General features: G+C 44.3%; 3 protein-coding genes across 5 annotated transcripts; 1 reads left to right on the top strand and 2 right to left on the bottom strand.

The window, feature by feature from the left end:
- Window positions 1–9,874: 9,874 nt before the first annotated feature.
- LOC119172759 (ornithine decarboxylase) lies at window positions 9,875–106,613 on the bottom strand. Of its 2 annotated transcripts, none has more exons than XM_075892983.1 (10): window positions 106,464–106,613; window positions 32,119–32,208; window positions 29,988–30,084; window positions 27,477–27,553; window positions 26,141–26,307; window positions 24,665–24,799; window positions 22,836–23,001; window positions 20,432–20,585; window positions 17,171–17,274; window positions 9,875–11,774 (listed from the first exon to the last, which is right to left on the bottom strand). In XM_075892983.1, the coding sequence occupies exons 2-10, from the start codon at window positions 32,200–32,202 to the stop codon at window positions 11,457–11,459; spliced, it is 1,302 nt and encodes a 433-aa protein (XP_075749098.1). In that variant the 5' UTR covers window positions 32,203–32,208; window positions 106,464–106,613; the 3' UTR covers window positions 9,875–11,456. The 2 variants fall into 2 exon arrangements, with proteins under 2 accessions (XP_075749098.1, XP_075749097.1); XM_075892982.1 differs by lacking the exon at window positions 106,464–106,613 and adding an exon at window positions 35,199–35,273.
- On the top strand, window positions 40,373–73,128 carry Nct (Nicastrin). Its single transcript, XM_037423183.2, has 15 exons — window positions 40,373–40,461; window positions 40,762–40,875; window positions 41,094–41,217; window positions 41,334–41,455; window positions 42,491–42,639; window positions 43,454–43,601; window positions 48,319–48,425; window positions 49,092–49,253; window positions 50,967–51,194; window positions 52,811–52,989; window positions 58,830–58,995; window positions 59,169–59,256; window positions 65,263–65,420; window positions 66,964–67,072; window positions 69,412–73,128. The coding sequence occupies exons 1-15, from the start codon at window positions 40,410–40,412 to the stop codon at window positions 69,615–69,617; spliced, it is 2,112 nt and encodes a 703-aa protein (XP_037279080.2). The 5' UTR covers window positions 40,373–40,409; the 3' UTR covers window positions 69,618–73,128.
- On the bottom strand, window positions 81,946–91,383 carry LOC119172167 (uncharacterized). 2 transcript variants are annotated; one of them, XM_075892981.1, is made up of 4 exons: window positions 91,207–91,383; window positions 90,770–90,846; window positions 89,566–90,122; window positions 81,946–89,236 (listed from the first exon to the last, which is right to left on the bottom strand). In XM_075892981.1, the coding sequence occupies exons 3-4, from the start codon at window positions 90,083–90,085 to the stop codon at window positions 88,095–88,097; spliced, it is 1,662 nt and encodes a 553-aa protein (XP_075749096.1). In that variant the 5' UTR covers window positions 90,086–90,122; window positions 90,770–90,846; window positions 91,207–91,383; the 3' UTR covers window positions 81,946–88,094. The 2 variants fall into 2 exon arrangements, with proteins under 2 accessions (XP_075749096.1, XP_037279081.2); XM_037423184.2 differs by lacking the exon at window positions 91,207–91,383 and having other exon boundaries at window positions 90,770–91,132.
- Window positions 106,614–121,896: the final 15,283 nt, after the last annotated feature.

Genomic DNA, 121,896 nt, shown 5'->3' with positions numbered 1-121,896 from the left:
TTTGTGGTCTGATGGCTTCCACTGTTGTGACTGAAAGAGTCACGTTGGAGAATGAAAATGTTGAAACGCGAACTTTGTGACGTCATGTTAGTTTTATCTGCACACCGTATGCTGGTTCCATTGTTGTTCATCCACAAAGACCCAATAATGTTCCAGGACGTCGTTATCACGCTGAAGCAGGTTAGTTCATCACCACATAGTTATACTGCCTTGACGTCATCTAATTTATCATGTTGGAGCCATGTTGCGTGTTCTTGACGCCCCATGCAAGCGATCAACATACGAGTTAAACGTATGTTCCGTTAGTAGTTTTTTTCACGTCCCTCTCAGATAACTCTTGAGAGCAGGATAGCTTCTTTAGCAAGCTCTCACAATCAGGACTAGGGTTAGAAGGCGAGGAAGAAAAAGTGCGTTCAGGCATAATTCTGCCTTGAACAACTTTCGTTTTTTCTTAAACCGTCAGAATTCCTGGCTTTCTCTGAACAAGCGGAACGGAGGACGTCACCCCCCGGGATGCGGGACCATCCATCCAACGAGACCGCGGGCCCTAGTCGTTTGCATAAGGATGGACCGAATGTGGGTGACCACGTTGGCGCCTCTGCTCTTTGTGATGATTCTACCGAGAGCTCATCAGTGGAAGAGATGGAATCGGAAGCCGACTTCAGGACATTCCATACCCGCTGGTTGAAAAGGAAGCTACGCAAGACGTCATGAACGGCGGAGCCACAGCAGGCGCTAGACAAAGGGAAGCGATGTTTCACCATCTCGTACGTACCGATCTCTACATCAGACAACCTGAACTCACTAAACAGGCAGTCATTGACTAATTATTTCGAGTGAGTTGCACCTGCTCAAGTGAATGAAATTCGCATAAATAGCAAGAAAAACATATTGTTAGTGGATGTGACAAACAAAACCATTCTTGACAGACTGAAGGCCGTCACGCAGCTCGGAAATATTTCAGTTCGCGCGTTCCTCGCTCATGGGAAAGGAACAACGACTGGCGTGATAAATGACGTCGACGCTGATATCACAGACGCTGACCTCCAGAATCTTGTGACGTTGACAGTCAGAATCGTGACCTTACGCCGCTTCGGGCAGTCTCGCTGCATCAAACTAGTATTTGATTCTGAGACTCTGCTTCCTAGCGTGAAGGTTAGATACGTGAGATATCCCGTGCGCCCTTACATGCCACGGCCTTTGCAGTGTCACAAGTGCTGCAAGTTGGGACACATCAGCGCAGTGTGCAAAAGTGAGACAACTTGCCAGGTGTGCGGCGCGTCTCATAAGGTGGCAAACTGCGATACTGCTGTTCCACTGAAATGCCCAAACTGCTCTGGTGAACATGAAGCAAAGTCGAAGGAGTGCCCGAAGATCAAAGAAGAAATTCGCGTCCTGCGGAAGATGGTCAGAGACAACTCGACACACAGAGAGACTGTCACGTCCATCCGCCGACACAGACGTCGTCCAAAACGTAGGCACCAGCGAAAGCATAGTGGATATAGGAGTGATGCATCACCATCAGCAACAGATGAACATACGCGTGCGCATTATCAGGCCGCTACACCCATGTTGTACGCACCACGTTCCAGGGATGCAGAAAGTGGACCAACGCCCGCGTTGCACGACGATGCTTCAGATACTGAGTGGCCTTCGCTACCGACCGGAGCAATAAAAAAGACCACACCATGGGCTGCAACTTCAAATAGGGCGGAAAATGATAGGCAAGACACTGAGAAGAATCAAGCTATGCTGAAGCATCTACTAAAATCTTTTCGTGCCATTCTCTACGAGATACACACGCCAGGTACGAAAACAGCAGTGCAGATCCTCAACGTGCTAGAACCGCTACTGCTGGCCCTTCCCTAAATAATATGGCGAATTTCTTCGATGAACGTGTGCGCACCTCTGCTATAATGCAGTGGAACGCACGAGGTTTGCGAAGCCGATTGTCTGACTTTCGACAACGGATGTTTAAATGCAAATTTCCGTTGGTTGTAATATGTGAGTCGAATATGATGTCGTCGTTTCGGATTTCCGGATACGTCACTTTGTGGTCCCGCGATGATCGAAATTCGAGCAAAGTAATTATATGCGTACGTCGAGATTTATCGTACGTGAGACATGCCGTGGCTTCTCATGATTCTAACGACTATATTTGCCTTTCTATAAAGCACAAGCGACGTTCAATATCAATCATTGGTGGATACAATCCTCCTAGAAGCCACGTGGACTGTTCCCATCTCTAGTCTGTGCTCCAAGCTTGCCCTGGACCACATGTATTAGTCGGGGATTTCAATGCACATCATCCCATGTGGGGTTCTGCCTCAATGAACACCCGCGGTAGGGACATTGCCGATTTTCTGCTCAATAAGGGCCTGATGTCCATTAACGATGGCTCACCTACTTACCTCCGTGGCGCATCATACAGCAGCTGTCTAGAAGTATGCTTTGTGAGCAGAAGTCTCTTGCCTACCACCTGTTGGTTCGTAGACGTTGAAACACATGAAAGTGACCATCTCCCTACATATATACAGCTAAAAGGATACCGTCGTTCGACTCCCCTGCTTGTGAAAAGCATAGACTGGCCAGGATTCCAAGCTTCTGTAAATGCTCAGTGCGGGAACATTCAATCTATATCTGAAATAGAAAGCCTCATTGCATCAGCCTTAACAATGAATACGAAACTTCTGAATGTGTCGCTACCAAGATCACAACTTGACGCACAATATGAATACCTTTGTGCAATCCGTCGCCGGGCAGAGAGGAAATACAGGAGGACGAAATCACCTTTTGACCTATCTACAGCACGCCAAGCACAACTATAAGTATTGTGACACCTCGATAAGCTCGATAGGCAACGGTGGAGGGTATTTTGTGGCTCTCTTTATCCCAGAAAACCCCTGTCTCGAATATGGCAAACTGTCCGAAGCCTTCAGACACCCACTCAACAGCTGTTCCCTTTCCGAGCTTTGGCTCTAAAGGAAGGTCGACCTGAAGTAGAGGTTGCAGAAGATTACTGCCACTTACTCGTAGGTGAGTCCTCCTCACCGATATCACCTTCGTGTTTAGCCTCACCACCATCCAGCGACGATCGCCTCGACTTACCATTCACAATGCACGAACTAGACGCTGCGATTTCTGCGTCCCGACGGTCGTCTGCACCAGGGCCTGAGGGAATTACTTATTCGGCTTTATATCATCTCAGCCAGGAAGCAAGGCAGGCTCTCTTGTCGTTCTACAACTCTACGTGGGAAACAGCGACAGTCCCAGAGAGTTGAAAGCGCAGCCGCATAGGGGCCTTACTGAAACCAGGCAAGTGTTCACACGAGTTGTCTTCTATAGACCCATTACCCTAGCCAGTTGCATCGGTAAGGTGATGGAACGCATGGTGCTGGCAAGATTCGAATGGCTGCTGGAGAATAATGTCGGCTTACCAGATTTTGTAAATTGCTGCCGTAGAGGTCGATCATCTATAGACGGTGTTGTAGATCTAGTTTCTTCTGTTGAAAAGGAAAGACAACGTCGGAGATTGGTAGGGGCCATTTTCTTAGATATAAAGGGCGCGTACGATAGCGTCTACCATGAGGCCATTCTGGACGCACTTGAAGACATTGGCGTAGGTGGCCGACTACACGCATGGATAGTGAGCTTTCTCAGAGGACGTACCATTTTTATGTCGACATCTGACGGTGACACGGCCAGGCACCTCGTAAGCCGTGGAGTTCCGCAAGGCGCCGTCCTGAGTCCCATGCTTTTTAACATAGCACTCATTGGCCTTGAAGCTGAGCTTCCCGATGTTCTCCGAATCAGTGCGTGTGCGGACGACATATGCATATGAGCATCTGGAGCAACGCGAGCACAACTGCGAGCAAGGCTACAACAAGGCACATCAATAACATCTAAGTACTTACGTCGTCAGGGCCTGGAACTTTCAATGGCAAAATCTGCTGCATTGGCATTTACGAAGAAATCAATGTGGCAGTACCCAATCTTCGCTCACGGAGCAGTGATTCCCGCGGTCAAGCATCACCGCTATTTAGGGGTCGTCATTGATCGCAACCTGTCCTGGTCAAAGCATGTGACTGTGCTGCGAAACAAACTAATCAGTTTTGTGTATGTTCTTCGTGTTATAGCAGGACTGAGATGGGGCCCTTCAGAGAAAAGTCTTCTGCAGTTATGCAAGGCATTGTTTGTGGGCTATATATACGGTACAGCTCACCTGTACTTTCCAGCATGCGGGCAACGTGCCTTCGTAGTTTAGAGAGCATTCAGGCATGAGCACTGAGAATATGCCTTGGCCTGCCACGGTGCACGTCAACCTCTGGCACTATAGAGGAGTCCCGCACCTACCCTATACAGGTTTACACGTCCTGTGAGCCTCTACGAGTGCACCTTCCTCTGCTGACCCGACATGCAAAGCACCCGCTGTCTTCGCTACAAGTGGACCGACCAGGTGGTACCTATTCGCGATGCCTCGACACACATAGGCACATGATCGCCCCGCCGCGGTGGTCTAGTGGCTAAGGTACTCGGCTGCTGACCCGCATGGCGCGGGTTCGAATCCCGGCTGCGGCGGCTGCATTTCCGATGGAGGCGGAAATGTTGTAGGCCCGTGTGCTCAGATTTGGGTGCACGTTAAAGAACCCCAGGTGGTCGAAATTTCCGGAGCCCTCCACTACGGCGTCTCTCATAATCATGAAGTGGTTTTGGGACGTTAAACCCCACATATCAATCAATCAGGCACTTGATCTCTTCAGGCTTTGCACCTGCCGTAATCCCTGCAGTGCCTCCATGGACGTTGACTAAACCGCTGGTGTGCCTTCACATACGTGGAATTTCGTATAAGTCGTGTGTTTCTTATATTGCCCTCAAGAAACTCACCTTGGCACATTTGGATGACCGATACAGCGACTCTGTGCACATTTACTCCGATGGATCCATAACTTCGTCCGCCTCAACTGCAGCCTTCGTGATCCCTCAACTCGGTATTTCCCGACAGTACAAATTAGATCACAGGTCATCTTCGACAGCTGCAGAACTTGTTGATATACAAGAAGCCATGAAATTTGTGAACGACCAAGCACCGCGGAAATGGACGATTTTGTCTGATGCAAAATCAGCGCTTCAAGCTATCCATTCTTGCTCAAGAAGAGGCCAATTTTACGAGTTAGCGTTAGGAATTGTCCAAGCATTTGACCTAACACACAGGAGCGGTCACTTGATTACACTCCAATGGATTCCTGGACACTGCGGCCTGGTTGGCAACGAAACAGCCGATAGCGAAGCAAGAGCGGCAGTATACAACGCTCCTATGTACGTCAAAGTACCGTATTAGCGAAGTGACGTCAACACATTGTTCAGATCACTCATGCGCGAATGCGCTGTCATTTACTGGTCGCTACCAGATCACCGGAACAAGCGCCTGCGGGAAACAGACCCCGGTATGACTTTTCGTCTTCCAGTTAAAATCAGCAGAAGACATGCTAATATACTGCCCCGAATTCGCCTGGGCGTCTCCTTCATTCGCCACTACACCCACATTATCGGCCGTGCGGACAGCCCGAATCGTGAACGCTGCCAAGTGCGCGAAACGATAGCTCACATATTTTGTGACTGTGCATTATACGTGGCACAAAGAAAAATGCTAACTGCCACGTTGGCAAGCATAGGAAGAACGCCATTAAGTGAAAGCCACATATTGTCAGCAATGAACGTCCAAACAGTGTCAAAAACTGCTACAAAGGCTGTTCTAGACTTTTTAAAAAGCACTGGACTAGATACTAGTCTGCAGGGTACTATGCTAAGTGGCTACTGTACATATGCACCACCTCTTCTTGTCCCCATCATCGCCCTTCATCCCTCTTTCCTTCCCCTTTCCCTTATTCCCTGTGTAGAGTAGCAGGCTAGAGGGAACTAGTTCAGGCCGACCTCTCTGGCTTCTAATAAATTCTCACTCTCTCTCTCTCTCTCACACACACACACACACACACACACAATCAGTGTCAACTTATTAGCACAATTAAGACAAGAGCTGAGGGATAAGCGATGCTGCACTTAGTAAGTATGGCAAGCATACATCTTAAGCCCAAGGGTATATTCACGAAAATACGTTAAGTTTGTCTCATTATACGCAGGTGACGAGCGGCCATCAATCGGAGTGAGTTCATACCAAAAAAAGTAAAGTACGCTGACCTCGCATTGAGCAAGCATTCGTCGACTCTTATTGATGTTGAAAGAGGCGCCCAAGGCACCCTCACTTTTGAGAACCTCGGTGATGATAACGACCTTATTTACCATCAGATTTATCAGTTTTGTTGACGCTATTCGGACAAACCCGCCGCCCAGCATTATTACCGGTCAACCCCGTGTGCCGGCGCTTGTAATCAATAAAGAGGCAGTCACGCGTCTCAATGTTGCCCCCAGAATACCACTGTCAGTTGACACTGGTGCTTCGCCGTGGTCGGCGCTGAACTCTTCTATATGAAAGCAAACGGAAGTAAGGCCAGTGAATTACGAATCTAGTTGTAGATATATCTCCTGCGGGATGCATCTTTGAGCAAGCGGACAAGTGTGCGTCATCCCAGAGTATATAGTGGGGTTCCCGCGAAGCGTCAGCTTCTATACATTAGATGTGGCGGAAGTATCTCCTTGCTGTCTCAATGAGAGTGTCATTTATATTGAGTGCGCTTGCTTTGAAGAGAACGACGTGAAGGCGGCTATTTATTGGCTACCACACCACTGACGACAAATGATCGACGTGACCCCTGGTGACGGCCCGTATATATGTTTCAGGAACGTAGGGTGAATCATGGTGGATCAATACCCCACCTTCTACAGATGGCGACAGTTGATAGTAGAACTATAGTGGAAACATTTCGTGCCAATGACCACGCTATTCTGTTCCACAGATTTACTGACATCCTCTTTGTCTTATCTTATTAGAAAAAAAAATTGCAAAATTTTCGACCACGTCGTTCAATTCACCCGTTAAAAGCAACCAAGAACGTGGTGAATTTTGTGCCATACAGATTAATACATAACTATACACTTGATAACGTAATATTCAAAAATGTTGAACTGGTTGTTCAAACGGGACAGAAGGTTTGATGCAACTTGCACAAATACTTCCCATCATACGCATAAGCAAATCACCTGCACTTTTAAGTATGTATTCGTAAATTCATTTTTGATACATTAAACCTGATATCGTTATATATATATATATATATATATATATATATATATATATATATATATATATATATATATATATATATATATATATATATATATATATATATATATATATATATATAATTTTTTCGAGAAATAATCAGAGAGGGTTGTGTCCGGGCGGATGGATGCATGGACGGCCACACAGACGGACGCATGGATGGACGGAAGCAAGCGCGAATGGAGGGACGAATGCTACGCCCCACTCTCCATCATTCACTCCGTGGATATGCTGCCAATTTTTTTTCTTGCTTTTTCTCCTAGATTTCTAAATGCGAAGCACTTCTTAGCGAACTTCAGCGACTTTGAGCGTATCTATCTATCTATCTATCTATCTATCTATCTATCTATCTATCTATCTATCTATCTATCTATCTATCTGTCTATCTATCTATCTATCTACCTATCTATCTATCTATCTATCTATCTATCTATCCATTCAGCCACCTACGACATTTAGCTCTCCTGGCCGTTTCGATTATGGTATCCATACGAAACTTGGTATGGCATAACATGACGAAGAACGTATTTGACTAGTGATGACATGAAAATCATGACATGTATATCATGAATATCATGATTTAAATTTCATAGTCTTGCAGCTCTTGTGGTGGATTCATTCACATGACATGTTGCAAAACTGGTATGGTACGACAAGATTGCATGGCGAGCACAAGCGACAGACCCTAATATGAAAATCATGACATGCGCGTCATGTACAACATAACTACATGCCACGCTCATGATGCGCTCACGGCCATTGCGCTAGCGTCACATATACAAAATCTAGTATTACGGTACGTCAATAGATGGCGAAGGTATGTGACTCGTGCAAACATGATAATCATTACATGCCTGTCATTAACAACATAACTATATGCCCCGCCGCGGTGGTCTAGTGGCTAAGGCACTCGGCTGCTGACCCGCAGGGCGCGGGTTCGAATCCCGGCTGCGGCGGCTGTATTTCCGATGGAGGCGGAAATGTTGTAGGCCCGTGTGCTCAGATTTGGGTGCACGTTAAAGAACCCCAGGTGGTCTAAATTTCCGGAGCCCTCCACTACGGCGTCTCTCATAATCATAGAGTGGTTTTGGGACGTTAAACCCCACATATCAATCATCAACATAACTATATGCCATGCTCATGATGCGCTCGTGGCCATTACGCTAGCTCCACATGTACCGAACTCGATATTACGCAACGCGAACGGATGTCATAGGTAAATGACACATCCAAACATGATAATCATGACATTCGCGTCATCTAACAACACGACTACATGCCACACTCATGATGCGCTCACGGCCGTTTCGCTAGCTCCACATATGCCAAATTTGGTACTTTCTGGCGTCAAGGGATGACAAAGGTATGTGACTGGTGCGAACATGATAATCATGTGATGCTTGTCACATTGACTACATGCTACAGTAAAGGCTCCAATACATTTCGACGTGACGTGGTGTGCGCACTGGCCGGCGTTCATTTCGTCGCGTCACGCAGGCGTTGCCACGCCAGGCGCCGGTCCTGCTCGCAGGCAAGCGCTGCGCTGCGTTGCTTTGACGCATGCGCGTTTCAGTGCGTCCGGTGTCCCCCCGTCACGAAAAGAGGGAGACGCAGTGTTGTCTGGGTAAAGCTTCGGCGCGACATGCAGCATGTCGCATTTCGCGCTGGTGGCCGTTGGGCCGCACAAACAGACGTTGGTCGCGCCTGGCATCAGACTATAGAGCGTTCGTGTTTTGCTAACGCAGTGTCGCTGTGCCAAGAGTGCGCGCGCGTCAATGCTACATTGCAGTAGTATAGTGGGCCCTTCCTGATGCGCCAGCGCCCGTTTTGCTAGCTTCACATATACCAAACTTAGTGTCACGAGACATCAATGGAAGACAAAATATATGACTGGCGCGAACATGATATTCCTGACGCGTGTCATGTACGAACATGACAACATACCATACTCATAGCGCGCTCGCGGTCTTTTCGCTCTCTCCACATATACTAAATTTGGTATCACGTGACGTGAATAGATGAAGGTAAACGACTCATAAAAACATGATAGTTATGACACGGAAGCCATGTACGGAATCATTTACCTCCACCTCGTAAAGTTGTGCTGATTTGAAAGTGACATATCAACATTTCTCATTCGTGCTTCGCATATCATCGATTCCCGCTGTACGTGAGATCTGCCAATTTTTTCTTAATTTTGTATTTTTAACGCCCCCCCCCCTGTTTTTTTTTCATATTTGCCTTCTGTCCACTTCCCTCCTGTCTCGAGACCGGTATAAGAAGACACGGAAAACGTGTAAATATTATGCCTTTAAAAAACCGGGCTCCCGTCAAACGTCGGCTGAAATATATATATATATATATATATATATATATATATATATATATATATATATATATATATATATATATATATATATATATATATATATATATATATATATATATATATATATATATATATATATATATATATATATATATATATATATATATATATATACAGCTGTATGGTTTCCGGTTCTACTTGTGGCAATGATATATATTGATTAAGGCGGGGCAAGAAAAAAGAGACGATGCAAAACACGACATCTTGAATTTGATGCCATGAATACTTAAAACAGAAACACGCCTACGCCCTTTTCTTTCTTTATTTCATTGATAATTTTCCTCCATAGTTATCCGGTTTTGGCGCTAATTCATAAATGTATTCGACAAAGATATAATCATTGCTTACACATGTCAATATTCCTGCTACCTGTACTCCCAATTTCAAATGTAAAACCAACGTTATGATCATTGTTCAATGAGAGCAAGAAACGTTTAGGCCTGAATTCAGTATCCGTCAGTTTAGCTTTGTTAAATGGAAAAAACCTCCCGTTCTGCGGGCACCTATAGAAACCAAGGCATTTCTTTACTGCGACTGTCCGGAACACTCGATTTTCAAAAAAAAAAAGAAATAGTTGATATTGAAAGCTCAAAAAGAGTCAAGTTTGTCTTAAAGGGATGAAGTGGAAAATAAGGGTTAGTTTTCCTTCGTTAGACACAAAATAATGTGAACTAACAGGCAATGATGCCAAAAAAATATTGAGGATTTGTTAAGCAATAATAGAATTGTAAGTGGGGAGAAAGAAAAAGTGGGCGAAAAGGTAACTTGCTGCCGGCAGGGACCAAATCAGCGACCTTCGAATGATACGTATGCATAATAAACTAAGGCCACGTATGCGGTCCCTACAGCGACAGGCTGTCTTTTCATCTATATTTCTTTCTCCACAATTACGTTACAAGTACTACTGGCAACGTCCCCTTTACTAGGCATCGTTGTCTTTTAGTTCCCACAAAGTTTCTCTTAGCAGTTTCTTTGCATGATTCTTGATAATTGATGACAATGCACCAACGATAAAAGTTCGCCAGCAAAGCGTTTTTAAATCGAAGGATAATCAATATGAACTATGCGACACAAGTGATTCCCGGGATATTCGAACAACGCAGCTCCGTGTCTCTTTCTAGAAATCCACTTGCAATCATGGTACGAAAACGCACGCATTCAACAACCCCACGCTCGCTATGGGTGTTCAGAACAAGGATAATTAAAGTGGATCACCTGAGTATAAATTATGCTTCATGAGTGAAGCCGTCCGAACACTTAAGATGGCCGCCGCAGCCATCGGTAAATTAACGGCAGAATGAAACGTTAGTGCCCAGCCAAGAAAAGCGACCGTTTTCATCCCACGCCTAACAAAGTGAATACGGCAAACTTTGGTTGCTTGATTCCGAACAGATGCTATTTGTTTGTTTGTTTGTTTGTTTGTTTGTTTGTTTGTTCGTTTGTTTGTTTGTTTGTTTGTTTATAGTCTGGAGGCTGGAATCCATGGCAGAAACCCCACTCTGTGGAATTCGCCAAGAAAACATATAGTATCCTATCTACGGTAACTGCTCTATTGCTCTATTTTGATCAAGAAACCTCTTAGTCTTGGTAATGTTTTATCAATGCTCATCTCGGTGCCTTTGTTCGGCAACAACAATCCCTTATTTTAGCATTGCCCTTGCATTTACATTACTAGAGCGAAACAACTTTATCTCTAAGTGGGAACCATCCGAAAAGAGCATCTTTACTAAATAAAGGGTGAGCGAGCGCTGGCATCACTTCAGCCCGCGACGTTTTAGGAGAGCTTCCACGTTTGCATTCTTTGAAAAGCGCCTTGGTTTAGGCGTCGTTTTAGAGCTGTTGTTCTGTGCGAGTGCCCACCCGCAACAGGCTCTGCGGTTGACTGTATCCCGGCAAGAGCTGAGACTCTTCGATGATGCTGCAGACTCGAGCCGCGTCCTCTGCCGAGGTCCTGTAGTGGACCGGCGGGAAACCGGTGCCGTTGAAGCCGCACGCCTTCACCAGCCCGTATGCACCAACGTTGTCCATGAGGAGCCATTCGCCCACTGACACCTTAAAGAAAGGCACGTGGTCTTCGAACTTGTCCATGGGGTGGCAGGTGGCGCCCCACAGCGTCGTTATTTGGTTGCAGGGGCGCTCGAGCGGAGGCTGTAAAATCATTTTTTTTCTTTGTTAGTAGCGCAAGTAATGAGTGACACTCTTGTTTCTCCTCCGAGAACTTCCGGTGGAGAACTTCCCGTATCCCTAATTCTACACAGAAAATGTGGTCTTTAAAAACATACCATGTCCGAGGTTACGTTGTCAACTTGCGCTTTATACGGAGCATGACTGCAACGGCGACGGCATAAGTACGTCGAGAGTTCTCATAAAGTGTCAGTCGCAAGAAAGCTAGCCAGAAATCAGCGGTTTTCTCTCAAGTCAGTTGTTATATTGTATACATTTGATAACAGAGCATACTTTCACTTTACATAAAGGCCAATTTGCTGTAGAAATGATTCACAAAAGTTTGCAGTTTAAGCGAACGAGCTGATGGCCTTCTTGTGAGCAGCTGCGATTGTTTCGGCCTCTGGCGGCGCGGATCTCAACCGCGGGTGTCTTTGTACGTGGCCTCTGAGATCCGCTCCAGCAGTTCGTTGAAACATGCGTAACGCGAGGAATACACTGAGGCACACGAATGCCGAGATGTGGGTGTCAATCCAAGTCAACTTCTGCGGTCACCTCCAATATTTTCAACCATCGTTTCAGACACAGCATTATTGGGAATTCAGGACTAAAGGTACCCATGCCTGGCAGTGGGCCTGGCGTGTAATTATCATTCCACAGATGCTCTCGCACTACTGAGCTGTGGCGTAGCCAGAGGTTAGCACACCGTGTACCTTCACGTGTACTTGTACTAATGCCCGATGAGAGTGAGAAAAAAAAATGACACAATATCCATGGAGTGCCTGATGATGAGTGGGGCGAAGCATCCATCAGTCCATCCTGGCATCCGTCCGTTCGTTTGTTCTTGCCACTGTCCGTCCGTGCATCCATTCGTCCATGCGTCCGTCCATTCATTCATGCACCCATCTGTGCGTTCGTCCATGCGTCCGTCCGTGCGTCTGTCCATTCGTCTGTTCATTTAGAGTGAACACTCCAAGTACCGCCATCTCGCATCTTTTCATCGTATATTCACCATATAGAAGTACTGCCACTCAGCGGACACTTCAAGGACTAAACGAGAGGTGGCACGGCTGGACTAGAGGAGCAGCACGCGCGCACTTTCTAACGGCCTGCGCTTCGTGTCTAGTTCCCAACTTTCACCGCCTCTAGTTCATGGCAGCGCGGCCCAACCCTCGTCAAACCTGTGTTTAGAAAAAAAATGGTTAACGATTTAGAATAATCTGTACTCTACTATCTACGCGAAAAACAGAATAAGGTGAAAAAGGAATTTTATTGTTCACCACGTTACACACAAATTCGGTTCCACAAACACATACAAATTCTGTTTCACAAAATTATGGCACTTGATATTTGTGTTCACAATCAATCTATCACATGTTGGCACTGAATTGTTCCGGCACACAACACAACAAAAGTGGGTTTTTTTTTTAGGTAGTTCTCAGGCCTTGAATCGGCGAACACGCCAAAACAACCCGAGTGTTGACGATTTTAATGAAGGCACAGGACCATCGTTTCAGGAACTCCTCCTCTCCTAGTGAAAAGAGTTCCAATTCCAAATGATCTGTTACAATATTATACAACCGCACCAGCAAAGGCCATTGATTTTTACGGGCCTTTGCTTGATGCACAGCCAGACACCTGTTTTCCCACAACACGTACATACCAGCGGTCAGAACTAGACGTGCTAGCGCGCCGTTTGGGCATCTTTTTCTTTTGACAAATCTGTCTACACCCAACGGGTGGTATGCCCTGTCCACGAGGGACCAAAAGGTCTTGGCCACTCGACAGGCTAATAGAGCGTGTTTGTTGTCCTCGAACATGCCGCAATGCGCAACCCTTTCTGGTCATAAGGTGCTCAGAGTGCGTCCTTCTGATACTAGTTTTGTTTAGTAGATATAAACCTCAAGGCAAATTTTATTGAAGATTCAGTCACCGATACTCGCCTCTATAGGTTATTTTATCAGAAACAACTATCTTTTTATTTAAGATTAACCTGCGCGTGTTTCCTCTTTAATTTTGCCAAAAAGTGCGCGCATGCCGCTCCTCTAGCCCGGCCGTGGAGGTGGCTACCTACTACTACTACTACTACTACTACTACTACTACTACTACTACTACTACTACTACTACTACTACTACTACTACTACTACTACTGCTACTACTACTACTACTACTACTACTACTACTACTACTACTACTACTACTACTACTCAGACGCACGACCCATGGCTTAAGGAGCTGCACCCCTAAAATGCCTCTATAGTCGGTTACAATTTAGAGGTCGCACAACATATGAGGTAAAGATTTGTCGTATTTTTTTTTGTTCAGCACATGCGTTATTATATTAAGAAATATTTTATGTCCCTTTTTGTGCTTACTACTATTGTATGAGACAACCACCAAAAATAGTTTGATATCTCTCTTATTGTATTAACTATGTCCTCTTGAAACTAAGGGTCTGCAGTATGTAATCATAGAAAAAGAAAGAATGAAAGAGAAAATAAATACGCGCTTCACGCCCAGTAGTGCAGCACGCCTGTCAATATTCTTCAAAAAGCAGATTTCTGGTTTCAGTTCTAATCATAAACGCATTTTCGCTGGTAATGCGAACACTAAACATATTATAAACTAAATGGTCATTGTTCCTTCTTAAAACGTTACGTTTTTCAGAGCAGGGAAGTCGGAATTTATTATTAAGTTTGCGAAGAAGTAAACTTTTTTCGACGGAGAACTAGCGGAACGAAGATGAGCCTGTACGAACAAGCAATTTGTTGGAAAACCACCTAAACTGCCTTACCTTACGTAAATATGCGGTTGGGGTTTTATTTAAATCTAACATAAGAGTACCCAGTACTCTAAATCGTCACCCCTTTTTCTAAACAAATCTAACATTGCTTCTCGTCGCACGTAACATGTGAATCTGTCCCCTCATAGTGCTTTTTGCGTTTTTAGATGTGGAGCATCTAATACTCGAGGCTTGTAGTGCGGCGCCGTCCGCAAGCTTCCTCCTCCTTCTTCCACCATCTGTGCATCCCTTCCTCCTCTACACACCGCGCGCGCTTCACTCCTCCACCATCTGTGCACCCTTCCTCCTCTACACACCCAAGGAGGATTAAAAAAATTGCTGGAGTGGAAATGATTGCGCAGATGTGAAGCCGTTCCTCTGGCAAGATGGCGGCTGTGGCGGCCATCTTACTAGGGGCTTGATAAAGTGTCGCCGTTCAGCGATCGAAAACGAAGCGTTTCCCTCGCACGCCCAGCGAGTTTAATGCAACCAACATTTTTGGGGCCTCATAGTGCTCCAAGTGCGTCTTAAAGTCACTAGTTTTCCGTAGTGAGCTTCTAATTGGAGGCAAAGTTCTTTGAAGATTCAGTCATCCATATTTGTTTCTGAGTGTTATTTCGTCAGGAACAACAATCCTTTAATATAGAACTACCGTAGTATTTACATAACGTATCAAAGCCACTTGATCTTTAAGCGGGCACTATCAGAAAAGAGCATGTTTCCGCTACTTGGCAGTGGCAATAGGTGGCTTCACGGCTGCTGGCAAGGCATCGCAGGAGCTTCCACCCCAGCAACTTTTCTTTAATTCTCCTTGTACACACCGCGTGCGCTTCTCCTCTTCACGAACATTCGCTAGCTGTATAATGTAGCGCGCATGCGCCGTCGCGCTTCGAGAACATCGGCAGCTGACGCGCGCGCATGCGCCGTTGCGCTTCTCCCCCTTCTCGAACATTCGACAACTGACAGTGCATGCGCCGTCGCGCTGTATATATACTCAAGGTCGGCGCTCGCTCGCTCAGTTGCCGCTTGTCGGTTGGTTTGTACGGCGCGTCGACGTCCAAGGTCGCGGTGAAATGAATTCCAACGAATCCACAAACACAATGATCGACGTCCCTTCGACCAGCGCCGCCCTTTCGCATACGTGTGTACGTGTTCACTCATTTAACACCCCCTCCTACAACCACGTTAACCAATTTAGCCATAGACCCAAGTAAGTCGCAATTTAACACCCCATTTCACAACCACGTTAACCAATTTAGCCATCGACCCAAGTAAGTCGCACTTTAACACCCCGTTAACCAATTATATGCTCCGCATCCTCCTCAGTGTTCCCCCGAGGGAAGCTGTGGGCAATTTTTTGTCTTTGTTTTCTTGAGTGATTCATGATCTGTAAGAATATCGAAGTGCTGTGCGTTACATCCTGTCCATGTTCTGTTGTTTGTACACGCCACTGAAGTGATTTCGTTCCACCAGACAGTTGTACTCACCTGTAATGTTGTTACCAGTTTGCAATGAACGTCCCTGCCTTAAATCTATCTTAATCTAGAATTTGTCGGGAGCACAGCGGAACAATCTTTGCACCTTCCTTTGATTTTATTACCAGCGGTGGTATTTTCTTCGTTCTTTCAGCTCTGAAGCTACCAAATTGGTGCTATCATGACCACTTTGAGACCATAACGCGCTCATTGTCATGTGTTTACACGCCTTTCGTATGCAACGACATTCTTCAGAAGAATATGTTTCTGATGAAACATATTTTGTGATGCATCTGATGTGTTGCGGGTGCATCTGATAGCATTAGGGTGTTTTGCAACAAAGCTATCGAATACCGCCAGGCGAGCCTGAAAACCAGAACTGGAAGAGTGGCCTTTCTACAACCTTTTGTAAGCACTCTTGGGACAACTACTACAAGTTTACTTTCATGGGAGTCACTTCACAAAAGATCATTATTTTTTTAAGTAAAGAAGCACTCACTATATACGGTATTATTCGTTGTTATGTGGAGAAGCGAAATATTTGGTAAATATCTGGTTGGCATAATGTCCCCTTTTTATTGTGTTAAGGCTGATGACGACGAAAAATGATGGTTTTACCTTTCGTAATAAATTAAAAGCATTCAACAAGCCACTCGTTATGCAATTCGCATTGCGTGACACCTGGTTACTCTTCCATCATGCTACATTACAAATGTCAATCTGGTGTTTTCTCCGATATCAATATTTTTTAGACGTTTAATATCAAGCACTGGTGTGGTTCTGTGGTAGATTACCAAGATGCCACACGGAAGGACCAGACCGGGTACGAATCGAATTATATATTGGACATGTTCTTTCTGTTTTTTTTTTTTGCTTATTTCGCACGCCAGCGATTGTGGTCACCGTCGGAGCGGTGGGCAGCTAGAGCAGGGCTGCTACGGTCTTGTAACAGTTTTCACTGCAAAATATGAGGTGCGAAAGTACCATGTAGAGAGATAGAGAGAGAGAGAGAACAGAGAGAACAGGGAAAGGCAGGGAGCTTCACTAGGGATGAGCCCCGGTGGCCTACCCTGCACTGGGGAAGGGGAGAGGGAGAAGGAAAGAAAAAAAGATTTTCCTTACGCTGAGAGGATGATATTTGATGCAAAGACCTTCGTAGTTTTCCCGGGGAATGCAGTTCTCTTTGCTATCATCTATATAAACATCGTGGTAAGGAAGAAATTCTCCTGCAAGCATGAAAAAACAAAAAAGAAAGTTGTTTCACAAGAATAGCCGTTTTTAGCGAGAATTGCAGATTCCTTTTGCTATTTTCAACTTTGCCGATTGCCCCACACGTAGAAACAAGATAGCAAACGCAAAAAAAAACGTGGCTGACTCTTTTTTATAGCAATCAGTATAACACGAAAGTGAAAGTTGTTTTCACAGATGTAGTTGAGCGTTTATTGTGCATCGTTTCGCCACAAGGGCGAATTAATTAATACTACAGCAACAAATTGCAATGCCACGTGAAGAATGGCGAGCAGCTCTAAATTTGCAGCGCGCACTTCAAGCAGAAAGCACGCACGAAGTGAGAATACACCGAAGAGCGCGGACCAAAAAAGTATTAAAGGACCATGCTGCAAGTATACAGAGGACAAGCGCGAACTGTCACAATTCTTACTTCGTGTGTGAGCAGCGTGCTCCTTTCGAAATCGCGGCCGTGGCAGTGAGCGAAGAGACCTTCGGTCTCTCCCGAATCACTAGTGTGATAAGCGCGCTAAGGAGAGGGAATGCTCCATGGAGCCGGCACTCATCGAAACGCGAGAGGCGACTACCTTTAGAGCGCGCCCCACACAAGAGTGCGTCGATTTGCGCGCGCAAGGAAGCATCCTGCCCAGCGCGAGCCCTTCGCGCCATCTCGTCAGGGATGGCAAAAACGCGTTGGGGTTGCGGAGCTCCGATGACCACCAAACAAAATCATTATCAGCAGCAGCAGCTTGACTACACCCACAGCAGGACAAAGGCCTCTCCCATGTTCGGCAGGCAACTCGGTCCTGTGCTTGCTGCTGACACTTTATACCCGCAAACTTCTTGATGTCTTTGCCCACTTCACTTTCTGTCTCCTCTCAAACGCTTACCTTATTTTGAAATCCAGTCTGTGATCATTAATGACCAGTGGTTATCTTGCCTTCGCGCTACGTGCCCTGCCCATGCATGACCATTTTTTCTTCTTATTCCGACTATGATGCCCTTAACACATGTTGGTTACCTGATACACTCTGCTCTCTTCTTGTCCCTTGGGATTACACCTATCATTTCCTTTCCGTTGCTCGCTGCGTCGTCCTCAACTTAAGTTGAAACCTCTGTGTAATCATCCGTGTTTCTGCTCCGTAGGTAGGCACCGCTAAGATGCAGCCGTTATACACCTTCCTATCGAAGAATAGTGGTAGACTACTTACTCTTCATCATTTGAGACCGCTTGCCGAATGTGCCCCATCCCATTCTTTTTCTTCTAGTTACTTCAACATCGTGGTTCGGCTCCGCGGTTATTACCTGTCCTGACTCCTATAAGTATGTAGACGTACTCTTTTACAACTTCAAGTGCACTGCTACCAACCTCGAATCTCTGTTCTCTTCAGAGACTGTTGTAAATAACTTTAGTTTCCTGCAGGTTTATTTTAAAACCTACCTTTTGTCTCTCCTTGTCTAATTCAGTAATCATGAATTGCAATCCGCCCCCTTAGTTACTCAGCAATGTAATGTCATCGGCGAAGCGCGGTTACTGTAAAGTACTCTCCATTAACACGTAGCCTTAACTTTTACCATTTTTGGCCACTAAAAACTTCGTGAGCACGTGGTAAATAGGATTGGAAAAATCATATCTTGTCTTACTTATATGGTGCGTATAACCAGCTGGCCGTTGGCAAGGTGGCCACGTACGCTATGTGGCCTACAGTGGATAACGCCGAGCGCCGCGGCTAGCGAGGTCGCTGGTTCGATGCCCCGCGACACACCCTCATTGTTCTTTTTTGGTTTTTTTTTTTTGCTTGGCAATTTGTTAGTATATATTTTATAATGTCATATCCGTGGCGAAATTACGTCGGCAGAGCCTTGCAACACCCGGCATACAACATTTTCGTGTTTAAAAACAGCTGTGTAACAAGGTCTAAGTGCTCGTGAAAGAGGAGCAATCGCTCATAATTAATCCACACTCTCTCGATATAGCGTTCCTCATGATTGTATTGTGACTTCGGCATGTACAAACTCCTAATTTGCGTGTTTATAAAAAATTTTAACGATTTAGCGTACTTGGTACTCTACTATATGGAATAGCGAAAAGCCATCCTGCGGGCCTCACATTTCACGCAGGCAAAATGGAATTGCCAAAACCACCTTATAGCTAACACATATTTGTGGCGGTGCCGTACTGGGGAAAAAAACGGCACTGTCGAACGTACGAAAATAGGACCTTCGGAGGTGTGCCAGTCAAGCGCATATTTGTATGCATTGTTATCGAATAACAGATTTTTTCTCCATCACGAGCTTGTCGACAATTAGCCGTTTCTAATAAAGCAATTTGATAGGTTATCGAGGACCCCTGCCATTGTACGTTGCCACATTTTGTTGTTGCCGGAATACAGACATGAAATCGTCGTTGTTGCCTGTAGCAACTGAAATGGCGTACTGCTAAGCACGTGTATCAATGTTCCGTTCCCGATTGATTGATTGATATGTAAGTTTTAACGTCGAAAACCACCATGTGATTATGAGAGACGCCGTACTGGAGGGCTCCGGAAATTTAGACCACCTGGGGTTCTTCAACGTGCACCCAAATCTGAGCACACGGGCCTACATCATTTCTGCCTCCATCGGAAATGCAGCCGCCGCAGCCGGGATTCGCTCCCGCGACCTGCAATGTTCCGTTCCCGTGATAGAAAAAGGAAACAGCATGAAGATAGTAAAATTCGAAAAAAAGACAGAAAGAACAGAGGAGGAAGGTAGTAATAAAATTGAAGAAAGAAGAAAGACAGCATAAAAAAAGAAGAAAGAAAAGCAAGAAAGAGAACAAAAAAGAGGGGACGTATGAAAAGAGAGAGAAGGAAGGAAGCAAAGAAAGAAAGTTAGAAGCAAATACAGAGAAAGGAAAAGAAGGAAAGAAAGAAAGAAAGAAAGAAAGAAAGAAAGAAAGAAAGGAAGAAAGAAAGAAAGAAAGAAAGAAAGAAAGAAAGAAAGAAAGAAAGAAAGAAAGAAAGAAAGAAAGAAAGAAAGAAAGAAAGAAAGAAAGAAAGAAACGTGTACTTCCAAGGCGCTTCGTCGTGGTAACCTCCCATCAGCTCTTCTTCGCTAATCTCACTGCGAAAAGCTTCAGCGATGGCCTAGTGAAAGCAACGTTGCAAGATATACCGTCGACGTTGGTTTGCCGCGTCCTTTTGGCGACCACCTTGACAGCCAGGGTAAATGATGACGTCACCATGTACTGTCCAGGTTCGGCGATAAAGTGTATGCCGCCGGTACTAGGAAAGTGCTCGTCCAAGGCTGAGCGCACAGTTTCGCACACCTGCGCAGAGGGAGACACTTATTTCTATATTCCTTCATTTCCGTTCATCCTGTTCTGCAGATGTGAGCATACGTTGACCGCTGCCTCCACTGCTCGTGGAGCGTGAGTACGCGCTTCCATCATTAGCTCGTAGATAGCTCTCTCTCTCTCTCTCTACCTATCTCTGCTTCTTCAGTCTATGTAATCACTGACGTGTCTTAACAAAACTTGTGGGAATTATCACAAAAGTTCATAATCATGCTACGAATAGGACATATCAGTAAATCGCTTTTCTAAACCCATTTGCCCTAACAGCCTATATACCACTAGCACAGACCCTCCCACCCTCCCCCAACTAAAATTTTCAATTTCACATGTGTATATATAAAATCACACATGCGTAACCCGCACCAACATATATACATGACGTTTGGTTGGTTGGAGCTTCTCTGGCCTCCCCCTCCCCCCCCCCCCAAAGACAAAGAAAATTTTGGCTGCACCCCTAATACATACATCTCTGTTGAGAACTTCTACTAGCTTACTGTCATTCGCAGTTTTCTCGCTACACGACTGTCAGACATTAAAGCACTGTTGTCTCCTTGCTTTTGGCCACTATGTTCTTCCCGTTGGCCGATATGATCAACCTGCTTTTGTCAAAATGGTATTTGCTCCCATATAAATAATCTGGTTGCGTTTTGCACCATCGATCTGTAAGAGACTTCGAGAGACGGGTCCCAAAGTTCAGGGACACTATTGGCCATGCTCACAAAAAGAGCGCGAGAGACCTGGCTTAGAACCGCGAGAGAGTTCCGGTCTTGTATGCGCTAAGTATGTACCTAGTATAGTACTTCGAAAACTACCTGTTATTACAAGCTAGCTCTAGCACGCTCAACTTCAATTATCTCCTAGCTAGACCAGCTTTCTTTGCCCCTTTGCGTGTTCACTTTGTTCATGTGTCATTCATACGAAGACATAGGCATTGTTCATTTCGTACTCAGTCTTTACAGGGCTTAAGGTGAGAAACAAGGCAAATTACAGGGCAGTGAAACGCACAGGAGCCAAATATAAGCGCTGTGTTTTCATAATTTTGTCCTGTTCTGTTCTGCTACGATGTTAATTAACAAACGAGCCCACATAAAAAGGCTTGTCCTTACTGCGACTAGGGTCCCAGAGCTAGAGCAAAAAGCGAATTTCCAGCAAGTTTTCAAAGGCTGCAAGGCTGAATGTAATCATCGAGAAAGATTTCATTAAAAACAGCTCGTACGTAGCAACTCGCAGAGCGATAGCTGAGGATATAAACGCTGTACACATGTATAAGCTCATCAAAAAGTGATTATTGCGTACATCAATGCATCTGTATCACTGTTATAATTTCAAATAAAATCTGCGAGTCATACCTGTCTACACACATTAACCAGCGTGAATCATGCAACAATATATTTAAAGTACGTACGAATTATGCACCGAACAGCCTGGGAACATGTATCCATAAAAATGAATTATTGGTGCACATTGTAATGCGTTGGTATGACCTACCAAACTTCAGAACAATGTGCATATGATATTTCGATATTTTAATAGAATTGGAAAGGAAAGGCTGTAATAAGAGCACCTGAAGTATCTCTCCACTCACTCCCAATAGAATGTTTTATTAGATTACATTAAAAATTTTACTTCACGTGAAAACAATGTTTAATAGAGAACTTGTCTTTATAACATCTGCAGCTGTCTACATAATTCTAGCAAAACACGCTCTTTCATTTACGCAAGAAGATTATGCTTAGGTGGCCTTAGCTTTTCCAAACGTTTTCCAGCGACGTCATAATTCCGCATTTTATTTACTAAAATCTTTCTTGGCTCCTAGATGAGAAATCAGTTACAATCGCCAACTTCGAAAGTAGTGCCGAATAGCGGTCGACTTTTTAATCTTACAAAGTAAAGGAAGTTTTTGTCACTGCACTTTACGCCGTTCTCGCTTTTGTGTGTGTGTGTGTGTGTGTGTGTGTGTGTGTGTGTGTGTGTGTGTGTGTGTGTGTGTGTGTGTGTGTGTGTGTGTGTGTGTGTGTGTGTGTGTGTGTGTGTGTGTGTGTGTGTGTGTGTGTGTGTGTGTGTGTGTGTTTGTGAACTCAAATTATACAACTGACAAAATGAAATATTATGAGTGTCGGATATAAAGGCCTCATGTTTGTGTGCAGTGGCTCCTACATAACCACTGACGGTTCAGCAAAAAAGGCTGCTCATTTGCACGAGCGCTTATTCGTTGCACCTCACTTTAATGAAAAGATCTCGCCTTCTCGTGCTTCCCACAAATCCTCCTCCGATGTCGAGCACTGTCATTTTGATTCCCATCTGAGCACCAATGTCAAAGAGGCGCCTCGCCTTTTCAATGGCGCTTCGATAGCTCTCGGTACTGAAATGTCTTCCACCAATATGAAATCTGCAAAAAAAAAATCAAGACGCGAAGCGAGAGCAGTCTTAACGAGCACAAGTTGTTGTGCAGTGAAAACTCATTAAGTTCAACTAGTTGAATTAGAAGTTACTGTTAATTGAAACTGAAGCCCTGATCTCGACTCAGTCCTTGATATTTCGATGGGGAAAAACTCCCGATAATTCAAACACCTATATGCATCCACCATGGTCAAATCAAATCGGGAGCCCCTTGTTTTCATAGTCCCTCAGAGAAGTCGGCCCAAAGTATTCACAATTAGTTACCAAACCAATTCAAACCAAATCTACCGGAAATGCAAAGCAACGAAATATGCGATGGAGCTCTCGGGCAAGCTGAAAGCGAGGGCAAACTGCAGTCGATTACGAGAAAAGAGACGTGCGCAAGCATATGTGAATTGATGATTACTTTTAATTTTCAATGCATTAACTCTGTCATGTCAATAAACGTGTTTTGGAGCATATATGGTGCATATACGTGTCGATATTATGGCTTACTTCTCTCATGAATACATGTCGGTGCTTCTGGCGTATCATTCATTGGTCAAATAATGGTGTTCACTCTTAGAGCTAGCTCTGTGAACCCACCAATGACCCACCAAAAACGCGTATCAACGCTTAAGTCGCGATAGCTATAGATGTACTTTGAGTTTCATCCGCGTGGTATAGTGCGATGTTCGTTCATTTTAGTGCCAGACCGCTAACTCTAATGCGAACAATTTTATAGTTCTCTTCGAGTTTCAATCAACGAGTTTTTACTGCATTAATGTCCTTATTACTACACGCATACGAATATTCTGAACTGAGAGTTTCGACGGCTCAAACAGAGAAGTTACCGGGAGGCAAAACAAAGCGTACATGCTGAATCTGTACTCGATGACACCACTTAAAGTGTAACCACTCTGCAACTTGTTTTCAAACGTGCGTGCCACTTTGAACGAAGCTTCCCCGGTCGACGCTATAATGCCACGAAGGATGTGATACGGGCTTCTTGGTCTTCACATCTTCAGTAGGTTTCCTTGTAGCAAGCCGTCGATATATATGTTAACTCTCTGTCTGTATGTGCCTTCATATTTTCCTGTTCATTACGTGCGCCGCAAGAAAACCTAATGACTATAAATCCGGCATGCGTTGTTATATGAGTGTATTCTCTTGAAGGCACTGCAATAATGGCTGCTGCCCGTTTGCTCTGCAACCACACGCGGGAGTACAAAGGTCACATTTTGTGGCACCTCCTTATCGATCGCACGAAAATATACAAGCTCGAAACGTTAAACTACATTGTCATGAAGCATGTAATGAAGTAGAAACAAGTGTAAAACCACGAGACTTTCTTTCCAGTTTAGGAGTTGTCATCTTGCATTAAAACTTGACCTTGATTAAAACGTGAGAGGCCCTGTAAAAGTAAATTGTCATCTTTATAACAACATATGCCACGTCTATTCCATCCGACAAAGGGACCCAGCAAAGCAGAACAAAATGAGTCAGTGACCAGCACTGGCTCATTTTGACATTCCATTCATGTAACAGCTCGAAAAACAAGTTTAATCGGATTGGAAAAACACTGACACTTCCTTCTGAGCTGAGAAATTTGACAAGATGCATACAGTTGAGAATGAAAGCCTCATACGAAAGTAGAAGTAAGCACGACTTACGCAATGCCGACGACAGTGTGACCTTGGTCAGTGGCAACACGGAGAATGTGCTCGGCTTCTAGAATACTGCAGCCGTACTTCCGTGCCATTCTGTCTTCGTGGTCTCCCGCTTGTGGTGAAAATCTCAGCAAAAGCCTGCAAATATCGCAATTGACTGGTAAGACTGGTTCTTGATATGCAAGACATGATAACAGCCTTCCCATTTTCGATTTAAGACTTGATAGGGTATCATTCACAACTTCAAACAAATTAATTATTTTAAACAAAGAATGGGAACACCATAGAAAAAGAAAGGTGAGAAAAGTTCATTGATCGAAAAGAAGGCAACTGTGACGTTGGTTGTTGAAATAGCGGTCCAAAAACCTCGTAGTGTTACTTTTGTGCCAAGGAAGTGCTCATTTTGAAATGAAATTGCGTTTTTTCTGATACATATTAGGTTTGCGCACTTATAATTACCCGCTTCAAGCAGAATGCCTCACGCCACTCTTGTGCAAAACGTCACCCGGCTTTACTGCGCGGCCGCCGACTCTGTAGAAGCAGTAGAACGAAAGCAGCGGGAGCTACAGCAGCAACAACTGTCATTGAAAATTTCCTGTTATTGCCTCCGAGATGGCAGACGTGCTTGGTTCAACTGGGCTCCGCTAGATGGCACGATCTGTCCCGTTTAACTAAAGAAACTTCAACCAGGCGAAAATATTAACCAGGCGAATATTAACCAGGCGAACCAGGCGAAGTTCAACCAGGCGAAAATATTACTTTTGAATCACTCGCGCCGTTCCCCATAGTAGCGTCCGGCGGTTTTTTTTTTCCCTGAATTAAACAGAATTGAACACGCAGTATTTTATTGTGTCTCTTGATTCACGGCAGGTTCTTTATTTAGTGCAGTAAGCTCGATTACTGGTGTCTGATTGCAGGCTGTAACTCTGACACCATCGATATCATTTTGCAAATGTCCTACAATGGCGCATGTGGTTTTTGTACATTTACCACAATTTCTCAGTAAGTAAGGCACTGTTCCTAATAATATTGTCGTTTCGACGTTGTCATAGATTGAGCTTTCACTCTCACGTAAATTTTTATTGGACTTTAGTGTCCATTTAAAGCAAGCGGGGCTTTTCGTCGACAGCTTTTAAAAATTTTCACCCCCCACTCTGAGGATCGCCTGCTTGTGATACCTTCAGTGAGTACATTCAGCATGTGACTGAATAATTCCGGTCGATGAAGTTGGAGGTCCAACCACTACACAACCAAACATTATCTTAGAGTTGAGATTCATTATAAATATTAACACAGCTGCACAAACCTCGTATTTTGTTCAGTCATGGCACGTGAGGCAGAGAAAAAATACGTCTTTAAAAACTGACTAGAAGCCTAAAATAGGATAAATAGACGACATGGCATGCAGAATGGCGTCTTTTAAAACTTGCACAAATTTCTGCGCAAAATCTCACCGAGCAACAATATTGTGCCACTAACCTAGCATTCTTGTCCTTAATCTTCTGCAGCTCTTCCAAACAGTCGAAGGTCATCAATGTGACGCCTGAGCTTTCAGCGAAGTCTAAATGAGACGACTGCTTTGCAGGGTTTGCGTAGATAATCCGACTAGAATGAACTCCAGCACTCAGGACTGCTTGAATTTCTCTCTTTCCAGAAAAAAACACAATGAATACTGGTTTATTAAGTTGTGTAAAATATATATAGTCTAAACATTGGTGGCCAGGCAACCAAACGTTATTATTGCTGTATTTGGAAGATGAATTGACTAACATCTGCGTCCTTCTTTTCCTACTCATATTGCTCCTTAGAAAACAAAAGAAGCCAGAACGAAGATACAGCGCTTCCTTCGCGTCTTCCCATTAGCTTCTATCAGTGAAAACGAACACAGTATTGCGCGAAGTTGCAAGTTCGGATGCCTTTCTAATCATATGAATGAGTGACAAAAAACGTCTTTAAATCTTGTATACAAGCATTCAGATCTGTCATATAGCGGGAATAGTTTAATAATGCCAGCATGAAAGTTTTTAAAATGTTTGCTTATTATCGCTTATTTACTCGTGCTGTAACTGTATGTAATCAGAAGGAATCATCAATGTGAAGAGTGACATGCGACAGAGTGGTGTATGGCGTGACTGACTCGATATCATAAAATAACGTGTCCTTTTGCTTGACGTCGTGCAAGCGATAAAATTGCCTTGTAGCACTGGTGATAAACATTATTTGCTGCTTCGTACAATAATGTTTATTACCCCTGCTACAAGGCAACGTGAATACTCACTAGACTAACCAAAAAAATTTTTTTGTTTAGGTGACAAAACCATTCGAAAAAAAAAACAATTTCTCTGTTACGTACTTCATGAGTACATAAGCCAAAACAAGCGTAAGTTGTAACTAAATTAGAGATGTTATTATAGACCTATATCAGCTGGCCCGGATATCAATGCTTGTAGATATTTTAAACACGTTCTTTCTTTTTGTGATGCTGCCGATGGTACATCTGATCTGTTAACCATGCAAACTTTATTGGCGGTACGCGAAGGCCTGATTCCCGCCAATAAAGAAAACTATTTACTCAGTCACTGTGACAACTCTACTATCTAGTTCCCTATTGAGCATTATATATATATTACCTTTTTATTTGTAAACATGCACGACATATCTACATTTCTCGATCTCTCTTAGCAGAATTTGTCCCTTTGTAAATGAATGTTTCATCTATATTTTGTTGACGCGATTTCAATAGTCAATACATGTTTTGCAGCTACACTCTTTCAAGATTGATAGCTTTTTGCTTCGTTCGTGATACTTTTCTTACCTTGTTAGAACAGTCAAAGTTGACTCCTTCCATCGCCAAAGTTCGAATGACGATGCGATCGCTGCACGACTTTATTGCTGAGAAAAACAATAAAATAATCTTTGCATCGAATCTAATGAATTACATTCATTGTGATCTAATCGACTTTAACTGGGCAACTGGGGCAAGATGCAGTACGCAGTATGTGAAAAGTAATTAAATGGTATCAAACCACGGCAACTATACTCATCGCGGGAATACATGACTCTGCGTGTTTCGACTCAGGTCTATATGTGACTGCGTAAGTCGTTCATATTTCTTTTATTTCTTAACATTTTCTAAACTTTCGACTTTCTGAAATGCCGGTGTGTCTGCGTGGATAAGCATAATTGACGCATGTAGACGGCGGCTTTCTTATAGAACTGTTGATCCTGTGACCTACCGAGGGAGCCCAAAGCGCAAAATATATTTCATTAGCAGTGAGTATGAGTATCTTCACAGTTTTCGCTGACCTGTGATCGGGATCGTTGTGTGAATAACGATGTACGCCCCGCCGTGGTGGTCTAGTGGCGAAGGTACTCGGCTGCTGACCCGCAGGTCGCGAATTCTAATCCCGGCTGCGGTGGCTGCATTTCCCATGGAGGCGGAAATGTTGTAGGCCCGTGTGCTCAGATTTTGGTGCACGTTAAAGAACCCCAGATGGTCGAAATTTCCGGAGCCCTTCACTACGGCGTATACCATAATCATATGGTGATTCTGGGACGTTAAACCCCACATATTAATCAATAACGATGTACGTTGCTTGCGAATACACTGATGGCGCACGTTAGGAACAGTGGCAGTGACCGGTTATCGATGCAACGGGAGTATTTGACATTTTAGTAAAGATAAAAATACATATAACGCGACCGTCGAGTGCACACATCACAGCGTTTGCGCTGTGTGCCGAACAAAAATATGCGTGATCTCCAGGCTGAGAGGGACGAACGACCATAGCAATTGCCCCATTGTGCAGTCTCGGCAGGGCTGCAACGATGGTTGTGGCTTTACGATGAACACGTTCTGATATCGACCACAAAAACGATACCGCTGTGACAGCTTATCGTTGTCATGAATTGGTGCGAGGGAAGCGCGTCGTTCGTACGCGCAACGTTAGGGAGCACAAGAATCATCGTGCGCACTGACGCGCGAGCATGTTTGTCACGTGTTTTAGATGCGGAAGCATCTTATACTCGCGCCTTGTAGTGCGCCGTCCGCGCCGTCCGCACCGCCTTAGTTGAGCTAATTCATTACGTCTGATACAATAATCACTCGTTCTCTGCTACTGCAATATTCACGCGTTCATCAAGTATAAGGTTATTTGTTGCACTTCAAAAGCATACATGTGTCCGAGTTAAAACGGTCAAAGTTTCACATTAGATGCACCAGGATGGTAAAGTATTGGTACGGAAACCAGTAACACAAACATGAGCTTGTACGGTAAAGTTAGCTATTTAAAACCTACGCGAGCGTCGGTGCACACTGAACCATGCCTGTGTATTCAGGCATGTGTCTAACTCTGTTACCAGCCACTAAACTGTTTTAGCGGGACGGCTCAGTGCTCTCCCATAGTTGAGTACGAAGTACTCAAAATCGTTCAACATATTAGATGCGGAAGCATCTTATACTCGCGCCTTGTAGTGCGCCGTCCGCGCCGTCCGCACCGCTTCTCGAACATTCGACAGCTGACGCGCGCGCATGCGCCGTCGCCCACCATCTGTGCCGCGCGCGCTTCTCCTTCGAGAACATTCGACAGCTGACAGCGCATGCGCCGTCGCGCCGTCGCCATCTGTGCCGCGCGCGCGCTTCTCCTTTGAGAACATTCGACAGCTGACAGCGCATGCACCGTCGCGCTGTATATATACTCAAGGTCGGCGCTCGCTCGCTCAGTTGCCGCTCGTCCGTTGGTTCGTCGCAATAAATAAAACAACGCCCTTTCGCATACGTGCCGTACGTGTTCACTCATTTAACACCCCATTTCACAACCACGTTAACCAATTTAGCCATCGACCCAAGTAAGTCGCAATTTAACACCCGTTAACCAATTACATGCTTCCGCATCCTCCTCAGTGTTCCCCCGAGGGAAGCTGCGGGCAATTTTTTTGTATTTCGCGGGTATTTGTAATTGGCAGAAAAACACTGATGCCTAATAGATATAAAGTTCAAAACTATCTATTCGGACGTTTTGTAAACCGATCTACAACTTTCTCATTGAAATTTTTATCCGTGTATTCGCAATGACGTCACACTGCTTTCAAACAAGAAGAGGTCTATAGTCATGTGTGGAAACACTCATAGTAGGAATGCATGATCGTGGATGTCAGTCCTTTTTCATCTTCGTTCATCTACACTCGTTATACTGAGCAAACAATTAGAGCAGCGCTCAAAAATGAACAGCCCAGCGAACTGAGATTCAAATTGAATAGAACAACGCTCATCATGCTCATCATTGACGCTGAAACAGGGGAGATAAATGCTTGCCGTGTTTCTTACCGAAATAGGGAGTCACCTTCGGAAGCTGCTGATGCCATAGTTCCAGCATATTTTTCAGTTCAAACAGATCGCATATGAAGAACGAATTGTCTTCCTCCTAGAGAGAAGAAAAAACAAATGTGAAAAATGCACATGCTGCAGAAAAAAGTAATCGTGTGAAAAAGTAAACCATACGCAATACAACGTGAGAGCAACAGGCTTGGAATCGTGCTTGTGGGGATCATATATTAACGTGTTACGCAGTTCCTACTTTTTTTCTGGTAATCACCTTTTATGTACGTTTGATTCATCATATGGAGAGCCGACACCTGCACGATGCGAAACAGATACACCCTGAGAAATTACATAGGATTTTGTCTTCCAAGTTTTTTATACATTTGTACTGAAGTAAAAAAAATCACCGGCAGGGACGCCTCTGCATCCTGATCGTTGCACACTATCACTTCGAGATTACCGTAACCGGCATGAGTTTGAGAGAGAGAGAGAGAGAGAGAGAGAGAGAGTTACAGATTTGCTTGAAAACGGCTTTGTCCGCAGCACATTACCGCGCTTAAGAGAGAGCAGGAGTATATAAAAAAGTAGGGAGGTTACTTAGAATATGTCTATTTTGCTACCCCATAGTAGGGGAAAGCGAAATGAGAGAGTAAATGTGAGATGGAGAATACGTGAAAATGCAATTGGCACTATTTGGTCAATATTTTTCACTTTTCACTTACCTAAAAGGTACCGGCTATGTTTTAAGTTGAAGTGGAGCGTTGGCGTATGCATTTAATTTGCATTGTCATTCAAGCACGTACAACAAAACAGAAGCGTTCGACATAAGAACAAACACCTGATATAATAAAGTGCTTGTCAAAGTACCACAAATAGACAACAATGACAACTCCTCTAAAGCGATGTGTCTAGCGTCACAGGTTCACTTTCGAAACGTTAGGTACTCATTTGTCCATCGCTACCAAATTGTTTGTACACAATTTTGAATTTAAAGTATGCTAAGAATCACAGAAAGTATCAGGAGATAATCAGGCTAGTATATACGTCACTATATGGTCTTAACTATATCGTATGGACAACCAAATCAAGAATGGTTAAGATTATAATATACAGAAAGGTATACCGTAACCTGCGCTTCGCCGATGACATTGCATTGCTGAGTAACTCAGGGGACGAATTGCAACTCATGATTACGGAGTTAGACAAGGAGAGCAGAAAGTGGGGTCTTAAAATTAATCTGCAGAAAACGAAAGTAATGTACAACAACCTCAGAAAAGAGCAGCGCTTCGACATAGGTAATAGTGAACTTCGAGTTGTAAAAGAATATGTCTACTTAAGGCAGGTAATAACCACGGAGCCGAACCACGAGATTGAAGTAACTAGAAGAATAAAAATGGGGTGGAGCACGTTTGGCAAGCACTCTCAAATTATGGCAGGTAGATTGCCACTATACCTCAAGAGGAAGGTATATAACAGCTGTATCTTGCCGGTACTTAGCTACGGAGCAGAAACCTGGAGACTTACAAAGAGGGTTCAGCTTAAATTGAGGACGACGCAGCGAGCAATGGAAAGAAAAATGGTATAGGTGTAACCTTAAGAGACAAAAAGAGAGCAGAGTGGATTAAGGAACAAACGGGGGTTAAGGATATCATAGTTGAAATCAAGAAGAGGAAATGGACGTGGGCCGGGCATGTAGCGCGTAGACAGGATAACCGCTGGTCATTAAGGGTAACTAACTGGATTCCCAGAGAAGGGAAGCGGGTTAGGGGGAGACAGAAGGTTAGGTGGGCAGATGAGATTAAGAAGTTTGTGGGTATAAATTGGCAGCAGCAAGCACAGGACCGGGTTAACTGGCGGAACATGGGAGAGGCCTTTGTCCTGCAGTGGACGTAGTCAGGCTAATGATGATGATGATGATGATGATGGTGGTGGTGATGATGATGACGTTGATGATGGTGGTGGTGGTGGTGGTGGTGCCGAAACCTCAAACTGAAACAAAAGAAGTAGCTTTCCTTAATCGTTAGTTGACGAAGCCTTTTTTGGTATCTTAATAATCGCAACAATAGCAGTAAATGTATATTATAGTTTAGTGGACTAACAGAAACACCTAGCTTGAACTGTCGTTCGGTGTACTTACCTGTTCTTCCACGACTTTCGCTGCAACGTCACGAACACTGCACTCCTCGTGAACGAAGAAGCTTGCCTGGTTCGGCGCGGCCATCGTGTCCTGTGCCACCAAAACGTGTCAATCAATGTTATCGCTCATGGGCCACTGAAACATCATCTGATGTTTCACAAAATAAAGGTCACAAAATAAAGGCATGTGCAAACAATGTTTTGATGAACATTCATTATAAGAATAAGAATGCAAAGATTTGTGAAAGTTGCAGCAATTCCAGCTTCGGAATTCTTTACCTCCATGCAAAGACGATTGAAATTATCGACACAGTTCCGGAACAACATTTCCCTCGGCTCGTCTAAGTCAAGCAAGGATTCGGAGAGTACTAATTGTGTTTTGCACAACACGCACACCTCTCAACCAAATATTTCTCATCCTGCTTGCATTGACTAGAAGAGGCTATAACAATAAATAGAAGACGTTATAATATAAAGAGATATTTTTTGTATGCGAAAGACATTCGCAGCAGAGACATATCTGCCACATACTCAGACACCATCGAAAGCAGTCCAAAAATGAAGTCCATTCAATACGGAACAATCCGAAATATACATAACACACATATACAGTGCTGTGCACGTGTTTTTTTTTTTAGTGAATGTATATAAGGAGAGGTTGGTGCCAATGCGTGGCGCCGACTACTCCTATTCTCTTGCTCAAAAGTCGATATCGCAGATTTTGTAGCAAACACAGGGCTACATAGCACAACGCTTACTCAATGAGTCCACGTTTTTTTAATACAGAGTGATATGCGGCTTATTCTTAATCCCCTCTTGGACAAATTTTGCACCAACAAGCCTGTTTGGCAACATTTCAATAGGCCAAAAAGTAGTTTTCTTGAAACAGCTTAGGATTATCACTCCCGCTTTATGACTGACAGCTGACAGCGTAGGTAAAATTCTCATCGATCATTCTACGTGGCGAGAGCGAATGGCCTAACTCCTGAGTATTACAGTATACATAGCCGAGAAGTCCCTCAGGGAGGAGTGCTAAGGCCTACGCTTTTCAATCTAACCCTCATTGGACTAGTCGAACACCTACCAAGAACTGTAGAACTTTCTATCTACCCCGATGATTGACTGATTGATATGTGAGGTTTATCGTCCCAAAACCACCATATGATTATGAGAGACGCCGTAGTGGAGGGCTCCGGAAATTTCGACCACCTGGGGTTCTTTAACGTGGTGCACACAAGTATGAGCACACGGGCCTACAAAATTTCCGCCTCCATCGTCTATCTACGCTGACGACATCTGCATTTGGACATCAGGTGTGACAAGGCTGCAGCTTCGCGCCCGCCTTCAGAAGGCTGCCACAACGACGTCATGCTACCTTCGTAAACAAGGTCTAGAGGTGTCCTGCGAAAAATGTGCAGAGGTAGCATTCAAGCGGAAACCCATGTCTGTTTACAGAATATCGATTAATGGAGATCACATATCGTTCAGCAGAAGCCACAGGCTCTTAAGAGCCATAGTAGACAGAAACCTGTCGCGGACTCCACACGTGAACTGTGTGAAGAAAGCGGCTGATCGCAACATGTGACATGTTCAAATTTCTTGCAGGAAAAAAAAAATGAGGAGTACCCGTACTATTCATGCTACAACTGTACACAGTGTTATTTATCGGACTCTTGCGGTACAGCTTACCTGCAATATCTAACACCGGAAATACCAACCTGCGCACAATTCAAAGCATTCAAGCTCAAGCACTTAAGATATGCCTTGGATTACCCCGCAATGCTTCAACGGCTGAAACCATTGTCGTCGCTCAAGATCACTCTATCAGGACGCATATTATTACCGAGATAATGCTCATGCACCTCAGGCATTATGCCAGGATTCCTTCCCACCACCAGGTGAGCCTCGCTGCTGAAAGGCCCCGCACTACATACGGTGCCACTGTTTGCAAGCATCGCTCATCGTTTAGTGAGGCGAACGCACATGCATCAAAATCACTGCTTCCTCCTTGGAGCTTGAGCCGGCCGCGAGTTTACTTAATGATCCTAGGAATGCGGAGAAAATCGGACTTATCGACACATGCCTTGAAACAACTGAGTCTATTCCTGCTGGACCAGAACTACAGTAACCACGTGCCTACATCCAGGTGCCTGCAGTAACCAGTAACCTACATCAACGCGAAGCTTCGCTTCTCTATCGCCTTTGGCTGGGAGTTGTTTTCACGAAAGCTTATACCACGTTAATCGGGATGACTGACAGTGTGACATGCGATGTTTGCGGCACCGATGAAAATATCGAACACCTGTTGTGCCACTGTCCTCGATTTGCCTCAGAGAGACAAGTACTTGCCAACGCAATGCGGCGACTGGATGATCGGCCTCCTTCTGTGCAGGTGCTATAACAGCACCGTCTATAGGCCTCGACAGCCCGCAAGGCAGTGAAAGCCCTTATGTGTTTCTCGAGGACGATGGGTTTGTGTGAACGCTTGTGACTTGCACTGGAGTTCTACATGAAATAACTGTTTGTCTCTCCCTCTTTCTTTTTCTTCTCTTCCCTCTTACCATTCTTTTCCCCTTCCCTAATCCCCCAGTGTAGGCTAGCCAACCGGATGTCTGTGTGGTTAACCTCCCCGCTTTTGTTGCTTGCTTCCTGCCACAGTGGAGCCTTGAGAAGAGTTTCTGGCCAACCAGAAGCTGGAAAATTAGCTTAGTCTAATCGACCAAGCCCCCCCCCCCCCCTACCGCGAGCCAGGATTACGACTACTTGGCCGCAAATGTTCAGTAAAAAATAAATAAATAAATAAGTTTTCACCTTCACCACCGGTCCTCCAAAACTTCTGAGTGGGACCATTTCATTCACGTGCACATTCGTCGAGAAATTTCACATCAAATGACCACCTTACACGCTCACGTTTGCTCCCCTTCACTTAATTTCTTCTTCTGAAAAGGTGCAGGCGAACATGCCGTAGCCCTCCGGCACTGTTTTCTTCGCAATATTGTAAAGTTTATGTAAGCTCCAAGAATATCTCAAAATATTCCTCGAAACAATTCGAAACACTCTAGTGAACTACCATCATCTCACCCTCATGAAGTCACGGTGTATTTTCCTTCGAGTAATACACAGCTCGATGAATTCGGCTTACCTCCTGCTGCCGCCGCTGTCGCCTTAGTGCGGGAGGAAACGGGAACACCTGGTTTACGATTTCGCCACGTGTCGCAAAAAGCATTGCGTTCGCTCTTGCCTCACATGTTTCTCTATTTATTTCTGATTTTTCGATAATCCGCAAGAGCGTTGAGGGGAACGGAAGTGGGGCTTCAAATAGGGCGCAGCTGATATGAAACGAAAGCTCTGCTTGCATTAGCAAGAGAAGATTGTTGGCCTTGTTGGTGCAACATGTTCGTGAAGTTAAGCGCCGCACTGAAATGACGAGGACGGGACAGGGAGAATACACACGCACTAACTTTCAGCAATGATTAATTGGAAGCCGAGTCACTGAATATATGCGTGAAAATGGCGGACACTCAGACATGCGCAAATGTGGTGCCAGCGTACCATCGCGATAATTATCCCGAAAATAATTGTCAATTCTTCATGCCACCACATATGCTCATGCCTGCAGAGTCCGTCATTTTCATGTATACATTCAGTGACTGGTCTTCCAATAAATCGTCAATTGTTGAAAGTGTGTGTGTGTGTGTGTGTGTGTGTGTGTGTGTGTGTGTGTGTGTGTGTGTGTGTGTGTGTGTGTGTGTGTGTGTGTGTGTGTGTGTGTGTGTGTGTGTGTGTGTGTGTGTGTGTGCGTGCGTGTGCGTGTGCGTGTGCGTGTGTGTGTGTGTGTGTGTGTGTGTGTGTGGTTCGCTAATCATTTAACCTGTCCAATATTTTTCCGAATATGCGTACCGCGTCCCGCACGATATAGTTAGCGCAAGCGTGAGCGTGCCTTTGCGCGCGGGACATATTCGTATATTGCTTTTTCAAGTTTAAGTAGCTTCTGTTCGACGGATACACTCCACTACACTGAGAACTGTGTTTTTTCAAGTGTACGCGCGAGGCGATAGCTCTTGATGCTATTGTTTCATGTGAACGAGATTCCTATAGGCTCGTACTCTGCTCCAGGATTCGATATCCCATTGTGACTGACTTTCCTGAGCCAGTATAAGAAACTCTATGACTCTTTGTTTGCCCCGTCTATTTGGAGCAAATGTTCGCTATATCACTTCACTATCTTTCACATCGCAGCAACAAAATCGTCTTCATTGTCATACTTTTGACTTGTCAAATTTCGTGCTCGAACGATCAATTTCACAATTTACAGCGCCTCAATGAAGTTGCTAAAAAATATTTCTTTCATAAATGCCTGGCTTAGCCACCCTGCGGAGCTCTAAGGTCCATGCCTCTCGCAGTTAAATGTTGCTATGAATCATCCTGCAATTTCTCTTTTACCGCAATATAATATCGTGGTATACAACGTGTTGTGGTGAAAGATGTGCAAAAGTACTGGCATTTCGACGAACACGTCGACGTTGCTTGTTTCGCAATCAGTTTTTACAGGACGTGGTGCAACAGGGAAAGCTCTTTACACGGCTTCAATGGAAAAACAGGCACAAAAAAAAAACAGGACAGGGAAACACGTTCGACACAACGCAGCGTTGCGTAGTCCAGTATTTTGCACCCTTCTGCTCTAATGTACATGAACCAACTGGTCCAGTCCGGTTGGTTAATGAACATTACAGAAATAGGCGCAGTGTCCTCCATTCTCGGCGAATGTTCTAATCGTGCAGATTGCTTATAAAACGCGAATGGTGAAAGATACATTGTCCGCGAAACGCGAGCACTCGCGATCACGGTGGACTCTTCCATGACTTACTTATATATAGCCTACGCAATATCCACCCATTCCACTTCCAACGACTGTGTTCTAAGTTCGCCGTTTTCTTTATTGTTACTGTCGGTTTTTTCTTACTTGGTGCGCACAAGTTTGCCCAATAAAGAGTTGAATGTTCATCTCACACTATTCGCTGTTGTCTCCATTCCTTCACAACGTCGCAACCACGTGGCATTTGTTCGAAGTGCTTCTGTATCCACGTGTCAGCTATCCACACAAAATTTCCAGCCGCATTGTGGAAGAACAACATCGGCCAGGATACGAACCCCTTTCCAGTAAGAACAACAACAAAAAAATGAAACTATCGTGACCGCAACAGCAGCCGCCGTGACAGCTCCAGTACGGCCTGCAGTGATCGTGCTGTAAAAATTGAAAGAGCCATCGCCATTTCATGCATTTTCTATGAGACTACTGATGAAGTTCCTAAGCTTTACGTAACCTCGCGAATGACTGGTGATAAATGACATTCATACTGAGGCGTTCACGTGCATTGGCAGGGGTGTTGGGGGGGGGGTGCAAAAAGGGACACTTCACCCCCTCCCCAAGCCACTACACTATATCACTCCCACCCCCCCCCGTCCGTAACGGTGATGCTACCCGTGTTTGCACTCCCCCCCCCCCCCCCAAACTGAATCCTCCCGACGCACATGCCCGTGGTGACGTGGTATGGGGGCCTGGCAGAGCACGCGGGATAGCTCATAGGCTTATGGCATGTGCATGCATTGTTGAGTCACGCTGTGTGTGCCTTCTTGTTAGCATGTCCACGCTTCACTTTAAAAATGGTCATGCTTTCAACGCAACATAAAAGGAGGAAACCAAACTGCTCTGTTGCCTGCATATCTCGCGAGGCTAGATCTGCCCGCTGCTACAACATTCTCTTCCTCATTTACTGAAGATGGGAAAATAAAGGGTGGGCTTGACTCTTGAGTGCCGGACAAATAGAGCTCTGTATATGCCTTGCACGATAATTAACGTTCTTGCTTTCTGCTGTTCTCTATGGTACAAGAGCGGGACGGTATAAAAAATCAAATGCATTGATTATGTGTGAAGAGTCCTGCAGACATTGACAAAACTAGCCCTTGACATTTTTACGTATTGTTACCACTTACGTCATGTTTCAAGCCTGTTACTTGGTCAAGCGGCTTGTCGCTTTTTTTCCCACTATGCTGTATTCATGGAAATAATAATAATAATAGTAATAATAATAATTATTATTATTATTATTATTATTACTTCGCCATGTAACTACTGGGCTGTACCTCAAATAACTCTCTCTGCACCACTTATATGCCAATATGCTTTGAACTTCTCTTCTCCTCTCCTCCCCCCCCCCCCCAATGAGCAGCATAGGCGTGTGCCCAAGAGGAGCAGCGGGGTGGCCAGCCTCCCCCTAATCACTCAAGAGGGGGCATAAAGTCAGCAACCCACATTGGCATGGCATAATAGGGAGAGGCGGAGCTGTGACACAGGGGAGAAGGTGGCGCAAAGTCAGCGCCCCCCCCCCCACCCTTAAGGGGAACCACTTAACCGTGCATGCCTATGCTGAGCGGGGTAGTTACCGGACCCAACGCTGTTAACCTCCCTGGTTTCATTTGTCCTTATTGTCCTGCTGGGGGTCTGGCACCTTCAAACACGATGGTTACATGATCAAACCAGACGGCAACGTGCTGTCATTACATCCTACATATATATCTTTTACAGCGATATGGCACGTGCATGACGTACCAAGTAACAATGTAATTCGAACCCGTGTTCCCTGCGTGCCAGCCCAATATTCTACTACTAATATTGCTACGCCGGTGCTTGGAACTCCATGGCAAACTGACCCTCGGCAGACTTCATGTCGGTAATGAAATCGCACTGATATGTGCAATAAAGCGCTTAGAAAACAAGGAAAGGAAACAGCAGGCGTCACAAAATGCGAATTGCGTAACGAGTGGGTCGTCGAATGGTACAACCCCGTTACAATATCACAATATCACTAGGCATAATTATTCATCGTCATCAGCCACAGACAGAGGCGGATCCAGCCACTCATTTTAAGGGGGGGGGGGGGGGGTTGCTTCAAGTAACTCCGGAGAGGGGGGCGCGTTCATTACTTCTCTTTTTTTACGAGCAGAAAAACTTTGTCATAGCAGAAATACTGTAAAATGTAGTCAAAGTGGCAGTTTTCTCCTGGGGCAATCACCCCCCCCCCCTTTGAATCCGCCACTGGCCACAGGATAAAAAAAAATGCTCAAGATTCTTTGCAAGTGTGTAGCGGGTATCACGCTTCACCGAAGAATAACGAATGGGGTCATATTGAATGCCTGCCTGTTTTAAGATTCGGTGCCTCAGGCGTGGGATACTGCCACACGCTTCACATAAAAAAATACCTTTGATGCCGTGTGTAACTTAATTATAGCTACTCAACGAGTGCCATTTTACACAGGTATATCAAATTTTTTGTCATTGTTTACACAGCAGTCCGGAGTACAAGCTCGAAAGCATGATACTTGTAGTTTATATTTAATGTATCATATTATTGTCATTTCTTTTCTTTATTTTTTTAATCACCAACTAATCTTCAAACAACATTTAAAAGCCTCAGCGTGGCATTCTTATGTGGTTCTTGAAGGGAATAGAAAAGTGAGCACCGTAACTGTCTGCATCAGATGCGACTCACATCAGCAGTAGCTCACAAGAGATGGGGGTAAGGAGGGATTAACAGGATAGGATTAAAATATTTATAGAGAGAGAGGAGGGAGAGAGCGAGGCGGAGGGACAGCGACCGATGGAAGTAAAGAGAAGATAGGAAAGATGGACACGGTCGCAGGAGTCCGAGGACGGGGCGCCACTCGACGAAAGCTCTCGTCGGCGCCAGGAGATGGCGTAGGGCGAGCCCAGTCGCCCAGAGCTGCGCTGTCGTCGGAGATCGCAGGGCACAACCGGTCGGCACGTAAACTAGCGAGCGAGTCCGCTCGCACCGCATTCTTGGCCAATCCCCTAAAGTGGGTACGTGCCATATATTGTGGGAAAACAAACAAACGAAGAAACAAACAAAAATGCCTGTCCCAAAATTATGATTTATGGTGCAGTGGGTACCCTGCAAGTGTGCTTGTATAGCAGTCACCCAAATAGTGTTTAAAAAGTCTCTGAAAAGCCGCTTCTCCAGCTTAAAACACATGACAGGTGGTTACAGAAACCGAAACCGAAACACAAAGTCTTTGATTATTATTTAGAAAAACTCTACAACAAAGTAAACGTGCAAATATTACATTTGTGTTATGTTTTGTCTACTTAAAACGTACAAACTTTCAAATGCGGTTTTAATTTAGTATTTTATAGTTATTTCTGCAAGTTCCTTTTCAAGCAACTTGAGCTTGTCGTCTCCATTCAGAATTTCCAGACGGCGCTGCTGCCAAAATATGGCGCTGTCATATCGGATAAGAATATTTCTAATACAAGTTTTATTTATATGTAAGTACACGTCTTATATTTCTGTTGTATTTACCGACCTATTAGTGGTTTAGAGAAGCACAAAGGCGTGCTCTCGTTCACTGTAGCATGAGAGCAGGGCTCTCAAAAGCAAGCAGCCTTCGTTTGCGGCATGACTTGGCGGTGTCGATCGTATGCTGTCAATTCATTTTTTTGTTTGTATATATTTGGTGTGACAATTCAGCGATGAGCTGTCTCGGACAGCGCTTTCTGTGGGCTTTACAAATGCGCTCCTTGTGATTGTTCTCAAAGTTATCGTGATCTTCGGGTCTCTTTTTCCAGCCATCATTGATCAAGTTCTGTCGGATAGGACGAGCCTAAAGATATACCAGCCCATCCAGGCCGATTTCTACTGTTTCCGAAGACTTAACGGAACACATGAATTCGGATGTTCGTGTAAGTAATCTTTTCATTGATTCGCATGGAAAAACTGAGCGTTGGCGTTGGCGCTCGCAACTTGCTTTGGTCGGCTGTCCGTCGTAGTTTTGCAGAAACGCCTTACGTTTCGTGCGCATCGCCCACGATAAACGAACGTTATCAAACCTCCACGCTCGTTTCATATTGACGGGAGCGGTCGCTTTATCTTCTCTTACCTACTGCCTTATCCCCCACAGCTGAGAGGAGCGGGAACGTCGGCGTAATTCACGTGGTGTCGACCGAAGAGGATGTCCAATTCATCCTTGATGATGACAGCGGCATCAAATACGTCGCTGCTCTTCGCTCGGATTTCTTCAACATGTAAGTTGCGTGGCAGTGACGCTTATTTGCTCTGCGATCGCAGCGCCGTGTTCCATTCAATTTTCGCAGAGCATTTATACTGACCCCTGTAACCTACTTTCGTTTTACGTTCTCAGGGGTAACATGACAAAGCTCCAAGAATCCGGCCGAGTTACTGGTGTGATTGTGCTAAGAAGTGGGCAAAACCTCCCAAGTGAAGGGTTTTCGCCGGACAGCACGTGTCCAAATGATGGCTTTGGTGAGTTTAGTGGCAAGCCTTATAGTAGTCTGTGTGCTGTCAATATTGTTCTTGTGCTGCATCCTGAAGAAAAAAAATGTAACCTTCGCGTATTCTATAACAGTACAAAAACAGTGGTGAGAAAAAATTCACCAAGGCCTGACGACAGAGGCTCCTGCTTTGTTCATTGGTTAGGCAGCAGTGAGCAGATTATGCACACAATAAGAGGACATTGAACATTATCACCTTACAACATTGAATATACAAAAAAAACTGCAGTGTCAACTGATATGCAGCAGTGACACATAAATGCAAGAGTCGAACACATTGTATGAGTTTTGGGTTACTGTCATACATAGGCTGCATACAAGCACACCAATTCTCATTACATAAAGAATATTGGAACACTAAGCAAGGATAAATGAATATTGACAGAACAAAGCGACAAATGAAAAACAGTAGCAGATTTCTGGTCATTAACACGGCTCTAAAGGTAATGCAAAATGGCTTTGACACTGGGTAATGAATGTTAGTACAACTTCAGTAACGGCACACCTTGAGTACATTTGTGCAACTGAAAAATAGTCAGCTGTATTCAGTATTGTTTTCAAATAGTAATGACTTGAAACGATTTTCAGTAAGTGTATTGAATTCAGTGAGTGTGTTTCAGGAGACAGCATGCGCAGTGCTGGTGACGTCACATGTGCCATGTTTCTTGATGGTCACTGGGTGGCGACATTTGCAAATTGTCAGGACAAATACTTGGCCCCGATATTTTCTACTGACAACTTTGGGGGCCAGAAACCCCCAGTTTCCATTTTGGCAATCTTTCCTGGAGGCATTGTTCGGACCGCAAAAAGGTCCATTCAGCTATGAACAATTCCACTGGCATGGTGTTATCAAAGTTGTCATCTTAAAAAAATGCCGAACCGTAAATGAATGTAACAAAAAAATGTAAAAAAAACTTGCTGTCGAGGTTACGCTATATTAAATGAAGTCCAAATGGCCAAGATGTTCTAGTGTATGGCAACAGCCTGACGTCAGGTTGTCTTTCAGGCCTGTACAGAGACCATAACCAGTACTCTAGCTGCAAGAAGGTCTCCTGGAATGCCAAGAATCCGGGGACAGATATGTTTTTTACTCGCTGGAACTTTCCCATCTTCTTAGTGGATAACGAGACAAGTATTGATATCATCGTCAATAAGGTGAGTCTTTGTTGTACTGTTGAAATACTTCTTCTGTGTCGAGCATTCAAGAAGCTTGTTGCACTAGTGTCTTGACTGTTGTAATCTGTGTCAACATAGTCGGTACTTTGTTCCCAAATTTTTTACCAGAAGTCAGTAACACTGACTTTGGTGCTGTTCAACTTTACTAGAAGGTCACTTCATTAGAGAAGCTACTGCACAGCTAGGAATTCTCAACTTTGCGTCATAATCGATAGTAAAAAAAAATCACTTGCACTGTAGTTAGTAATGCTGTCAGCTGCTTTGGAAATGGTTGTTTGGTGTATTTGAGGAGTTCAATGTCCCAGAGCAACTCAGACTACGAGAGGCACCATTGCAGAGGGCTCCAGATGTTGAACTTTACAAGGATTAGCTTATTTTGTGACTGGCTTATAGAATATTAAGACAACTTCTGGATGTGAACGATGAAGCAGCTCTAGAAAAAAATGAAAACGGGAAGAAAGTGGCGTCTTTGCGTCCTCTTATGTTCGTTTTGTTCTATTACTGTTTCATCACTCAAATTCAGTATGTAACAGTTTAAGATGCTAATAACCCCCCTGAGTATTTTTTTATATCTTTGTTAAAACACCTTCTTCAACCATCCGCCTTATTTCATCATTTGCGACGTGATCCACCACAGGTGGTTGTTTGTCAGGTTGAGTATGTAGGTGTACGAAAGTATGGTCTTTTAAAAGAAAGTTTGTATTCCCAATGACATCGATATGCTGATCATGACCATGTGGGCATTGTGGTCCAACACTTGAACTTGCCGTTTATTCATCTGCCTTTGTTCCAGTGTTTCAACGAGCACAACCTGCCCGACAAAGGCTCGCACGAGCGCAAGTGGCCCCTTTGTGCAGCCCAGTTGAGAAGCAGGATGAGTGCTGCCAAAGACAGCGTAACCTGCATCAGGCGGAGTGAGAACTTGGTCACCATGAACCCTCGTGAGTGGTCTCATCCCTCTCTGTGCTTAGCCTGGCTCGTTATTTTTGTAACACGGGTTAGCGAGTTTTAGAACAGTGCAATGCAAAGCTTTGTGCTTGCGTTACACATATGCCAAACGCTCACCTCTTGCGGGCTTCCATAGAGCGGCGAATGCTGCCGCTATGCCCGTAACGCGCACAAGCTTTGCGGACGGTATTATAAAGCTCTGTTGTTGGCGGGCTAGTTGGTACATACTGAACGTGGGACAATGCGTCTAGACGACACCCAAATTTACAACAATAAGTGTATGTGTGCTTGTAACTTTTTGTCCCGTCTATTCACACTGTCCTATCTTCATTATTTTTCTATCTATCGTTCATTACTTTCTATCCAGCGTTCACGGCTATACTACTGCATGGAGTCTTGCATTAGTAGGCTGTCTTCCTGAATTGCAACAAACCTTGCCTGAATTATTAAAACACTGGTGACTTCTGAAGCATTTTTTTGTCACACGGTAACGATCGTCATGTATCATCCAAACTTTTCTTTATTGTTTATGCGGCATGTTCAGCCATTCCAGGCCAGAATGTTGTGCGTGCCATCGGCACGACATAGCATTATCGGTGAGAAATTAGCAAGCACATGATTGACCCTCTATTGCATGAGACACTTAATTTAAGAATTATTTTCTCAGCTTTTATCATCAAATTGATGAAGTTTCCTGGTTATTGGGACTAGTTAAAAAAATACAGGTTTATGCAAAATATGGCACGTCATGCAGATAAGTGAGCGATGTTGCTGCTGTTGTTAAAAAACGAAATCTAATTGATTGTGCTGCTCATAGCATAGTGTGTGGAACAATTCGAAACTATTGTTTTCTCTGTTCAGGCATTATTGAATATTTCTCTTAGTGCATCTCATGGCTGATATTTATGCACAAAATGGCAGGGTACACACTTGCCTGTTCACATTTGCTTGACCCACTATGCTTTTTTGTCCAAATTACTGACCACTGAATCGTAGTTGGGCATGTCAGTTGCCGAGAAAATTGGAAGATCCAAACGTTGACGTGTATTCACCAGACCTTGCATATTTTTTTCATGTTGCCTCGCTAAAAGATGCAACCGAAAATTTCCAGGTACTTTTGCTCGCACTTCAGTCTTTCGTGGAGCATCTCAAAAGTGACCAAAGCAACCTAAATCCTGCACAGCAGAGCTTTGCTGTCTGAGGCTGTTATTTTCTCATGTTTGTATTGTGCAGCAGAATGCAGATGGAAGCATATTTTGCATTTTCTCGCTGAAATGCATAGTGTGCCAAATATATAGCACATAATAATTTGCAACTGTATACCGTATTTGATAAAGGAATTGAGTAAACTAACAATGAGTGCCAATCTTAAAGCCAGGAGTCGTGCCAAAATAATTTTTTCATGTTCGTGCTGCAAAAAAAAATGCAAGAAAAAAATGCTAGGTGTTGTTCACATGTCAAACAGGCACATGTATTGTGGAGTCTATTTTGTGTCTGTTTTTTTGTACTGCACATGGCATGACAGCACTTTTATTATTTTAGGTATGCATAACTACAGAAATTAATGTGACAGTATCACATTTTCAACTAAGTTTCTTGTTTCTGTTATAAAAAACGTTAATTGGTATTTGCCAAATATGAGACTCCATGCAATAGAGGATTTTAAAAGAAAAAGACGGAAATGCAAGCAAACTATATAATAATTATTTTTGTGTAGTGAAAAGACCCCCAGGATATTGTAACTGTTTTTGGAGTGTATATATGGGGATTCATGTATATTGTATAGAGCGTATTCAATAGTGGCATTACATTTTCTTTTTATTTCACGAAGTTAAGATATGCCCATTAGCACCAATCACTAAATGATTAAGTACCTATTGACCTGACAAAATGTGCTACAAGAAAGCTAGCTTTATAGTAAAAAAAAATAACCTGTACCGAGACTTTTTTTGTTCTAGATTAAATTATGATGAGGCTACTCTATCAATTGAAAATGCAAATTGTTGTGTCTGCAACTGTCACCATATTTTTTAAATGAATACAATGTGCTTGTATGTACTGTATTGAACTTCCGTGCAGTCATTTGGAAGTTTATATGGTTAATAACAGTAAGTAGGAAAGACAGATGCAGCCCCGGGTTGACGCATTTATATTTTTTTCTTTTGAGGCTTTGTGGTAAGCCTTCTTAATTGCCTTTACTGTCGTAACCAATGTTAGCCTTGACGCAATGAACGATAATCTTACTACTATCATCAAGGAGTGTGGAATAGAAGTCAGAGGTACGGTCACTAGTCAGGACAGTGGCAAACTATCTCAGTAGACGAAAAAAATCTTATTAAGAGACAGCAAACCATGAAAACTTCAAATGCATCCGACGAAATAGTGTTAGTGAAGCTTTTGAAGTTAATCAATAGGCGTAAGGTAGCTGATGTCGGAAGGTATAGCATGGAGAGAATTGAGCAGGCTGTGAAAAGTTGCAGAAGCCAGAAAGCTGCAAAGGCAAACTTGTGCATAGGTGGAAAAGGGATGTATGCATTAAGGAACAAGGAAGGCAATGGCATAATCAATATGAATAGGATAGTCAAGGTGGCGGAGGAGTTCTACAGAGAGCTGTAAAGAAGCCAAAACAACCAGGATGATATCGTTAAATACAATAATAGTCCAAAGGAATTTGACATTCTAGCAGTGGCAACGGGGGAAGTGAGGAAAGCCCTAGAAAGAATGCAAAGAGACAAAGCCGCTGGTGAAGATAAGGTAACAACGAACCTCCTGAAAGATGGCGGAGAAATTGTGTTAGAAAAACTGGCCGCCTTATATACGAAGTGTCTCTTGATGGGAAGGGTACCAGAACCTTGGAAGAAAACCAACATCATCTTAATGCATAAGAAAGGAGACGTCAAGGACTTGGAAAATTACAAGCGGATCAGCATACTGTCTGTTCTCTACAAACTACCGTATTTACAAAATTAATAACTAATAGAATTAGGGCGACATTACAGTTCAATTAAGCAAAGGACTAAGCAGGATTTCGTTCAGGCTATTCCACAATAGACCATATTAATACGATTAAACAGGTAATAGAGAAATGTGCAGAATACAACCAACCCCTATACATAGCCTTGATAGATCACGAGAAGGCATTTGACTCAGCCGAGACATCAGCAGTAAGGCAGGCACTGTGGAATCAGGACATCGAAAAAGCCTACATAAACATACTGGAAGAAATCTACAGTAGATCTACATCCACCATTGTTCTCCATAAAGAAAGCGACAGAATCCTAATAAAGAAGGGTGTAAGGTAGAGAGACGCAATCTCTCCAATGCTATTCATCCCCCGTGTTTAGAGGAGATTTTCAGGAGCCTAGATTGGGAAGAGTTAATGGAGAGTACCTTAGTAACTGCGATTCGCCGATCACATTGTCTTGATCAGTAACTCGGGGGCCGAATTACAGCCCATGAAGACTGAACTGGACTTGGAAAGCAGAAAAGTGCACAAAACTAAAGTAATGTACTACAGTCTTGGCAGAAAACATCACTTTGTGGTAGGTGGAGAGACGCTTGAACTTCTGAAGGAATATCTCTACTTAGGACAAATAGTAACCGTGGAGCCAAACCTTGAGAGTGAAATAACTAGAACAATAAGGATGGGGTGGATCACATCCGGCAAGCATTCTCAAATCATGAATGGTAATCTGCCACTCAAGAGGATTGGGCACCCTCAAGAGGAATGTATATAACAGCTGCATCTTGCCAGTACTTACCTACAGAGCAGAAACTTGGATGCTTACAAAGAGGGTTCAGTTTAAATTGAGGACGACGCAGCGAGCGATAGAAAGGAAAGTGGTAGGTGTAACCTTAAGAGACAAGAAGAGAGCAGAGTGGATTAGGGAACAAACGGGGGTTAAGGATATCATAGTTGAAATCAAGAAGAGGAAATGGACATAGGCTGGGCACGTAGCACGTAGGCAAGATAAGCGCTGGTCATTAAGGGTAACCGACCGGATTCCCAGAGAAGGCAAACGCACGAAAGTGAGACAGAAATATAGGTAGGCCGATGAGATTAAAACGTTCACAGGTATAGGTGGCAACGGAAAGCACAAGACCGTATTGATTGGCGAATCATGGGAGAGGCCTTTGCCCTGCAGCAGCCGTAGTCAGGCTGATGATGATGATGGTGACTGTCATGACAGGGCAAATAACATTGGTGGTTACTTCCTTCCAGATAGCTAGTCAAACGGAAAGTAACTTAATTTGTATTTGAACACTAAATGCTATGGTGCCATCTAGTATATAGCACATGTAAATCAGAGCACCTTCACAGCAAAAGCAATTGCTCTCATTAGGATTGGACAGGTAATCAAGGTAGCAATCGCAAAATGTCTCCAATACTTTTTCTTCAACGAGAACTTAGGCCAAGCAAACTACTTGTATTTTACTGTTGCATCGAAACGCCAGTAACATGGCTGAGTTTGAATTCGGTCTCAGTGCCACTATGTATACATGCCATGCGACGCCATCACGCCGAGTCTGAAACTTGACTCGCATATGCAACCCACCGAGTTCTCCGTAACATGTGCATACTTTGGTGCCTATACACTGAATCAGAATGCATAGGCAAAAATGAAGACAACCCTTTGAGGCGGGCATGTGATTATTCAACCCAAGACAGTGCCTTGCATTTTCTCATCTCATCTCTATTTCTCTATACAGTGCGCTACTGCGATCCTCTCACAGATAGAAATGTCATCTCTACACTCTACGCCACAACCACTGAAAAGGCTGTGAGCAACCGTTCTGTGGTGGTCGTGGGTGCAAGGGTAAGAAAATCATGCACACCCTCTTCCAAACAGGTCGTGCGCGTCATAAATGTTACTTGTCTCGCATTAAAATGGCAGGCCACTCGCTGATAAATGTTATCGAAACTAATCATAAGGTGACCTGTTATTGGAACTCTTGGTGAAGTTCCTTGATGGTAAACTATTGTGGCCTTATTTCAGGCTTACTTCTATACCTTGCTTTTGACATTTTGAAATTAATACGCTGCAAGGCTTTAAAGGAACACTTAAGGAGTTAAACGATTTTTCACGTGTTATTAAAGTACAATTTCTCAATCCTTAAAACACCACTCTTAACCTGACACAACACTTTGGAAGTGAGATAACAAGCAAAAAGATACGAGTAGAGGCATCACCTTGAGATTCCCGCCCCAAACACAGTGACATCACAAATTTTGACGGCATCTACTGGGCCCTGCGTAGCTCCTGATCGATAAAAATGAAGTACCTTATCATCTGTGGGTGCCATAGCCCTAACATATGAAGTTTCAGAAATTTTAATTTAGCCAAGCAAACGAGAGAGAAAAAAAAGCCTCCTTTCTTCCCACATTAAATATTGACCATCAAAGGGGCTCTTGGCAGGGTTTGCATGTATACTACAGCAGATCGACTTTTTATTTTTTTTTTTTCACCATACTCTTCTTGCAGCTTGACACATTCTCGATGTTTGATGGCCTCGCACCCGGCGCTGACTCGTCAGTCTCCGGATTCGTCACGTTGCTCATAGCAGCCCAGATGCTTAACCAGCTGAAGGTGGCCCAGAAACCAGAGTTTGAGAAGAATAATGTCCTCTTTGTCATGTTTAATGGAGTAAGTACTTTCACAGCCACTGCGGCCAATTTCTAATGAATCAAACTAAAGGCAATCGGTCAATGAAAACCATTTTTTGTTAGCACAACTTGCTGAAGCCAAAAAAAAAGTGTACTATAAGGTGTTGTTTCTACTTTTTGACAGATTTGTAGTACAGGTGAATCTCAATTGAACAAAGTCATTGAGACCTACAAACTATGTCATTATATCGGGAACTTCTTAAAGTCAGAAGAATGACGTATTCATTGGCAAGTGAAAAAGCTGATGATTTTCGCCTACGCACGCTTCGTCAGCAGCGGGAGAACACCATTCTCGTATCTGGCCAGTGATATCAAAGCGTCAACACCACCCTCGTGTGCCCTAGCAAACTGTTTAAGCAGGTCAATGGTGCCCATCACCTGGCTCGGTGTGGGCACAAAACCTTCAACAGCATCCATATAATTCGCATCCTCAGACTCCCTTTTCCGAGCAAGCGTCTTTTTGGCAGCATTCGATGAAACCGGCCACTTTCATCAATGTCTTAGACATCTCGCATGGAGTACCTCCTCAGGATCTCGGAGACGTTCTCTAACAACCACTTGTCAGCTCCTTGGTTGTCCACACTTGACAACCCCCCTTTCAACGCTTGGCCAGCAGTCCTGTGGTGCCCTTTCGAACACAAGAGCAAGCTGAGGTGCTGGCAGCACATTGCCAGATATTCTAGATGCCGTAAACTTGGAAAAACATGTTTTTCTGTGCATTTTCTTTGCAAGATGATTCGTTAAATTGAGCTTCACAGCAAAGTTACTTTAAATATTTGGAGTTCATAAAAGCATTAAGCCTATGGGCGAGTGCAGAGAGAGTCCGAAGTTGTGCATTAAATTGGGAAATTCATAAAACTGGGTTTCATAGAATCAAGCTTTAACTGTAGTTATTGAGGTAAAGTAAGATGAAATTGAATGAAAACAAGAACAACTTCTTGTCAGTGGTTACCACATCTGTAACCTTCTGTCTGTCAACTAGAAATTGTGCCACACAAATTGAGCAACCTCCTACTTCCGACTCCTTCATACACGACTGGTCCAATAAATATGAAGAGAATACATGGGCAGCAAACACCAATTATAATAATGCTTGGAACACCAGGCACACACCGCAAGCCATACAAGATCGTGTAAAATACTAAAGTGCCTTTTTGCACCTGCTCTTGACATAAGGATAATACAAGGAACACTGGGGAAGGTGCTCTTGCTCAGAAGTGCTGCGAAATTTATGATAAGGCCTAAGAAATGTTGCCCGATTAGTTCTGATTACTTTCATAGCTGTCAAATGAGGATTAGTGGTATCTAAAAAGCTAGTCCTAGACATTCTCTATTCAAGCCTTTTCGAAGTTTATGTGCCACGGCGCTAATGTCAGAGGTCGCCAAAGAGAGTTTCGAAACTCATTACTGGGTATAAAACATGCGGTGACTGAAAGAGCTCACGGACATGTGCATACGTCTGTACCACAATCTGCTTCTGAGCAAGAAGTGACACCTTTCATCGAAATCCTATACATTGCAAGGAGCCAATCGTCTCTCGGTAGTTGTGAGCAACACATCGCTTACTTGGCTAATGTGTTGCTGTTGGGCCACTTGCTGCAGTGTGCACATTATTAAGAACAAGAGTCTGTTTTTGTTCTCTTCAGCATAGTTCTGTATGCTTCGCTCAATGCTTCATGGTTCTCTATTTCAGGAAGCCTTCGATTACATTGGCTCTAGTCGAATTGTGTACGACATGGAAAAGGGCCAGTTCCCCCTCGTCGGACGGCCGGCATCAGCCAAGGCGCAGCCGGCGAATCTAGCCCTGCAGCACATCTCTCACTTTGTAGAGCTTAGCCAAGTGGCACCACTTGGAAATTCCAGCACTGTTTACTTACACACCGATCCTGTCTCGACAGCTTCTGCTGAAGTGAACCGGACGGTGCGTGTTACCCTCTTAATGGCTGTTTACTAGGGGTGTGGATATCAAAATTGTTCAACTCCGAAATAGATTTGATGCTAAAGTCAATTTGTAGACAAAGTCTTGCTTCTCAATTACATAGGGGTACTGTGTAATAAGTGGCTCAATAAGTCTATAATGTTGTTAAAGGTGTCGAGGAACTGAAATGTGTTGAATAAATGTTTTAGTGTCAATGACTGAGGTGCAATCCTCGCTACCTTCAGCTTCGAAGAGGTGGCCAAGCGACCCAATTATGATTGAGCTGAGCACCATTAAAATTCATGATGAATAAACGGGCAGCAACTATAAAAGCTATAAAAGGCTTGTGCAAATAGTGAATTTTAGGTTAGAAGCGAATAGTGATTTTGGTCAAATAATTTCGAATCAAATTCGAATAGCATGTATATCGTATATTATAAAGAAAAATAAGCATATTTGTTATGACCTAGCAAGCCTGCACAATATTTTTAAAAATTGAGTCAAGGCCTGTGTAAATGCAATTTTTTTTTTCATCAAATGAAGCAGCAACAACTTCGAATAGTAGCAGAATACGACTTTCGCTAGAATGCAAGCAACGACCTGTAAAATATGCTACTTTTTAAAACTTCCTATACTTAGAGCATACAAGTAGGCACATCAAACTTTTAAACTTATTAACCTTGAAGTGAGGCTTCGCAGCAGTGCGGATTTCCCCTGATTATGTGTTTCCACAACTTACCACCGCTCTACTGCAGTGAAACCACAGATGCGAATTAATATGTATTCGTTTGTTTCGAATAATTCGAAAATTTCAATATTTTAAATTTGATTTGAAGCGAATTTGAATACTGTATTATCTGTTCGAATATTTGAAGCATTCGAATATTCGCTCAAGCCTAGTTATTATGGATGATGATGTGCAGGCGTATGAAAGGGGAGTTACGTATCATTAGATAATTAGGCATAAGTTAGCAGGCATTATTCTTAGATAATTAGGCATAAGTTAGCAGGCATTATTCTTGGTTGGAGTGGACACCCGTCAGTATGATTCAGAGCGCTAAAGTATAAACAAGAACTGAACCCCTTTGTAAGAGACATGAACCGGGGAGCAGTTCTTGTCTTCCACATGAGGTGTCTCTCATAGACAGGGTATTAGATATGCATTTTGTTATCAACCCCCATTTCAGTGTAGGCACACTGGTGTTTCTCATAGCTATTTGTCTGTTACATCAGTGTCTCTTATAACGGGGTTTAATTGTATAAGTAAGACTGATCATCCCTAGTTTCCGGGCTCTTGTTTCTTCTCAAGTGACTAGCTTTAATTTGCAGTGTGCCAGCCTGTTCAAAAGCCTTGGTGTTTTCATAATTGTCAGGATTGGGAAATGAGTATTATGCACGTGCGTGCATAGTGCATAATTGCCAACTGTCTCGAAACTTCCATGAACATAAAAAATTCAGGACCTTTCACCTAAACTTCAAGTATGATTCATCAAGTTTTATAGAAAAAGGTGAATTATTCAAATAGACATATTGTGAAGGCGTCACATTCTGCACACTGGCCGATAAACATGCCAGGTTTGCAGGTAACGTGATGGTGAGTGTGTGTTTTCTATGTCCAGGTGAACAACCTGGTTGAGCAGATCATGAAAGCAGCCCAAGCCCAACCTCTGGAGCTCAGTGTAGAAGCATCGCCTCTTGAGCAGCCATTACCTCCATCATCAGTACAGCGCTTCTTGAAGAAGGACAAGAACATTGCCACTGTGGTCATCTCCAACCACGACAAGCAGTTTCTGAACAGGTACTTGTGCTCATATTCACTGACCGGCCACAATGACACGACTGTGGCATTTCACTGCTTAGCACATAAACGTGGGTGCAGTTGACCACTTGCGGTAGAGCTTCTGTGCATGTGCACTAACGGTGCAACTAGCGCCCTCTTCAGGTGTCTTTGGTTTTGGTTGAAAAACATGAGTCCAGTTGGCCGCTGGTCGTACGTTCGTGTGTCATGGTCGAGTGACCTTGCTTTTACAGTTTGTGCAAACATGCCAGCGCTTTGTGTGAACTAATGTGAAAGGAGCATGAAAAGCTAGGCCGGTTAGTTTATGTTTAGATGCAAGAAAAACCAGCGGAAACTTCTGGCGATGGTGTGTGATTGAATGAGCTTTTTTCTTCGTCCTTGTCTTCTTCACTGGTTTTTCTTGCATCTAAACCAAGAAAAGAGCACAAATTTCTACAGGTTCACGTCTGCGGGGCTATTTACTGAAAAGAGAAATGCTGGGTTGCTTGGATAATGGCTGCGGGATTACAGCATTTTTGCAGCTTGCTGTAAGTGCTGAACCAACATTCTCGGATCTTTGTAGCACGGCAGCACACATTCTCGCGTATATCAATGCTTCTAAAGGACCGCAAAATACTGCCGTTAGTATGCGAGGATGGGCTCTTACGTATCTGCAGGAGCTATGACTGAGATGGAAGCACGGGTAATTTAATAATCACAACAGTTGAAGCTGCGTCCGCAGCCATTCTGTGTAGTAGGAAGAACTCCTGTGAATTGAAGAAAGCATAATACAGTAGACTCTCATTAAACGAAACCTGAAGGGACCGGAAAAATGTGTTTCATTTAACAAGAGTTCCATTTATTGAGAGATGAACATGGGTGCAGAATGCAAGCACGAAACCAAGCATTGCTGAGGCGACAGTTCCATTTAAGCAGTAGTTCCATGTACCAGATTCCCGTTTACTGAGAGTCTACTGTATTGCGTATTAGGAAATCGCCTACTCCCAATACTGTTGTACCGTATTTACACGATTGTAAGACGACCCTTTTTTTCAAATTTGACAATCCAATGTTGGGGGGTCGTCTTATAATCGAAATCGAACCATGTACCTTAGAATCGAAATCGAACCATGTATTGTCATCTCGAATAGTTTCCCGCTCAACCCAAAGCGCATAGTTTTCCGCGTGCTTATACAAAAGCTTTTCTTTTTTTAGCATCTACTGCGCGCATTACGAGTGCTTTTATGACGAGCGCACGGCTCTTGAGGGAGCACCGGTAATCGATGGAAGAGCCGCCGTAGGGGGGTATTGGTAGTTGACGGAAGAGCTCCTCTTTGTGATACAATTTTCTAAGCGGGCGCGTCGCCGCGTGCTCCTGTCGCTTGTGTCCACGACCGGCTCTCTCGAGTCACTTCTGTCTGACATGAGTGCCGTAGGCTCGAAGAACACTCGGTGCTCGAACACTCGGCGCTCGTCAGGAAGCCGCGAACTTACGCCAAGCGGGCGTGTGAGGAGAGCCTCCCTGGCTACTGTGTGCGGGTGGGTCCTCTCCGCATGGGCGGCCGTCCCACGCGATGCCGTGGTGCAGTCGTTCGCGAAGTGCGCACTTGACGACGACGTGCTGTGGGACTGCAGCAGCAATGACGGTAGCAGCACCAGCGAGGACGACTCCAGCGACGATGAATAATCCTCCGCAACCACGTGAATAAATTTCCTTGTGTAAAATGCGCGCGTTCTTTTTTTTTTTTTTTTTGAGATGCGATTTTGGGGGGGTCGTCTTACATTCGAGTCGTCTTACAATCGTGTAAATACGGTACTTGCAAACATATACACACACATACATTTACATCGTCATCACATTGCTCAAAGATTTCAACTATACAGTCGCCGACCGATTTTTCGGACCTGGCGGGGACCGAAAAAAAGTACGAAAAATCGAACAGTCCGAAAAATTCGTTTTCGCCAAAAATCTTAAGTTTATTGCATCAGGCAGGTTTAAAAAAGTCCTTGATGCTGCCTTGCCTCAAACTACGCTTGGAGGCAATTTGGTTTGCCCGTATTTGCGCCAAGGTGACATCGTCGCCAAAAACGCTCGACAAAACTGTCACCGCGTTGGCGATCTCCGCCGCCAACGGCTGCATGCGGTCGTCGTTGTCGTCGGATGACGACAGCGACGACCGCCATCCGGCGTCGACCGTCATCCGGCGACATCTAGCTGCGAACGTCCACTCTCTATTAGCTTGATTATGGCATCTTTCTTCTCCATCGTCAGGGTCGTATACTTGCCACGCTTCTTCACACCACCTGGCTCCCGCGATGGCACAGATAGCGGAGCCATGGCACCGAGAACACAAAATTCGATGCCGCAGATAGCCGCTGCGAAGCACACAACGTCTCGACGCTACGCGACACAACACGTGCAGAATGGCGACTGAAAAAAGCTGCAACGACAATAAAAGAATCCTTCTTTCGCCTCCTCCCCGTGCGATGTGATGACGATAGTGCTGACCGAAGACGAAAAAACGGCATCCATCACCGCGTCTTTTAAAAAGCAAACACGGCCTCCGAAACTTAAAATATGGCGTGCGCATTCCAATCTCGGAGACAGGAAAGGCATCTGAAGACCAAGCTTAGCCAAGCCGACAGAAAATCCAACATGGCGGCGTTCACAATGACTTGGGGCGTGGCACAAAACGTGCGATTTAGTCCGAAAAATCGAACTTTCAGGGGCAAATTCGCCCGAAAAATTGGTCGAAACAATGCATTAGCTCTATGGGATCCCTGATGGTGCATTTATGAAGTCCGGAATATCCAACAAGTCCGAATTTTTGGAGTCCGGAAAATCGGTCGGCGACTGTATATGCCTATATAAAAAATTATCTCACCCAGTAACACAGTCGCAGTGCCAATAATGTCAACGATGCAACCTGGAGTAATAAAGAACCCTGTCGTTGTCACATAACCACCAGACTTCATAAATATTGCGCACACCTTAGTTCTTTGTGCGACGTTCGAAGGTTCAACTTATAGTGTTTTTCCTTGAAGGAGCAGTCGCGATGAGTCTGGCAAACAGTCAAGGTATACAGTGCAGGCATCGCCGCACTCAATTGTTGCTTAGTCTGCAATGTGAAAAATCCTTACTCCACCCCGTTTCCACAAATATGTAAGGAATATTTTCCTCCTGTAGCACGCTCTTTCACTAATGGCATGCATTTTCAGCATTTAAACAGGAAAACAAGTGCATGTGAACAGCTGAAGGCTGCCTTGTACATGTTAATCAGCCAATGCATTTCCAACCAAAAGCACGAGAAAAGTTTTCCTGTTTACACAACTGGTGGCGCTCACTTTTCTGCAAATTTTCAATTTCTGGAAAAATTGGGCCCTTCACGCATGCATGAAAAGGCCAACTTTCCCACCTACTGTTTGCATTACCTTCATGTGTCTTCAAGGCATGAACCCAACCTCAATTAGGCTGCCCCAAAGTCAGGAAAGGCGTGCAATGCTACGTGAACAATGGCCGGAAAGACCAGCGTGAAATCATGCACCAGGACCTTCAGGTGTAATGGCTAGGTTGTGCTAGTTTGGTTAAAACCAGCTATCTCGCTCACATCTAATAACGAAAAAGAAAAGAACAAAAGTTGCATTGTAGACATAACCAATCAGCTTTTGTAAATTTATCTTCTATGAAAAAGAACCTGTTCATGCAAAAACACAGTAACAGAACTGGCGATGTCACAAACAAATGCATCTGCTACAGGTCGCACGAAATCGTCTTACAGCGGGGATCTGGTACGCTGTCATTCATATACAGTCAAACCTCAATATATTGAACACGGATATATCGAATTATTGCCTATATCGAACGGTTCCTATATAACGCGGGAAATCGCATGCATTATTGATTTTTTATTTTGAACAAAGTTTGACATTTAATGGATATATCGAACTCAGCCACCCCAAACCGCCCGCGCTCCATTGACAGGTGGCGAGCTTTCCCACAACTCTCAAAAGTAGCGGTAGAGCGGCGGGCATTTACGAATGCTGCACACATTGATGGCACCGAGAGCACCACTTTAACATAGCGGCGTACGCGCGCCACAGCCTTGCGGTAGAGGTTCTTGAATGAGAAAAGTGAAGAGAAATGCACGGAGCTGTTATTTTCTTTCAATACGAAGGCACCGACACGGCTTCGCGCGGGGAAGGGAGAGTGGGAGGTAAAGATTGAGGAGGAAAGTATAGGAGGGAAAGGACGCAGACGACTGTCTCAGGTGCGCCCCGCGCTGCCGCCGGGAAAGGGAAAGCAGTCAGGCGAGCCGGCATGGGCGCGCCATGTGCACGCTTACACCCGGACTCACGCCGCAGCCTTGCAGCTTGCAGTCGTTGCAGTCTCTATGGTGTCAACGGCACACTGCGCACTTGTTGCAAGCTCCTCCCCCGTAGAATCGGCAGGCATCGGTCGTTGTGCTCGCAGTGTTCGTGTGTTCGGAGTTAGGCCTGTCGCGCACTGTTCGGAGTTGGGCCTGTTGCGCGCGACAGGCCCAGCTCCTCAATGGCGGAGCTCACGGATGTGGTGATTGTCGCCGAAGCTTCTGCTGAGCAGCCAAATGAAGACTCTGCAGAGGTTGATCCCGCAAGCGCTGATGGTGCCCCGCTCCCGACATCAGCTGAGGTCGTAGCTGCCTTGGCCCTTGTGCGCCGCAGTGGCGGCGCGATTGAAGGCACCAGCTTATGGATCGCCTGGACTATATTGAGGACGCAGTCGTCAAACACGCCATGGCCAACAAAAAGCAGGCCACTCTTTTTCAATATTTTAAACCAACACAATAAATACTATGTTTGAATCTTCAAGTGAGTATTTACTGCACCACGCTTGAACGGTTCGTTGGTCGTTTTCAGCAAGCTGTTGACGCATTTTTTTCGTGATTTTTTATATCGAATTCTAGATATATCGAACTATTTCGCGATCGCCGCGCTGTTCGATATGTCGAGGTTCGACTGTAGTTGTGATCTTTTTGGCTAAGAACGTACAGATTAGTGCAAATAGTGATTTTAAATATGAATCAACTAGTTCAAGTGAATCTAATTGATGTCCAGACAACACTGCTCTTGCGTCAGTCTAATGAATGTGCAGTTTCAAGATCCATCACATAGCCACTGTAAGGTTCAAAATAGCAGCATGAAAGTGAGGTAACAACTTGAATTCCGGCACTGTGGTTCATTGTGACTGTGTTTTTTACTCTATACCATTATGCAAATGCATCATGTCCAGAAAGTTGTGAAATGTCTGGTACAGAATCTCAAAATTTGAGTTGCTACTGCACATTGATTCAACAGAAGCTTCATAAGCTGGTTTTATTGCAGAACACCCCTATAATTTTATGGAGTTCTTATTGGTGAAGCAGATAAGTGTGAGCAGATAAAAAAAAGTTGAGTGATCAGCAACCTTAAATGGTCCTGCAGAACTACACTGCGGTAAAAATACCTGTCGATCGCAATCACTATCGCTGACAAACTATCACAGCTTTTCTTCTTGTTCTTTTTTTTTTCTCTTGAAGTTTTGGAATCATGACATGATACCAAAAGTGTTCTACAAACCCAAACATCATTTTTCTTGCCGATCGTGATCACTTGAAAGATTAGCGAGAAACTGTCGTGTTTATTGCAGCTAGTTCTACATCTACTCATGGTTGTCACTTGCCTCAGGGCAATCATAACACGAAATCAGGCGCAGATGCAAGGGATCTAAGGAGCTGAATGGCTATGGTCACTGGCTGTTTTGTTTACTAAGCTTAAACGTTGAAAAGTGGCGAGAATCTGTGGCATCTTTTTTCATCTGCTCGGTTCTTCGTGTATGATCACAGGTACTACAACAGCTACCTCGACAGCTGGGCAAACCTGAACTCTACAGGATTGGACTTGCAGGCAGTGGCCATACACTTGACCAAACTGGCTGCAGCTGTGGCTTCTGCTGTCTTCAAGGTCATCACAGGCGAAGATGCCAAGGGCCTCGCCTTGGACAAGTTCAGAGTGGGTATTGCATTGAACACTCAACCTTGATTGTGGGAATGGAATCAAACTTCAATATAGCCGGTTATTTAGTATAAAGTAAGAAAGTAAACACAAAGTTTAGTTGGCAACTCTTGCTCAACATATGATGAATCGGTAGTTCTTACTGCTTTGTTCTCATTACTCTTATGCAGACGATGGAACTTCTGGAGTGTTACATTCTGAACGCTTCATGTGCCCTGTTTGGAGAAGTGACAAACAAAGCCTCTGTGTCAGCACTGAGTGAGTCTTATCCTCTTCCGTTACTCTGCTTTGACAACTGACATGTTGCGGTCTGACAACTTAGCAGATACAGTGGACTCCCAATAAACGAAACTCAGTTAAACGAAATTTCCTTATTAATGGAAATAAATAGGATCATTTCGCTGGATTTATAGTTTTGGCACAGTAAAAATTTTTCGGTTAATCAAAACACTACTTATTGGTCACCTGCAGTTAAACGGCACAAACGCTAAACACAACACAGACTTGCCCATAACAAAAGTAGTCTCACAACCATAGATTGTATAGCCAACCCCATAGCCAATCTAGTGGCTATACTGGCTTGTGCTACAGCTGGCGGCAGCAGGAGCTGTTAGCTGCGTTAGGCCTACTTGCGTGACTACATACGGATATTTCGGCACGATGGAGAGCATGAAGAAGCAGCCCCATGAAGCACTCTCGCTGGAAAAGAAGCTCGAAATTCTTAAGGAGCTTGACTGAAGCGGCCTGACAAAGACAAAGGTGGCGAAAATGTTCAACATCCCAAAGTCCATGCTGTCGCAGATCCTGAAGAACAAAGAGACAATCGAAGGAGCTGCCAAGAATGGAACCTTCATTTCTGAGCGGATGCGGATGAAGGACGAAGAATTGGAAGTTCTTTTCGTTTAATTCAAATGTGCGCAGAGTTCGAATTTTCCAATAAGCGGACCCATTCTGGAGCAGAAGGCGCGCGAAATTGCCCTGCAGATGGGTGTTGAGAACTTCGCTTTAAGCGACGGATGGCTTAGTCGCTTCAAGAAATGCCACGGCTTTATTTTCAAGGCAATCTCAGGTAAGAGTGCTCCAGTGAATGGGTACATTTGCATTCATTGGCAACAGGGGCGGCTTCAGGAAATTCGGAAAAATCTGAGCTGCGAGATGTCTTCAACGTTGATGAAATGGGCCATTTTTATAAGGTGCTTCTGTCAAAGACTCTCGCCTTCAAAGGTGAAGCCTATAGTGGTGGAAAACACAGTAAAGATCGCATTACCGTGCTGGTGGGCGCCAACATGGCAGGTGATGAGAAGTTGAAGCTTTTAGTTATAGGAAAGTCGGAGCACCCACGTTGTTTCAAGAGCGTTCAACACGTTCCCGTTACGTACAAAGCTAACGGTAGAACCTGGATGACTACGGTGATTTTCGAAAACTGGCTATGGGAGGAAGATGCAAGATTTACGAGGCACGGCAAGAAGGTTGTCTTGATCATGGATAATTATCCTGCCCATGGTCAGGTTGATGAACTCAAATTCATCAGTCTCGAGTTCTTGCCTGCCAATGTCATTGTAGTGATCCAGCCAAAGGATCAAGTGGTAATACAGAACGTTAAAGTTCATTACGGCAGACAGCTGCTCCACCAAATGCTGCTTTGTGCTGACACTGGCAAGTGCTACAATGTAGATTTGTTGGCTGTGATTCACATTTTGGCCCATGCCTGGGAGCAAGTACAGGCAACAACCATACAGAGGTGCTTCCATCATGCGGGCTTTCAAGCTCAAGAACCAGTACCTCATGAAGAGGAAAGCCCGGCTGATGCTGACGCTGAGGCAGTATTTAATCAGCTTGTGCCTTTTGCCCCTTTCACACGACAGTACTATGAGACGATTGATGAAAGCATTCAAACCTGTCGCGAGGAGACGCTTGAAGAACTGATTGCCGAAGTGCAAGCTGACGATCAACCTTCCTCCAGCAATGAGTGTGATGACATCATTGCCAGTGCAGTGGTGCCACCAGACAGTGCAGCTAAGGAGGCTGTTGAACTTTTGCAGCGCTATTTTGAGCATGAGTGTTATCCTGAATTTCTGTCTAGCTTGTCAGGCATGGGTGCTTTCTTTGTGAAGCAGCAGCGTAAGCATGCCAAGCAAACCACTCCTCACTCCTTTTTTTCTTCTGCTCATCCTAATAAGTAAGCTAGGGTTGATGCAAGCGAAATAAAGTTTTCGGTTCATGAAATATGTGTACCTTGCTTAAATGAAACTTCTGATAAATGGAACAGTTTTTTGGATCCCCTTCGAGTTCTATTTAAGAGGAGTCCACTGTAATGTGTGGTGGTGCGCTAAACAGGAAGATACACATTAGCTTCGTTGATCACAATGACCGCATTGCTGGTCTAGTGACAGTGGTCACAGACCATGCCTGCTCGTTATACGGGCTCAAATCTCTTCCTTTTCTGTTTTTGTTTTTTTCACTCCTTTTCTTTCCCGGTGATCTGTGTTTTCTTGTGGGCTGCAGTTACTTTTCCTAGCAGTATCCACCATGTCTGCCACTGCTTCACACTGGCTGAGGCAAGTTGCAATGCCACTGGCTTGTTAACCCAATATCTCTGAAGCCATTGTTTGGGACACCGCGTCTCGTGCTCTGATTGGGGGCTGTCTGTACACCTATGTTCTCTGAGCCAAAGAATCAGCATGACCAAAAGAATAAATCCCAAGGTTTAGCACTCCCATAACCGTGCTCCTGCCGCAAAGACCAAACCTGGTTACGTCGATTGAAGGGATGCTACAGGCAGACATTGAAGCACTACAAAATATAAACATTACCCTTTCAGAGTCTTTGCATCATATGATTGTTATCAGGAGACTACTTGATTTCACATGGAATCATGACTCTACTAAACTACTACTAAATCAACTACTAAGTCAACTACTAAAGAACTGCACAGTTCTTTAGTAGTTGAAATTGCTTGTGGTTGATGTTGTGGCGTAATCGTTACACTGAACTTAGATTAATACAGCTAATTTTTTTCTTCAACATTTCTTTTTGCGTGAGTCGGTTCATTGTAGTGATGGTGAATAGCAGTGCGAACATACACCCACAAGACAGACAAACAGTGCCTCTGTGTCTGTCTTGTGGATATGTGTTCCATTGTTAGCTGATTTTTTTCTTCTGCATTTTTTAAGAGAAGGTTTTATGATTTACAGACTTTGGTGGCGATGGTAGTTTTTGTTCACGTAAAATCTGGCACTCCCAAGCGTACAGAGATGTGGGGGTACATACGTACTCACAGATTGAAGTAGGACTATAGAAGGCTAAGTAACGCACATACTTTAGTTTCCACTTCACATCGTATCGATGCATTTTCATCTCTGACGTGTAGATTGGAGCGAACACTATATTTAGGGACCAAATTTGTCGTGACATGACATGGTTATCTCAAGCAATTGTGCACACCATTCATCATTCGAAAAAAAAAAATTCTTCTTATGACGTTTGAATCTGTTAGTACCGCAAAAAAATGCGGGCCCTGAAGGTATGCCATTCACATGTGAATTGATATGCCTCGTTTTCCAATAATTGATCATCTCTTAATCATAGGCATGTCGGCAATCATTCGTTTCCAATATGCTAGTTTGACGCCTTATAGAGGTCACATGTCATTTCGCAATAAAACAGTTTGTTGTTGCATTTCCTCATTGTTACCTCTAGCAACAGAAATATCATGCTGCTAAGCGCATGTGTGAAGGTTCGATTCCTGGCAGCGAGGAAGGAAAAAGTTGGACGGAGCACTGCCACTGCAATCAGAAGAATAAAAATATACAGTAAAATCTTGGTATAACAAACGTCAGGGGACCGCGGCAATTCGTTCGTTATTTTGAAAGGTCGTTATAGTGAAAGCCCCAAAATTAACCATAAATATTTATTTCACTGTCTGAAACGACTTACCTTTACAACTGTGGTTCCTTGAACTCATTTTTGTTGATAAAAAACAAATGTGCAAGTGAACACCAAAAAAATGCACGTTTCCTTAAAGAAGCCTGCGATGTTTTTTTGTTTTTTTTTTTTTCGATGCGTGCAGGACAAACTTTGCAGCGCAAAGGCCTTCAGCTCATCCACATTCTCCACTTTCTTCTTTGCAAAAACTGTTTTCGCTTCTTCGTCTCGAGCAGAGATGAACTCATTGTAGTAGCATTGCAGTGCAAACGCCGACTTGCTTTGTGGAAACGATAAGTAATCACCGACAAGATGAACACGACTGACAAGGCCTCTTCAGGGAGCCCCTATACCCCTTTGGCCTCCTAGACCACATGTAGAAGTGACAAAGATATAGAAGTAACAAAACTCGAAGCGTCATGGCTGTCATCGCCTCTTCCGATGAGAAGAAAGAGCTAAAAAAATCACAGCATATCCACGAAGTAAATGGTGACTAGTGGGCGAAGCTCCGGGGGATTGTTAACCGTGAATTCCCCTCTACATTGTCGGCCCTGCCGTTTCACTGCAGCTGCGGGAGCCCTCGCCAACTCTGGATCAGCTGGCCGACGTTTTCGTGCTGCTGCAGCTTCGCGAGCTCTCAGCTCCGGGTCGGCTTGCTAGCGCTGCCGTTTCACTGCAGCTTCGCGAGCCCACGAGTCTGGATCTGCTTGTCTGCGCTGCCGTGCTGCAGCCGCTCTGCGAGCTCGAAAGTCTGGACTGCGTTGCCGCACTGCACAGTCCGTGACCGCCGCTGTCAAAAGAAAAAGAGAGAGCCGCCCCCCTAATGGTCTCCTTTCAAACTGCAGCACCCGCCAACAAGAGCGAGCTCTGGCACGTTCCCGCCTTCTACCAGGCGCTCCATTACCATTGCTGTCGAAAGAGAGAGAGAGAGAGCCGCACCCCTAGCGGTCTCCTTTCAAACTGCAGCACGTGCCAAGAGCAAGGGCTGGCTTCTACCGGGCGCTCCGTGACCGCTGCTGTCGAAACAGAGAGAGAGAGCCGCACCCCTAGCGATCTCCTTTCAAACTGCCGCACGTACCAAGAGCGAGCGCTGGCTTCTACCGGGTGCTCCATGACCGCTGCTGTCAAAAGAGAGAGAGAGAGAGCCGCACCCCTAGCGGTCTCCTTTCAAACTGCTGCACATGCCAAGAGCGAGCGCTGGCTTCTACCAAGTGTTCCATGACCGCTGCTGTCGAAAGAGAGAGAGAGAGCCGCACCCCTAGCGGTCTCCTTTCAAACTGCAGCACGTGCCAAGAGCGAGCGCTGGCTTCTACCGGGTGCTCCATGACAGCTGCTGTCGAAAGAGAGAGAGAGAGCCTCACCCCTAGCTGTTTTTTTTTTTTCAAACCGCGACACGTGCCAAGAGCGAGCGCTGGCACCGCCCCATCCTCTACAGGGCGATTTCAGTACTGGCGTGTTACGCCGACGGACAGGGGACACGGCTCGACCCTAAGGAGGTTCTTCCCTAAAAAGAAAATTCCTCGCATTTCGTTTTCTGTTCCCTCGCTGTCTCAGGTTTTCCACGCCCATGCTTCCTGCTCCACAATTCCCACTCTGCCCTCTGCCTCGCTGATTTTGCCCTCCCGTGTTGCGAGGCTTCTGCACTTATAAACCTGCAGCATCCGCATTTCAATAAAAAGAAATAAAAGAAAGGCGTCCTTTCGTTTTTTTTTTCTCTACACTGTCACTCGTATTCCAAAAGCAAGGCGTTCATTCGCTGTGTTGTTTGCTTGGGTACCGCTCCAGTGGTCGCGACGGATTTCAGAACATGACTTCATAGTACTTAGGCATTGTTAATATAACGTGGAACTAAATTAGCACTCGTTATTTTGAAAATTTAGGTATTCTGAAGGACGTAGTAGTTAAATAATTCTACATTAAAACTATTTGCAGTCGGCGTGGGATTTTTTTAATGTTTGTTAATCGGTAAAGTTCATTAAAGTGGTGTTTGTTCTACTGAGATTTTACTGTAGCAGGTCAGATATGCACAATATGAAGCTTTTCTTATCTCCATTCTTCCTGTTGGGAAAGCGCTTTAGAGAGAGAGAAACAGCTTTAATGGAAACGGCAAGCTTCAGCGGAATTATATTTTCTATCCTAGATGGCAGCTGAGTCTTTGGGCCTTAGTGGCATCTTCGGCTTGCCTGATCAATTGTAGTTGGTCTTAGATGTTTGAGCTAAGTAGTGTGGTTTCCCACTGCTGTGCGTTCAAATATTTGATGTTTGGCCTTTTCATGGGGTTGGGACAAGTCCAGATGATATGAGAGTTTTGAAAGCATTTTCTTTGCTCTCTTTGCCTAGGAAGCAAACCCTTCCCCTTATACGTAAGTGTGGATCCGAATGGCCGCACAATCAATCCGTCCACTGTCCTGACCCGGCTGGTCATGGCCTACCTCACGGGTGAACACCTCAAGAAGGTCACCAAGGAAAACTGCACTTCACTTGCCGATGCAGACAGGGTGAGAATGGGAGTGTGGTGATGGTACTTTTGTTACCCCTTTTTGTGTATTTGATGCTGAAAGCATTGGAGGAAAACTTGGCACTGATGGGCTTACGCATGCTGTGAGCTAAGTATGCATACGCTCCTCACTAGCACTGCAGTCAGTGTGCCAACGTATGTTAGTAGATATCTGAACTTTGATATTTTTGGTTTTGAACACACTTTTGTTTTTGTATTATTTTTGTATTACGTTTTTGCTGTCATTGTAACAGCGCCATTCTGAATAAGTCAGAGTGCTAGAGGAGAAAGATGAGCCTGCTCTCTGGGTGTTGGCTGTCACATGTCGGGTTGTGGTTGGAGGGGTCTGTAAAGCTAAATGTGCAAACAGTTTGATGCATCAGCATGATGCACATGATCTTCCTGCACACCCGGTGTTGGAAATCAAGCCACACTGCCTCTCAGCCAGGCTAGCACGCTCAGTGAATTGCGACGTGGAAGTGCATGGCCTCGCGAGTTTAAAAATTAACTATGGTTTTCATTAGCTTTTATTTCCTCCGCTGGATGTTGTTTTTGCTGCTCAGGATGGTACCAAATAAGCTCAGTAGACTCGCAGTTAATGGGAATTTGTTAAATGGTACTGTTGCTTTAAAATTGAACAGGTGTTTCTGACAAGATTGGTTTTATTCTTACATTCTGCACCCCTGTTCATCTCTCAGTGAACAGGCCTCCTGTTAAATGGAACGTATTTTACTGGTCTCTTGAGGGTACATTTAATGAGAGTCTACTTATGTCGTTTAGTTGTAAAAATGACAGAAACAATACAGCAGAACAGGAACAATACAGAAAGAATACAGCAGAACCTGTGTACAGAAACAATACAGCAGAATAGAAACAATACAGCAGAACCTGTGTACCACTTCTATATCTTATCATTGGGATTGATGGATGAAGCAGATTGCATGGCTGGTCCTGGCATTTGAATAGAAGAAAAACTACCACAGTTGAAAGTCAGATAAATGCCCAGAGATTGTTTCGAATCACGTTTCATGCTCCCGCGGCCTACCATTAGAAAAATTTGAGATAATGGTGGCCACCGACATTAGGCACACACGAAGCAAATGGGTTTTGTTCTTGCCACACGTTACGTGCAAAACGAAGAGTGCCAGCTGCCAAAGGTGCAGTGACCATTTGATTAACTGTTTCCAATGCCACTAAGGCTGGTACCACAAGTCACCTTTGGGGTCAGGTGCGTTCATGCCAATCAATTTTGTTCGCATGATCAGTTGAGGGGAAGTTTCAGAATTGAAATACAGTAGACTCTAATCAAATGAAACTTGAAGGGACTTTGAAAATATGTTTCTTTTAACGTCATTTTGTTTACCGAGACATGAACAGAGGTGCTAAATATAATTAAGGAACCAATCATGCCAGAGGCAGTTCGATTTAAGAAGCAGTTTCAGTTTGAGAGATTTATATTTCCTGAGAGTCTGATCTAGTGAAGGTAACTTTATGCCAAGGCTTGTAAAGCACCGACTTCCTTTTTTTTTCTTTTTTTTTTTCAGCTTCACCAGTACAGTTGGATGGATGGCCCAGAAGGGAACGAAACGGGATTGTGTGTGCGATCTACCACGATGGTGACGCTGGCACGATCTCCAGCACACGAACTTAAAGGTTAGTGTTAGCTTGTAGTGGAAAATACACTTTCAATTGACAAATCGACAGTGATAGATGCCAATCTCTGATTTTTGGCAGTGAGAAAGTTTTTGGCTACGTTGAGAAGGAGGAAGCTAATTCATTTTTGATGACAATTGCATAGACATTCTAAGCACGTTTGTGCTGTCATTGTGACAGCGCCATTCTGAATAAGTCAGAGTGCTAGAGGAGAAAGATGAGCCTGCTCTCTGGGTGTTGGTTGTCACATGTCGGGTTGTGGTTGGAAGGGTGTGTAAAGCTAATTGTGCAAACTGTTTGATGCATCAGCATGATGCACATGATCTTCCTGCACACCCGGTGTTGGAAATCAAGCCACACTGCCTCTCAGCCAGGCTAGCACACTCAGTGAATTGCGACGTGGAAGTGCATGGCCTCGCGAGTTCAAAAATTAACTATGGTTTTCATTAGCTTTTATTTCCTATGCTGGATGCTGTTTTTGCTGCTCAGGATGGTACCAAATAAACTCAGTAGACTCGCAGTTAATGGGAATTTGTTAAATGGCACTGTTGCTTTTAAATTGAACAGGTGTTTCTGACAAGATTGGCAAGATTAGTCTTATTCTTGCATTCTGCACCCCTGTTCATCTCCCAGTGAACGGGCCTCCTGTTAAACGGAACGTATTTTGCTGGTCTCTTGAGGGGACACTTAATGAGAGTCTACTTATGTCGTTTAGTTGTAAAAATGATAGAAAGTCGAAGCCACCCTCAACTTTTCAGCTTGTGAGGCCACGCATTCCCATGTGCCTAGTCATGTTCAGTGCAACTCTCTGCGTCTCCCCTCTCAAGCCTAGCTGTGGCATCGTATGCAGCCACGTGCACACATGGATCATATAGGTACTTGGTCTTCTTGGTTGGCATTAGTTTCTGCCGAGACCAGGGCAAAGCGCTACTAGCTTACAAGAGTGAACAAAGGTGCTTCCTGGCATTGTGCGTGCTGCATTTCTGTCCGTCTTTATTTGAAGGTCGTGTAAGGCAAGTTTCGGGCATGCGGCGTAGCTGAAGTGCCTAAGCGAGTGACGACACAAGGTGCTGTTTGTTTCAAGACGATTGCTCATTCCAGCACTCTTTATCAGATCAGCGTTGTTTCGAGCCAGCTCTGAGTAAGCAAGATCTGTTAGTGTTGTCTGCATAACACTTACAAGTGTTTAGTTTGTAAGTGGATATATTGTCATGTGCTAGTGATGTTGCAGAAGGCAACAATCACACTGGTAAAGACGAAACTCCTACTGGGTGAATCAGTTCCCAGAGAACTTACGTATCAATGTACAAGCAATGCACACTGAACGCTGAATACAACGATCACATTTCTTGGCCTCGGTAATATGATGCAACATTTTTGTCAAAAATAAATCATTTTTGACAAATCGATGATAGAAAATTCCAGCTTTATCGCTGGGGCCCGTACTAGCTCTAGAATAAACTGCAGTAATTCCTCGTTACAGTCAACCTTCGTTATTGAGTACCCACTTTAAGTGTACTAATGGTTGAAATGTAGTTGTGACAAATCCCCGACCAAATCTCATAGAGTCTAATACATTCGCTGACCGCTTAAGCAATAGTGTGCGGCCTTAGCCTACCGGTTAGTGCATACTAACTGCGTACTGCGATAACATTTTGGGCGAGAAAATTTCACTGCTCCGCTGAACGTTGCAGATGCCACAATGCGCCGTGAATGGTTTTTCATCATGTATATAAGTGTGGAGATCAGCCGATAAGTTACTTCGACTTGCGCGTGATTGCATCGATGACATTGTGAGTAACTATTGGGGGGAAAAATGAAGGCGAGGTGGCAACCACCGACGAATGCACCGGTATGACTTATCATCGCTTGGCGACACCTGCGCTCACAACTTTGTTCTAAGCTGGTCATACTCCTCGTGCGCCTCGAGTAATACTGTTCTATATCCTCACATTTAGGTAGGGGACCGGAACAAATTGAAAACTGAGCAATATTTTGAGTGAAGGGATTGCTTTATAACTATGAGTTACTGTAGACTACTAATGTAGTGATTGTTTTAAAAAAACCATTCTTATCAGAATAGTCTAAAACAATTGAAAAGTTTCCCAAACATCGTGGGGCAAGCTGCAGTGGTTAAATTTTGTGGGTCAAAGCCGATGACATCAAAATAAGAAAATGAATGCGTGTGGCAATGTTTAGAGCCAGTCATACAGCTTAAGAACAAAGAACCTTACTTTGTCTGATTTTCTCACAATATGCCATTGTAATCGGTGGTTAACTCCAGCTAAAACTGCAACTTTTTCTTCTCGTTTGCGACTCCACCACATCCCACTGCGTAGACTGGAGCACGCGGGAGTACTCGACGTGGACCGAGAGCGTGTGGGAAGAGGCATCGCTGCAGGTGTTCCTCATGCCCAGCTTGCGGCAAGAGGTGTCTGTTCTCATCGGAGGCATCGCCGTATTCCTCATCTCCCTGCTCACCGTGCACTGTGTGAACCAGCAGGCCCTGGTGCTGTTCACACCACGCGCACTGGTGGGCATCTAGGGAAACGACACAAATCACATTGCTTTGGCCGACTGGACGAGCCACCAGACAGGCGATGATAGTGGCCGACTGCCACCCCCCGCTGAGGTATAGAGGCATGCAACCACCCGGGGACAGCTGTTTACTATACACCCTCTTCTTGTTTTTGTTCATAAAGTTCGTTAACCGCCCTTCTCTACTTTATAGTTTGTAGTTTTTGAGCCGTGGTACTGTTCTGATTTAGAAGTCATTTTCTGTGAGAAGATTACCTCATGTGACTTTGCATAGAACTGTGAAAACACTTCAGGGAAGTTGTCATTGTTTTAAACCTTTTCACGGTAGACTTTCTCTTTGTTTATGGGTCTGTTTTTGTTCTTGTGTTCACAAGAAAGACGTAACGAAGCTTGGATGCAAAACAAACTAAAAGAACAACAAAAATGTCTGCTAATATTGCTGGGAAAGCCGCGGCCCTATGTCGTCATCGAATTAAGTCTTTCTCTGTGTTGTCACCTCTTAGTTCCTCTTTTGTACATGTTTTGTATCAACACTTTTTCAGACCATGAATGCCTATTGACTTTCTTCACTGTTTAACATCTCAGCGCTGTTAGCAGCATGTTAGGATTCATTTATGTTCAGCTGATCTGAATAGCTTTGTGTTAGAAAGGAAGTTTTTCTGCAGTTCCTGCTTGCATAAGTCCGGAGCATATGCCAAAAAAAGCATATACGTAGTACACAGAGGGTCGAGATGCATCAAGTTGATGAATAATTCTTGCAGCCAAAGTCACAGTATTACAGCACAGCCACGTGGGATGGTGCAGACTTGACAGGTTGTTTAGTTACTTGCAGTTACAATGCAGTTAAGAAAACGTAATATAACTGTAGTCATTCTGTTATGGGTTCTTTAGATAAAAGTGTGTCAGGTCCATGTATTAAATCAATATTTTAGTTTTTGTTATCATTGTACTGAGATGCCCAGGAAACTAGCTAATAGTTATTATAGTTGCATGCTAATGAAGAAGCTCAAAGCACAAGAAGTGAAGTCTCATATTTTGGAACTTGCTTCGTATTGATTATAAAGCTACGATGATCACTTATACAGGAGAGCGTTCAGTGTTCATTAGCCTGCTTGGCTCATAGATTGCCTATGTTATTTTGTTCTACATGGACAATATCTCATAAGTTACTAAGTGGCCCATTTATTGTATAGACTTAGGAAAAAAAGTAGTCTAACCGCTAATACGTATTGGTGATTGCCTGCAGTTCAAAATAAAGTGCACTCGCCTTGCATGCCTTTTGTTAAAGCTGAGAATGAAGCACACAGGTGTTATCTGACCTCGGTAACAGTTGACTTAACAGGGCTAGTTTCAGATCTCAGCCTGAGTTTATCTGACCCATTATCACTCGTATCGATTATTCTGCTTGAGCTTTCAGCAAGATAAGTGAAGCAAATGCCGTGGCATCTGCTGAATGGCATGGCTGTAATGTTGGTCGATTCTCGTAGCACAGCACTGGCAATTGCAGCTTCGTAGCAGAAAGAAGCTTTAGAAATACATTCGGCAGTGCTGTACATTCAGTGCCTAGGAAGTTTCCTTGGCTGCCACATCTGCCTAAAAAAAAAAAAAAAGAAATGCAGGTCGAAGTTTTCGGATACAGAGTGATTGTAACTTTGACTTGTCTGTGAATGATTCTTGCCAGTGCTTCGTCTTTACGTTCACTTCCTAATGTGTCGTCGCTCCAACAAGCAGTAACAATACGCCACACTGGTATTTGCGACACTTTTTTCTGTTTATTTAGCAGCATCCCTTCTTGCTCGCACTGGTCTCGTTAAGAACTTTTGTTTCATTAGTATGGTCTCTTGTGCAGTCATCTTAGTGGTATGCTGTAGACCTGTTTTCCTTCTTGGAACATCTCGCGTCGTGCTGCGTGCTACTGCCAAAAGCTTTTTTTTCCTTCCAATTGAGAATGTTTTTGTGGGTGCCACGAGCAAGTGCTGTTGTTCAGGCACTTGCTGCTTGTCCTTTGGGGGTTGCCGACGAGTGTGCCTGCGTCAGCGCGTGGGAGACTGGAGGGGCCTTTAATCCTGCCGTGTTTGGGCTCAAAGCTGCTGACCCAGTACACCTCCTTGCACGCTTTGGCAGCGATCAGTTGCAGCAGCGCTTTGCTCCCAGATTTGTTGCTTGTGTATAGGATAACCTTGATACAGTAAACATGCATACAGCAAAGCAAAGTGAACCTATAATGTGTTTCACTGATGTCAGTCTGATAATGCATACAAGCTGATAAATATGTAATAGGACTATATTAAAGTTAGATGCAGCTTTTTTTATGCTGATGTTAAAGTTTGTGCTACTTAAACCACTTTTGGAACTTGTGTCTCCAAGAAGCAAGAAGAAAAGCAACAGTTAGGGGCTAGAAGTGCAGTCTGTCATCTGCGAGCAAAGCTTCGAAGGTCACCCTAACATTTGGGCACCTCATAACAATGTATTCGTTGACCACTGCCGCTGCTGATCGTTTCTGTGCGTGTGTGGGGGAGCTGGGACAAAGAAAAAAAAAGTGCCTTTGTCTGCCAAAATACTGTGATTTGTGTGAAAAAACTCTTTTGAAATGCCAACAAGTTGTGACCGAGCGAACGAAGTTCATTGTGTGAAGTCCATTCCAAGAAGCATTGCATCACTTGTGTAGGTGCAGTGATCATTACAAACTGTTCTCCATCGAGGAGGCATGTGTAATTTTTTTTTTCTTTTTCGTCCATTCTGAGGAGTGCGTCTTTTTAAGAAGTGCACGACGCCTTTTCTGTTTTTCTAGGACAAGTGTGTGTGTGTTTAATGCGATGTATAAAGTGTATTATAATATACACAATATTAACTTTCTTTCTTCCAGAAGTGCATATGTGTAGTGTGATGCTAAAGTGTGATATTTATTACAAAATCCCCTGCATGTAAAGTGCTTACTAGTAATATACCGTTCTCGAAATTGAAGTGAAGTATAGCACTGCATATGAAGCAGCCTGAATTTTCTAGAAAGAGTGAAAAAAAAAAAACTGAGAAAGCTACATTTCAAGGCATGGTATGTGAGACTTAAGCAAACGTGTTTTCAGATGTTTATAAATCTGTAAACTTTCTTGTTGCTTTTCTCGCGGCTTTTATTTCTTTTTGTAGTACCATTTTTGCCACAACCATGTGCTTTTTGCTGGTGCGTGCTTGTCCTAGAGTGTGTGTAATAGTCTAGTCCCGGGAAATCCAGCTACGACTTTGATTTAAAACACTTTGTGTAATGCTTGCAACCTTGTGTGGTTGCACATTTCCTCTTCATTTGCAGTAAAGTTTTCCTGTAACAACCTAGAAGACTGAGTTGAAGTTTGTAAATTCCATCACTTATATATCATTTTACAAGTGGGGGGGGGGGGTCTGTGCTGCCATTTAAATGAACAGTGCTATGGCGAGTGCATGTTTATGAAGATGGTTGCATTTGTTCATTTCATGATCCTATTAAATTCATAAAAAAAAATAAAACCTTAATTTCAACAGCCCAAGATGGTGGTGCCTATGTGTCTTACGTAAAGTCGTCTGTACTATCTGTTGTTCACCCTTACAGCCATGATTGCCTAGAAATATGGTGTGGTCATTAATTGAAATCGTACGCTACAGACCTGATGCAAAATCCCACAGATCACTGCTGAAAATTGTGTGATATCGATTTTTTGCTGCCTCTTTACTGCATTCTTAACTGTGGAAATTCATCAATCTCTTACATCAATGGGTGTGCAGAAGTGTCAGTGCAATGGGTCTTGTGAATGCACAATACGAAAAGTTTGCAGTGCACTGCTGTTGCTTTTACAAACTGCCTATCCTTTTGCAATCACCATGCAAGATATAATTCATATTTGTAACTGTGTGTTTCATATCTAGTTATAACAATATACCGGGCCTTGTGGCTTGTCCAATTTGTTAGAGGAATGGCTTCCTCTAAGCCTACAACAAAGGTTGGATAAAAGTGGATTATAATGTGATACACTACCCCAATGAGAAAGACCACCTGGCTTCGCATGTGGTTTTTCGTTGCGGCTGCAGCTTGCACTAGGTATCTTAAAGCGATGTACCTTCACACAGAGCACTCTACCTTTCACATTTCTTTCATACATACATACATACATACATTCATGCATACATACATACATATATACATACATACATACATACATACAAACAAGGACAGAGGAAAAAAGAGGCACACAATACTTCTATGTCGATGTATGTTTGGGACTGAAGCTTTTCAATTATGAATTGCCGCAAACATGCCCAAGTTTTCTTTCTGGTTTCTGTGTTACACGATAACAAACTTGAAACCTCAACTAATGTACGGAATCTTGGTTCCACAATGCCCTAAGCGAGTGTAGTGGCGAGATTACAGCGATAGTGTGTGGCACATTGCAGTGCAGCCGGTTAGGCACATAATTGGTAGCTGAATGCTCGCAGGAGTGTCACATTGCTTCACCTCTAGCACTACTACATTTCAGCCTGATTAGGTGGAATGCAGATAAATGGTCACTATGAAATAAAAATGGGTTCATATATGCATAAGCATCTGTGGTAGTTTAAAGGAAATCACAGTGTTGCTTTGTTATATTTGGCAGTTATTTCAAAATGACATTGTTAGGCATGGTTTCACTTTATTTCAAGCCACATGCACAGCCATGGTTCTTAAATTTTGCTTTATGCAAATAACCTCGCTATTGTATATGTTTCCTTTCCACATTACCAAATACACTGTCCTTCTTTATGGAAAGGAACATGCGATCGCCTGACCTGCTCTCTACAATGGCTGCTTACAGTATCTCGCAGTGCTTGTCCAGAGGCCATAACTCGTTTTGTTTGCCAATAGATGACGCCAAAAGCCAACATCTTTTCTTTTGCTATCGGTTGATGGTTGGTATTGTAGGCAGCCGCGGCAAAGCGCAGGTCACGTGCTCACAAGTTCCCTTTCAAAAAGAACCACAGTGTACATTTGTTATACTTATGCTATTATAAAGTGATCTTGACAATAGTTCTAATTTTAACTGAAGCGTATCAGCTGAAGCACGTTTAGGTACCGTGCAATGATGTAGGAATACAGTCAGCACCAGAGGTGCAAGTTTCCCATTAGCTTAGGTGGAGCTGGTTAAAGGCAGTAAGCCATAGTAACTGTGTATTAAGTGAGATATACGAAACAAATTTGTCATTGTTGTATTTAAAATTTGTGAGCGTGTTTACGGAAGGTTCATTGGGCAACATACTACTCGTCTAAAACCAAACTGTCACGAATTAGGGTTGCTAATCAGTACAGGAATGGGGGCAGGCACCCTCGTAACTGATGCCTCTGTTCAGCACCTGAGCCAGGTAATGCTGCACGAGTGCAATTATGTATGCTCCGCAAAGTAATGTTTACACATCAGAAATATGGACAGCATATACGACTCTGCTCTTACGGGAAGGTGGAAATGATACAGGTCCAAAATGCCAAGTGGCAGATTAAGCAGCCACCACAAAGTGCACAGCTAGCAATTCTTTTAAACTGGCGGTTTAGTGGTGCACTCATATGCGCATGCCTTCAGAATTCATTGGTCGAAACTGAAGTGTAGCCAGCCTTTGCGTTGAACATGGGCCGCCACAAGTCAGGGCCGGCTGTTAGTGTTGTCAGTATTTGATGGCCCAGAGTGCTACCCAAGCGCAGCAAAATAGATTGAATGCACTTTAGTGCAGTCTTGAATGCAAGTCATGTGTTTTCTTCTACGTGGGCCCTTACAGCATGCTACGTCAGAAACCGGCAACCGTTTCTCAATGCCTTGAAGTGCGGGGGTGATTTCTCCCTGATTGTGTGTTATCTACAGCAGTGCTGCTGTAGATAACACACAATCAGGGAGAAATCACCCCCGCACTTCAAGGCATTGAGAAACGGTTGCCGGTTTCTGACGTGGTGTACTTAAAGAGGCCCTGAAACACTTTTTCGAGTAACCATGGAATCAATTCACTGGGAAAGCGTGTTATCTCACAAATTGAACACTGCAACAATTTTGAGAATACGTTCAGTACGAGCAGAGTTACAAAGATTTGTCACACGCTGCAATCACATTCTCTTTTCTCTCGTCCCAACGAAAGCTCTGGAAGCTGAGCAGGGAGGGATGGAAGGGGCAAACAAAAAAGGTCACTCGCGCTCTGTGACGTTGAGAATTTTTTTCTTTTTTTTTCTTCGGATACGCAACTTTTAAGTGCGATCGCGCGCGCATGCGTGGACAATTGACGACCTTTCGCGGCGACCTCTGTAACAACCGAGCGCGCCATGTTCAAATCAGCCAATGGCTGATAGATGGGCTTCCTGGGCTTATTTTTCGTAATTTGTCGAGAGAAGAGAAAGCTATTTTTAGCTGACTTTGATAATTTATTGTGAATTCCAGCCTCCGTTCTGCGCTATAATATTTGGCTCGGGTGTTGTGAGAAGCCCCTACTACTGATCGGCAGCGTTTTCTGACCATGCTCAAAAAGTGTCGCAGGCCCCTTTAAGCAGGTCAGTTACTGGAAATTGCTTTGATGCAGTGGACATGAAATACTGATGATGAGTCATGCCACGAGCAGAGACAAGATTTGCTAAACAGAACACTAAATTAAGCGATGGTAATGCATTCAGCTGTAAATTTTCATATTAGCTGCTCTCAGGATTGTGTAGATTTGAGTAACCTCACTCTCTGGGTTACTGAATTGTTTACCAGGAACAAATAATGGTATATAATGAAAAGAAAAACAGAGAGAAACTGTCGTTTTACTTTTTTTAAACGTTTCTAGTACAAAATGTAGCCCAAATATACGAAACTACTGTTACATTCATACACTGGACTTGCGATAACTCAAGCTCTGATCATTTATACGTTCGGTTTTCTTCAAAATTTAATTTTTGGTTGGCCTTTTATTCTTTCAGTGTATTTAAAAGCTTCTTAATTCAAACTCCATCATTTAGTTAATTCATACTTTTTGCGGTGCTGTACCAGAAGATATCTGCTGCTTTCGCACTACCATTTAAAAATTTGCGTGCTTATATACTACTAAAACGGTCTAAAAATAAAAAGTAAAAACGGTCTAAAACGGTCTAAAAATAAAAAATAAGCATTCAGGCCTTCAAGAAAAAAGGCTTTCACAGTAAACAATCTTTGAAACGAAGCACACACATGATAAACCGTGATACTTCTAAACTGGTATAGAGAGCTTTGTGCTGAAGGCATATATAGGAAAGAAGCAGTTGGCAATTCACGATGTCTTTAAAAACTCTGGTCAGCAGTAAATGGCCGATAAATTTATGGACCTTATAGCTGTGCTTTCTGTCCATTGCACGCAGTTATGGTTAAAAACAAGATAAAAAAATTTTTTTAAGTCTGATAATATCAATGCCTAATCACAGTGTGTGGTGTCATCTCACCCACAGTCGTATATCTGAGAACTTCTGATTATTCAAACTTGTTGGTAGTTCAAAGAAAATTCAGAGGTCCCATCGAGTTTGAATTACCGAGAGTCGAAACTATTTTGAAGTCATCTTCTCACATGAAGTTCAGCAAAGAATTTAGGCCTGTGTCTAGACTGCTGTACACTTTTGATTGAAAAAATGCGAATTTTTACTAGCAGTGTAGCAATCTGTATAATAATCTTACTTTTGTGTAATGCCCCTCTTCTGTGTTTTTTTGTGGCTATGTCGCAAACAACTTCGTGCATAAGTGTTGATGTGCGCTTCGTGTATGTTGTCTCTGCGCTAAAGGAAGCTAAAACATGACGTAGACACACTTTGCGAATTAGTACACTCTTTATGGCAGTGTTTTTTTTTTTTCCAGGCTGCACACATACATATAGGGAGCTGCAATTATACTACAAGCTTTGTGCCACAGCACACAAGATAGATAGAAATGTCAAATAGAGCAAGAATGATTGCTTCTTTAGTGTTTCTTGTACAGTGGGACCGAAATACTATAGCAATTTCATTTTTTTCCCCTTTGGTGCACTTTTTCAGAAGCCCAAAGAGCACTCTGTCTACGTTGGTGATGAGAAAGAAATGTGTAGAATGGGAGGAATAGCTATTTTATGCCCGCTTTATATCTGGGCACATTTGGTTTTCATAAATAACTCTTGGCATTGGCCCCTTTATAAAGGTGGTGCATGGTTGATCACGATTCTGCCAGCAATTTGTAGCACATTACAGCTTTTACTTATTGTTTGCTTTCACAATTTTGTGCTATAAATATTCCTTTAATTCATGGAGCTGGGCCTGGCAAAACAACTCTGATTTGGACATGGTCACATGAAACTGATCTTTATTCATTAATTTTTTGGGTTCTTGTCAACTACAAAGCATGGCAATTATAAAATAAATATACATGCTCATAAAAAAGCATTCAGCCCTCGAAAAAAACCACCTGCACAGCTCTAGGTTCCATTTATGATATCAGCTGACTCAGCTTATTTCAATGGTCATGTTTGCAAAATTAGGCCATAGAAGAATCAATGGGAGAGAAAATTTAATACCATTACTCATTAACAGAAAATGAGGAGCTATACAATAGAGACAAGCCACTCACTATAAAGAAATTTAAGTTTTAAAAAGCCTAGTAAAATTTATTGCAACTGACTCAACTAAAGCAAAGACGTTTGAATCACTGCCTTGTGCAAAAATCGTCTTGGGCACAACGTGGAAAAATGCACATTTCTTTAAGAATACTAGCTTGTTTCCTATGTTATAGGGTGCACTTCAATCATTCTTATATTTAAACTGTACGTAACTATTATATGCAGTTCAAATGTACTCCTGTTTATAATATAAATGCAACAAATACGAGATCAGATTGTTGGCTGGTCTGTAGACATCTGCAATTCATTAAGATAAGGAGAGTTTTTATTAAAGACGACTGAACTTCTGACAGTGTTTCTGCATATGCACTTAACAATGTCGATAATGCGTGTAATGATATTTCAAGTGAAAGGGAAATTTTCAAAGAACTTGACACTAGGATGAGGCTGTGAATGCATGTAGTTCTCAAAAAGCAAGCACATATTTAAGTGGGTACCACTCATTCTCTATTCTTGAAGTTTCTCGAAGCATGCAAACAGCTGCGAGATTCTGACAGCTTAATACAATTTTACAACAATAAAAGTAAGCGTTTCTTTTATCTTACGCCGCATGCCGTACAGTGAAACCATTTTAGGCAATTATGGTATCTGAAGTTTCGGGTTGAAAAACCCACACATTTGTGCAGCAACAGCCCCCCCCCCCCCTTCTTTTAATGAAAACAACCCGTTTCTTATACACAGTTGTACTCAAAAATATAGATCACATTATTGCTGAAGTGTACGATTGCATCTGTGTTTATGAGTGCAGGAGTGACTTGCGTGTGGCTTTGAGTATACTGTGTGAAAAATGCTTGTTGAACAAGCTTGTTCACAAATTGCAGTGCTGTTTTGCTCATCTCGCTTTGTATTAAACTCGCTTTTAAAAACCACATTATGTGCTCCGATTACTTTCTCCGCATGTTGTGAAAAACGTACATACTCAAGGAGTTTAACACTCCAGGCAGCATGATGTTTCCAAGACGAGAGGAAACGCAGAATATTCCAGAGTCCAGAAATGCAACCTACACTTTCAAATGCGCTACATGTACAAGCAATGGGACAAACATAGGGTTGTTTTGTTTTAAATGCAGCAACTTCGAGATGGGCCGATTTGAATCATGCAGCATTTTCTTGATTTGACGTGGTTAAAACACTTCAAGGCTATGAATTTTTGTTTGGGTTAAAAGTAGCGGTGTGCAAATATGGAAATTTTCAAATAGGAATCAACTATGAATACATAGCTTCAAGTACGAATCAAACATCAAATAATGAAGAGGTGCAATTTTTTTCCACCAGTAATCTTTTACTCAATCATATATTTATGTTGGAAACACTACAATTGTTAATATAGTCAGTTATTGTACACAAAATAAAAAAACGTCACCATCTGTACTTGCCAGAGAGCATAGGACTGCAATAGTTGAGCTTGTGACTTTGATGTCTTGGATTCAGTCCACATCTTGAACAAGCCTTTTGTATATTTTCTTATGTGGTAGCACTGTATTACAAAAAAAAAAAAGCTTTCATACCTGCCATGACGACTAGTGAGCATAAGGCCACTTGTTTGATTGTGTAATAGTTAACACCTGTGTACTTAAATAAAAACGATTGTTAAAGTAGCCTAGGTGGTCACAATTCATCAAGGTTCCCCCACCATCAGTTTTGGCTCGAAAGACCCCGATTTTATAGTTTTCTTTCTAATTTTTCTCCCCTGTTCTCACTATTCAAGCCACCAAGGGAAATAAGAGTGCTTGGGGCATTTTTCAACTAGCTTGCTTCTGTTGTCTTTCTCGAGGACTGCGCGCTCGCCATTTTCAAATAAAAAATGCTGTGTTAGGCTGATAGCTGCACGATCGTGACCGAGGTGTGCCAGGCATGCAGCGATAACGCGAGGTAAGCACGCGATATAGGTGATTACTGCATGATGTGTAATACAAACACGCCCCAAATACGCCTTACCAGAATTCCCCCAAAACAGGGACGCATTCCTATTCGCCAAAAACAGGGAACGGGATGCACGCATCACGTTCTATTCTGAACCTGAAATTCACTCCAGTGTGAGCACGTGTGTTCCATTGGCCACCCTCCAGCAGAGTGGAGTGCTCCAATGCAGAGTTTGTCGGCCACTCCGAATCCGCCAATGGAATTTACCATTACCCAAATGCATGCTTATGCATCCAAGCTTCGAAACACACAAACATTTACGTGTGCAGTCTTTTGACTAAAGTCTTTGTACTGGCCGCATTAAGTGCACACACCAGGCTGAGTGCTGGCTGTTTACTAGAGTTTCTGTGGCCCGTCACAAATTGTAAGCTCGTGAAAATAAAAGCAGTTCTCATACATTTCATTCATAGGTGGGTTCTGATTGTCAAGTGTTCAACAGAATTTGAATAGCATATGTGATCAAAGTGTGAGTAACCTATATACTTTTGCAATAGGCTGTTCCATACAACTCATCACAAAACAATAGGTTGCAAAGCAGCAGCTAGTTAAATGTTGCTGGCTTTCACTTTTTTCAGTGAAAAAGAATGCATATTCTTGTCTTGCTGAAGTGAACAAAAAAATTAGCAATTTAGTGATCAAACTGATAAATGCTCCACATTCTTAAAACACTACTAGCAGTAAAGTAAATGAACTGCAGCTTTTATATCTAAGCACTTGCACGCAACATATCCAAACAGCGTGGTCTCCCATTCAAACGCGTAGATTTCTAGTGGCTTTTTTAACATGCAAATGCATATAAATTCTTCTGGATCACGCATATGTGCATTTTGGTTTGAAGAGCCAGGCTGTGTTGATGTGTTGCTTCTCATGCATTATCCACCGCATTCGCCTCGGTGTGGCTTACACGAGACGTTGCACCCACTTGATTGGCTGTAATGACACGGGTCCCAATTGTGGTCACTGTCGGTTGCCAGAAATGCTCGAACATATATTTTGCGACTGTCCAGCATATGCAAGCGAACGTCAGCAACTGATATCTTCGATTGGCCGATATATTAGTCGGCCATTAACCGATGAGGTTGTGTTAGGTCCTTGGCCTGACGCCAGCAGCACACATGTGGTTATATGAGCCGTCATCACTTTCTTAGAAACCACTGGACTGAATGCACGTCTGTAGAGTTACCCAGCCTAATAAGGACATATCATCTCTTACCATCGTCATTCATCACTTTCACTCCCCAGTCACCCTTCCCCAGTGTAGAGTAGCAGGCCAGAGCAAACTATGGCTCAGGCCGACCTCTCTACCTTTCTGTAAATAAATTCTCTCTCTCTCTGGTCTGTGCAAGACAGGAGAGCGAAATGTTCTTCGATCTGGTTTTGGTAACATCAAACAATGAAAACTATGCTTATGAAAAAATATGGCAAACACCTAAAGCATGACCCTTACTCTTCTGCCATTGTGTAATTTACTAATTTCAGCGATGTTGCATAAGTGCACTGGTAGAAAGTTGATATCACCACTGACCAGAAGTATTATGCAACTAATACTGACAATTGCATGGTATGAGGCAGAAGAGAAAAAAAAACTGCACATGTTCTGTGCTCCCTTTAATGTAGCAGCGCACTCTACAGAACATGTTTCTTCACAAAGAGAGCGACTTATCATAACAAGAGTGGATGAGCAGGTAATTTTTCATTGCGCTGTCGAGCAACGACGCGCTGTAGTAATAGCCATGGAGTTGCACAAGTGAAATAAAATGCTAAGCATGACATACAAGGCAACACAGTTTCTTTTTATCGATTTATTGATCGGGGTACACATTCTGATCAGCCTACATTGCATGCACAAATTATACACGTAGTACAGATGATGCACCGATTTGGTCACTTCTCAGTTAACTATCAACTATTAGGATTGTTGGTCATCTAACTGCTACACAATGTGGACGATTCAAGCGCTTTCATCGCTTGTTCCCCTAAAGGGAGCACCTTATTCAACCAATTTTGATGAACATATCTATGAAAAGCATAGAATGCTGAGGTTACTGCTTGTCTGCAGCTTATCCCGATACCTGTACGCAATTTACCCCAATGTTGTTCAATAGGTCAAACTCGCCGCTTTATATACAGAGTGCGTACTCTGCACTGTTAGAGCTTTGCAAACAGGCTGTGCAAATTTAGATGTATTTTTTTCAGTGGGGTCCATATTCTACACATTTTAAGGTACTGTTTAAAAGAACTCAGACACAAGCCTAATCGCATTGAAATGTGTGGCCAAAGTCTAAAAGAAATAAACCCTTTCAAAGCATGCAGTCTCCAGCAGATAGTGCATAAGAATGTTATTGAGCAAGGGCTATTATTCTAATATTACCTCGTCATTTAACGTTTGCCTGATGTACTATAGACATGCTGTTAACAGTGCATGCACCAATCACTACACAATGCCTGCAGGTGACTGTGAAAGAACATACCATACATGGGAAAAGCAAAAGGAGAGAGACAAGAATGACCGTGATTCTGTTCTCAACTAGTGCAGATCAGCTGCAGTAAAATGAAATGTTGAGAAACTTTTAGTACAAGCAAGCTTTACATTTTAGTTTAGTTTCCCCATGTTACCACTTTGAAGAAAAATTCACTGATGCAGTGCAAAGCTTAAATGACATCTTACTAAGATATGCCATCAGCTACACTGAGTCATAGTGTTGTATGTTGTGGAATGCACAAGCGAAAGCATTGAAGAAGATGATCAATCTATAATGCGGCCATATACGAGAGTGAACCATAAGCAGACGCATCATTGCTTAGCCAATGTTTTCATACTTTAAAGCCTGCTTTTGAAAATGTCCACTTTTTGAAGATGACCACCATACTCCACAAATACTGTTCTTGCCATGCTAAGGTAGAGAGTAGTGGGCAAAAGTCTACGATGCAATTACGAGTTACTGTAGCAATTCGCACTACGAGGGTCATGACTATGACATGCACTTGAAAATTCACGTGGCCACACCAATGCCTACGAATGAAGGAAGAAGGAGAAAAAAAAGAAAGAGAGTAAACATTCCTATTCGGACACAAACACAAGGGTCGCTACAGCTTCAGTAGGCATGAAAAGCACACCGTACTTTATAGGAACTTTTTTTATCCGATAGGTACCCAACCGTCCACTTTCTGGACTGTTTCTCCCTCTTCACACTCAAGCACAACTTCCCTGAGGTAGGCAGGCATGGCTACCAAAAAGCCAGTCCCCGTGAATGCCAAAGCTGCAGAATCTTTGCAAGCGATTAACATTTCAGTGGTTGCATTTATGTCCTGTTCTTTTTTTTTTTTCAGCTATGTGCCACGAGAAACGCAAGGCTACGCACTGTAACAATCGACAAATGCATGTGCAAAACAAGAGAGGCGTGCTTTCATGGTACAACAGGAGATGAACAAGTTAGCCCAATGAATAATTTGGCTTTCTATTTCTTGTCTGCATGCATTTGTAATTTTATATGCTGCTCACATGCAACAACCCGACAGGCCTTGACAACATGGCAACCTAGGTACACAACGATTGAGAACCAAACTTTTGTGAGCAAGTAACGAATTTCCTGCGAGCGCACAGTAAGATCAAATTTTTCAATATTATGTAGATAAACATTTATGAGGCAGCACATCAGCTACAAACGGCCTGTCTGGAACTGGCATCACAGCAGTACATAAAATGAAATCAGCTGAGTCAGTACCTCGCCGAAACGACAGTTAATGCAACTCCAAGTAATCTATGTTCACATGCGGAGAAGTACCTCGTTTCTCAACATTGCATGACGCCTGCCATATTCTTGTGAAGAAAGTTTGAATGCCAGCAACACTGAGACATTCAGAGTGCAAATGACTCCAGCAGCTTGAGCAATCACACCTTCCACCTGCTTGCAATAATTCTCTAGGAAACGAGAATTGAACAGGGTAGTAAATTCGCAAAACACGACACAAAGCAACTTTATCGCTACATATGACACTTGAAAAGTAAAGAACACTTGATAAAAGACAGTCATGCAGAGAAATCGAAGAGACAACGAAACAGTCTATTGAATGGCAAATAAGTTTGGCACTACAAACTATATCCCTAGAGCATCAAAAGGGACACGTTTATTGGAACTTTCATGAGGTAGAGCTGTATCTTTGGTCAGTATTCTTAACCTTGTTGCCATAAGTTTGGCACACACGCAGACACATAAGACAGCACAGTTAACACACACATAGACACAAGTCACATGACTAGTAAACACATACAAGACACTAAGAACAAGTGGCAGGATAGGATGCACATTTTTCTTTTATGCAAAAGGAACATTCACAAAAACGCGGACACCCGTAATGCTGGTGGAATGTAAACACCACTTTCTTAAAACACTCACAAACATTCAGACACACCAGTGTCTGCAAAGCAGCCAAGAATGTTACAGCAGATGTGATAAGCAATGAGCCAGTACACGAGGGCTCATAAAGAAAAAGATTGTTCTGCTTCACAAAGGTCTCCATCCTCTAAGCAGCCTTTCAAAGTTTCTAAATTGAAGTAGTCAGGGAGCTGTGACTTCCCATTCGTAGCAGCCAAATGAACAGCATGCCTCTCGCCAGATTAAAATGCTGTCCGACCACAATCCTGTGATCGCTGCATTGACCAGTACAGCAGAAAATAGCCTGGTAAAACATTATGCTACATATACACAGAAAGGGAGTGTTACGAACACGTATGAACAGCTCGTAATGTTATACTAATGCCAGCAAGGCTACTCGCCCATTATGAGCAAGGGAACTGACAATGAAATGCTTGCCCTACCCCACCTCTATAGACGCTGATTTCAAAGGGTTACACCACGGTCGTCTAGCGGCCAAGGTGCTCGACTGCTGAACCGAAGGTCCCGAATCGAATATTAGCCGCCGTGGCTGCATTTTTCATGGAGGCAACAGTGCTTGAGGCCCACGTACTTAGATTTAGGTTCATGTTAAAGAACCCCAGGTGTTCGAAATTTCCGGAGCCCTACACTACGGTGCGACCCATAATCATATCGTGGTTTTCGGATGTTAAGCCCCAACAATTATTAATTTTCCAGCCATGGACACAGAACAATCTTTCTCATGACATTGTCTTCAGTTGTACTGTTCGAGCTACACCTGAGAACATACCCTGGTAATTTCGTAGCTGCGAGCATTGAAACTTATCAAATCTCTTGGTAACTTCTTGGGAGCACCGCATCCAGTGTGAAGCATGAGCTGTGAAAGGCCTCTTCTCCAATTCTAACAGCAACCTTGAGTTTTAGAGAAGGAATACTAGCATGTAAATCCTGTATTTTGCTTCGTGCAAACTACAATGACTTACAGCATGAATTTTTTTATATAAGGTATTGCTCATTTATTTTTTTTTCTCTCACACCAAACTTTTGCCTGTCAGTATAACCTGAAGCAGTTAAATAATTTATGACTAACAGGTCATAACAAACCGTATAAGCCACAGAGCCAAACCAAAATATAGTGAGCACAACACTTTTCTCTTATGCAGTTTGTACGACATCGCACAATCCCTAACAGTGTGAAATTTTACCGTTTAATGTGCCTTCCACAGCTCAGTGAAATGGTCATGCAAACTCGCACGCACGATGACAGACGGAAGTGACAAACACTCGTTTATACACGAAGTACCCTGAGTAATGTGGAAGTGCAACGGACTTTTACACTTCTGCAACCTGCTAGAACTTCCTGCACTGATTGACGTACAATAGGACTAGTGCCAATAGTCCTCCCTCTGGATTGCAAAATCAAATCTCGCTCTGAACAGAGTACGAGACTGCTATCGTGTAACTGAACTCTTCTCGTATCACTGCTCCTTTCCTCATACAGTGGAGTTAAATCACCAACACAGGGAAGCTGTTTGCATGGTCAAAATTCAATGTACTAAATGTGCATATTACTGATTGCCAAAAAAAAGAGGTTTCTTGCCAATATTGGCATGTAAATGATATATGCTTCTATGAACAACAGGAATATGGTGAATATATTTTTCAGGTTACATGCTGCTTCAATACAATGAAGTTTGAGTCTGTTATCGGGGCAAACAAACGTTTAGCGGACTTTACTGCCTGCAAAGTGAGTAGACAGGCATGCGATTGCTTGGAAATTTCGCACGGGGTTTGCCTTTGTGTCAAAAGCAGTAACATGCTGCGTGTTGTCTCGTACTCTGATACCATGCCTCTGTTAGAAATCTGGATCAAGGCATACGCCTTCACACGCTGAAATAAAATCGAAATTCAGAAGTACACTTTTTTTTCTTTTTCTGCCTATTATCTATGTGTTGTTTGAGAGAAGTTACATGAACTTCATGTCATTGCTTCATTGAAACTTTACCATTCCATTTCAGAGTGTTCTCACATACATTTCAAAGACTGAAGCCACAGCAAAGGTAACCATAATACAGTCAATAAATACTAATGAACTAAAGTTATTGGCACACAGGCTCCATAAAACTCACTAGTGTGTGCTTACAAATTGATAATTTATGTTAATTGACATGACTGAAACATTTATGCAATAGCACTCTCAAACAAGTACAATTATATTATATTTGCATACACATAAACTATATTAATAATACAGCGTAATTTGATTCACAGGTATGAACATCTCAAACATATGACGTCTAGCTGGGGAGAATTCGGGGCTTGCAATTAGCAGCGAGCCAATTCATGGTTGCATCTGTAAGAACTTCGACCGTTTTGGTAAGTGTTTCACATTAACTGTATGTCAACGTGTAAAGCTTTTTAATGCTTTTCTCATACGCCATCGCTCTGCACGTTTTATGCCATACAGAGTAAGATTAAATCCACTGGCTCAAATATAAGTGAACTCCCAGATGACATTCTCTCCATATTATCCTTTGCGTGTATTTTGACTATTTAGAATTTCATCTGTTTTGTTGTAAATTATATATTTTTTTGCCTTAATAATGAATGTCTGAGCGTTCCTTTCCTCTTGTGTATACTCCCCCTTTATGTAATACCCCAACAGAGCCCTTTAAGGGTTACTAAATGATGATGATATCTAAAGGCGAGGTCCTAACATATCTGTGGTGTTTTCAATTATTCAAAGCATATGATAGCTCGAATTATCATTGGTCATCATTCGTATCATTCGAATGATCATTAGTCATATTCACGAAACATCAAACAAAAATAAAGTTTCAGCTTTTTGTGTTTGCAAAACACTTAAAGGGCTCCTGAACCACCTAAAATAATAAATATAGTTGTGGTGTTCCTGTTATGCACGAGTCTGCAACGAAAGAGTGGCTGTGAGAATTTCCCGAAATTTTTAGCCAGAAAAATGATTATCGGCTCTTTATGAAAAGGTAGTAACATTCCAATTTCTAAGAGAAAAGTCCATAAACATTATTAAGAGCCTTAACATCACGAGTCCCACATCAGCCAAATAGTTTCTACACGCAATATGAATGCTTTGCCGATTGACTTCAGATATTTTTGAATCTCATCAGCAACACAAAGAACTAAACAGGCAGGCTAGCCTTTTAGTTCACATTTACAATATTTCTTTACTTCAGTTTATCAGCAAGTCAACTATAATATTAGTTCAAAAAAGCTCAAATATTTATATAACTATAAATTTATATTCAGTTTAATTATCGACACATGAAACCAGAGGTTCAACCAACACGGCATAACCTTTTAGAGTTAACTTATAATTTTTTGTCAGTATATTCCTTTTCACTAACATGATAAACAAGAGAGTGTGATTGTTTCTCTGTGGATTGAATCATGTTTGGGCAAATACAGTGCGATTTCACTTCCAATAATTGGCAAACCATCATGAAAGAAAACAGAGATCAGTGTAGCACTATGATGTAGTAACCACCACCAGAATTTACCTAGTATGACGTAGTGAGCACCACCTAGTCAACGAGTGCTTTCTCGCTGCTGTGCAGTGCCATGTGTGCTTTGAGCGCTGCAAACTGCAGGAAATGCTGGCCACATGCCGAGCACGAGTACGATGGCTCGCCCATATGCGCCTTCAGGTGGCTCTTGAGGGTCGAGAACTGCGAAAATGCCTGGCCACATACCTCGCACTTGAAGGGCTCAGGGCCCAGGTGCAGCTTCATGTGGTTGCGCAGGTGTGTCTGTCGCGTGAAGGTCTTTGAGCAGATGCTGCAGCGGAATGGCAGCACAGGCTCCGGAGGCTGTGGAGACAGCTCGCCAAGATGGATCTTGGAGTGCGCCTCGAGGTCTGCCGCCTGTGCAAAGGCCTCACCGCACAGACGACAGGCAAAGGACGCCACCCCCCCTTGCTCGTGAATCTTGACGTGAGTCCGCAGCGTCGAGGCCTGGGCAAAGCCAAGGCCGCAGACGCCGCAAGCAAAGGGACGCTCGCCCGTGTGGATGCGCATGTGCGTTTTGAGCTCATAAGGGCGCGAGAACGACTTGGCGCACAGGGCACAGCGGTGTGGTCGCTCGCCCGTGTGAATCTTCATGTGGCCCCGCAATGTGGATGCCAGGGTGAAGTCTTTGCCACAGACATCGCAGGAAAAGGGGCGTTCGCCCGTGTGGGTGCGCAAGTGGTTGCGCATGGCCGACGACTGGAAAAATCCCTGGCCACAAACATCGCATACGAAGGGCCGCTCGCCAGTGTGTATTCGCAAGTGGCGTTTGAGGTCGTAAGAGCGCAGAAACTGCTTCTGACAGACATCACACTTGTGGGGTCGGTCTGAACTGTGCGTCTTCCGGTGGGCCCGCAAACTGTTGCTCGTGGAATAGGTTTTGCCGCAGAGCTCGCACTCGTGTGGTGGCTCTGTGGGGATGGTGCCGTGTGGCAACTCCTCTGCGTACAACCGCAGCTCTTCTTCATGCTCCTTGAGGTGACTCTGGACCGAGCAAGGTAGCATGAAGGGTCGGTCACAGATGCGGCACAGGGAACAGTTTTCAAGCTTGTGCGTGAGCTGGTGCCTTTTCAAGGATGCCAAGTAGAGGAAGTGCCGTGGGCAGAAAAGGCAGCGGTGCGGTCGTCGTTTTGGATGAAATTTCGAGTACTTTTTTGAACCTGAAATCGGACAGCGTTGTCAAGAGAGGATTGTGAAAATGGGAACTCATACAGCACAAGCTCTGGGAGCGTACGCTTACATATTTAAAAATTATGCAAAAAATCTGCTTATAAACAACCAGGCTACCTTCAAGCAACCACAGCTTGTAGCGACAACATCCCGTCAAGTGACTTACAACTCAATTCCTGTGGAATGCATCTGATAACAAACATAAAAATTGACACTTACTTTCCAGAAAAATCTGGCTATGAAGACTGCATTAGAATGCAAAAATTTTTGGAACTTTTCAATTCATAAATTCATGCACTTAATGTTTAAGAGCACTTACCAATAGCCACTTGATGATAGGAGACACCATGCCTCAGGTGAAACACGCTGTGAATGCTGATGCTGTCGAAAGTTGGAAAGAAGCGGCCACAAACATCGCACTCATGCTTCCTAGAAGGCAAGTGAGATGTTCGGGCATGCTGAAGAACATCTGACGCAGAGAGGAAACCTTTTCCACAGTAGTAGCAGTAGTGCAGTGTCTCCAAAGACGACACAACCTCATGCTGACAAAGCTCCAGGCGAAAACGAAAGCCACTCTTGCACCGTTCACAGTGAAGCGGGAGCTTCCGTGGGTGCTTCTCCGTCAGGTGACTTCGAAGAGTCTCGGGGATGGCAAAGCGCTCTCCGCACTCGAAGCAGCAGTATGGCCTGATGCCAGTGTGTATGAATAGATGACGAAAAAGAATGGCTGCACTTGTGGTGGAGTACAAGCACAACGGACAGAGGTAACTTTCCTCCTGGTCGCCATTGAGCTCATCGATTGGAGATGGCGGGAGCATTAAAGTGGCCAGGTCTTCCATCGCACGCTAGGGTGGGCTGGAGTGCCTCAGCTTTCTCCTGGAGAAAAGGCGCAATGTAAAAGGAGAAATGAGCTATCTGCATTGCTTACGCTTCCTTGTGTGAGTAAAATGGAAGCACTTTGCATCTGCTGTCGCATTTTGTCACTTAACTAATCTGTAAATCACAGCTACAACTAAATGAAGGAATTAATGAAAAACGAAAAGTTTTTTTAATCGTGAAATCGTGTCGCGCACATCTTCGATAACTAGTGGTCAGTGTCAACAATTTTATCATAAGTGGCGCTCACGCTAAAGAGATTACCCTTAAACATTTGAAATTCGCACCTCAAGAGGTAACTGTGGGGGGCAACGAAAAAATAAAGCCCGCGCGCCTGCTGTAATCTCGGCGGTTGCGCTACACCGGCAAAGCGCACTTCCGGTGGTTACACGGCACACCACTCAAAATGGTTACCGCGCGCTAGATAACCTCCATGAAACACGCAAGTCTGCACTTGTTTTTGAAGCAAAAGTAATTTACGTACAATAACGCACGGTTCCATAGACAGCTGACACAAACGAAGCGGTTACAGGTGCCAGCCAGATCGGCGGCGATCATTAAACCAATCACGGCAACCAGCGCGCATCGAATCGATGTGCACCGCCGAGACGAAATGGGCAAATCAGCACAAAGACGACTGCGCTTACCTGACATGTACTTGTAGAAAATCCGCCGGGTTCAAGTCGGAATGGGGTTTCATTCTATCGTTCGCTTCAAGGCGACGCTGGAAATGGGCAAGAAACTTAGGAATTGAGAATGCAAAGCCAATTTTTAGACGCGTTCGCTCAGACCGATACTAAGAGCGAGAATTTCTCGAGGCACGAACGCCACACTTTCGTTGCCTTTGCTCGATTTCTATCTTATCTCTCGAAACTTAAAGATAAGAACAGGGTCAAATCACTGCTGAAAGCAACATGCCGGTAGGCCAATACCACAGAGAAAGAAATGACGCGCTAGACGCCTGAACCCCCGCTCCCGCGACGAATAAAAAAAAAACGGCTCGAGGGAGACGCAGCAGAAAAAGAAAAAGGAAAAGCGCACCAGAAAAAGGGAAGAAAAAAAGGATGTGGGGAGGCTGACTCACAATTTTTTTCTTGCTTTCCGCGCACTGCGACGTGGTGGCGCTGTTGCCCGCGCCCTGAAAACAATTCGCTTTTTATATGACATTCACAAGCAGTGGCAGGCAAAACATATTCAAACTTTTTCGCCTCAGATAAGGGACGAAAGTCAAAGCACTTCTAATTCAATCGTCAGCGCGTGTGATCGCCATGACAACTGCCCGCAGCGCTCCCTCGCGCCGCGCACTCGTGCCGCTGAGTAACGGAAATTCGCGCCGCATCGAAAACGAAACTGTTGCATAGTTGCTGCGGAAACCTGGATATTGTCCGCGTTTCGAGCGGCTCATTGCCGCACGCATATTTAATCAATTTTTCTTAAGACTTAATTAGGCTCATCTGCTTGGTGCAGTCGTGCTCCGCAGTCGGTATCGAAATTTAGGGTGACCGCTCAAGCCAGCAAAATGAATGCTTGCTTGTAAGTTGTGGATGACCTACTTGCTGCACTATCCGCGTCAAATGAAACACGTACAGCGGCAAGTTGACAGGCGCGCGCTTTCAATACGGTAGCAACGTTAGCTCTGCGGATTTATGCGTGCCTGTCCATGGCGATAAGTGGACGGCGCGCACAATAGCAAAGGCTTGCCGCTTTTCGGGTTTCATTTGACGCAGATATAGTAATAACGCATTCACGCGATCAATGTTTCTAGAACTATAAACGCTGCATCTGATCTCTTCACCTTTCCCTGTAATGCTCACATTTGTCAGTTGACCTAATCGAAAGTAATCCACAGTTGCAACGTATCTTAAACATTTTTGCGGCAGCACACAGCTCCTACAAAACACAAAAAGACCTCTAAAAACGTTTTTAAACGGCTACAAACGGTTTTATATAGGACAGATGCACGGATACCATAGTACCGTCTATTTTTAAACCACATGCGCGCTATGAACACTTCATGAGAGGTATATATGTAACACCTGTGTTTCGGTTCGACGGGAGGCTACGACAACGACGGCGTCAACGGACAGCATGTGAGCCTAAGCTTTGCTTCTAAAAATTAACGCAGAATCACTTTCGGGAGTCTTGAGAATCTTATTGTCCGCAAAAATAACATAAGGAGGGTGCGACCCTTCATTCTATTATGTTTAGCAGGGGTCCGGCAAGGTACGTGTTCTTTCCAGGGTTCGCAAAAACAATAAGCTCCTCACAGTGACTGATCCCTTCCGAAGGAATTCCAGAAATATTGCTGACTCTCTTTACCAGAGCAGCACAAAGCACCATATGGGAACTTTGCCATTTTCATCGATGTAAAAGACTTGCTTTATAATATTCCGCAAGATCGACTATGAGGCGGTCCGGGATCATGTTTATTGAAAATGGGAACGCGGCTCATATTTTAAAATGTCTGTGACATGTCAGTTGATTACTTATTAGAACTAATTTACTTAATCTAACGGCAACGATTGCGCGTTTCTGAAATTAATGTTTCAGCCAGAGTAATGGAATAAGTACAGGATCTTATTTAGTATCCGTTCTTTGTGAAATATTTTTAGCACGGTGTGACAAGTGCGTTGCTAAGCGTCTAGATTAAAGTGCTGGTCGTTGTTTTAGATTTGTGGATGATTTCCTTTTCATTCTTAATTTTAACAACTTGCATGGTATGAAGACAATTAAAAGAATTAAGGTGTCCACGATAAAAGCAAGAATAAGCAACTCGTTCTGGCCCCCGCACGGGACCGAAACGTCTTTTTTTTTTACTTGCTTTTATCGTGGTCGCCTTATTTTAATTCCTAACCGGACGTGTTTCTGTCCACCTATCGCTCCTTCAACTTGCATGATAGTGAGTGATTTTCATATTTCAGATATTTTTTTTAGGAAGTGTGTGGGGATGTGCGTATGGTTCAATCACGAGTTGCCTGTGAATAGCACCATCCGATTTTCAAAACTGTCCCTCAGCTTCACGGGGGAGCGCATGTGCTTGATGAACAAACCGCGTTCCAAAAAGGAGGTTCTTAATTGGACATCAGCATAATTCATGGTCAAGGGAAGTTGGTCAAAGAATTTTGATGAACAGCCTGCGTGTGGCCTTCTGAAAGTCCTGCCCACACCATGTTCAAGCTTGTCAAGTTCACGCGAGGACGCTGCTCGTCAGATTAGAAGCTTGCGCGTAGCATGAGCTTGAATGGCACCCAGCGTGAGCAGCTTGTTATTTACACGTTTCAAAACATGCATGTAATTTCGTCACTTCGTTTTAAAGTTTTAAAGGCACGCCGTGCGCCAATTGCATTAGGGTGCCTCAATGCACGCTACCCTGCTGGTGGGCGGGAGGACACGTGCACGTTTCGGCTTCTACGATAGAGCATCTTGTAAATGGTGTGTTTTACTTGGAAATAATGTTGAAAATGGCCACTTATGCACCAAAACTGAAGTCAAAGGTATACGTAGAAACTAGTAATGGTACCAACCTGAAATTTTCGCCACCATACGGGATCGTAAAGTAGCCAATTTGGCACAATGTAGCCACCATCAGCAACCTTTCCGCCTTGGGCTTTTGAACGAATACATAGATACAATTGAACTTCATTGGAGTCCTGAGGGACGAGACTAAAAGAGGCCACGACATCGCCCCATTAAAGTCGGTGGCTCCACCCAAGTCGGTTCCGGGAGATGACCACTCTCAGCGACGACACCCCAGGGGGACATGGCCAGTGGCCGACGATTGGTTAAGGGTCGGCAACTGGTTGGTGGTCAGTTCAGTCGGCGAGACAACCGAAAAAAAGTGTTCGGCCTGTGACTGGCCATTGACCAGGTCGGCAGTAGGTCGGCCAGCGTGCTTGGCACAATGTCGCAGGTTTACCGTTTCACAACGCCACTTGGCCAGGTCAGCTGTAGGCCGGCCACCGTGCTTGGATCGCCCCGCCGCGGTGGTCTAGTGGCTAAGGTACTCGGCTGCTGACCCGCAGGTCGCGGGTTCAATTTCCGGCTGCGGCGGCTGCATTTCTGATGAAGGCGGAAATGTTGTAGGCCCGTGTGCTCAGATTTGGGCGCACGTTAAAGAACCCCAGGTGGTCGAAATTTCCGGAGCCCTCCACTACGGCGTCTCTCATAATCATATGGTGGTTTTGGGACGTTAAACCCCACAAATCAATCAATCAACCGTGCTTAGATCGACATCGTAGATTTACCGTCAGCGAACGTCATTCGGTCAGGTCGGCAATAGGTCGGCCAGTTTGCTTGGCCCGGCATCACAGGTTTACGTTGGGACAACCTCTTTTTTAAATCGGTGACAAATATAAGCGCGTAAGCGTGGGGGATCACGCTTGTAAATTTGCCCGTGGTGAAACACGTCTATTCTGCGTTTTCATTTTATTTTGAAATATGGGCTGTGTCATTACTTTAGTTTCGGTATAACTGCAGTGTATGTGACACATGAAGACTGTCTAAGGTGTAATATTCTAGCTAAAATTAATTCTTACACATAAATTTCAAGGAAGTGTACCAAGAAAAGGTAACATAATTGTTCCACAACTTTAAATTTATTTTTTTTGCATTCTTAAAATACGCTACTACAGCCTAGATGAAGATAAACGTCTGTGGAATAGTAGTGGCGGCTGCAACCACTTGGACAGCTGATTTGACAGGAGACAACATGTGAACAGCGTGGTTCCAAGTTTGTTCAGTATATATGCCCCGATTCTTCGTAAAATGAACATTAAGACGACAGAGAAAGCGCAATGTCGTGTCGTTCGAACGTTGTTAAACATCCGTGACCCCCTAAGAAGCTCTCCCGTGCAGTGATCGTGTGAGGCTTAGAGGTGTGTGGGGGGGGGGGGGGGGGTAAACAACAAGAGGGAAGGCAGGGAGGTTAACCAGGCACATGCCCGGTTTGCTACCCTACGCTGGGGGAATAGGAAGGGGGCATAAAGATGAAAGAGAGAGAGAGAGGAAAGAGAAGAGAAAGAGAGAGAGAGAAAAAAAGGAGGATTGTCAGTCAATCAGCTGGCGCGTATACAGAGGTGGCACTACACAAAAGTTAAAGTTGGTCACATAGGCCTGTAGTCCTCAAAAAGCACAAGACAGCTTTGACTGCTTTTTGAGCCGACGAAAGGCGATGACGGTGTTCTAGTAGCATCTGCACAGAGAGTGGCCGATCGTCCAATTGTCGCAATGCGTCCGAAAGCTTCTGTCTTTCAGAGGCAAATCGAGGGCAATGGCATATCAGATGGTCGATGTCCTCTTTAGTGCAGCAGACGTCGCATTCCGCATTGTCGGTCAATCCGATGAGGTTTCTATATGCTTTTGTGAAGGCAACCCCCAACCAAAGGCGACAAAGAAGCGAAGCTTCACGTCGACGAAGTCCGGATGGAGGTCGAAGTTCCAGTCGAGGGTTTATTTGGTATAGTCTCGTATGTCTTATGCTTGGGGTGTTCCACTCCTGCAGACTCAGACTACGTGCCAGGTGACGAAGTTGCTGTGCAGCGTCAGTCCGTGACAAAGGAATCGGAAGGGTGTGTTCTTCTTGGTGCGATGTGCGAGCCGCGTTGTCTGCGGAATCATTGCCACTGATCCCACAATGGCCAGGAAGCCACTGAAACTTGACCTCGTGGCCTGTTTCTGTGACGTGGTGAACGAGCTTGACAACTTCGTAAGTTAATTGTTCATGGCAACCTCGTCGAAGGACTGACTGCATGCTCTGTAGGGCTGGTTTTGAGTCAGAAAACGCAGCCCATTTACTCGGTCTTTGGGATTTGATGTACTCTATGGCGCCACGCAAAGCCGCAAGTTCTGCCGCTGTGGACGTAGTGACGTGTGACAGCTTGATTCGCAGAGTGATTCCTCTGGCTGGAATCACCACCGCACCACCAGAACCAGACGCTGTGGTTGAACCATCGGTGTATATGTGCACGTGGTTGTTGTACATTTCGTGCAGATGGCTCAAGCTCAATTGTTTTAGGGCTAATGAAGGCAAATTTGATTTTTCTGTATTCCTTGAATTGAAACACGGTGGAAGTGTCAGGCACCACGGAGGATACACCAGTTTCTCTGCAGGCGTAAAACCTGACGTGAACGACGCACGATGAGCACAGACAATTGCACTAAATTTCGTGCGGGGCCTCTCAGTAGCAACGGTTGCCAAGTGGTGGGAAGGATTCCTTGCATGTTGTCTGAGGTACGTACGCATCGTTTCAATGGTGATGTGCGTCATGATCGAGTAGTCCTGTGCAATGGCAATTGTTTCAGCTGTCGATGCGCAGCGGGGTAAACCAAGGCATATCCTAAGCGCTTGGGCTTGAATATTTTGGATTGTGCGCAGGTTCGTTTTGCACGTGTTAGATATAACAGGTAGGCTATACCGCAGGAATCCAGTAAATAATACCTTGTACAGCTGTAACATAGACTCGACAGACATTCCCCAACTTTTCCCAGCAAGAAACCTGAATAAGTGACAAATGGCAGTCAGCCGCTTTTTCATGTAGTTTACGTGGGGTGTCCAAGACAGGTTTCGGTCGATTACGACTCCCAAGAACCTGTGACTCCGGCTGCATGACACCAACTGCCCGTTAATTTATATGCCATAAGCGGACATTGGTTTTCTGGTGAAGGCCACGACTGCACACTTCTCACTTGCGATTTCAAGCCCTTGCTTGCGTAAGTGGTACGATGTCACTGATGCTGCCTTCTGAAGTCGAGCGCGAAGTTGAAGTCGAGTCACACCTGATGTCCACACACAGATGTCATCAGCGTAAATGGAAAGTCGTACACTGCTTGGTTCCTTGCCAACTAGTTCAATGAGTGTTAGGTTGAACAGCGTCGGGCTTAGCACTCCGCCTTGCGGGACTCCTCGGCTGCAGTAATACTCGTGTGTCGGGTCATTCTCTGTCTGCACGTGAAATGATCTATTCTGTAGGTAGCTCTGAACCCACGTATATATCCTGCCACCGAGTCCCACTCCTTCTTGTGCGCTGAGAATGGCTTCGTGGGTGACATTGTCGTAGGCCCCTTTAACGTCAAGAAACAGAGCAGCAGATAACCGTTTGCAGGCCTTCTGGTGTTCTACATATGTCACCAAGTCAACTACATTGTCAATTGACGAGCGACCTCGTCTAAACCCGGACATGGCATCTGGATATATTTCGTAGAACTCTAAGTACCATTCCAGACGCGTTAAAATCATCCTTTCCATAACTTTTCCCACACAGCTCGCGAGGGCAATCGGGCGGTAAGAGGAAATGTCCAAGGGTGACTTGCCGGCTTTGAGAAGTGGAATCAGGCGACTTGACTTCCATACCTGTGGAACAATGCCAGTTTGCCAGGAGTCATTGTACAGCTGCAAGAGTGCCTGCCGAGCTTGATCTCCTAGGTGACACAGAGCGCGGTAAGTGATGCCGTCAGGTCCTGGCGCTGAAGAACGTCTACACAAAGCAAGCGCAGCTTTTAGTTCGTCCATTGAAAACGAAATCTCCATGCGGGGATCACGTGAAGATACAGAAAAATTGGGCGTCTTTGTCCCAGTTGAATTTGAGCCGAAGGAAATCCTTCGACAGAAGGAATCTGCGACATCAATCTCTTCGCAGCGTAAGTGAAGTGCCAGAGATTTTAATGGGTAGCGCTGAGTAATGGTTGTACGAAGACCCTGGACAGTTCGCCAGATTAGTGACAGAGGCTTTCTGGGATCCAAAGACTCGCAAAAAGATACCCATCGTTGCTTGTCCAACTTGTCCATGTGACGCTGTATTTTCTTTTGTGTGCGTCTGGCCACTCTCAGATCATCAAGTGACCTCGTGCGTCTATAACGTCGTTCTGCACGACGACGAATCGCTCGGAGTTTCTCGATATCAATGTTCATATCAGTGCGAGATGAGCTCACCGGAAGCGAACGCGTCGTTGACTGTAGGGCACTCTTTATTGCGTCCTCTAGGTTGAAAGGTGAGGCACCAACATAGTCTTCTATGATTAACTTGTATTTTTGCCAATCGGTGCACTGGACGGCTCTGGAGGACTTGAGACTTGGAAAGCCGTCGATCTTCAAGTATGTTGGGATGTGGTCACTACCCCTTGTTTCCAAATCCGAAAACCAGTGCACTCTGCGTGTGAACGAGCGTGAGACGAAAGTGAGGTCCAGGCAACTGCTATAGGCCGATCCGCGTAGATAAGTAGGGCTGCCGTCATTCACGAGGATAAGTTCACATTCAGAAGCGAAAGACACTAACTGTCTACCTCTAGTGTTTACCCTGGAGCTTCCCCATAAGTAGTGGTGGGCATTGAAGTCACCAGTTATCACCCATGGCTGGAGAGTCGAATTCAAAATTCCGCGCAAGCGCTCTCGGTCTAGACGACTTGATGGATGTAAGTAGGCTCCGATGATGGTGAATGTGGTCTTCTTGTTTCTTGCTGTTAGGCAAACGTACTGGTTTTCTTCGTCAGGGGGTACAGGGTGATGAACATAAGTTAAGTCGCGCCGTATGAACACAGCGACCTTGCTGCGCTCTCCATGGGTAGAAGACATAAAGCACTCATATCCAGACAGTCTCATCTGGGCTGAGAGGTTCGGTTCACAAATCACAATTATAGAGAACTGGTTTGTGAATACATATTGCCGGAACTCGGACATACGTGCCCTAAGTCCTCTGGCATTCCACTGAAGGACAGAAGCGTTCTTGACCTCCTCGCGAAAGGATAACATGTTGCGGGCCATCGTTTTACGTTAGAGCTGCAAGCACCGGACTCAAAGTGTCCAGCACTTGGAGTGCGCTCTGCGCTGATGGGGTGGTCATGTTGCTTAGGAGCATGCGCATTGCGCTCATAAGGGTCTGCAACATGTTGATGACCTGGCGATCCTCAGTTGTCTTTTCATCAGTGGTTCGTGATGGCATCGAGGTTCGCGGGGATCGATGCTCCTCTGAAACAGGCTGTGTTCGTGGAAGTGATGGCCACTCTTCACGAGGTGGGAGTCTTGACCCTGATTCTGTTTTCGGTGTATTCGTCTTCGCAGAGCTTGACGATGGGGGGCCAGTTCTTGTTTGAGATGACGGGTCTCTATCGGCAGATGCCACGTTGCGTGATGATCTTCTGTGGTGACGCCGACGTCGCCTGACAGTAGCAGCGGCTTCCCTGTGCGTTGAATTGTCGCGCACCTTGCGTTTTAGCACCGCGCGTTCATTTCTCACTCGTGGGCAATCTTTAGACGACGCTTTATGAGCGCCGTGGCAATTGGAGCATTTGAACGCAGTTGCGTGGCAGGTGTCTTCTGAATGAGGTTCGACACATCGCGGGCACACAACATTGCTGGTACATACTCCTTTGACATGTCCCATCTTGAAACATCTGAAGCATTGTAGGGGCTTCGGTATGTATGGACGGACCTGATGGCGAACGTGGCCAACTTTGACGTGTTGGGGAAGACTGTCTCCCTCAAAAACAATCTTCAAGCATCGTGACTGAGCAAGCCTTGTGATGTGCTTGATGAGGATGTCGTCTGTAGTTGGCTTTATCAAGATTGGGAAATCGTCAGCGGAAATGGAAATGTCCACGTCATAGATGACGCCAACACTGCCCTTACAGTCAGTGGGGATCACTGATTTAACTGTGACTCTGTCGATTTCCGAGATGTTCTGTAGGCTTTGCAGCGCACTACGGTGTAGAACATCAACTGCCAGAATATTCTTCCGTGAGTTGATCCTGACGTCTTTAATTTCATTTGGAGCGAGTCCTTCGAGGTATGCAGAGAGGACTTGCCTGTTAAGCCGCCGTAGGTTGGCTGCAGGGTCCACAGCCATGAAGAGTATAGTGTGTGGCCAACGCTGCGCTGTAGCCTGCACGGTCGATATACACGTCGTCGACGATGTTCGTAGCAGTCTTCTTTTTGCATTGCGGCTCATGACGACTGTGTAGTCGTCATCCGATGACTCGAAACCGTCGGAATAGAGCTCCGTTGCCTCGCTGTCTGTGCCACTTGAGGTGGTCCCACGTTTCCTAGCCGCTGCCAGACGTAGCGGTTGTCCACCTCGAAAATCCTGAGAGGCTTCTTCATCCATTCTCGCAAGGAGGGAGCAGCAGCTCCCAGAATTTGCGGTAAAACAAATAGAAAATTCGAGACAAGGGTACAAGCGTTCTATGAAATAGGTTTAGAGGTGTAAGGCCTAAAGAATGGAATGTAGCAAAATCTTTGTTAACAAGACAGGGTACAATATTCTGGCCATGTTTTCGTTCTTTTTGCTGTTGATGAGAGGTGAAAGCTTAACAGTATAACGCTCTGACTGAATACAGAACCACATTTGATTGAACTGCTTTTCAATTACCGACCCCCTAACACCAACCTCGTGAAAGGGGGGGGGGGAGGGAGCGGTGCTCTAAAAACAATCACTGTATTTGTGGGGCAGTATTGAGTACATTGCTACACTATTCGAGCTATAGCATAGCATACCATGGTTTGCGAAACTTGTACCACTGCACGCAAAGTTAAATTTGGATATCTTTGAATGAGTGATCACTTTGCCTTTTTGCATGATATGAAGCTGCTTCGATCATTTTTAGGCTGAAAATATTGCTGTGCCGTGTCTTTGAATTGACAGTTCCGTCGCTTATAGATTGTATGGCATACTCACGGAAAGCGCTCATCTTTCCAACCAATTCAGCTCTTTTCAGCGTAGGTCATATTGTTTACACTACTGTTTAAAAAAAGGTGATAGTTTCACCTATGTTTTGCTTGGTTGGATTGCCTGTTTGCTTAATTGGTTTCAGCAAAGAAACGAGCCTTTTAAACTACCATTCACCTTTGGTCGTTCTCATTAGCTTGGAAGCAAGTCAACTTCTTTCCTAAGTGGTGCTTCAAAGCCTTCATGGCTAATCTCATCGTGACATTTCTTATATTTATTGATTTTCTTGTATTTGCAGGCTGTCTCATGGCAAATCATGTTGGTGCATCAATACAGGACGTCTCCAATGTCAAAAAAATGGTTGGCGAAAACCTAGGACGAGGAAGGCGGCCGATCACACAGGAATCACGGAGAGGGCATCCAAAATTCGCCATAAGTGTTCGTGCGAAGAATTTGTGTAAATAAAAAAAAAGTTTTAGATCCGTGTACCTGTGACGTGAGCTTCATTAATCCTCATATATAGTTCATAGTAACTATGAACTACTATGGCTGCTACTGGCGTGAGCTGAAATTTTATTTGTAGGGGGGGGGGGGAGTGGAGTGCAATCATACTTTATGTGTGTTCTTGCGTGGGTTTGTGGGTGTGCATGAAGATGCATACAGTACAAAACAGGTGCAAATTTTTTTTAAAATAAAAAAAAATCAAGCCCCCCCCCCCTTCTTCGGCTACATCCTAGCAGGCGCCAGCTGGCCACTTGCTGATTTTCACCAAGCCGAACGTGTCCCTATGGAGGCTGGCAGTCGGCCAGGTCGGCCAATAAGGTCGGCCCTACGTCGGTGGCCATAACATCGGTCAACGTGAGGTCTGCGTCAATCCCCATACGTGGGCAGACCTCGGCAGCCGACCTATGACCAACATCGGCTAGGTTGGCCAGCGACCTCAGTCCAGCGTTGTGCCGAGCACTTTTGTACCATTGGGACAAGCCCTCTGGACGGCCTGGCGTTGTTGAGTGAGGTCCTGACAGTGCCGTTGCTCACCTCAGCAGACTGCATAGCGTAGGATCTATCCTGCAATAAATGCTCACAGCCATAGCATGCGGTCGAAGGAGCAGGTTTAGTGCATGCATTTAGAACACGACTGTGGAAAATCGGGACTGGACCAACTGAATGCTAGTAGCCTATATATATAAGGTAGTGCGTGTTTGCAGAAGTTGAATGATCTTTAAAAATGTTTATATATTGAGGCGTGAATTAAGGTTATAAAAAACATCGAATCATCGAATGCACCAACCCAACTGCTTTAACGTACACGTCTACCGTAAAACTGTTCGTTAAGTTGTTAGAGGCACAGGTGCGCAAAAAGACCGGGGGGGGGGGGGTACAAAATATCACTTGATAACGCTGCATTCCGAAGAACGCATTCCCCATATGTCATACATAAATGATTCCTGAAGAGGATTTGCAATTCTTATTAGAGCAATTGAGCAACATATCGATGCTGGTATCCAGACTGATTCAAATCTTTACGATGATTAGGAAATATATATATTTTAGAGCGCGGCTAAGCTTTAACACATGAGTGATGCATCGGGTGCTTCACGAAGAAAAATAAACACAGTAGACCAGTCCCGCTTTTGTAGCCTCTGTTACCGTTTGTCCGTCAAACATTTTATTTCTTGCGACGCTGTGGTCCGCTAGAGAAATGTGCGCGAGCCGTGTGTTTGAAACCACTGGTCTATATGGTACGCCACAACTGGCATACACTTACACTTCAGACGCGTACTTTCAGTTCATTCATTGGCAAACGCGGATGAAAATTTAAGGCAAGTGCAGTTGTGCCGCACTCGCCCAGACATGCTCGTTCTCATCGATCGCACGTCCGACAAGGCAATCTGTGCGCTTCGTCCGCGAACCACATGCAAGGGGACTCGATTCAGCAAATTAAATTCATTCGCATGCAGAGAGCATCCACGAATGTAAAATGCTGTGCATGTTAATATGCTTGATGGTCATGTACGGATTATAAATACCTACAGTGCGACGTTGTTTGTGTCGTTATTCTACGTATCTAGTCGGCCATCTTTCGAGGATCGTTCACAAATGCATGAGAGTTGTGGTTAAGCCGTGGCAGGCTCAAGTCTATATTCGTCGTAAGAGCGGCTGTTTCGTCTTCAGCGGCATGGAAGGTTTATGCTGCGGCTCCACAAGGTAAGGTATGAATATTTAATTGCAGTGAAAATTGAAAGTGTACGATTACGACAAAAAATTCATATTTAAACCTCTCAGTCCATCATTCCCTTCATCATTGGATTAATTTTTTGAATCCACGTCGTAAATGTAAAGTTCTAAATTTTCAAATGTCTTTGTCACAAGTTGGGGAAAAATCATGATTTGATCAAGACTCCTGGCATCACTTCCACATTTATCTGCAGATCCAGCACGCCGCCTTTGAGAAGACTACTCCGGCTTCTCATCAAGGTCGGCTGCTTCATCGGCTGCGTGCTGCAGTCATCGAAGATTGCCCAGTCGTATTTTGATCACGGCTCATCAGTCGTCACTTCTGACGTCGCCCGCCAGGGGATAGTCTTTCCGTCTGTCACAATTTGCGTCGATGCATGGTGGGTTGCTCACTTGATGGAGATGGTACTGTTAAGCATGTTGAAAAACAGGTAGGCACGAAGAGAAAGATTGTGAGAGAAGTAGGAAGTCTCGATTTAAAACGTTGCCTTAATACAACGTAGAGATGTTACATTAATAGACTGTCCATATTACAATACAGGTGACACAATGAGAGTACTTAAGTTTGATACTGTTGAGTGACAAATAAAGAGCATGACAAATATTTCTATGGCTGCTTCTTTGCGTTTCTGGTGAATAGAATACGTAAAATTAAAGATAACAGCCAACTTATTCGGAGGACGTCAGCCTCCCTTCAGTCGGCCCGCTTTAGGAGTAGCTTGAGCCTGTAAACAGCACCAGCGCAGCTCTTGAGCTGTACACTGACATGACTATATGCTCAAGATTAATGTGTGAAACTTAAGATAAAACAAGCTTGACAGGAAAGCAAGAGTTTTGCATACTCTATTGTTGTTTCCTTATTTATACCCTACTTTTCATTTTTTCCCACCATTTTGTTACTCATGCGTAAAGGACGAACAAGACGAAACTTTGCGAGGTTAAAGAAAAATGTACAAGATCATCCATGGTGAGCCTGTTTCAAATCATTTCCTGTAGATTTTTCGTACTGTTATAGCACTTCACTTAAAGTAAAACTCACTTTATACGTCCGAAATGTTCAACGTCGCGAGCTGAGTTCACTTTTAACTTTGATAGGTCTGCCTTTAGAGGCATTATCTGACTTAAGGATATAGCTCATTGGCGGAAATCTATATTAAAAATATTTGCAAAAGCAAAATCTTTGATAGTGGCAGTGATGATTAACCTGTTAACAAGCTTGTTTCTTTATCGAAGCTCACTGAAGCTGAGTAGGTCTAATAGTACGTTATCTAACTGCGTATACGTCAGTGTACCGTGCTCAGCTAAATCTCTGCGTGGAGGCATGCTAGAAGCAGACAGCAAAGACGTACCGTAATTGATTCTAGAGAGAGAGATAAAGATGCAAGGAAAGGCAGGGAGGTTAATCAGATGCACATCCGGTTTGCTACCCTGCACTGGGGAAGGGATGAAGGGGAGAAAAGAGGTTGCAGAGAGATAAGAAGGTACACACAATCACGAGCACACTCGGGGGAGCACACACAGTCTACAGGCGGTCGCTCAGGTTTGTTGAATGGATTCTAAAGGCGGGCAGAGTACGTAGTGTAGAGCTTTAGGTAGAATAGGTCTTTTGTGTTGCGGTATCTGAAATTTAGTGACTCGGAAACTCACTGGAAACGAGCGAGCCTTAGTGATTCGCGTTTATACGTTTTTTCTGTATGTGTGCTTTTCAGAGAATCGTCGCAGCGAACTTTTACCAAACGTTCGATCTCGAACTCAGGAACAAGACTGCTTTTGAGCCTCACGAAATCTTCAACTGCAAAATGCGCTCCAAATCGGGCTGCAGTGACTTCGACTGTTCCCGCATGTATGCATACGTTGTATAAAAAACCGAGAACACTTGTACTTCCAGTGCAACCTCAAAACGTGCTTAGATATGGGCTCTTACATACAACGAAAAATTTAACGTTTTTTTTGCATGAGACATTCCACGCATCACTGCGTTGTTACTGCGAGCACTGCGTGTAAGATAGTATACATTTATTCATCGAAACAAATGTTGACTTCATACTCTTCCAAAGACCCCATTGTCTTGTGCTTCTTACGGCTTATCCGCAGCTTTTGTATGTTGTTGCCAGTCACTGCTCAGCCTAAACTACAGCTCTGCGTTATACGAAAGCGACCTAAGTATCCTGCTGTTACTATGTAAGAGAGCGCGTTACAAAAAAATAGGTCATGGCACAATTTTCTGACCCGCTTAAAATACGGCCTGGTGAATAGAGTGTTCCCAGGTTTACTTCAAGTAATATTTATAGCTTTATCGTAAAGCGCTTTTGAGGAGGGTGCAAGAAAATTTTGATCTTTCAGTCTTCTTTGACGCGTACGTGTTCATCTCAGCCCGGATGAGTTACATACCTCTCGACTTTGAAGATGCATGGTAAATGTGGCACAAAACCACTTTGTAGGATGAAGAGTACGTTGTTTCGAAGGCCCTTGCAGAAGTGCTACACGTTGGACCTGACCCAGCCAGCCGAGAAGAACGAACAGGCGCTCCAGTGCAAGGAGCCGTGGAACTGGGGTGACGTTGCCTGAATCATATCCTAATTATTTGTGATGCATTGGCACCGAAGCACACGAGTCACGCCAGTAAACAAATTATGCAGTGTCCATGTCAGAGTTTATAGCACGGGATATTATGCAAGTGAAGTTTGAGCCCAGTACTTACAAGTTACAACCCAGTAACCAAACTTATTTAGTTAACACCTCAAGCCATGGCTGCATGCCAATAAAACAAAAATCGCACATACGAGCTTAAAACAGTATTTACCTAGAAACCTTCAAGCAGCATCTCAACCTTAACCGATTGATCAATGCTCGTAGTGTGCCACTTAATTTACAGCGGCCTCCAGCTGTTATCATTAGTATTGTAATTTCATTTGAGTGTAGTGTTACGTTTCGTGAGGAGACTTGAGCTGTTGTTTTTGCTTCTGCATCTCGGAGTTTCGATGCCATCTCTAGGAGAGAACCAAACATTCGAAAACGTCACATTAAAAGAGTGAAGCGCTGCATTTTAAAGCGTGCCATTGACGCTTGAGTGAAGCCAAAACAGATGCTCTACTCAAGGCGAACAAGAAGGTAGCAAACATGTCATGTGTTATTGGGGCACACTACGCTGCTAAATACCAGTGTGGTTAGATCTATAGCAGCAAAATCTGCCACACTTCCAAGTAACTGTAAGGCACTGTCACATTCCCTTTGCGAGCTCGCCATTGTGAAGCACGTTTGGGGGATTGAAAAATAAATATGTTGTTCAGATCGCAAGTATCACAGACGGGCACGTTGTAAACCCTTATGCGTTAGTTCCGCGCTGGTGACCTTTCAAGGCAATCGAGCACTGTTGTATGTACGAGCAGAACTTCGCCTGGAGTCCAAGCTGAACTCAAGCAACAGCCTAGTGTTGACGCGCACTGACCTGTTCCCACTGATAGTGAAGGCGCCGTCCACGGCACCATTCTCCACGCTCACCCCGATTGCGGCGCAGACCGGACGTGACGTCACCATCACAATGAAACAGGTACGTCCTTCTCAAGCTTTCGCCACCGTCATATCGAACCTCGAGGGTTCTGGGAAAACCTGCCAAAATAGGTTACCGTAAGATACGTTTTTCATAACATCATTTACAATGCAACAGAGAAATGTCAATTGATGCCTTCTATCTATCTATCTATCTATCTATCTATCTATCTATCTATCTATCTATCTATCTATCTATCTATCTATCTATCTATCTATCTATCTATCTATCTATCCGTCTATCTATCCGTCTATCTATCCGTCTATCTATCTATCCGTCCGTCCGTCCGTCCGTCCGTCCGTCCGTCCGTCCGTCTATCTATCTATCTATCTATCTATCTATCTATCTATCTATCTATCTATCTATCTATCTATCTATCTATCTATCTATCTATCTATCTATCTATCTATCTATCTATCTAGAAATAACTAAACGAATTATTCTGCAGATCCAACGTACCATGTGAACCGATGTTAGGCAAAGCATGGGGTGGAAGGTGACTGTGGTGTAATTTTTTATGGAGCAAAATGATGCTAAAATATGATAAAATGATGCTAAATGATGCTAAAGGAGGCTGCAGATATGAACAAATTTTGCACAAATAAATCAAAACATTTCTTTCAGCACAAAATAAAACGACTTCCCGCACCGTTTCGGTCTCGCTGCCTCAACTACACGGCAAGAGGCATCCAGGCGAACTTTCTGGGATACCATACGCTAGAGGTAAGACACCTGTTGATGGATTGAACTGGCGAAAACCAGACGGCGAACATCAGAATTCACACGTTGAATGCGATCGGTCGACAGCACAATCAGCGCCCTTTCAACGACATCTTTGCTACATATTTGTTCATGTTTCCTTTCACCCTAGTCTTGCGTGCAAGAGTGCCAGATGAAAGTGGAAATGAACGTCTGTGGTTGCATCACGTTCACTCACGACTTTGCCGACTTTGCTAATCTTCCCGTTTGCGTGGACTTTGCAAAAGGTAGAGTCTCTTTCGGTATTATGTTTTTAGTATTATATTTTTGTTGATGTCCTGTAGGTATTAGTTGAGCCAGTTGGTTAGGATGGTGGTAGTGTGCATGTGCGAAAATGTCCTAGCACTATGGTACGCCGTAAGACGGCAAGTTGGACCCATTGCTTGATATTCATCTTGAACCTGATTAACAATGAAACGATTGACGCCAAGACACAAGGGAGGAGGAAACGAACAACGCGGTGCTGATTCTCAACTGATATTTTATTGAAAATACTGAAGAATATAAATAGCAAGTGCAAAAGACCAGTGACGTGCACAATACACAAGGGAAAATCCCGGCAGCGCCGTTATAATTATCTATAATCAAGATTGGCACACTTTATCACATTCATTCTCATGCTTCACTGATACAGATCTTGTCTCTAATCAATATGTTACAGGCGTCAGTACTTTCTCTTGTCAATTGGTGTCGCGTGTTTAAAGAGTACGGTGGTATTCTTAAAGAGGAGACAACACCTACATGACCTGCAATTATCGGGCAGATGAAGTCGCGCAACCCCTTGACCTCATGCTCGCTCAGCCAAACATTGATACATCGTTTTGTCTGCCTCACGTACTCCACACCATGCATGTGATAATGAAATGACATACACAACGTCTTTAACACGGGTGGTAAGCTTGATCTTATGATTAACAGCGCGCTTGCCTTTATGCTGCTTATAGTTCAGAGCATTGTCGATTATCGGGCAGATGTGATCTATCTTAATTTTCGCGGAAAAATAAAGGTCGACGCCATACATAGGGCCTATATTTTTGAGCCCGTGCGCTAAATCTGCATACGCAAAAAAAAACGCTGTTATTTTCCTTGCTTGTGTTCATGGCTTTAGTGTTGCCCTGTTAACCAATTTCACTATGGTATGCCATTGACTACCATGTTCGTGCGAGTTCTACGGAACAGCATCCTAAAGCACCTACTTTTAAACAACTTGCATTCAAGTTCAGCTTACATTAAAGAAACAATTCCACTATTTGTGAAAGACAGTACCCTGACTGATGTCAGTTACATAATTAAAAAAGAAAGTTGGTCAGCGGGTGAAGAAGATAACAAAAAATAAAAGAGTTGCGAATTATAGCACCTCTGCTACCGCAGTGCATGAGAAATTGCAGCGCATTGAAATGCATGCATACGTCATTGTGTGCCGTAACAAAAATGAAGCTACATTAGAAAGGGCATGTTTCTTTGTGTTATGACCCCTTATTTAAAGAAAACAGCATTACAAGACTCGTGTTTTTTATATTGTTTAGTACAAAAAAAACATGATGCAAAATATATTTTTAAATATCTCGCCCAACTTTTTAATTCTAAGTGTGAAACCTCATGCCTGCGTCTTGAAGTGTCATCAATAATGCATGAAAGACTGTATTGCAAAAGTGTGTGCTTTTCTCGCATACGACCTTTCATGCGAAGAAAACTACTTAACAAGACTGTATGCTTCCTTGCAGTATGAACCTTGATGCAAGGGAAACAACTTTACAGGGACGTGCCTATTTGCCTATTTTCTATACGGTGTTGAAAAGCATATTCGCCAGCCAGATCGTACACGCAGATGTTGAGCGGGCATAGGCGAATCACAGAAGCTGGTGGCCAAGCCGTGTCTCTCCGGGATTAGTAATGTAATATCTTCGTCAAATGAAATCCGACCCGCGGGCCAGTCTTCGCGATGATACAGTGTGCGCCATCCAGTTATCACGATTGACATGCGCGCGCATCCTGTTCAGCAGCTCTGCGCGCATATCTGTGCCTGTATATGGTGATAAGCGGACGGCGCACGCTATACCATCATGAAGGCTTGCCGCCATTTGGGTTTCATTGGACGCGGACAGCACAGCCGCCAGCAAGCTTAACACGAATTCAGTGAGCGTGTTCCGAAACAGCTGGATTGACGCTAGCGGCGCATAGCTTTTACTTCTGTTGCCGAGATGTTACCGGAGATATCATCTCGCGCAGCAGCACCCAGTGCTTATCGGCTGGCTTCAGTCAAAGTAGTCCATGTCACGCGTCGAAGCGTTCGTGTTAAGCTTGACGGTGACTTTATACTTGTGTAGTGTGTGGCTCATTGCCTGAGAGCTGACTGGAATGTGTTGATCGTTATGTTCGGGTTTAGCGCAGTCCGACGATCATTTTTAGTCATGTGTGATTTATTCTAGAAGCCGAAACTGAAACTTTCAAGGCAGTGAGCAAGTTACGAGGCTGGTTAATTAAGACGTCCGAAAAAGACGTTGTGTCAGTAAAATTTTAGCATAACCTGAAAATTTGGCTGGCAACTTCAAGGACAACGTAAAATAAAAAGATTAAAACAACGACATGGAACAATGCATATCTGATGAAGTAAAGTGATGATATATCCGTAAAGCAGTCGCCTGGGTCATTGGTCGGCTATATTGACTTGTTGCAGTTGCCCCAGAGGTTTTGTGTTGTAGTGAGCTTAATTGACAAAACCATGATAATTATGTCAACTTATCCCCTAAAGGCAGTGGGTGCAAATACAGTAAGAAAGGAACAAAACAACTCAAAACAATTGTCACTTTGAAAACATGTTGCGCACATGTTAACACAGTCCTGATTGGATTTGTGCTCCATGTTCAAAATACAAGTTTGGAGTTTAGTATTAAAATTCAAAGTAAAAGTTTGCATGTTCGCTTACAATGTTAATTCATGATATATATGGGGTACTTTGTCACTCCTCAACAATGGTGTACATGAGCCATATTGATTTGGTAAATCACTGCAATATATTCGCATGCTTGCCTACGCGCGCGCGCGCGCGCGCGCGCGCGCGTGTGTGTGTGTGTGTGTGTGTGTGTGTGTGTGTGTGTGTGTGTGTGTGTGTGTGTGTGTGTGTGTGTGTGTGTGTGTGTGTGTGTGTGTGTGTGTGTGTGTGTGTGTGTGTGTGTGTGTGTGTGTGTGTGTGTGTGTGTGTGTGTGTGTGTGTGTGTGTGTGTGTGTGTGTGTGTGTGTGTGTGTGTGTGTGTGTGTGTGTGTGTGTGTGTGTGTGTGTGTGTGTGTGTGTGTGTGTGTGTGTGTGTGTGTGTGTGTGTGTGTGTGTGTGTGTGTGTGTGTGTGTGTGTGTGTGTGTGTGTGTGTGTGTGTGTGTGTGTGTGTGTGTGTGTGTGTGTGTGTGTGTGTGTGTGTGTGTGTGTGTGTGTGTGTGTGTGTGTGTGTGTGTGTGTGTGTGTGTGTGTGTGTGTGTGTGTGTGTGTGTGTGTGTGTGTGTGTGTGTGTGTGTGTGTGTGTGTGTGTGTGTGTGTGTGTGTGTGTGTGTGTGTGTGTGTGTGTGTGTGTGTGTGTGTGTGTGTGTGTGTGTGTGTGTGTGTGTGTGTGTGTGTGTGTGTGTGTGTGTGTGTGTGTGTGTGTGTGTGTGTGTGTGTGTGGAGAGAGGGGGAGGGGGGCTGCTCGCCTTGTGCGTTGCACATGTTAGCATTTTTGTCTGTCAAAAATGTAGGTTTGGTAATTTCATAATGATAAAACAAACATCATCATGCGCAAGTAGAATACTACCAAGAAAACAAATGTGCAGTGTTCATTTATTCTCACCATATCTCGACCCATTACCAAATGTCACTTTGGTAGGGTGCACTTTCATGTACGGTCGCTATGAGTCCAGCCGGTGCTTTGTTGTTCGCAGGTTTCGAGTACTGCAGGGACGTCGTCTATCGCACCCGAGAATACCGCGATTGTCTCAAAATCTGCGGGCCCCCTTGCGAGTATGCGTTGCACTTCCTCATGTTTCTAGGCACAGTGCTTCTTCCAGTTTCACAAATACCATGTCTTAACGCAATTGCATGAAACTACTTACAGGGAAATAACCTACGACGTCAGACTTTCAAGCGACACCGAATATGCCGTGAGTAATACTTCAAAGTAAACGCGATGCACTGCATTGTAATCTACTGCACAGTGCACTGTAAGCAAAAACGAATAGAACCCTTTGAATTGTCTTCACGAATTTCGGCTAGCCCCGTGCATAACTCTCTTGAAAGAGTTAGGTGAACAATATTTGGAGATCGCTGCACTCTCGTCCGAAAGTCGTGGGACGTAGAAGATAGCTAACGTCAGGATTCATCAGGAGTAACACTTTTTTTTTCTTAGAGTATAGGTGTCTTGTAAAAAAAAGAGAGAGAATATCGGGATCGTGCATGTTTTTAAGGACACAAAGACTGATTTATTGATTGGTTGATTGATTGATTCATTGCGTATAATATTTACGGCATTTTTTTCACGTGGACACGCATAAAATTTTGTAGCGCAGCAGGTGGTGACGAGGATGAAAGCTCGCTTGGTTTAGTTGGCGGGACATGAGAATCGCTGAAGCACCGAGGAATACTTCAGCCCACACACAAGTTTGTACGCAGTCCTCTTCGTGCTCGTTCTCGGCACCGCTTGACATTTCAACATTAGTTTTGAGTATCGCTCGTTTTTGTTCCCGACCACGATGCTTCTAATATGAACGAAATTCCGATTTTACGCGTATTGCCATCACGCATTGCGTAGGCGACCCAATGAGAACACAAGAATGCGTGGCGGACGCTGTTTCTATGAGCTCAAACTTTGTTCATCCATTGACGTATACCACTTTCTTTCTTTTTGTCGGCTCCGCCTGCAGTCTGGATCTCCAGAAGATAAGTGAGTACGCTAAGTGCGTTGAAGTAAGAAACACTTCGATTGATTAAACTTGCATTGCTATGTGTAGGAACCGCTTTGCAGTCACACTGAAGTTTTCCTCCGATTCAATGGTCCTCATGGAACACCAGGCAATGATGTCGGTGAGTTTGTAACAAGGCACGAAATAACTTCTGTATGCAGTTACAGAGAACCTACACAACAAGTAATGGGTAAATACGCCACTGTAGATGTTAATTTCTCAGTTCCCCATTTAGATCAACACTTAACTAGCGCTCTTTAGCAACATGTGAATTTATAAATTTTTATTGGAGCATTAGACATCGTGATAGAAATGAATAAAAATAAAACACTTCTACTACCCCACTTATTGCCGCTTGAGGATTCAGTCAAAGACTGAGTCATTGGCTGACTGATGGTTTATTAGTTCCAACCGTGTCAAAGCAAAATATAATTATATTGACGAAGAGAAAAGCATGCGACCTTGATGCAAACCATGGAGTAAGACAGTCATATTTAAGTGCATGAATGGCTTGCAGGCATCCGGCGTTTTCCGTTGTCTTAGATTAGCAGTAAAGGTATAATGTGAATAATATGAGGGCAATTAGTTGAGCAAGGATTCAATAGGCAACCTAAATAGAGCAGTGATCTACATTCAACCTTAAGAGTTATAGGTACCACTCAGTCGTCATTTGTATGTGCGTGTAGGACCAGAGTTCGCAAGCTCGTTAATTTAAGAAGTGTAACAAGGTAAAATGTACAAGCGAGACAACGCTCCTTGAACGTCTTCACGAGCTTAAGGTCACAGGCTGACGCCACGGCACGTATGTTATGCTATATGTGTACTAAGCATCGGCAATGAAACCGCTCGGAGCCGACCGAATGTTGTAGCCATTTATCCAAGCATACCACACCGGCCGAGCGCGTTTCGCCTCGACGAACTCGATTCCGCTCTCCTTGGCATCGGCCATGTCAGTTAGAGCGCGCCGAAAGAAACGCAAACGACGAACAAGAGACAGCCAGCTCCTCGGCTGTACACGTCAGACGGTCTCGCGTCGCGATGGACAGTCGAGGAAGACGAGGACACAATTACGCAAGAAGACACGCGGGTCTAGTCATTGTTCGTGTCTCTCTGATAGCGCGTCCCGTTATCTATACTCCCGGAACTCAACACGAAACAAAAAGAACTGCATATAAGAACGCAACCGAGAACCCTTCGTCACGATCTCGTGGGCAAGCTGTACCGGCGGCTCTCGGGGACAGCCGGCTAGACAGCAGGGAAAGACAGAACACGCGCGTGGAGATAGGAAGGGTATAGTGCCCGATCGGATGTGCACGGCAGCAGCAGCTATAGGCTGCAAGGCCCGCCGGCGGCTTTGCTGCTGCTTCTTCTGTTGCTGCAGCGTCGTCCATCGATTTACGCAGGTCATCGAAGTGCTCGCCTACTTGGGCGGCACCGTGGGCACTTGGCTGGGCTGCAATCTCCTCGCGCTGCTCTCCGACTTCGGCAATTGGCTGCTCGCATCGATCGACCGACTCTCAGGCTGCACACTCGGACGCACACGGCGTGCCCGAGCGGGTTCGCGACGGCTGCAACACGCCGCAGCCACCGCCGCTGTTGCTGATGCTGTGGCCCGGCTGCGTTCCACGGCCGCCGCTGCGCGCTAAAGGCGCTCTCGGCTGTCTGCGAGCGTGCCTGTACCCCGACCCTTAAGCCTTTTCCCCACTTTTCTCCACTCCGTATCGTTCGCTTTTGCGCTTCTTCTCGGTTCTCTGTAAGTGTTCGCCGCTTTCATCTGCTGCATTTCCTTTGCGCCACCATATATTTATTCCCTCTTTATTGTTCGTTGGGTCCTGCATGTGAGCCTGTAACTATAGTCCCCAAACTCCATCACTCTTTGCATGGCAGCGTTTTTTTTCCTTTCTTTTTTTTATTTTTGCTCTGTTGTTTTATGTTACCATTGGTCATTTGTTCCTGCCTCTTGAGTGCTTTGCCGCCTACTAAGAGGTGTTCGTGGCGTTGACGGCGTTGCCCACTTATCACGCGACGGCAGAGACAGCAGCTTGGTCCAAGCCAGAAACGACTGGCGTTGAATTGAGCAAGACTGCGCCCTGGTGAAGGAGGCACGTTCGCCAGTATAGTGTAGTGGTTTGCTTAGGGTATAGGCGCAATAAAAAAGAAAGAAAGTAAGAAAGAAAGAAAGAAAGAAAGGAAAAAAGAAAGAAAGAAAGAAAATGATTGTCCATGCAAGTAGGTGAAGAGTTGAATGGTTCTGATATTTAACGAATACTAAATAAATAAGGAACAACGAATTCGTTATTAAAGGAATTGGGCACCTGAAAACGTACGTGTGCATCTGTAACGTAGGGAGAATTTAGGTATAGCGTTGATTGTACTTGGCATTTTATAGCTCAGGTCCACTGAGGAGGAAACCACAAACCAGCACTTATGAGAGTGATAGAATAGATGGACAAGATTGAAATTCCATTGCTATTATTGTGTTTCATAACGACGTAGTTCCCAAAAATATGGGGCATATGAGCCTGGCGCCATCTTTCGGCGGCAGGAAAGACAGCCTGCCGTAACTGAATGAAGGATAGGCAAAAAAAATCATATTTCTTGAAGTAAGCTAGTTATCAAAACCAACTGCTGATTTCATGTAGCAGAGACTCACTGTTAAATTTTGGTGCAAATTCCGTATCGCACTATAAAGCGTGTTGCTTCCAAGGACAATTGAACACCACCCATAGAAACACATTGGATTCCACTGTTAAGCAAGAAACACCACGGGAATACACACGTTTTGTAGTGCGACTGTTCAAACAACTCTTTGCTGCATCAAACCGGGAGTTGTTTTCGCTAACTAGCTTTCTTCGTCAGATGTGATTTTTTTCGCCTCTTTCCCATTCAGTTATATCAGGTCAGCGGTTTGACCGACAATAGATGGCGCTACATGCAGATGTCTCCAAATTCTGGTCATGGTGCACTCCTTTCCGCAATCGGAAAGATAACACATTAAAGTTAGTCGTAAAACTGAGTTTTAGTTACCACGTTTTCTGTTTCGTGAATTCAAGATGTCTAACCAACACCAAGTATTGCTTAGAGGGCATGTTTCAATCCCATAGGCCCTAGAATTTGAAGGACGCCGCCCACGTTAAGTAAAATATATAAAAGCTATATTGTGCGTGGTTCGTTTTCTGTCGAATAAAGCCTCACTAGCAGTCCAACACCTATATATGGGTCATTTTTACGTGTGAGTGATTGTCTTTTTTGCGCTGCTTCGTGCATATGAACAAAATGCTTGTATTGTTTCTTTAACTGTTTTGTTGTCTTGAATGCACTTATCGTATCCGCCAATTTTGATGTAACGTCCGCTTTTTCATCAGTACTCCATTGTGGGTCTATGCAAGAGAATGGGTCTCACAATCACCATCGTAAACATTAACATGTGAAGAATAAAGGACAGAATGGCAGTCGCTGCATCCATTGGTTTTTTTCCTCACCCCTTTTAAAAATGAAACTATCCATATATATTAACTACCGGTTTCGTGACTAATCCCACGTAGTTCATAGGAGCCAAAAATCAAGAAACAAGCAAACACGCAGTAAGCCTGCTGCTCCTTCCAAACAACCGGGCATCCAGCCTTGCTACGGCGGCGCCCTGGCCACCCAGGAGGCGTTACCAACGAACGGCTACTGCGAATGCCGTTGGCACTAACATTGGTTAGGACTACGTGCCCGGGCAGGGTTTGGTCGTCGCGTATTGATGCGCTTGCCACGCCGACCAGCAGGAGGACGGTGCCAAGCAATGGCAGTGGTACGACTATCCTAACAAGGAGCAACCCACGGACTTCGACGTTGGAGAGTAGCAGCCAGGTTGGCGGTCCAAAACTGGGACTAGGGCGACTCGAACGCAAAGACCCGCAAGGAATTCGACAGGGGCAGGGCCACAGAGGCCATAAGCAGCAGTGTGGTTGATTGGGCTAGTTGTCGATTCATTCATAATCTTATGTTTACAGCACAAACAAAAAACAAAACAAAACAAAATCAAGTACACCGATAAGAAAATAGACAAGATCATGGGATCGAATCTCGACTGTGGCGGCTGCAGTTTCGATAGAGGCAAAGATGCTGTCTGTTTCGCATGCTCCATGCTTTGTACCCGAACACTCTTAAGTGGTCCAGTTTAACGTCTCCACCTGTCCACAGAGCTTCTGGCAAATCTCCTTCGTTTGACGGGAATTTGTTTTCTAAAGTAGCTTGCGGCGACAACGGCATCAGCCCAAAGTTCCTTGGTCACACCAGATTCGATGAGGAGGCATCTCGTCATGTAAAGCAGCGTTTTCTTTTTCTTTCAGCAACTACATTTTGCTCAGGTGTGCCAGGAATGGCTAGCTGGTGCTTTATGCCGCGTTTAGCCAGGTACATGTTGAACTATTTGCTTGTGTACTCACCTCGATTGTCACTATGCAACGTCTTCACATTCGTGTTGTGGACATTTTTCACCATGTGTCTGTACCTGTCAAAGTTCTGAAGCGCTTCTTTTTTAGCCTTCATGGAATACACCGCAGCGTATCTTAAGTAGTCATCTATGAAAAGAGAAAGAGAGAGAGATAGGTTTATTTACAGAAAGGCAGAGAGGTCGGCCTGAGCGATAGCTTGCTCTAGCCTGCTACTCTACACTGGGGGAGGGGAAAGGGGAAAAGAAAGATTAATGGATGACGATGGTGAAATAGAGAGGTGAGTATGTAGTATTCTTTCTAGCTGAGACAAATTTTATAGCCGCGCATATAGTCCAGTTGCTTCCAAAAGGTTATAACCGCTCTTATGATCACAATTGCACTGTTGGTGTCTGGCCAAGGGCCCAACATGGTCTCATCAGTTAATGACCTACTGCGATCTCGTTCAGTAGAAGAAACCAGTGTTTGTCGTTCACGCGCGTATGCTGGGCAGACACAAAATATGTGCTCAAGTGTTTCTGGCCCATCACAGTGTTCACAATTAGAACCGGTGTCACTGCCACCGATGATATGTGCGTAACGTCTGGTGCACGTCACACCAAGACGAATGCGGTGTATCATACTTGTGAGTTGCCGTTTCAATTTAGGGGGCATGCGGAACCTCATTTCCGGGTCCCATTTGTGAAGTCGCTGGTGTCGCCGTCCCGGTTTGGTCCAGTGCTGAAGTGTGTGAAAGTTACAGGGAAGCAGAAGCGCCCTCTGGATGTTCGTGTGATTTTAGGGGCGACGCTCCTTATGGCGTGGCTTGTGCGTCCCTCGTAGTACGTAACCACCAGTGGCACATACCCGAAATAGCGGTCCTTACAATGTCTGCTGGATGGGGGCACTTGTATATGATGAATACATGATGAAAAGATGTGAGATGGCTGTGCTTTAAGTTTTCACTAGACATATGGACGGACGAACAGACTGACACACGCACGGACGGACAGACAGAGGGATGGCCGCAAAAAAGAGATGGACGGACAGACAGACGAATGAACAAACGGATGGATGCACCAAGGATCACACAGATAGGCGGACGCAAGAACAAATGGACAGACAGACTGACGAACGCTGCGCCCCACCAATCATCATTCACTTCGTGGATATGCTGTGATTTTTCCTACCACATGCGAATGCACTATTTACAGTGAAACCTTGACCCATACAGACTCTGTCTTTGGGAAACTCCTTCGTCTTAACTTTCCCAGACATGCCTCACGCTTGTCCTCCACAGAACTTTCACTGGCTCCACAGAAGCGACGAACAGCATCGTAGTGAAGGTGTCCTAATCGTCTGTGTTACATCATTGTCAACTTCGTTGCTTCTTTGACAGAATGCAGTCGTCCTTCTGGAGTTGCGGTAAGTATCAGCTCACCAGTGTCCTTTGTGACTTTGGCTTTGCCCCTAGTGAACGTCATATGGAACCCCCGCTCCTCAATTCTTCCAACTGACAGTGGGTTGTCATTCGAATCGGATGCACGAAGGCCATCTTCAAGTGCAACGTATCTTCCACCACACTCCTCAGACAACAGAATTTGAACCTTTCCTCTCTCCATCCCACTCATCCATTCTTTGTTTGCAGTTTATACTGCCGACTCACATGATTTGAAGTTTTTGACATTTGTCCTGAACGACGTCATGTGGTCTGTCACACCGCTGTCCAGATGCCACACGTAAGGATCAGCTGTTGCCAAATTTTTGACATACAAAGCTACCCGAGCAGCAATTCTTGCTTGTGGCATGTGGTGGGTTTCTCTTCGGTCGATCATTCCCGTCGTTTGACTTGGTGGTCCAGGTTAGTGGACGTTGCCGACATTCGGGAGGCTTCTCTAGAGCCTGATTTAATCCTGCACAAAGGGTTGTCGCCATGGGACAGGACCCACAACTTCCAGGAATCGGTGAAATCCGCGAAGACGTACGTCCAAAGGTGAGTTGGGCGGCAGTGCCTCGTTCGGTTCATAAGGAGGACCCAGCTGCACTACAGCGTTGAGCCCCAATAGCTGGTTTGCCATCTCCGCGCTCTCCTTGGCATCACGCGAGAACAAACTTCGTCGTTCCGAAAAATTAAGAACCGCACAAGACTCTGCTACGTTCAGCCGAATCTTTGTTAGTGTTCGCCTTATCACTGGGGCCTAAATGCGTATTGCTTCCTGCCCATTGCAGCGGGAGAGATGTTATGACGACGAAGCGTTCAAGCCATTGTCGCCAGGCGTGAAAGGGCGAAGCGAAATGGCAGTGGCTGCGCTGTATAGCCCTGCCGAGGTCGGGAGCGTTCTCTTTGATTCGCGCCTCGAGCTTGCGCCATGAGCACTGCGTGAGCGGCGTCGGTCACGTTGGTGGCATATGATGATGACGGTGATGATTGTGATAAGCAAGTATGATGATGCTACGGCAATATATTTTCATTACTGGATGGTAACGTGGTTGATGTAGACGTGCCAGCTTGATTGCAGGTCATCACGATAGAGGAAAGACAAAAAAGCCAATGTATAAAGAACTCTCACAAGTTTTTTTTATGCGTTCGCCTATAAATCGACTCGAAAGAGGGAGTCATCTCATAACGCTATTAGGGAGCGTTCTGCGAAGCAGCGAAGTATTCGCTACACACCTGTATATGGCAATGTGTCCGCCAGCGCAGCTGGCCACTGTGCTGATGGTGTGGCTTATGGTAGTCTGGAATTGTGGCCGACTTATTTGTATAGGTAGCAAAGGAAGAACGGTAAACTTAAGGGCCATTTTTTTAATGAGAAGCATTTCTTTGCGTACTGCAAACGCTTTTCCTTCCATCCATCCATCCACCCACCCACTCATCCACCCACCCACACACCCACCCATCCATCCATCCATCCGTCCGTCCGTCCATCCGTCCATCCATCCATCCATCCATCCATCCATCCATCCATCCATCCATCCATCCATCCATCCATCCATCCATCCACCACCCATCCACCTACGTCTCGGTGCTCTCATGATCCCACCGTTAACTTGAATACACCAAAATTAGTACGGTAGGGTAAGACTGTTTGTCGAATATGGCTCGCTTGTAATGACATGAATAATGTCGCGACCTCTTCGCGTACGTTGTCAAACACTTTCCAAAAAAATTGCAGCATATCCACGGAATGAATAATGATGAGTAGGGCGAAGCTTCGAAGAGTTTTATCGGTAAACAGCGAATTGTCCGCCCGTCCGTTCGTCCACCCTCCCGCCCGTTCGTCTGTCCATCCACCAGTCCGTATGTATGTATGTATGTATGTATGTATGTATGTATGTATGTATGTATGTATGTATGTATGTATGTATGTATGTATGTATGTATGTATGTATGTATGTATGTATGTATGTATGTATGTATGTATGTATGTATGTATGTATGTATGTATGTGTGTATGTATGTATGTATGTATGTATGTATGTATGTATGTATGTATGTATGTATGTATGTATGTATGTATGTATGTATGATGATGATGATATATGTTGTTTAATGGCGCAAGGGCCATTGATGGCCAAAGAGCGCCAGGAAATGATATCGGATCGGAGCAATGGTTATGTTAAATGGCTGTAAAAGGGCCTAAGATTCTGCGCTCTAAAGGTGCGTACGACATATATTTATTAAAATCATCAAAGTGAAGTGAAACATGCCTGGTGAGAATGAGTTCCAAGTAATCATGACACCATAGATAGGAGTGTTATATTAGCAACAATGTCTCACCAGCGCCCTTGGTCCTAAGTGCCGGGAGACAGGTGCTCTCTTTGGATGTAGCATCCGCAGCAGCAGCCTCCTTTCAGAGGCCGTGCTACCGATCACTTCAAGAGATAACATGGAAAGTATTTACTTCCATTAAGAATGCATTCAATGCATTATATTTAAAAAGAGGTTCGCGACCAATAAACATAGCTGGATGAAGGGGTATGTGTTCCTTGAACGCTAGTTGAAAATGTTTTTTCCTCTAAGCCTCTAGCTCAGAGCATTCAAGGAGTATGTGGAGTACGGTAAGTGGATGGCCACATCTGTGACAGCTGGGTGGGTCACCACCAGAAAAAAGGTGTGTGTGCGTGCTGTGTGTGTGTCCTATTCTAAGCCTGTACCTCTGTACGGCGCGTTTTCGACATGGGTGGCCAGTTACCGAGGTATGGTTTAATCAATTGTAACTTGTTATGAGTTTGTAGATCCCATAACTTATGCCAGTAAGCCCTGAGCTTTTTCCGTATGTTTGGTTTCAGGTCTATTATAGGGACAGCAACTGAGGAGTTGGCAGTGCTTCCGGTAATTGACGTGGCGAGCTGGTCGGCCAACACATTTCCTTCGATATCGTGGTGTCCTGGCACCCAGCACACGACTATATGTGTCTTGGAAGCATAGGCCACGCAGAGTATTGAATAGAGGGATATATTTATAGGGTTTCTGTGTTTTTTTAGATTTTTCAACGCTTTTACGACACTCAAGAAGTCTGTGTATATAACTACCCTTGGCGTATTCAATTCTTTGATGTGTTTAACGGCTACGAATAACGCGTAAGCCTCGGCTGTAAAAATGCTTGTGCTGGTGGACAGAACGCCAGCATCCGAGAAGGATGGGCCGACCGCCGCATAGGACACGCCAGTATGGAACTTGAATGCATCAGTATAATATTCTGTACAGTCATATTTATGTTGCAGCTTTAGGAAATACATCCGAATGTGTATGGGGGAGGCATGCTTTGTGACAGCTACGAAAGATGTGTCACAGTCTATAACCTGCCACTGCCATGGCGGGAGCCGCAGAGCGGGGGTGGGGGGGGGGGGGCTGAGGTGGTATTTAAGCAGTGGGACATCTGTTTCTTCAGCTAGGTCTCTAACACGCAGCGAGAAAGGGCATGCCATTGCGGGCCGATTGCAAAAAAGTTGAGAGCTGGACAGGTTGTTGATGGTGGAATATCCGGGTTGCTCACTGTTTGCATTTACTTTAAGGAAATATATGAAGGAAGAATATGTTCTCTGCATATGGAGTGACCACTCGTCCAATTCCACATAAAAGCTTTCAACTGAACTTGTTCTAAAGGCGCCTGTGGACAGGCGGATGCCTTGATGATGAACAGGGTCCAACATTTTCAGAGCGCTTGGCGTGGCAGAGTGATAGACTATTGCCCCATACTCAAGGCGTGAGCGTATAAGGCTTCTA

Source organism: Rhipicephalus microplus, chromosome 4 (genome assembly GCF_043290135.1).
Source record: "Rhipicephalus microplus isolate Deutch F79 chromosome 4, USDA_Rmic, whole genome shotgun sequence".
NCBI classification, from domain to species: Eukaryota; Metazoa; Arthropoda; class Arachnida; order Ixodida; family Ixodidae; genus Rhipicephalus; species Rhipicephalus microplus.
The sequence above is the reverse complement of the archived record's forward strand: the minus strand, read 5'-3'. Positions and strand labels throughout refer to the sequence as shown.

Coding starts and splice junctions, on each gene's coding strand:
- LOC119172759 (XM_075892982.1), bottom strand. Junction 23,002..24,664: donor CACACTGTCGTCGGCATTGC/GTAAGTCGTGCT, acceptor TTTTTTTTGCAG/ATTTCATATTGGTGGAAGAC. Junction 11,775..17,170: donor TCAAATATCATCCTCTCAGC/GTAAGGAAAATC, acceptor ATGATTTTACAG/CCTCCGCTCGAGCGCCCCTG.
- Nct (XM_037423183.2), top strand. CDS start 40,410: ATGGCGCTGTCATATCGGATAAGAATATTTCTAATACAAGTTTTATTT. Junction 42,640..43,453: donor TTGATATCATCGTCAATAAG/GTGAGTCTTTGT, acceptor CCTTTGTTCCAG/TGTTTCAACGAGCACAACCT. Junction 51,195..52,810: donor CTGCTGAAGTGAACCGGACG/GTGCGTGTTACC, acceptor TTCTATGTCCAG/GTGAACAACCTGGTTGAGCA.
- LOC119172167 (XM_075892981.1), bottom strand. CDS start 90,085: ATGGAAGACCTGGCCACTTTAATGCTCCCGCCATCTCCAATCGATGAG. Junction 89,237..89,565: donor CTATCATCAAGTGGCTATTG/GTAAGTGCTCTT, acceptor GTCCGATTTCAG/GTTCAAAAAAGTACTCGAAA.